The 132,760-nt window shown below is 44.8% G+C and overlaps 3 protein-coding genes across 3 annotated transcripts; all 3 read left to right on the top strand.

The window, feature by feature from the left end:
- Positions 1–30,844: 30,844 nt before the first annotated feature.
- LOC121437932 (vacuolar protein sorting-associated protein 45) lies at positions 30,845–94,866 on the top strand. Its single transcript, XM_041638070.1, has 15 exons — positions 30,845–31,104; positions 31,692–31,826; positions 35,473–35,533; positions 41,897–41,976; positions 42,985–43,053; positions 43,157–43,294; positions 43,830–43,940; positions 47,108–47,242; positions 47,602–47,715; positions 48,410–48,577; positions 56,920–57,078; positions 57,946–58,053; positions 59,813–59,934; positions 73,275–73,406; positions 94,651–94,866. Exons 1-15 carry the CDS (start codon positions 31,012–31,014, stop codon positions 94,736–94,738), a joined length of 1,713 nt encoding a protein of 570 aa, XP_041494004.1. The 5' UTR covers positions 30,845–31,011; the 3' UTR covers positions 94,739–94,866.
- A 2,186-nt stretch (positions 94,867–97,052) lies between these two features.
- Positions 97,053–98,562, top strand: LOC121437792 (translation initiation factor IF-2-like). Its single transcript, XM_041637861.1, has 3 exons — positions 97,053–97,075; positions 97,859–97,992; positions 98,096–98,562. The coding sequence occupies exons 1-3, from the start codon at positions 97,053–97,055 to the stop codon at positions 98,560–98,562; spliced, it is 624 nt and encodes a 207-aa protein (XP_041493795.1).
- Positions 98,457–105,710, top strand: LOC121437933 (pleckstrin homology domain-containing family O member 1). The gene is made up of 6 exons (XM_041638071.1): positions 98,457–98,637; positions 98,740–98,886; positions 102,022–102,162; positions 102,934–103,038; positions 103,384–103,485; positions 104,402–105,710. Exons 1-6 carry the CDS (start codon positions 98,611–98,613, stop codon positions 105,104–105,106), a joined length of 1,227 nt encoding a protein of 408 aa, XP_041494005.1. The 5' UTR covers positions 98,457–98,610; the 3' UTR covers positions 105,107–105,710.
- The last annotated feature ends 27,050 nt before the right edge of the window (positions 105,711–132,760 follow it).

The following is a 132,760-nucleotide window of genomic DNA, read 5'->3' as shown; positions in this document are numbered from 1 at the left end:
GTTTGCTTCCACAGAAAAAGCCTGGGCGTGGGGACATTGATTTGAAATCCTGGAGCTGGGGAGGCAGAGATAGAGCTCTAGGACTCATGCCCATTTAACATAGATGAATCATCACACTCCAAACCAGAGAGAGCTCCTATCTCAAAAACATGGCTGGAGCCATGGCTCAACATTTGATGCTCATGAAGAAGACCCAGGTTCAAGTCCCAGCACCCATAAGACAATTTATGACTATAATCCCAGTTCCAGAGATTCTGATGCCCTCTTCTGACTGTCCAGGCATGCTCACGCTGCACAGACATACATGCAGGCAAAACACTCAGCACATACAAAATAATATATAAATAAACTTTTTTTTTAAAGACAGAGTTTTCTCTGTAACTTTGGAGCCTGTCCTGGAACTATCTAGCTCTTGTAGACCAGGCTGGCCTTGAACTCACTGAGATCCATAAGCCTCAGCCTCCTGAGTGCTAGGATTAAAGGTGTGCACTACCACCTCTTGGCAAATAAAAATTTTTTTATAAAGAAACACTTTTTAAATGTAAGACACCCCCTACAAAACATATAAACAGTAACAACAACAAAAGTCACAAACAAGATAGACGTTCTTAGGCACAGCACTTTGAGGTAGACTTCTGTCCTGTATACACATACAAACACACATAGGCAAAGGTGTCAGAAAGAATATATTTGCTTATGCAGATGATCAGATCATTATTATTAGTTTAATAAAAAGACTTTTAATGGGCTAGGGTTGCATCACGGGTAAAACGCTTTTGTTACATGCACAAGACCCTGGGTTCTGGGCTCAGCAACAACCACCACCATAAAAGAAGACAAAGAAGAGTGTGAGGAGGATGTGATGGAGGAGAAGGAAGAAAAGGAGGAGGAAGTAAGGAAAAGGAGAACTCTCAGTGATAAAAACAACAGCAGCCAGCTTGGTTCATTAGAATCATCCAGCAAAAGCTGTTCAACCCACTGCCCAGGGTCTGACACCAGCAGGTTGCTGTGTGCAGGAACTCCGTGGCTTCCAGACATTTTAGACGTGAACTACCAGTAGAACAAGAATGAACCACCTGCGGAGTCCAGTAGAAGTCCCGAGGTCTAACTCAGAGCTCTCGGAACATCCATCTGCAACTGCCTCCTTTAGACGTCATTCACTTTCTCAGGTTCCATAGCCCTCAGGACAGACAACTGTGGTAGCTTCCTCCTGGTCTCCCATCTTCCATGCAAGGAGAACAATCAGAAAGATTTAGGTGACTCAGCCCGGGTCACGTTGCAGGAAAACTGCATGGGGTCTGGAAAGCCTAGGTTCTGTTTCAGCTTGTTGTCATCTCTGAAATCTTAAACTCCCGAGAGCCATAACCAGTAACTGTCTGTCTCCTATAACTGCGTCGGTCTTAAAGCTCACGTTCTCCACATCTGTCTTTTAGCTTCAGACCCCACAGTCGAACTGTTTGTGCATCGATCTCCTCTTCAGAGGCACTTACCAGTGTCTGCTCACTGACCAGAGTCCTCGATTTATCCAGGTTGGCAGTTAAGTGGTAATGCCTCATGTCAGCTTTCCCCGAGTGACCGACCCAGTAGTATTTGTTGAAGTTGACCCTGTGGGTGGAGCATGCAGCCGGCACTATCCCGCCTTCTGGATGCAACCAATGTTCACCAATGCTGCCCTGGTCATAGCTTATGTGGCCCCAAAGTTTCTGGATCTTCTTCAGTTTGGTTGGCATGAGGGTCACCTAAAGCAAAGAGTGGTTTCCTGCTTACAGTAGTTGCTGTATAGCAGAACATTTTGGGGCAAGTGAGATAGCTCAGGGAGTAAACGTACATCTCACCAAACATGGTGACCTGGTGACCTCTCTACCCATATGGCAGAGAAAGAGAACTGACTCCTGCAAGCTGCCCTTTGACTCCTCAAACAACATACGCACACACACACACGCATACACACACACACACGCATACACACACATGCACACATATGCGCACATGCACACGCAAACACATGCATACACACACACAATCAATCCAATGTAATAAAAAATTTCAGTCCCACATTCAGACACATACTGATAATTAGTATATTCTGAATAAGTATATTCAGGGAACATTAAATATACTTAGTGGGGGATAAGGAGAGAGAGAAAACATGAAGGTGAGAGGGGAAAGTGGTAGCAGATAAGGGAAGAATTGAAGGAACAGGAATGGGGAGCAGATTTGAGCCAACCATATTATGTACATATATGAACAGTAAAGACAAAAATTTAATTTTTGTTATGTCATCCTACTCTGATTGGCTTCAATTATTTGCTCATCAGTTTTCTTTTCATGTAGATCATGCTATTTTTCTTTTATTATTTATTTATTTTTAATTTTATGTGCATTGGTGTTTTGCCTGCATATATGTCTGTGTGAGGGTGTCAGATATTGGAGCTATAGACAGTTGTGAGCCACCACATGAGTGCTGGGAATTGAACCTGGGTCCTCTGGAAGAGCGGCCAGTGCTCTTAGCCGCTCTTTCTCCTCATTATGTCATTTTCAAATAGACATTTTTGTTTCCGGTGTGTGCACTCTATGTTGTCACATTGACTCCCAAGTGTTGGGCTCGAAGGCGTGTGACACCACACCCAGCACTGGGCTTGTTTTTGAGGCAGGGTCTTGGGTTCCTCAGGCCTTCAACTTGCTACTTTGTGGGTTCTGACCCTGAACTCCTGATCCTGAGTCCCCTGCGTCCATTTGCAGAGGGCATGAGTGCTCGCTGATAAGCACTGGGCTGATAAGCACTGGAAAAACCCGGATGCTATTCAGCAGGGCTGTCTCCATAATGGAGGTGGATGCCTGTTGGCCATCTAGAGACTGGGAGTGGATACTGTTAATTACCTGGTGACCTTAATACAGTCATACCTTAAGCTTTATTGTGCTCTTGGGATTGGGATTACTGTTATTGTAGTTAAATACATCTAAAATAAACTGCCAGTGTCAGACGCCAGAAGTTTGAACAGACACCTGCTAACTAAGTCATGTCGAACTAAGTTTCCTTCTTGCCTCATGTGGTTGGTTTCCCTGACAGCCATGATGCTTGCATATTCACCTCCTCAGTTCAGGAATTACAGGCATGATCCATCAGAGCCAGATTCAAACCTGTTTTAATGCCTCTGTTTAGAAGATTGTGTATCTTGCCTCCTCTACTATATAAAGGATCTAGTGAATTTTGAATTTTCTTTATATTCTTTCTAAGATTAATATAAAGACATTTCTAAAAACAGAGAATGAATCCTACTTGGTCACAATGGGTCATTCTTTCACTGAGCTGCTGGTTTTATTTTTACGTGATAGTAATATTTAAGACTTGGTGTTTGCATTCATAAGAAAGAACTGTCTATCATATTCTTTTGGGGTGTTATTTTGTGTAGTGTGAGTATCCTGGCTTCATCTGGTTGTAAACTGACCCGGGGAGTTATTTTCCTTTTCTGGGCTAAGTCCTAATTGTTTTGTTGTCTTGATTTTTAGAATACAAACTGTCTAAAGGTAGGAGCTGTGTCTGCCTCATCATTTGAGCTTCTCAGTGTCTGTAAGGATACAGGATATGCTGTATGTGATAGCCATGCCTGGACTCCCAGCCGTCAGCGGTATCATCACCAGGCAGAGGCCATGTTGGTATACACTGAGGAGTTCAGGGCAGCCAGGGCAACGTCGTGAGACTCTGCCTCATCACGTCTCCCACTCCACCCCTCCACCAATTAGATGAACAAGCTCTCGCTACTTCAACCTTTCAAAGCTTTTTATCGTTAATTATTATATTTCTTTATTGCCTCCCTTATTAAATTATTGTATGCTTCACTGGGCCAGGGGGAATCCAAAGGATAGTTATTAAATAAACTAAAGAAAATTCCAAATGACTTGAAAGAGCGACCTGCCACCCTATTTTAGGTGCATGGCACCAGGCCCACTCCAGACTTTTCTCAGTGACAGCCCTGACACTGTGCTCGTTAACTTACGCTTGCTGATTCTGCGGGCCTGGATACTCCTGTCCGTCTCCCTCTACCTCCATAAAACTCACCTGTCCTATTTTTCATCCCTCCGGGGCCTGAGCTTTCAGGCAGCAAATCATAGAAACTATTCTCATTAACAGAGAACAGCAATTAGAGGGGCCCAAAGCAGCACACGCGCGGACAATAAATGTGGATTTTTTAAACAAAATATTGTGCTTTGCCTGATCATAAGAGACTTGCTTATCACAGAAAAATGAAGCACCAGAATCCACAAGAAGAATAAAAGGCACACACAAACCCCAGCTGGGCCATAAATCATGACATTTTTGTTTTAACATGGCATAGCAGCAGTCCAGAGCCAGTCCCTACTGCCTACGCCTGAGTCTCACCTCGTCACTTCTTAGTCACTTGGCCCTAGGGAAGTTATTTAATCTCTCTGTCTTGGCTCTACCACTGGAGAAACAAGGACAGTATGATACCTATTAGTTCTATATAGATTTAATTAGTATACACGCTCAAAAGCAACCCTTGACTGTGGTAAAGTCTCTGTATTTTCTATTATTATTTTAACAAATAGTCTTCCAGATAGTTAAGACAGACTGATCAATGGGCAGAAAATGGTTCTACCTATAAACATACTTTTAGAACTTATTGCAAATGGTACTAGAGAAATGGTTATTATATCATATATCTGTATATATGCATATATACATACATAAATATCTATTTCAATTTCTGTATATAAAAATGACTCCTTTTGGGGGCTGGAGTTCAGCTGTTAAGAGCACTGGTTGCTCTTCTTGCTCTTCCAGAGAACCGGGCTTTGATTCCTGACACCCACATGCTGGCTCATGACAGCCTGTAAATCGAGTTCCGGAGCATCTAATACTCTCTTCTGGCTTCCACGGGCACCAGGAACACACATGTGCACAGACATATATGCAAGTAAAACACTCATACACATAAAATAATGAAAAATTAAAGCCCTGGGATAATTCTGCACCTACACCTTCTTTTCTCTGTGTGCCACCCATACGGAGCCCAGGGCCCCAAGCACACTGGACAAGGAAGGCTCCACCCTCGACCAGGATCCCTAGGTCCAAGTTCTAGCTTTCTTACATGCTCTTATCACTTAAAAATGCGCCGTAAGCATCCTTCCGCATTTTATCTTCAACAGTACCCATGTAAGCAAAATTCTAACTGCAACTTTTCTTGGCACTGCATTGCCATTTAGAATTTCAACTTTAATGCCCTCAGTGAGGGAGGGGCATAAGCTCTCCAGCCAATCACAGTCCCCCCTACCCAGTGCCATCATTTAGTGTACTTGATAATCACCTGAAGGCCTTTGCGGTCTCTTTACAATCAAACATGATTTTTTTTTTTTTCGAGACAGGGTTTTTCTGTGTAGCCCTGACTGTCCTGGAACTCACTTTGTAAACCGGGCTGGCCTCGAACTCACAGAGATCCGCCTGCCTCAGCCTCCTGAGTGCTGGATTAAAGGCGTGCGCCACCACCGCCCGGCCTCAAACATGATTTTTAATCATTGTGTATTACTTTTTCCTCCCCTTTTCTTTTTCTTTTTTTTTTTTTTATCCCCCTCTTCATTCCCCTCCCCCATTTATTCGTGTGTTGCTGGGAATCAGCCCAGAGCCTTCACCACACCAGGCGAGTGATCTACCACTTGGCTATTAATGTGCATCCCTACTCCTTTTCCTTTCCTTTTTTAAGATTTATTTTTAATTGTATGTATGCCCGTGTGTCTACGTGTGAGCATATGTACACCAATGCAGGTGCCCTGAGAGGCGGAGAGTGCACGGGATCCTCTGCGGCTGGAGTCACTGGCAGGTGGGAGTCACCCAATCTGGGTGCTGGAAACCAAATGCTGGTCACTTGAAAGATCAATACCTGCATTTAACGGCTGGACCAACTCCCCGCCTCTACCACCCCCAGCCCTTATTCTCAGCCGCTCTCTATTGTTGGACATTTAAGTGATCTAATTCACTATCATGCATGGAAGAACATTCTTTTTTAAAATGTTATGTTATATGTATGTATGTATGTACATCACATGTCATGTGGCTGGGGCCCAAGGAGTCCAGAAGAGGGCATCAGATATCTTGTAACTGAAGTTACATGTGGTTTGGAATTGCTTTATGGGTACCCAAAATTGAACCCAGGTCCTCTTCAAGAGTAGCTAGTGCTCTTAACCACTGAGTCATCTCTCCAGCCCGGAATCTTAAGCCTGTTCTTCGGTGACATCCAGGATTATCCAAGTATCTATCTCCATGACTCAAACATACTATTGACAGTAACTAAGATACTGAATAGCTTTAGTCTCTGCTAACCTCTGCCATTGAAATACAAAGTTAGCATGCATCTAACTGCCATTGTAGTTACACCAGAAGGTATCACCTAGAGCTCGCTGCGCCCTCAGCGTCCCTCGTAAGATCAACATTACTGTCAGTATGAGATTGGACAAAGCCGAGGATCAGATGCATTCAAGATGTTTGTGGAAAACTGGATACGGCAGTGCACACCTGTCATCTCAGCACTTGAGGAGGCAGAGAGAGGATGTCAAGGCTGGCCCAGGAAAAATGATGAGACTCGATCAAAGGAAGAAAGGAAGGGAAGAAGAGAGGATGGGGGGAAGGAGAAAGAAGAGGGAAGAAGAGGAAAATATTGTGTGAAGATATATAACCATAAGCAAAAGAGCCAAAATTCAAGCCCAGGTTTGAAAGCTAAAAGCACAATACTAGGTACCTCTAATTCTCTTTTGTTTGGCATTTTCATTTAGTGTTTCAGTTTTTCAAGATTTCTAGCCGGGCAGTGGTGGCGCACGCCTTTAATCCCAGCACTGGGGAGGCAGAGACAGGCAGATCTCTGTGAGTTCGAGGCCAGCCTGGTCTACAAGAGCTAGTTCCAGGACAGGCTCCAAAGCTACAGAGAAACCCTGTCTCAAAAAACCAAAAAGAAAAAAAAAATTTCTAAATAATTTTATGAGTGTGGATATTTTGCCTGAATGTATGTATGTGTATACGCATCATGTGTATGCTTGGTAGTCAAGGAGCCAGAAAGGGGCTTTAATCCCCTGGTACTGGAACTGCAGACAGTTGTGAGCTGCCATGCTGGGGAACCAACTGGGACCCTCTGCAAGAGCAGCAGAGGTTATTAACTGCTGGGTCGTTTCTTTAGTTAGCACTTCAGTTTATCAAAAGGCCTCCATATAGACTAGGTTAGCCCCCTGAGAAGTCTGTGTGTATAATGAAGAAGTACTGTAACCAATTCATAGATTAGGTCTCTGCAGCAAAGCTCCCAGAGACTGTGGAAATTACAAAGACCGAAACCAGGAGCCCACTGCATCCTACTAAGGGCAGAACCAGTACCCTACAGGCCGTTAGAACGTAAAATTGCTTCGCTAAGCACTTTGAGCTAGATGTACATGACAATACTATAGATTTTCTGCTCGCTTAGGCTTTTTGGCTGGAGCAGGAATGCCAATCACAGAGCTGTGCCGGCCTCTCTGGCCGGCTCTGGACGGCTCCAGCACACGCTCATTCAGCCAGCTTGGCCTTTTTCTGCTGTTGCTCCCAGCTGACAGAGCTACTTTAAAAAAGGAAATCATTTCTGCAAACCCATTTGAAGGCTCGTCCCTCTCTGGCTGTTGGCAGATAGGACTCTGTCAGAATAATCTAGAAATCTCTTTCCCAATGCTAAAATAGAAGTGCCTGAGTTTTTAGTTGCTTTTTGAGTTGTTGTTCTAATAGTTAAATTAAGCCAAAAAATATGAATATATTAGTGTGTCTTGATTTGTCCAAAATAATAGACTTTGGATATCGCGGTTTTTATTTTATAATTAGCAATGGATTTTTAAGGAAATGTCAGTGCATTTTGTAACAGTAAAATTCATTGCATAAATAATTTGAGTGGCTTTCTTCATAAACTATACTCTCGACGTCTCCTAGTACTTGAAGATTTTCTAATGAGCAACATGAACTGAGCATGAGGAGGGAGTGGACAGCCAGATGAGCTAAGGGACAGGGAGGAAATACAAGATAGGGGTGTAGGTGGCACGAATACCCCAGCAAAATTAGGACATTTAAAACACTTAATGGCCGCTAGCATAGAACTGAAAAGAGAAGAGCAGTATGACACCGTGCTGCGCGCTCAGCTTCACGTCTCCGTGGGCCTCCTGTAGGCTTCCATCCTTCTTTTAATTTTTTTTTTTGAGTGCATGTATGAGTGTTTGCCTGCAAGCATGCATGAGTGATGCATTGCTTGGCGCCAAGAGAGGCCTGCAGAGGCTGTCAGGTTCCCTGGAACTGGAATCATAGACGGTTGTGTGCTATCATGTGGGTGCTAGGAACCAAACCTGGTCCTCTAGAAGGGCAGCCAGTGTTCTTGACCACTGAGCTCTCTCTCCAGCCCCCAAGAATCTGTTTTCCTTTTTTATTTTTACTTATTTATTTATGTATTTTGGTTTTTTTTGAGACAGGGCTTCTCAGTAGCTATGGAGCCTGTCCTGGAACTCACTCTATTGGCCAGGCTGGCCTCGAACTCCCAGAGATCTGCCTGCTTCTGCCTCCTGAGTGCTGGGATTAAAGGCGCATGTCACCACTGCTTGACCAAGAATCTCTATTTTAACAGAGGCTACCTCACCATTCAAATTCAAGCCTCATTATACTGTTCTTTTAATTAAGAAGATACAAAAGATTAAAATGCAGAAAGTGTACTAATTATGAGAATGAGACCATTGTTACCATCCAGATAGGACAGTTGTAATATCATTCTTCTTTCTTTTTTTCATTATTTTTATTATTTTTATTGAGCTATACATTTTCTCCACTCCCCCTCCCTTCCTCCCCTCTCCCTTTCTACCCTCTTCCATGACCCCCATGCTCCCAATTTACTCAGGGAGATCTTGTCTTTTTCTACTTCCCATATATGTCTCTCTTAGGGTCCTCTTAGATATCTAGGTTCTCTGGGACTGTGGATTGTAGGCTTGTTTTTCTTTGCTTTATGTCTAAAAGCCACTTATGAGTGAGTACATATTATGTTAGTCTTTCTGGGTCTGGGTTACCTCACTCAATATGATGTTTTCTAGATCCATCCATTTGCCTGCAAATTTCAAGATGTCATTATTTTTTACTGCTGAGTAATACTCTATTTCCATTGTGTAAATGAACCACATTTTCTTCCTTCCTTTCTTTCTTTCTTTCTTTCTTTCTTTTTTTGATTTTTCAAGACAGGGTTTCTCCATAGCTTTTTGGTTCCTGTCCTGGAACTAGCTTTTGTAGACCAGGCTGGTCTCGAACTCACAGAGATCCACCTGTCTCTGTCTCCCGAGTGCTGGGATTAAAGGCGTGCGCCACCACCGCCCGGCTGAACCACATTTTCTTTATGCGTTCTTTGGTCAAGGGGCATCTAGGTTGTTTCCAGGTTCTGGCTATTACAGATAATGTCGCTATGAACATAGCTGAGCACGTGTCCTTGTGGTATGAAATATTGTTCTTCTCTTGCTGTGATTGAAATGGCCTCTGCTTTGTTTCCTTCCCCCAGCCTCCACAGCTCCTCTAGCCAGCAGCAGGTACAGCAGGTACTTTTGTCTTAGCCTGGCCTAATGTTTTAAAATCAAATATGACATTTACATTTTTAATAAATAGGACTGGAGTGCTGGATCAGAGTTTAAGAGTGCATTCTACTTTTCCAGTGGGCCTGAGTTCACTTCCCAGCACCTACCTCAAGTAGGTCACGACTGCCTGTAACTCCAGTTCCTGGAGATACAACACCCTCTTCTGGCCTCTGAGGGTACCTGCACACACACACACACACACACACACACACACACACACGTGTACAACTGAAAGAAAATTTAAAGGAAGCTTTGCTGGTTTTGTATTTGTGTTTGGTTTGTTTGTTGTTATTTCGTTGTTTCTGTTTTGAGACTGGAGAATCTTACTATGTAGCCCTGGTTGTCCTGGAAGTCCCTATGTACACCAGGCTGACCTCAAACTCACAGAGATCTTCCTGCCTCTGCCTCCTGAATGCTGGGATTGAAGACATGTGCCGCCGCACCTGGTTTTTGAGAAAAGTTTTTAATAAATGGCCTTCAGCAAATTAAGGAAACATCCTTAGTCTGCTACAATAGCTTTTATTGAGATAAAAGTTAAATTTCATCTTTTTTTAAAATTGCCTGTTGTAAGGAGGCCGCTAGTTAGTTCCCAGTCACTTAGCCCCGAAATAATCACACAGAAACTGTATTAATTAAAACACTGCTTGGCCAATTAGCTGTAGCTTCTTATTTGCTAACTCTTACATCTTAATTTAACCCATCTCCATTAATCTGTGCATCACCATGAGGTTGTGGTGTACCAGCAAAGTTTCAGCGTGTCTGTCTCCAGCATGGCGGCTCCATGGCTTTTCTCTTACTCTGCCCTTTTTTCTCCCAGGATTCAGTTTAGTTTTCCCTGCCTACCTAAGTTTTGCTCTGCTATAGGTCCAACACAGTTTCTTTATTCATTAATGATAATCACAGCATACAGAAGAAAAAAATCTCACATCACCTCCCATTTGTGTTTAAATAAAAAGTAAGGTTTTAACTTTAACATAGTAAAATTACATATACCAAAACAGGTATCAAGCAAGAATTACAGTTACAATATTTGTATCTACTTTATCTTTTTTCATAACTAAGGAAAATTATAACTATAAATTCTTCAACTCCATCAAAGACACCAGAAGAATATAATATTACCTAAGTAAACAATAAATTTATTGTAAGTAACTTCCAAAACTCTAGAATTGACAAAGACATCTTGCTGCCTGGACAGTCACCCAAAGTTCTTCTGTACCATTGGGGCATCCATCTTCAGCCTACAGTACCATAGTATCCAGCAGACTTTTCCATGAAGCAGGAAATTTCAAAGACAGTTCTGCCTATATTGGCAGTTTGTCAGTCACTTTCTTCTGTGTCCCGCAGAATGTCTGGCAGACTCTTTCGTGAAGCAGGAACCTGAAGGATCATCCTACTTTTAGGCAAGTTCAGCAGTCATTTCCTGCATGTCCAATTCATCAAGCAGTCCAGGCAAGAGCAGTTTCTTGCCCAAATGGCTAACCAACTCCATAAAGAGCCTCTTCAATGCCCATCTTCCTCTTGAAGTAGACTGGCGCTGCCAGGAGCAGATGTGTATCACTTTCATGAAAAGTCCTAACTTCTTAAAACATTTTAAATGCTATATTCTGAAGGTCTCTGAAAGATTTGAAGGATACTTATCTAACTGAATTATATATCTAGAAAACCTAACTAATGACTATATGTTTGACTATTATAAATGATTATCTGTTAACTTATATTCCTTAATTATACATTACATTTTTAAATGAGCTGCACAAACACAATACCTTAATCAAGAGCAGAAACATATATAACAAAATTAATCTTAAATTTGTTCAATAGTGCAATATCCAATAGTGCAAAGTATCCATCTCTATAGTAAATCCATATCATGTCACCCTTTAAACATAAAGAAATATTTATAGACAATATTTGGGAATATGGGCATAGTTCTTCACCAAATGTCTTCCTGCTGTTTATTGGGTGAAGTAATTTTTGAGGGGTGTTCAAGGCAACCTTTTAGGGACTCTTGGTCCATCAAACCACATTAGCCTGGAATGAATCCATAGGTTCTCATCCTCTGTGTAAACAAAAGAAGAACCTCTTTTCCAAAGCTACATATTCTTAGACTCAAATTTTGAATTCAAGATATCTTTAAAATATATAAATATATGTTGGCTTAGCTTAGCAGTCCCCAGATTCAAATGTCTCTGTAGTCAAAAAAATTAAAAGATAACACAATAATATATACAATCCAGACTCTGTGAATTTTCCATATTTATGAGTTTTTTTTACTCTTTTACTTTTTATACAAGTTTAATATTTATTGTATTATCTTTACAATATGTTCTCGGTTTCTTTCTGTCTCTCTCTCTCTTTCTCAGTTTAGAGAACATAATCCCTAATTTCAGTCACACTTAACCTTTCTGCTATTATTCCTGCTTAACTAACTAAATAATTAAAATTAGTTCAACAAACATGCATGTACCATCATTGACATCTTTCTTGACAGCTGCCGTGTGTTAGGGAGCTGGCAGTGGCTCCAAAGATAAGCTTTGGTCTACCGTTCTTCCATTCATCGCAGAATATTTACCTTCATAACTGAGGCTGACTTGTTTTTCTCTCCATGCTATATTTGTTGCTTTCTTTTCAATGTTAGTGTAACTATAAATAAAGAGAGCATTTAATTACTTTCTATGCTATAAACATAGACACATAACAAATGATTTTATCTTTTTTGGTTTTTTATTTTTGAGTCTCTGCACAGGTAAAGCCAGCTATAACCTTGAACTTCTGACTCTCCTGCTCCACCTCCTCAGGGCTAGGACTGGAGGAGCTACACCACACCAGTTCTACACCATTAATTGTGCGACGTCCCCAGAGAAATCTATCTTTTCCCTAGAGGTTTTCTATAATGTATTCGTAAAAATCATTTAGACCTTGGAACCCTTCTTTTCCTTACTTTAATAAATAATATTATTTCGCAGCAGTAGCAGCGAAAGTTTAGCTGTGTGTCATGGCATACTCCTATAATCCCAGTACTTGGGGGTAAGTAAGGTCGGGAGGATCAGAGATTCCAGGTCATCCACAACTACAAAGTAAGTTTGAGGCCAGCCTGGGCCAAATGTCTTTAAAAAGTTTTTAAGTATGACCTGGCAGTGGTGGCGCACACCTTTAATCCCAGCACTCTGGAGGCTGAGGCAGGTGGATCTCTCTGAGCTCAAGGCCAGCCAGATCTACAGAGCAAGTTCCAGGACAGGCTCCAAAGCTATACAGAAAAACCCTGTATTGAAAAAAACAAAAACAAAAAGCAGTTTTTAAGTAGGGGCTGGAGAGATAGTTTAGCAGTTTCTTAGTGTTCTTGCAAAAACCCTGAGTTTGGTTCCCGGCACCATGTCTCAGGGCTCACAGGCATCTGTAACTTCAGCTCTGAACAAACCAATGTGCGTGCACACACACACACACACACACACACACACACACACACACACTTCCGGGGTTTGGGGAGTGGGTTTTTTGTTTGTTTTGTTGTTTTATTTTTTTGAGACTATGTCTGATTTGTAACCAAGATTGGCCTCAAACTCAAGCTCCTCCTTCCAGCACTCCCCCCACACACACTGGCCCACAAAGTCCTGAAGTTATAAGGCTATGTCACCCTTTCTTTTCCAGGGAGTTTGGCAGGTTTTGGTTTTTGTTTGTTGCTTGGTTTTGTTTGTTTGCTTGATTGATTATTTTTGCCTAGCTTATTGGATTTAATATCTGCCTTATTGATTTTTCAGCCTTTCATGCTCCTGGGTGCATCTCTCCAGCCCCCATATTTTTATTTATTTACCATTTATTACACTTATTTATTGTGAGGTGAAGGGGCACAGACATGCCACAGCAAGCTTGTCAAGGTCAGAGGGCAACTTTTAGGAGTTAGTTCTCTCCTTCCACTAGGTGGGTTCCAGGTATCAAACCCAGGTGGTCATGCTTGGTGGCAAGCACCTTTACCTGCAGAACCACCTAACTGGTCCTTGTTTTGTTTTTAAATGCCACTTTTTTGTGTGTTTGTTTGTTTTGTTTTGTTTGTTTTTTGTTTGTTTGTTTTCGAGATAGGGTTTCTCTGTAGCTTTGGAGCCTGTCCTGGAACTAGCTCTGTAGACCACGCTGGCCTCAAACTGCCTCTGCCTCCTGAGTGCTGGGAATAAAGGCGTGTGCCACCACTGCCCAGCTATGCCACTTCCTATATGCTGAAAGATTCTGCTTTGTTATGTCTTCAGTGTTGTCTTCAGCTTTAATTTTCAGCCAGCCTTTAACCTAAGGAGCTCTATTTCCTCTTGCAGCTCTATGCATCCCCACCCTCTTCCCTCACACTCTAGAGCCTGCCTGCCTCTCCTGAGCTGAGGCTCAGCACGCCTGCCCAATTGCTGATCTCTGGATACTCATTTCACACCGCCCTGTCTTGTAAAGGTCATTTTACACATTTGCCCTTCCTGCTCAGCTGATGCCTTAAAAGACATTTGGAGACCTGTTATCCTGGTATTTTGAAACAATAGTTTTCCAAGGGAGGTCCAGTGAGCACACCGGTGGTATTAATAAAAGTCGTGCTCTTTAGAACCATCTGAAAATCTATTATGCCAGAAAATCTAGGAGCAGGGGTCAGAGACATCTATTTTTAACAAGCACCCCCAAGATAAGTCCATTCTAGTACTATGCAATAACAGCTCTGCTAAATGACACACTGATAAGCTTCAGTTATGGTCAGAGGAAGCCAACTGCATTGAAAGGGCACAGACGCAAACAAACCCTGGGTGGATTTGTCTGGCTTGAGCATGCCTCAGTCTCCTGCATGCTGTCATTGTTTCCTTGTTAGTCATCTGCCACATTCTTTTCGCCCCTTCTCCCACAGTGATCCCTGAGCCTTGAGAGGAGGGGTGTGGCACACATGTCCCATTTAGGGCTGAGCATTCAGCGGTTTCTTATGATCATGCAGCCAAGAGTAGCACAAGTTGGACTTAATGACCTCCTTGAATGAATGAATGGATGGATGGATGGATGGATGGATGGATGAATGTGAGAAAGAAGAAAAGGAGAAGGAAAGAAAAGAGAAAGGACATAAAATTGGGTAAGAAGGGAAGGGGTGGCCTGAGAGGAGCTGGGGAAAGGCTGATCATTATCAAAATACATTCTACAAAATTCTCAAAAGAATTGTTTTTTTTAATATTAATGAAAAAGAATTCTGTATTGGGGGTGAAGGTACAGTTCAATAATAAAACTTGTGGGGCTGGAGAGATGGCTCAGTGGTTAAGAGCACTGACTGCTCTTCCAGAGGTCCTGAGTTCAATTCCCAGCAACCACATGGTGGCTCACAGCCATCTATAATGAGGTCTGGTGCCCTCTTCTGGCATGCAGGCACACATGGAAGGCTGTACACATAATAAATAAATCAAAAAAATAAATAAACAAAGTAAAACTTGTGGATATTTTAAGTTTATTTTTGTTTTATTTATGTGTATGAGTGTTTTGCCTGCATTTAATGTATATACATTGCATGTAAGCCTGGTGCCTGTGGGGACCAGTATAGGGTGTCAGATCCTCTGGGACTGGAGTTATGGATTGCTATGAGCTGCCAGGTGTGTGCTGGGAATCAAACCCTGGTCCTCTGTATGAGAGGGCAGTCAGCGTTCTTAACCACTGAACCCTCTCTCCAGTGCAGAATTTTGCTTTTTATGCTTGAGTTCCTGGGTCCAATTGCTAGTGAGAGTCTACACAAGCTGACAAAGAGGACTTAGTGGGCAAAACATGAGGGAACTACTCTTGTAAAAATATTCTCCCAATTTAGTCAGTAAAGTTCTTAAATGGTGTGGTCAAAGAGTTAAAAAAAAAAAACTAGAGATTAACTTTGGCTCTTGTTATTCTTTTTAAAAAATGCTGCAAGATTCCTGCGGCAGTAGGCAGCAGAAATGCTGTAGGTCCCAAAGGGTGGCGGCGGGCCATATGGTGGCAGGCAGAGGGCCCTGGAAGCAGCCAGTCCCAGGCAGAGATGGCTGCTGGTCTCAGAGCAGTGGTGGCAGGCCATGTGGCAGCAGGCAGTGGGCCCCAGGCAGAGACGGCTGCTGGTCCCCAGCAATGGCTGGTTCCAGGCAGGGAGACACATGGCAGGTGGGCAGAAGACAGAAACATGGATAGACACGACATGCAGGGTGAGGTTGAATGTTTATTCAGGGGGTTATGGAGGAGGAAGGGTGAAGGGGGGACAGAGAGAGAGGGAGAGAGAGAGACCAAGAAGGGGGGGGAAGCAGAGAAGTGGGCAGAGAGGCAGAAGCGAAGCTGCCTCTCCGAGAGGAAGATGGAAAAGAGAAGTGAGCTCAGGCCGGAAGCTGAAGATCAGCCTGCCTCAGCGGATGGGGGAGGGAGTGGGCGTGGCTTGTCTCTTAAAGGGACCAAAACCATAACATTCCCAGGTCTTCCTTATAATAAAAAGCACGGGGCATTGGTGGCGCATGCCTTTAATCCCAGCACTCGGGAGGCAGAGGCAGGTGGATCTCTGTGAGTTCGAGGCCAGCCTGGTCTACAGAGCTAGTTCCAGGACAGGAACCAAAAAGCTACGGAGAAACCCTGTCTCAAAAAATCAAAAAAAAAAAAAAAAAAAAAAAAACACGCACATCAAGGTAGCAGAAAAGGAAGGGCCCAAGATGGCGGCGGGCAGGTCAGAGGTAATGGGAGTGGGCGTGGCTTGTCCCTTAAAGCGACAGGAAAGCACAACAGCTCTAAAGTAAGAAATCAATTTCCAACAACTTTAGGTCTTCCAAATCAGAACAAGCTTCCTGCCAGCTACTGAATTCAGCACTATCACAACACAGTCCAGCAGAGGCCAGGTGATTTCACCAGATGTGTTAAGAAGGGATGCATATGTGAGGCTAGATATTAGATATTAGACTTGATATTATCCTCCAACCTTCAGCACTCTTAAAATGCTGTCATTTTAGACGCACGAGCTTAGCGACAGTTGTGAATAGTAATACTAGGACTCAGATATAACTCATGATTTAACAAAATGTATGCAAAATCATATTTTTTCAAGCTTAAGAGCTATTAAAGTTTATTTTAGCAAATGTCTCTGCACCTAGATGGCTTACTCTCTAAGAGCTGAAAATACAGAAGTCTTAGGAAAGTTAGGTTTGCAATGACAAAATAAACTTATCCATTGCTTATTTGAAATTCAAGGACACGTGGGCAAGGAAAACGGCAATGACACAATATATGCCTTCTAAAATATACTCCATATACTTCTTTCCACAAGGGGAGAGATGAGTTTAAAATATGAAGCAAGGTAAGCCAGTCATGAGGCAGGCCTGTAATCCAGCACTGGGGAGGGACAGAGGCAGGAGGATTGCTAACAGGCTCACAGCCTTGACAGAAGCCTACAGAACTGTGAGTCAACATCACCTTTCTCATTTTTAAGTTGATCCTCTCCGACTTTTGTTACATAAATAAAAAAACTGATTAATGCAAAATCAAGTATTACCAGGTTCAGATTTCAAATCCCAGTTTTAAAAGAGTTAACATTTATTTGTCCTTAATCTAAAATTTTAAGCTCGGCTTTGTGAGCATTCCTGTAATCCTAACACTTGGGAAGCTAGGACAAGAGGACTGTGAACTATAGTCTGTCTGGGCTACATGGAGAGATTCTACCTCAACCCCTCCCCTCCAAAACTTAAAAAAAAAAATTTAAATAGGGCACAAGCCTGTAAACCTAGCCCTTGGAAGACAAAGGCAGGAGGGGGATCACAAGTTCAAGGCCAGGCTGGGCCACCATAGTAGATTCTTGTCTCACAAGCAATAAACTCCAAAGTCCAGGTCAGCCTGGATTGCTCTGGTTTTCATACTTGCGGCCCCTCCTCTCCCGTCCTTCTCTAAACAATTGGTCTGACTAGATTAGAAAAGGAAACAATTAAAATCCAGCCACCCCTCAGCTTTCAGGTCGTATTTAGGCAGCCATGTTGGTGAGACTTCACAGAAGTAGCTTCCCCGACACAATCTCACAGTGACTCTCTGTTCCTCTGGATCTTAGTCTTTTGGGGCATCTCCTGCAGTCTGATGTTCTCTGAGCCTTAGATACAGGAGTTGTGTTCTCCAGACTAAGAACTTTAGGCAGCTAAGGAATTCTAGGAGCCGGAGCAATAGGCTTCCCTATAGAAGCGATCCCAAATGTCCTATCCAATATCATCAAGTGGTTGGCCCTGAAAACATACAAGCAAGTAACGTTATACACGCTGAGCATATTGTACTCATAAATTAGGAGTGTGTGTGTGTGTGTGTGTGTGTGTACACAACGAAAGAGGCCATAAATTTGAGAGAAAACAAGAGAGGGTACGAGGGAGGGATTGGAAGGAGGGAAGGGAAGAAATGATGCAATTATATTTTAATTTCAAAAGATAAAAATCATTAATTAGAAAACTGGCCTTTTCAAAGTTGCAGCCAGGTGGCATCCGGGTGATATATTAGTAGTTCACAGTAACACTGAAGGGGAAAGGCAGTCTCCCCCAGACAACTTGCCTTTCTGCCAACTGTCACAGCCTCCGGTGACATCTGCCTACTCACGGCCTCCAAAGGCCTACTAACCCTTCCATCTCCCACTGAGAGCACGGTAAAGTCTGCGGCTTTTCCCGCACCCTCAGCTCAGCCCCGCCGCTGACTTCCACTGTCACTCTCTCTGAACCCGAACGCGCGCACAGAAGCCTCGCACAGTCCGGTGTGTCCTCTCTGCTGCTCTGGAGGACTCCCTCTACTGCTCTGGAGGACTCAGCTGCAGCTGTCCTGGCCACTTTCCTGGCCTGCGAACAGCCCACACCACCCACCGCAGGGATTTTTTTAGGGGCTACCCGATCACCCAGAATGCTTTTCGCTTTTTAATTTTTAGTTTTTAAGCGTATTGTTGTTTTGCCTGTATGTATGTCTTTGCACCACATACATGCATTACCTGCTGAGGTCAAAAGAGGGGATGGGACCCCCTGAAATTGGCATTACAGGTGATTGTGAGCCGCTGTGTGGTGCCGAGAACAACCTGGGTCATTTTCAAGAGCAGCAAGAGCTCTTAGCCACAGAGCCGCTCACTGCTCCAGCCACCAACCACGGCAAGCTTCCATCTGGAACCCACGTAGGTATTGCCCACATAGCTTCAAATGACTTTGTGAATACTTGCTTAATTCATTAATTTTTTTTCAAGACAGGGCTCCCTTATGTTGCTACCAGACAGTCTGGAATTCTTGGGCTCAGGCCATCTCCCCGCTTCAGGCTCCTAAGCTCAAACTGCAGCCCCATAGCCCTGGGCAGCACTGAATACCCTATTTATACCTGGGAACTGTGTTCATTCAATACTCTCTCCATGTCCCTCCATGAATCTGCTTCCCTCTGAGAATTTATCGCCATATAATTAGCACATATTTTATTTATCATCTGCTTTCCCCCACAAGACGGAGTTGTGTGGGGCTAGGCATGTCTGTATTTTGTTCGCAGTTAGACTCCCATGGCTGCTAGCACACACAGTGTTCAGCAATGCTTACTGAATAAACGAGCGTCCTCTGCAAATCCGGTAATCACTGTCAACAGTAACACAAGGTAACACAAGCATGTAAGGAATAGAACAGAAAAGAAAAAATTCCTCTCAGTTTACGCATCTTCGTTTAATTAAAAGTAGTGGCACTTAATTAAACATTTGTGTAAGAATCAGCAAACCCGGCTCTTCGGTTCCTTACTCGCTGAAGTCTTCCTGCCCCAACTTGAACTGCAGAGGCAATCCCCATATGCCTCTAGTGGAGATGCACCGTCCTACAGTCATGCAGTCTACAAACTCGGGCTGGGGCCGGGGATCAGTTGGGAGAATGCTAGCCTACCAGGGTACCATGCCCAAGGTCCCAGGTTGTGTCCCCAGCACCACATAAACCGGGCACGGTGGCACACGCGGATAGCCCTAGTATTTAGTAAGCAGATGCAGAAGACTCTCAGTTTAAGGTCCTCCTCAGCTAGTAAGTCTGAGGCCAGCCTGGGTTACATAAAGCCCTAAAAGAAGATGATGAGTTCCACTAGGAATTAGAGAAGAAGAGGAGCTGGAGAGAAGCTCAGTGGTTGAGAGCACTGGCTGCTCTTCTGAAGGGTAGGTTTGATTCCAGGCACCCATCTTGGGCAGTTCAAAATCCCTTGTAACTCAAGCTCAAGGGAACCTAATGCCTTTGGCTTCTTCTGACATTTACAGGCACGCAGATGCAAATACGCGCGTGAGCGCGAGCGCGCGCGCGCGCACACACACACACACACACACACACACACTTTAAAGCAATTAAATAACAGCAAAGGCCTACCGAGATAAATTCCTCTAAAGCTGGTACAGACATGGACGCAGAATGGACCATCCATCGGGCCACCTCCCAGCTCAGCCTTCTTTTCACCCTATCATGATAAATGTGCTCTCACAACCAGAGCGGGGGCAGTCTACACCCAGCACCCAGGCTCACTTCACCAGGGGATTAAGTCTGATTTCCCAATAGCCTTCCTAAACTCAAACGTGGCGAGCTTGAACGTTGCTTTGTACTTTCAACAGTAACTGAAAGTTTGAAAGGAGAGAAACTCAGATTCACTGTTTGTACCATGAACAGAGGAAGCTGCCATTCACAGTAAAATCGCTTAGGTATTCCTAAGAGTTCTGGTATCAGGTGAAAAATCCAGTTTCTCCGGGCACGGTGGTGCACGCCGTTAATCCCAGCAATAGGGAGGCAGGGGTAGGCAGATCTCTGTGAGTGTGAGGATAGCCTGACCTACAAAAACAAGTTCCAAGACAAGCTAGGGCTTTTACATAGAGAAACCCTGTCTTGAAAAACCAAAAAAATAAATAAATAAATAAAATTCAGTTTCATCTTAGCTGGTCCAAGCATCTATTCTCATTTTTAATATAAAAATTTTATTAATTATTTGAAACTTTCATACAATATATTTTTGTTTTATTTTCCATCATTTCGATTTTTTCATTTCTTAAAAAAGAAAACTATATATTTTCAAAACAAAAGGTTGTATGTAATAAATACATATAATTTTGTCAACTAAAAATAAGGAAAAATTTTAAAAACAAAAGGGGATCTCGGTGTACAGGGGGGACACACCTTAAATTCCAGCATTTTGGAGGCAGAGGCAGGTAGATCTTTTTGAGTTCAAGGCCAGCTTAGTCTAACTAAAACGATCCGGGCCAGCCAGGACTACATAGAGGGGCCCTGTCTCAAAAACAAAAAGGGGAGGCGGGAGATGGTAAAGGGACCACTTAAGTCTGAGGTGCTTAGGAAAGGGCCTGGTAAGGTCTCCTTGTTTGCTTTCGTTACTGTGATAAACACCATGACCAAAAGGAAAGGTTTAGTTTAACTTACAGCCCTCAGTCCATCAGGACGGAAAATCAGAGCAGGAATTCAAAGAAAAAACATGGAGGAGGCAGGAACTGAGGAGGAGGAACCGTGGAGGAAAGGTGCTTGCAGCCTTGCTGGTTTGAACCCAGGACCACCTGCTCAGGGATGGCCCCTCCCACAGTGGGCTGAGTCCTCTTCCATCAATCATCAATCAGGAAAATGCCCCACAGACTTGCCTGTAAACCAATCTGATGGAGACACCTTCTAAATCGAAAGTCCCTCCTCCCAGATGACTCTAGTTTGTGTCAAGTTAGCGAAGATCTAAGCAACACAGTTTCACACTGAGATACGCGGGCAGCGAGTGCAGCCAGGGACAACAGAAATGATACCAGCCTGCCCCTTGCTGTCTCTCAGATGGGCCTCATCAAACAGAGCTTCCCAACTAGAACGCTTCTAGGTTAGATAGAATCTCGCAGAAATTATTTTATCCAACATTTAGGAAACTAAAATATATATAGCCGTCAATAAATGCAAAAAAACAAAAACAAAAAAAAAGCAATAGGATTCAAAGCTACAAACAGATGAAGGTGGGCAGAGCAGGTCACGCTATAATCCCATCTCATCTGTAGCTAAGGCTAGAAGATCATTTAAACCCCAGAGTTTAAATTCAGGCTGGGCAATGTAGTAAAGACTAAGAGCAAGAGCAAAACAAGAGACAGATTATATTACAAGCTTTATGTAATCTACTCTGACTAAAACAATGCCTTTCCTTCATTCATGTGAGCACGGGTCACGGGAGGGCACCCAGTTCTGTTATTATCTTCTTTGTAGTCCAAGGGCGCCCTCTGTCTGAGTATTGAAAGAAATCCAAAGTTAAAGAGAGCGGATGTTTTCTCAAACACACACACACACACACACACGCACACACATACACACACATTTTATCTACTGGGGGCGCCGGTACTAATGTATTTGTTCCATTGTACACACGTGGGGACCAGAGGCTAGCTTGCAGGAATCGGGTCTCGCCTTCTACCAGGTGGGACCCAGGGATAGAAGTATAGTTGTACACAGGCAGAACAAAGAGATGCAGCGAGACCCCTAACAGAGGAGCCATCCCACCAGCCCTCACGGAAATTCTTACTCAACAGCTTCTGGGATCCGTCCAGAGGTTGGTCAGGAATATATATATATATATATATATATATATATATATCGCCTCAAACAAGACCCCAGAAGCAATCAAATCAGCGTCTCTGTTGATTACCTGGGGGTTTGCAGAGAAGTTCCTTATTTTCCTCAGAATGCATTCTATATTCTCCAATAATTGCCCCGAGCCACTCAGATAACTATGCTGATCTCTTTGCTTGTTGTGCCCGTGTAAAACTATACTTTATTTAACATTCCGTGGTAGCAGTGTGTCCAGTAATGAGTTTCACCAACATCAAATATTTATTGGCTCTCTTCTAAGGGCAGGACACAGCTCTAAGAGGAAAGTCTGGATAAAACCTCTGTGCTCAAAGAAGTGACAATGTAGTGTCTAAAAGGGAATGCGTAAAAGGGATGTGCACACACACAAGATAAAACCAGATAGTAAGTCACCCACTGGAGGAGCAGTGTGTCACATCCGTGTCCATCCCGTCTCCCCCCACCCCAGTCGCTGCTTCCTGCGCTTCAGGGAAGGTAATTCAACTCCTCCCAGCCTCAGGGGAGCTGCAGTGACCTCACGAAAGGTTGCAAAGGGGGTACAATCGTAGATCCCAAGGGGGCTGTTGAGGGGGATTTCAGGTGACAATATCCTACAGAAAAGACATTTCATTCACTTAGAGTGTAGATAAAATTCTTTGCATCTAATTTTTACAACATGAAATATAATATGCTCCAGCCTAAAGAAAAACCTGATCTTTATCAAATGATTGATCAAGTCACTAATGAGTCATTCCTGAAGAAGCATTATCAACATAAAAATAATATAGTCTAGACTCCTTTATACCTAACAAGATTTAATTAGCTTTAGGACTATGAATTTTCTGATATGCCATATGGTTTGTCTATTTTTTTTGTGATGCATTGTCTAAGACATTAAGAATAATTTAATCACATTTATGATCATCTAATATCTAATACTATGAGCAGCTCAAGAACAAAATTATATTCATAAAAGAGATCTCAGCAGTAATATGATTTGATTGGTTTTAAGAAATAAGAATTCAACACATGAAATTCTCAAAGAATAAATAAAATGCATTAAAAAATAAAGAACTTTCATGTAGGACCTTAACACTGGAAGGTATTTAAAATTCATCTTAAGAGGGGCTGGAGAGATGGATGAGCTTCTCAGAGCACTGGCTGCTCTTCCCAGGTTCCCGCCACCCTAAGCATAGCCATTACTGTCAACTCCAGTCCCAGAGGATCTGATGCCCTTTTCTGGCCTCCATGGGCACTAGGCACGAAAGTAATACAAGACAAGCATGCAAGCAAAACACCAATATGCATAAATTAAAAATTAAGAATTCATGTTATAGGGGGCTGGAGAGATGGCTCAGCGGTTAAGAACATTGCCTGCTCTTCCAAAGGTCCTGAGTTCAATTCCCAGCAACCACATGGTGGCTCACAACCATCTGTAATGAGGTCTGGTGCCCTCTTCTGGCCTGTAGGAATACACGCAGACAGAATATTGTATACATAATAAATAAATAAATATTTAAAAAAAAAAAAAAGAATTCATGTTATAAATTTTATTAACTTCTCCGGGAATTAAAAATGTAACCAACATGCTTTGCTTGCAAATAATAAAACTGGTCATGGCATAAACTATGTGCTAAGAAAAATTAATTAAAGCTTGGCTAGTGATTGCATTATTTAATTCCCCCTCTAATCTAAGGTAGCTGTTATTTGCTCCATTTACAAATGAGAGCACTGAGGTACGAAGAGGCTGTGGAACTGGGCAAGTCCACACAGCTGGTGAACAGCAGATTTAATCCAGGACAGCTGATTCTAGAGTCTTGATTTTTTTGTTTGTTTGTTTTGAGACAGTGTCTTACTCAGTAACTATGGGTGGTCTGGAACTCACTAAGTAGACCAGGCTGGCCTTGAACTCATAGAGTTCCACCTGCCTCTTCCTTCCAAGTGTAACACCATGCCAAGCTGATTCTAGAGTTTTAACCTCTGTGTTACAGTATTCCTATATTTCAGAGTACACATGAGTCTATACTGATATTACACAAGTAAATAAATGATGTTGAAGGAAGAAAAAGTCATCATTATAGAATAATTTCAACAAATAAATGAAAAAAATGAGGAAAAATAGCTGGGTATAGTGGTGCTTGTGCATAATCCCAACACTAACTCTGGAGGCGGAGGCCAGAGGAATGGATTTAAGAGGCCAACTTGGCCTCCACAGTAAAACCTTAGCCCCAACAGGAAAAAAATTAAATAAGAATCATGTGTTACACACAAAACCTGAACGTTGCTGAGAAAAACTAACTGGTGAGATTGTGATGAGAAACAGTGTATTTTCATAATCTCAGTGAGTGTTCTTCTTCATTGGATATTAACTACAAGGAAAAAACAATCAGGCAGATACTGTCTAAGTGACTGAAGTTTCTGAAGGCGATGAGTGATACAGACAGTGAGTCCCCTGTGCTGAACTCTGTGATCATCCTACCAGAATCCAAAGTCTCAACTTAACCATAATAAAGCAGTAGCTTGGGCTGGAGAGATGGCTCAGTGGTTAAGAGCATTGCCTGCTCTTCCAAAGGTCCTGAGTTCAATTCCCAGCAACCACATGGTGGCTCACAACCATCTGTAAAGAGGTGGGCGCCCTCTTCTGGCCTTCAGGCATACAGACAGAATATTGTATACATAATAAATAAATATTAAAAAAAATAAAGCAGTAGCTTAAACTTTATTGAGAGATTTTTACAAAGCAGCTTCCAGCTCTCTTCAAAACCATCAGCCATCAAAGCCTGAACTGTCACAGACTGGAAAAATGGGAAGATGTGACAGCCAGGTGCAACACAGAACTCGAAAAAAGTTAAAGGTTATTAACTAAGAAGCTGCTAGCTGCCATTTGAAAAAAGTCTGTCATTTGGTTCATGGGATTTTACTGTTAATCGCTTGGCTTTGGTTTAGGTACTACGCACCAGCATGTCCATGAAATGATAAATTTGGGGAAGTTCAGTAAAAGCTGCAAGAGAAGTCTCTATTTTTACAACTTCCTGTCTGAAACTATTCCAAAATACTAAGCTGAAATGTAATAGTTTCCTAAAATGTATAACTCAAGCTTTCCAAATTTCCCTCTTTTCAGAAAGTCGAGTTGATCAGTGAGTGACCGTCCAAGAATCAAATGCCTTCTCCATCCACTCATGCTTCTGGAAAGAGTCTACGTGATAACATTACACAGAAAATCCATGCTTAGGGTAGCAACACCAAGTATTCCAGAATGAAAAGACCCAAAGAACCTTTCCTTTCTCAGTAGTACATATGTGTCTTTAACCAGGAAGTACAGTTCTTGCTTATGATTTCAAAAACTCTGCATCTTTTAAAACTATTGTTTAGTGTATGTGCTAGTGAGTATACAAGTGTGTACAAGTATGTGTGGTAGGTCTGTGCATTTATGAGTGTGTGCTTGCTTATGCACCTGTGTGTGCATGATTCATGTGTAGGGCACCCTGTGAGGAGTCGGTTCTCTCCTCTGGCCTTCTGGGTCCCAGGGATGGAACACAGTTGTCAGGCTTGGCAGCAAATGCCCTTACCCAGTGGGCCATCTTGCCAACTTAGTGCCTTGATATTACAAGGTATTGTCAGGAAGATAACACTTTTCATTATCGTACTGCTTTATACATTGAATTTACTAATCCTTGCTAAAGTGCAAAAACCATGCAAAGGTCATGAGTTTGAGTAAGCAGGAGACTTACTGACCGCTAGCAGTGCAGCTCAGCACCGACTATCTTACCTCGGGCAGGGAGCGATGAACAGACCTGTGACGCACAGTCTGCCCGTTCCTCAGAATAGCTGGGAGCAGAAGTGAGTCCGGAGGAAGGTTAGGTAGAAGTAAAGAATAGTGTTCGAACTAGGGAAGAGAGCAAACTTCATTTACTGCTGCGGAGTTCCTTCACCCAGATGATCTTGGCTGTCTATCGCTACCCAGAATGTAGTTCATGAAACACGGGGACCAGAATTCCTGGGAGTTTGTAACAAATACAAGAGTTTGCAGAACCACTGAATCGGAGATTTGCATTAACATGATCCCTGGGTAATTTTCTTCAATACGGGAGTGCTTGAGGAACTATTTAAACACACTGGGGTTTAATTACAGGAAATATGACACTAGGTGCTGCGTTCATCTGCAAACTGGTGTGATATTTAAATGTCTGATGGAACTGTGAGTTCCAGCAGAGCCAGGGCTACAAAGAAAACCCTCTCTCAAAAACAAACAAATCAGCTGGACGGTGGTGGCGCACGCCTTTAATCTCAGCACTCGGGAGGCAGAGGCAGGTGGACCTCTGTAAGTTCAGGCCAGCCTGGTCTACAAAGAGAGTACTAGGATAGCTAGAGCTGTTACACAGAAAAACCCTGTCTTGAAAAACTAAAAACAAACAAACAAAAAAGCAATCAATAAAAAACAAAGGACAGAAGTGTGCCCACAAGTTCTTATTTAAATTGGGGGTTTAGAAAATGAAATAATTCTGTCATCAGTGTCTCAGAGACTTCTGGTGCCTCCTCTAGCTGCTTCTGTACTGTTGGGTACCATCCAGGGATGCAGGGGTTCATCAACATCTGCTATGGGGTAATTTATTTTCCTAATAAAATCCCAATGCTTAGACAGTAGGTGTATTTGGGGCTGGAGTCTTTAAAAGAGACAAATTCGGATGCAGTCATCAGAGCAGCCCTAACCAATATGATTTGTGTTCAGTGAGTGCATTGGAGCACAGAATCACACACAGCCACAAGGACAAGACCACCTGCGAAAGACCCCAGAGGAAATCAACCCTGGACACCCTAACTTTGGATGTCTACCCTCCAGAACAAGGGGAAAACAGCATACCGTTGAAGCCGCTCTGTCTGTTGGCACTGTTATGATGACCCTAGCACATTAATACAGCAGCCGACATGGAATATGTGTGATAGATATTTAACGAAGAGATGAACGTTACATATTATCTAGCAGCTAAGTTTGCCCCAAACTGACAATGAATTTCCACTAGTAAAATCAGAAAAAAGAAACCAACAACCAAAAACATTTATTATGAAAGAACACAGGCAAAAAAGATTTAATACAGGCTAGCCATGTGTGTTCTACTTACCTAAGGCATTTCCAAACCCCAGCACACACACAGCAAACCCCCTGTGCTCTGGCCCTCAGTTGCACGTCCCTTGCTCCCTCTCTGGCTGAATCAGCTTGTTGATCTCATGAAGCATTTGTTTAGGCTCTTTCTGGCCTGAGGCTTACACAATACACTATTTCTTACAAAAAATAAAATCATGCAGTTCACTCTATAAGAATTGCATGTGCCGCTGTTATTGGTATTGTCAGACAGTTTAAATTTTGCCAACTTGATAGAGAAGAAATAGTGTAACTAACGTGGCTTTAATTTGCTTTTCAGATTTCTAGCAAATATCTTTCATGTTTATCGAGCATTTTCACAGGTTTATTGGTAGTTTATTTCATAGTCAGTGAATTTTCTCTTGTGATAGTTTGGTGAAGCAAACATTTCTTCCTCCAGACAACTGTGTTTTTTTTTCTTTTCTGTGTCTGTGAGGAAGCTTTCCTAAACAAAAGCGTGTTTTAGAGCAACTTACAAACCACGGTGGCAGCCGGGTGGTGGTGGCGCACGCCTTTAATCCCAGCACTCGGGAGGCAGAGGCAGGCGGATCTCTGTGAGTTCGAGACCAGCCTGGTCTACAAGAGCTAGTTCCAGGACAGGCTCCAAAGCCACAGAGAAACCCTGTCTCGAAAAAACAAAAAACAAAAAAACAAACAAACAAACAAACCACGGTGGCCCACAGTCCTGCTCTGAAAACTACTTGTGTGCAGTGCTCTAGAACTGGTTAGAAGACAGACGACAGGAACCGCACTCGTAACAAGCCTACCTCAATTGAAAATAAAAGTCACCCACTTGGTCATTTCCTCTTGGGAATACAAAGATCTTATTTAACTGAATTTCCTGTTTTCCGAGTCTCGGAGTAGGAAGAATGTGGTGTCTGTAAACAAGAATGATTCTTGCTGTGGGTGATTCCCATACAGAAACTCATCTTCTTTGGTAGCCTCACAATGTTTTAGATGATAAACTCATTGGTAATCTATAGCTAGTATGAGTTTGGGATCATTAAATGATCTTGCACAGGGATTTTAGGCACCTTTTCCTCTTATTGGGTTGCCTTACCAAGCCTTAATACGAGGGAAGGAGCTTAGTCCTACCTCAACTTGCTATGCCATGTTTAGTTGACACCCATGGGAGGCCTGCCCCTTTCTGAACAGAAACAGAGGAGTGGATGGGGGGGGGGGTGGCCGGGAGGGACTGAGATGAGAGGAGGGAGAGAAAACTGCAGTCAGAATGTAAAATAACGGATAAATTTAATTCATTAAAAAGAAGGAAAAAATAAGTACAGAAAAAAGGAGAAACAGGTCAAAAGTACAGAAAATATTTTTAACAAAGTCATAGAAGGAAATTTCCCCAATCTAAAGAAGAGATGCTTATCAATGTACCACAATAAAAATAATTAAAAATCAAATGTTTAATAAGTTTAAAAAAAAGATCTTGCATAAGAGTCATGCTATAAGGCCAGCTCCAGTTTACCACCACCAGGCATATCAAAAACAACCTACCCAGAAAGCTAGAGCCACAGAGACAACTGTGATGTGCAAACAGAATTCTTCATGCAAATACTTTTTTCTTTGAGGCGTGGTCTCACTAGGTAGCCCTGGCTGGTCTGCAACTCAGCCTGTAGACCAGGCTGACCTTGATCTCAAGAGATCCCAGCACCCTACTCCCAAGAGCTGGGATCAAAGGTGAGCGCAACCCAGCCTGACTGAAAATCATTTTAAACTAATGATTTAAAGGTATTAAATCCTTTTAGCCATGTGATTTCGGCACATGCCTTAATCCCAGCACTCGGGAGATAGAGGAAGGGGGATCTTTGTGAGTTCGAGGTCGGGTTGGTCTACAGGTCCTGTTGTTCCAGGACAGCCAGGGCTACACAGAGAAAACCCTATCTCAAAAAATCAAAATTAAATAAGCAAAAAGGAAGACTAAAGAAAGAAAAAAAAATTCTCAAAAACAGTAAAATATTCAGTAGGAAGCTTTATTTACTTAGTTAGAAAACTGAAGGAACACATTTTCACAATTTTAGAGGTGACTTCTGGTCTCCTTCGAAGGATTTGGAACTTTTCGTATAATTTGCATGACCCGATTAAGGTTCTTTGCTCTGTCTAACCCGCATACTTCTTACAGTATGTTAACAGAACTGATACTTAGTGACGCCGAGAGCGTTGACTTTTGTTGACTTTTCATTTTTTTAGTTAGCATAAATGATGGGTTTCTAATAGCATTTTCATTCCTATTACAGTTATACCTTGTTCTGTTGTTTTTTTCAGTTTCTCTGTGTAGACCTGGCTGTCCTGGAACTCGCTTTGTAGACCAGGTTGGCCTTGAACTCACAGAGCTCCACCTACAGTTACACCCAGTTCTGTGGCGTTCCCCACCTTCCTGCCTCCAGCCCCTCCACTCCTCACCCCACCCTTCCCACAGCGCTCTGGTTCCCTTCCTCAACTAAACAGTTCCTCATTTTCGTTACTCGGTTGTCTATCTCGGTTCCCCTCTCTTAAAATCTTAACTGCCCCGTGGTGATCTCCTATCCAATCCTCTCTCCCTCCCTCCTTCTCCCTCCCCCGCATCTCTCTCGTCATTATTTTGAGGGAAATGTTTGAAGCACTAGCAGTCACTGATTTCTGGCAGTTCATTTGTCTTTCGGATTTTACAGTTCTCCAACGTAAAGGCGAGGAACAAAAGCATCCTTTGAGATGTGTGGCGTTGGTGACAGACCTGAGATCTGCTGCAGCTCTTTGGAAGCTGACGCTTTAGGATCCACTTTATTGCTAATCTTTCATTGCTTCTTAGATTAAAAAATGTTTCTCTTTAAATATTCTCAGGTTAGTTGCTTCAGCTCCAATGAATAACAGCCCCCAACCCACTTCAGGGTCCCTGGAAACCCGACGCCCCTGCAACCCAGCCAAGTCCAGAGCTGGACGCCGAGGATTCGCAGTCCCTGCGGTCCTCAGTAGGGGCTGGCGGAAGCTCCCCGGCCTTCTGGGGTCTCTGAGATCTCTCCGACAACATCCCTAAATGGTGCTCCCTTTGTTCATTCATTCAACAACCATGTGATCAATTTCAGCCTCCCTTCTCTTTTCGGAAAACCTATTCACTTTCAGCTCTAACACCGGGCACGTGTCACTGCCTAAATAATGACCACCGGGAGTCGGGAAGACGAATCTCGTCCACGACTTAGCAAATACAAATTGTCGTCCCAAGATGCGGCTTCAAGTTTGTCTGGATGCTTTAGAAACCAGGTCTCCGAGCTATGTAATCCAGCCGGGCTATCCGGAAACTTGCTACCGGAAAGGACTTGTCTCGAACCTGCGACCCCGCCACCTCGGCCTCCCCAGTGGCGTGCACGCGTCTCTGGAAAGGGTGCTCAGCAAACAGCACAGCCACGCTCCATGGTAGCTGTCTACCGCGACGCGCCAAGCCCTCCCCACGCAGAGACAGAAGCCAGCACAGCGGCTGTCAGAGGGAAGACAATGCCTCCCACTCCACGCCCGACGCGGGTCGGAAGTGGCCCCGGCCCGTGGCCGCCGAGACTGGGTCCGCGACTCCGCGGAGGAACTACAATTCCCAGTACCGGAGCTACCCGGACTCCCGGAAGCCAATACTTGGCCGACCGGAAGCAGCTGAGACCCAGCCAACAGGCCTGAGGTTAATTCAGCCAGGGAAAGGGGCGGGAAGGGCTGTGGGGCGCCTGTCAATTCGCCACTATGAACGTGGTTTTTGCAGTGAAGCAGTATATTTCCAAAATGATAGAGGACAGCGGGCCCGGCATGAAGGTACTTCTCATGGATAAGGAAACGGTGAGTTCGCTTTTGCTCCGCGTTTGTGAAGGAACCCGCCCTCCCTCAGAATTGCTGGTCCCCGTGCACTGCGGGTCTTAGCGTTGCCTTAAAGTCGACGGTCAGTTCTGTCTGGACGGCCCTGGGAAAGTTGTCTAAAGCTTTCCCAGCGGGTGTGCAGTGTAACCGGCACTGACCGGTGCCGAGGGACTTCTCGTACCTGAAGGAGTGTCTGCCAAGAAGTTGTTAATGGTCACAGGGACCACTTGGAAGACTTTAGGGTGACCCTGTCAACGTGGTTTTTAAAAGTAAATTGTTGGGGCTCACTGGAATGACAGATTATTTGTTGGCCACAACTTAAAGGGGTGGGGGGGTGCTTTTAAAGGGATGGAGGAAATCCTCTTTGGAGTTTCTGAGTTGTTCGTGTTCAGAGAGCAGGCTTTTGTTCCAACACGTCACTACCTGTTTTGGACATTCAGTAAATAGTCTTCTGTGTATTAGCATTTAAATTACCTAGGCAAGTGTTAATGGGAAAAAAGCTTAAGTATTGAAGCATGACTATTTCAGTCTGGACTAGTGTAATCTTGGCTCATTCTTTTTCTTTACAGACTGGTATAGTGAGTATGGTCTACACACAGTCAGAGATTCTTCAGAAGGAAGTATACCTCTTTGAACGAATTGATTCTCAAAACCGAGAGGTCATGAAACACCTAAAAGCCATCTGTTTTCTTCGACCTACCAAGGTACTCCACAAACTGAGCTGCCGTCTCCGCGGGCAAAGGCAGAATACTGATCTGAACGCATTAAGAAGGCAAAATAAATCTGTGTTATCATCATCTGTGGCATCAGAATTGCCCTGTTTGTCAGAGTTGTGGCCTTTCTTCCTCTCCTTCCCATGCCTCCCTTCACCCCGACAGCCAGTTTCTCCTTCAAGACATTTTTTAGATTGATGGCTATCCCCACGGCCACTAGCTCTCAGACGCTAGATCACGTGAGGCTGGACTGACATCTATACCTGGCACTGAACGCCACTGTCACTCTCTCATACAGCCCTGACTGCCTTGAACCTTCATCATCTTAATCCCGTCTCTACTTAGGACCGAGTGTGTCTTTATCATAAAAACAAGGGAAAGTTACCCAGTGACTCCTCTCGCGGCTCAGTCTTATTCTACAGTAAATCCAGTGTCCAACAGGAAAAGGTCCTCCTCCCACCAGTTTGGTCTCTCTTTACATACTTAGCTTCCTGTGCTCACGTCTGGACCTGCGAGCCAAGTGGGCTGTTTTATCATTCTCTACACGTTTATTCCTGAGCCCCTCCTCAGCTTTTGTCCATTGTCTTGCAAATCTGGCTTCCGTCCTTTCTTTCTAATGAAAACATAGAGTGGGGATGGGATGGGGTGGCCTGTGCCGAAGGCTGCGTGTGGGGCTCAGAGAACATCTTGCAGGACTCAGTTGTCTCCTTCCCTGTGACATCCCAGGACTCAGACTCAGGCCTTGGTGGCAGATGTCTTTACCACCTCTTCTCTCTGCCCCCCAAAACTTTCCTATGTCTTGTTTTTTAACATTCTCTCTCTCTCTCTCTCTCTCTCTCTCTCTCTCTCTCTCTCTTTTCTTGAAACAGGGCCTCACCATGGAGCCCTAGCTGACCTGGAACTCATGCTGAAAACCAGGCTGGCCTCAAATTTGTGACAGTCTTCCTGCCTCTGCCACCCAAGTGCTAGGATCGTGTCTGCCACCATCCTTGGCTTTGCTTTCTCTTGTCTCATATTCATGTTCGTCAACTCCAGTGTGCTTTTATCACGCTTGTATATTATGTACTTCCCAGAACGGCAGCCTGATTATGTCCTCCATCTTGAAACCCCGGATGACTTCTCATTGTTCTTATGGTAAAAACAGAGTCCTTCCTTGTTGGCTGCAGAGTCCAGCGTGGTCTACTTCCTGTCGCTTTTTGATCTCTCTGCCACTCTGCACTTTAGCTACACTACCCAGTTATATGCTGGTGTCTCATCATGCCACATGCCCTACATACCCATTCCTCCCTCTGCCTCAAACTTCCCTGACTTTACTGAGTAGGTCAGACATCCCTCTTACAAGCAACACCGCCTCCCTGTCTGTAACCAGTCATGGTCGAAGGTGCCTGTTTTCAGGCAAGGTTTTCACTATGCAGTTCTGGCTGGCTGAAATTTCCAGTAATCGCCAACTACTCATACTCTGCCTCCTGAGTTCTGGGATTACAGACGTGAGGCTTACTTGGCAAAGCTACATGGGTTTTATGATTAATACCTAGCTTACCTATCATAATAAGCTCCATGACAGCAGAAGTTTTATCTGGTTGTCCATCCTATTATGTGCCTACTACATAAAAGATGTTTAAGAAATAGTTGCTAAATTAATGTGGTTTTTTTCGTATTTGTTATTTTCAGACATGAAATTTTGGTCATTAAGAGTGGTCTTAGAGTTGACGTAGTCTGTTATCTCCTGACATAAAATGAGGAGACCTCTTTTATAGCCATATACACTCTCAAACTCTCTTGGTTTCACGTTGTCTACCTTTTTACCTGGCCCTATAAAGCAGCAATGTTAGATTTAAATTGCTTGTTAGAAACAGTTTGTCTTTAAGATTATAGGATGAGCTTGGCATGATAGCACATGTCTGTTTTTCCAGCACTTGGGAGATAGAAGCAAGAGGATCTGAAGTTCAAAGTCATCCTTAGCTGCATAGTAAGTTTGAGGTCTCCTTGGGTTCCATGAGATTCTCTCTCAAACAATAACAAAAGCAAAAGGGGTTGGAGATATGGCTAAGCAATCAGAAGCACTTGCTGCACAGTCAAGAGAACCAAGGTTTAGATCCCAGCACCCACATAACTAGCTAGGCATCCCCATATGCCTTTAACCCAGGTCCAAGGGCAGTGAGTGGCGGCCAGAAAATCACTGGGACTTGCTGGCTTCCAACCAAGCCAAGAAATGGGAGCCTTAAACTCAGAGAGAGACCCTGCCTCAAATGAATGTCAGGAAGTGATAAAGGAGGATACCCAACACTCTTTTCTATCCTTCCAGCATGTGTGCACCCACAGACACATTGTACACACACTCACTCAATAAATCTAATAACACAATAGAAATGTTATAAAGATAACATTTTCTGTAGCTTGAATGACAGTGTAAAACCTTTTCCCCGTTAAGTCGGCATTGTATACTTCTGTTTGGTTGTTTGCTTGCATTCAGGCAGGGTCTGGCTCTGTCATCCAGGCTGACTTGGTTATGCTTTCTGAGTGCTGGGATTTGTATTCAGCACCATCTCAGTTGCAGTGAGCATTTCTTAGAACTATTTTTTTTTAACACTATTGGCACAAGTTAAAATTTTTAATTGTTTTTAAAGGATATTAACAGTGACACAATCAAGCAGCAGGGCCTTTGCTACTACAAATTTTAGTTTTAAGGCCTGATTTAATTTGAAATTTAACCATATATTCTGTATTGAAAACAGACCAAGTGTTCATTAGAACAGTCTGTGATTCGAATTCTCATGTTTGGCTTTATAAGAAGAACTGGAAGGGGAGATGGCTCATTGGTTAGGAGTATGTACTGCTCAGAGGACTCAGGTTTGAGTCCCAGCACCTATGTCGGGCAGCTCACAACCACCCCTGTAGTCTGATGCCTCCTCCTCCAGGAGCAAGGGTGTGTGCGTTCACACCCAAACACACACACTCACACACAAAACTTAAAAATAAGTCTTAAAAGGACTGAATTTTTTGCTTCTAATGTAGTTATAGAAGGAGTCATGGGCTGATACAAATACTTCATAAATATTGTAGTTATGAACTCTTAGACCTCAATAAATTAAAAGCCAAAGTGAATATGATTAAGTTATATTTTTTTCTTGTTTTTAAAGAACTGCACACATTTTGGTGTTCTAAGTAAGAAACTTGATCAGATTAATATAGTTTATTGATAAGCAGCTTGAGGCAGATTTGCAGTTAGCAATTTTACGCTATATTTCATGTGTCCTTTAGTTTTACCTTAATTTAGCCAAGATATTGCAGATAGTTGATATTTAGCATATATGTATATTTAATTGTATCTAACATCCTTATGTGTTTAATGTCTTATTTGCATCCTTCATTACCCAATAGATGTGCATACTGTTAGACTCCAAGTAAATCAATCAATAAATTGTGATACTTACTAGTTTTTGAGTTTACAGTTATGGAAGCCAGAGAACAATCTGCAGGAGCCGGTTCTCCCCTCCCTCTGTGTGGGTGCCTGGGATTCAACTCAGATGATTAGACTTGGCAGCAAGGGCTCTTGTCTACTGAGCCATCTTGCCAGCCCTGACTACTTTTTACTGAGACAGCTCTGCTCATGCTCCATTTGTTCTTTGTTTTCTAGGAGAATGTGGATTATCTGATCCAGGAGCTCCGAAGACCCAAATACAGTATTTATTTTATTTGTAAGTATGTTGGCTCACGTTTTTAGTCATGTGTGTATCCAGCTAGACTAGGCCATTAGCAGCTGTATCATAAAGCTCACTGAATGCATCACTTAAAAGCTGGTGTATTCAAAGTATTAAGAATAGTGTAGGGACTGGACAAATGGCTCCGTGGTTAAGAACATTGGTTGCTGTTCCAGAAAACTAGGGTTGAATTCCCAGCACCCACAGAGTAGCTCACAACCATCTACTCCAGTTTCAGGAGATCTCACACCTTCTAGCCTCCACAGACACTGCATACACATGGTGGACAGACGTACATGCAGGCAAATATATATACAAAACAAAAATGATTTACCTTTAAAATTAGGTAGTGGCCATCATTCTCTTTCTGAAACCAAAATAACAGTTTCCCATCATCAATGCTTAGATTTAAGGCTGATGTATGAGCCAGGAGTTGTAAGTAGCCAAATCTCGTGCTTTTCCTCCATCAGAGTGTTTACTTACTCTCGTGTTTCACCTGTGAATTGAGGTATAGAAACTAATTTATTTGGGGAAAGCATGTGTGTGGGTTTATTGGATAATGAAGAATGTGAAGAATGTGTCTGTACACCAGATGAGCTAATCCTCTTGTGTGTCCACATGGGGGCGTGCATAGGGAGACTCTGAGGTTCATGCCTACTCAAAGTTTATTTGGAATTTTCTTCCATTTGGCTATGGAAGTTACAGTTGGTCTCCTCTAGGTGTCAGCATTGCTCTTTGTAGACTTAGAAAAGTCTGGTGCTGGCTCCAAAACCAGCTACAAACTTAGCACCTAGAAAGTAGGGCGCCTAGGCAAGGCCTGTAAGACCAGCACTCAAGAGCAGAGGCAGGCAGATCATGACCACCCTGGTCTAGGCCAGCCAAAGCTACATAGACAGACCTTGTTTAAAAAATAAAATAAAATAAAATAAAAGGAAGAAGAAAGGAAGGGAGGGAGGGAGAGAGAGAAAAAAGAAAGGAAGGAAGGAAGAAAAAAAAGAAAGAACACAAGATGTTTTTAAGCTTTGGGAATTTAGACTATTGTCTAAGTTTTAGATTTATATTTTAGTACATCTTAGCTAGAATATACAAATTTCTTTTACCATATTTTACTATTTAATTATGCCAAAAATTAGCAGGGTAGTAGTAATGCGCCTTTAACCCCAACACTCAGGAGGCGGAGGCAGAGGCAGGCAGATCTCTGAGTTCAAGGACAGCCTAGTCTACAGAGTGAGTTCCAGGATAACCACGGCTACACAAAGAAACCCTGTCTCAAATAATAATAATGTCAAAAATTAACTTTAAATGATATTTTAGATTTTATAAAGAGCTGTGTCATGCTTTATTTCACTTGATTCTTTACACCATCTAACAGGTAAAAATATTTTTAATAGTTTCTCATCCTACATTTTGTTTATTAATAGTCATAGCTTTTATTTTTTAAATTAAACTATGTAAAAATAAGTGCAGATTCACATGTCTGATGGTTTGTCCCCCGCAAAACAAACAAACTCATGTTGAAATTTAATCCTGCTATGAAATATTGAGATGGGACTGTAAGAGGTAATTAATCTCTTATGAAATATTGAGATCATACTGTAAGAGATAATTAATCTGTCCGTATGATTGATGGATTAATGTCTTAAGAGAGTCCATTACCCTATGATGCCCTGCACTTCACTGCCAGGAAGAAGGTCCTCACTACATGCGGCCTTTAAAGCTTGAACTAGAACTCGGAGCCAAGATGACAGTGATATTGTGCTATTGGCACAGAAAATAAACTACAGCGATGCATAGTTATAAACCCACAGAAATCCGGAGCGCTTTTGCCCAGTCTCCCCTAATGCAGCAGTCAACATGACAGTAGCACAGTGTCACAACCGGGATAGCAACTGGGACACAGGCAGCAGAGGCTCTGATCCGTCACCAGGAGGTCCCTTATCTGCCCTTTTGTTGACCATATCCACTTGTACCCAGTGGCTGCTACTCTCTTCTTTCCATAACCTTTGTTATTCTAAGAGTCTTCTGTAAGCAGAACAGTGCGCCACTTTGGGGGCTGGCTCTTTTCCTTGAGCGTACTTCTCGGGTGGCTGTAGATCTGAGTAGGGTTCCACTATCTGTTCATTAACTACTCACCCCCAAAGGGCATCTGGGCTGTTCCCGTGTGTCTGCTTGGGATTGCGTCTGTTTCCAGGCAGACATACCCTTCATCTATTTAGTGTGAATGACAGCCAGTAGCACACGTGCTGGGTCACATGGTAGTGGTGTGGTTAATATTTTTCAGAGTGACCGTACCATTTCACATCCACACTAGCAATGAAAGGGCAGCTCAGCATCTCTGCATCCCTGCAGTCATTTGGTGGTGCTGATGCCCACGTTAGCCAGTGTGATAGGTGGTGTAGGTCCTTCTGTATTTGTGTTGCTTTCATTGGTTAAATAAAGGGACTGCCTTGGCCTTTTGATAGGGCAGAAACTTAGGTAGGCGGGAAAGACAGAACTGGATGCTGGGAAGAAGAGCAAAGTCAGGCAGAAGCCATGGTTCTCCTGCCCGAGACAGTCGCTTTGTAAGCCACAGTCAAGTGGTGATGCACATTAATGGAAATGGGTTAAACTAATATGTGAGAGTTAGCCAATAAAAGGCTAGAGATAGTGGGCCAGGTAGTGTTTAAATGAATACAGTTTCTGTGCTGTTATTTCAGGGCTAGCCGGGCGGCGGGACACAGCGTCCTCCCTACTACAGATAGGTGTCTGCCTCCACCTAGCAGCATGGTCCTGGAAGCCTCAGAGTGGTGAGGAGACAAAGAAAGGACGCACACAAAGACATATGTAGAGAAAAGATGGGTCATATGGGCCGCATGCACGCTGATGCAGCAACCCAGAACCTCAGTGAGTTTATTATGGACAGGGAGGAGCGACAGCCCTGTGTGTAGATAGTTTCCTAGGAGATCTCTGTAGAGAGAACAGCTCAGGCTGTAAACATCTGGAGGAGCGAACTGCAGATGTTAGTCTTTGGTACACACTGACAACATGCTTTTGTCCGTTGTTTGTTTTCTTTTCTTTTTTAAAGGCAAGGTGTTTCTTTGTATAACAACTCTGACTGTCCTGGAACTCACTCTGTAGACCAGGCTGGCCTCAAGCTCACAGAGATTGGCCTGTCTCTGAGTGCTAAGATTAAAGGCGTGTGCCTCCACTGCCCAGCGAACACTGCCAACATTCTAACTCCTACCAGAGGAAGGTTTTGCTATCCTCTGAGCCACATGGCAAGGCTTTGCTAATTTCCCATGGGTCTGAGGCATTACTTCCTGATGTGGCCATGCCCATGTATAGTCATTTTAGTTAAGTCAAATCACAAGCTACAGCCTCAGTTCTAGATACGTATATATAATTTTTATGTTGCTCCTGCCTTCTGTATTTAAGTCAATACATAATAGAAGCATTCATTTTCTGAGTTTCTTTGCTAAAAAATGGAATGGGGGCATGTAGCTTCACTTCCTCCACACAGTATCCCTGTGTAGCAAAGGCTAGTAAATCTAATACTTATGAAGATAGTTTTATTTGGGCTATAAATCTATAAAGCAGAAGAAAAATTACATTAGTACTAAATTGTATAAAGTATAAACTTGAAATTAGGATACGGCAATCAATTTTGGAATTTTATTTGGTTAAAGTAAACTAAAATAAATTAGTATTTAGTAATTTTATTCAATACAGACTTTTAGCACAATTTAAGTTAACACTAAACTGGCCTTCTGTTCATCTCATTTTTAATAATTTTAGATCTATATGTCTTATTTAACAGACCCCTTTTATTTAAAAAAACTTTATGGAAAATGTCAAATGCATTTAAGTAAAATAGATAAATCCCAGTGTCCCAGCCACACCCAGCCTTGTCTGAACTATGCTCCCATCTTTTATGTCCAACAATAGTTTTTTAACAAATCTATGCTGTCATATACGTTTTATCCATTAATATTTCAGTATGAATCTTTAATAGAGATAGATTCATCTAGTAAAAATGAAAAGTAACTCCTATTTCATGAACTCAAGTCAGTGTTCAGATTTCAAATTCTCTCTTTTCTCTCTTTCCCTCTCTTTTTTCTTTGTTTGAGTCAGAATCAAAGTAAGATCCACATATTAAACCTTACTGGTCAGTATGTTGAGTCTCCTAATTTTCTCTAGGTCCTCTTCTTCCATGTAACTGTTTTACTGAGGAAGCAGTTATGTTTGCTACAGGCTGGAGCTTCCTGATTTCATCACTGTGGGTAGTTCTAGTACTCCTTCAAGTTAAAGTTCATGTTATACAAGCTATCCATGTGTATCTATAAGTGGATAAAGAACTTGATATGGATTAAGTTTTGGCAAGAATACTAAAAGGTGGAGCTGGAGAGATGGCTCAGAGGTTAAGAGCACGGGCTGTTCTTCAAGAGGTTCTGAGTTCAATTCCCAGCAACCACATGATGGCTCACAACCATCTGTAATGAGAGCTGGTGCCCTCTTCTCGTGGGCAGGGGTACATGCAGGCAGTACATGTATACATAATAAATACATCTTGAAAAAAAAAAGAAAAAAAAAAGGTGGTGCTGTATGGTTTCTCTGGTCATTTCTCCTAGTGATATTGTTAGTGAGATCAATGTTTATAGGTTATTTGATAGGAATTGAAAGGAAAGTCTTTTTTTTTTAGTTATAAATTGATTGGCCCATTAGCTCAGGCTTCTTATTAACTCTTATAACTTATATTAGCCCATTATTCTTATCTGTGTTAGCCATGTGGCTCAGTACCTTATTCAGCGGGGCAGTCACATCTTGCTTCTTCTGTGGCTGGGGCAGGACTGCAGAGGAATGGGCTTCTTAAAATGGAATTATTCTATCATTCACATTCCATGGGGTTTTTAGATGGAATGTTTCTATTAAAAAATTCCCTCATCTGTTACTTGATACAGCTTACATGTAAAGTAGGATAAAAGTTTACTCCTTCCCTGTATTTGCCACTGAAGGTAACAGTCTGAGCTGCAGCATCCTCTGATACCGTCAATGATGATCTTTTTAAAAATCTATTTGACTTTATTTTATGCGCATTGGTGCAAAGGTGTCAGATCCCCGGAACTGGAGTTACAGACAGTTGTGAACTGCCATGTGGGTGCTGGGAATTGAACCTGGGTCCTCTGAATGTAGTGATATTTCATTTGTATTTTAATAAATAAAGCTTGCCTGAAGATCAGAGAGTAAAACAGCCACACTGGTCAGCCTTACAGACAAGGCAATGGTGGCACACACCTTTAATCCCAATAGCCACACCAGGTTGCCAAAGAATGTGGGAGTAGTGATGTACACCTTCAATCCCAACACTAGGGAGGAATATAAGATGGGAGAAGACATCACTCAGTCTCCATCTCATTCTGAGATTCCTGGAGGCAGAATCACCATTTCAAACTGAGGTAGAGGTAAGAGTCAGTGGCTAACTGTTTTGCTTTTCTGACCTTCAGGGTGAACCCCAATATCTGTCTCTGGGTTTGTATTAATCGTGACACATCTGGAAGAGCAGCTAGTGCTCTTAACCGCTGATCCATCTCACCAGCCCTGATGGTCTTTTTTTTTAATTCAATTTTTTTTTAATTAAAAATTTCTGCCTCCTCCCCGCCTCTCTTTTCCCTCCCCCTCTCCCCACTCCCCCTGCCCCACTCCCCTCCCTGCCTCCCTCTCCAGTCCAAAGAGCAGTCAGGGTTCCCTGCCCTGTGGGAGTCCAAGGTCCTCCCCCCTCCATCCAGGTCTAGGAAGGTGAGCATCCAAACCGGCTAGGCTCCCACAAAGCCAGTACATGCAGTAGGGTCAAAACTCAGTGCCATTGTCCTTGGCTGCTCAGCAGCCCTCATTGTCCTTCATATTCAGTGAGTCTGGTTTTATCCCATGCATTTTCAGTCCCAGTCCAGCTGGCCTTGGTGATCTCCTAATAGATCAGCCCCACCGTCTCAGTGGGTGGATGCCCCCCTTGTGGTCTTGACTTCCTTGCTCAAGTTCTCCCTCCTTCTGTTCCTCATTTGGACCTTGGAAGCTCAATCCATTGCTCCAGTGTGGGTCTCTGTCTCCATCCATCGCCAGATGAAGGTTCTATGGTGATATGCAAGATATTCGTTAGTATGGCTATAGGATCGGGCCATTTCCTGATGGTCTTTTTTTAAGTATTCACTTTTGGGTTTAAACATTGTTGTGCTCCTCATTCCAGCCTGAAGGTGCGTGACGTGGACATGTGCCACAGTGTGTGCTGAACTTCCCTGATTTGTTAGGCTTTGCCTGGGGCCTGTAGAGGACTAATTGCAGCAAAACTCCACTGGTGCCATTGGGCCAACTGTGGCGTGTCTGTTTCAGATTTCAGTAACGTGATCAGCAAGAGTGACGTGAAGTCGTTAGCTGAAGCCGATGAGCAGGAAGTCGTGGCTGAAGTTCAGGTAAAGTTGGGTCCTGGATCCTCCCTTGTATTGTCCCCGTTAAACTATTTCAGTCTAGAAATAAGGAAGTGCTGTGACAAAATAAATGTGCACATACTAGATAGATTAACATTTACAGAATTTGAATGAAGTGTTAGATCGCCTAGAAATAGAATGAATGGAATCAGTGGGAAGGAGCAGAGTGGGCTGATGAATTGGGGGACAGTTTCACAGTTGGGGAACAGAATCAAGTATGCTCTTTGTTAGTTTATCATAGTTTATGAACCTTAGTTTAAAAACCTTCATCAATACGATTGTGCCTGATTAGGAGAGAATAAAATCAAAGGCTGTGAGTGAGATGTCTTAACATTCTCTTTGAGAGGCCCATACTTTGGGAGCTAATAAAAGACTTTGTCACTAGGCTAAAACTTGGAAACTCCTAAGCACTTACTTTGTATGCTACATAATATATAACATTAGCATGTATAATGTTATTTTTCCTTCTTTAATAGTTCAGTGTTATAGAATACATCTATCATAAATATTTGAATATATTTATCACCTACATGAAAAGTACTGTCTTCACAGGCAACAAACTAGTTTTGAATTTTTCAAAAAGATATTCTAAGTGGTAAAACATATAAAAAGAATAACCTATTTTAAATCATATCCTCCTACATAAGAATACACTGGGCATATAATGTGGTGTATTCTATAGCGGTGTTTTATTTTATTTTGTTTACTAATGAAAAATTTACATTGTTGTGTATACTTTAACTTTTTAAAAGATTTATCATTGCTGGTGTTTATAGTTAGTTCAGTTCCCCCATACCTTCTGCTACTCAATTATTATTTGAACATCTTGTACCTTTTCACCCTGTATGTTCCCATTTGATTACAAAACTTGATACAGCCGGAGTCCATAGCGCTCGATACAGCCGGGGTCCATAGACTGGGTACAGCCGGAGTCCATAGAACTGGGTACAGCTGGAGTCCATGGATTAACTGATTTTTACTTTTTATTTGCAGGAATTTTATGGTGATTACATTGCTGTGAATCCACATTTGTTTTCCCTCAATATTTTGGGTTGCTGTCAGGTATGAAAGGCAAGGATTTTCAAAATAAGTTAAATTAATTCACCAAGTAACTGGAGTTAGAGAAAATTAAGGTATTTTCTCTTAATATGTTTTTAACAAAAAGGGCCGAAATTGGGATCCAGTGCCGCTGTCGAGAACAACTCAAGGACTGACCGCTCTCCTCTTATCTCTGAAGAAGTGCCCCATGATTCGCTATCAGCTTTCATCAGAGGCTGCAAAAAGACTTGGAGAATGTGTTAAGGTGTTGTACTCCTATTCCTGTTCTAAAAACCTCAAGGCTAGTCGTTTCCCTAGAAATATCTGAACTGCTGGACGTGGTGGTGCATTCCTTGCAGGCAGATCTCTGAGTTCAAGGTCAGCCTGGTCTACACACTAAGTTCCATACCAGGCAAGACCCTATCTCAAAAAGAAAAAAAAATGAAAGACAAAACGAGAGAAAGAAAGTGAACAAAGAATATCTTCTTTGTTAGTTTTATTGGCAAAGAAGAACGGCTATAGAATTCAAAACAATAAGAAAGGAACAAATTGGCACTAAGACCCTTAGATTTAACCTAAGAAACATTCGCAGCTGTTTACAGTTAAACCACTTTAAAGTAGGCTTTCAAGTCCTGGTTTTTTAACTAGTGTGCTACAAAACTTTATGAAACCTTTGAGTCCTTTTATGGGAGGCCCGTGAGGGTGGAAAACTTTCTACTGTTTTTTTATTCATTTCCTATTTTGTCAGCTCTACTTAGAGCTACCGGGTTAACCAAGCTATTTTTCTCTTTTCTCTTCAGCAAGTGATAAGTAAAGAATATGAGCTCTTTGAATTCCGGCGGACAGAGGTTCCTCCGCTGCTTCTCATTCTAGATCGCTGTGACGATGCCATCACCCCACTGCTCAACCAGGTGCAGAGCCCTTTGTTAACATAAAGGAGGATGGTTTGCAGCTCAGTAAAATATGACAATAGCATCCTTTCTATTCACCTCCTTGTTTTCAGCTGTTCTTGATTTCTGCCTTATGTTTTCTGGTGTTTTGGTGTCCTGCTTTTCCGTCCCCATCATTCCTGCTGGTTTCTGCCTCTTTCCTCTCTCTCTGTCCCTTCAGCCGCTGCCTCACTCTCATCCAGGCAACTTTCCAGTGTCTCCTTTTCCAACCTTACTGCCCGTGTGTAGGTGTAATCCCATCTCTTGCAGTAACAGTGAAACAAGCATTTATACAGGTCCTTCTTTTTATTTCTCTTCGATCTATATCCTACAAAACCAAGGCTGTTAAATGGCAGCTTTCAACTTAAATTACAGCTTCTGACCTGAAAATCCTTGTTGTTCCCCATTGCCCTACTGGGCTAAAATCACGTTCCTGATTTTGATACCCAGGCACCGTCGCTGAAAGCCTCCAGCTCTCTGCCATAGAGGCGCAACATGGTTTCTTGCCATTGTGCTTTTAAAGTGACTTTGTCTAAGCTCTGGGACGTTGGGATACCATCTCTTCCCTGCTTTCCCTGTAAAACACTTCTCCCTTGAAACTTCTCAGAAGCCAGAGCGCAGCTTCTTAAAGGCTGCTTTGGCCGGGCAGTTTGCTGTCTCCCTCGAGCTGTGTAGCATTGTCTCTGGTCCCATGCTGCACTTGCTAAGTTGTACCGTTGGTTGTTTTGACGCTGTCTTAGACAGTGCACTCCCAAGGCAGCCTGTGTCCGCTCAGGTTTATTCTTTGCAAATTTAAGCAGTTCCTTGTATGTAGTTAGGTCTGTGAGTGGAGATTTGGGATGCAGAGAAAGAGGAGTCATCCCCAGCTCAGTTTCTTCTCAGCACAGAGTAACGTCAACGCTAGGGTAGTCCACGGTGGAAGGGGGCGCCTCTGTAGTGTGAGGTAACATCTGGCCACAAAAGGAAGAAAGGGAAGGGGAGGAGGAGGGGAGAGAGAAATGACTCAGTAGCTAAGAGCACATACTGCTCTTGCAGAAGACTTGAGTTCTGTTCTCAGCCCACACACTGGGCAGCCCACAGCCACGTTTAACTCCTGCTGCAAAGGAATCCAGTGCCCTACCTGGTCTTTAAAACAGGCATTGTACTCATGCCCAAACTCACACTCAAACTTACATAATGAAAAAATAAAAAGTAAGTCTTTTTTAAAACAGCAGAAAAGTAACTATCTATGAGTTCTATATCCCAAAGAAAAACAAGTTTCACTGAGAACCTGTGGTGTGCCATGTAGTAAACTAAGTATTCTATGTAAGGTTAAAAGACAGTCTCTTGTCCTCAAACCTGTATCTCAAGAAGAGAGGAGAAAAGAGATTTTACGTGTAGAGTGAGCTCTGTGGTAGAGCCACCACGACGACGTCCACTTTGCTCTATCCCTGTCAAGGCCCAAAGGGCTTTCTCAGGAGCCTCTCTGCAGAGCTGCACAGTACGGTGCCCATGTTTTCACAGCTCCATGCCTGTTTCTTCCCACTCAGTGGGTTGCTCTTTTTCCTCTGAGTGGTGTGTGCGCTCCACCTTACCTATCTGTCCAGGACTACTTTGTTCTGGAGGTTAAAAAAAAAAAAACCTTCCTTTGCTTTCTTTCTCTTTTCTTTTCTTCTCTGTGTGTGGGTGTTTTGCCCATGTTTGTGTCTGTGCACCACTTGTCTGTCTCTTGCCCACGGAGGCAAGAGAGGACATTGGCTCCCCTAGAACTGGAGTTACAGACAGTTGTGAGTTACCATAGGGGTGCTGGGAAATTAACCCAGGTCTTCTGGAAGAGTGACTGGTGCTCTTAACCACTGAGCCGTCTTACTCTTTGACAAATCTTTTAGGCCATAAAACACCTTCTTTTGGGGTAGAGAGATAGCTCGGCCTTATAAGCACAGGTTGCTAGAGAGGGGAGCAGAGAAAAATGCAGAGCTCAATAAAATTAATAATTAAAAAAAAAGAGCATAGGTTGCTCTTCCAGAGAATCCAAGTTCATTTCCCAATACCCATTTGGGCCACTCACAACTGCCTGCAATTCTAGGCCCGTAGGATCTGATACCCATTTTTGGCTTCCAAAGGCATCCATACACATACACATACAAATAAACAAATTTTAAAGGACTTTAATACATCTTAAGTGTTTTCTGTTTTTAAAAAAATATGTATGGGTGCTTTGTGTGAGTGTATGTCTGTGCAATACAAGTGTGCCCGGTGCCCATGGAGGCCAGAAAAGGTTGTTGAATCCCTGTCACTGGAGTTACAGACAACTGTGAGCTGCCATGTGGGTACTAGTAATTGAACCTATGTCCTTGGAAGAACCGCTGGTGTTCTTAACCACTGAGCCATCTCTCCAACCTCCTTAAATTACTTCTTAATAAACTTAGTTATAAATGTACACATAAACATCTCTAGCATTTGGGGATTATAGATAGTGAATTGTTTAAAGATACTTAACTATTAAAAATCCACTCTCCATAAATGGTGAGAAGGCAGCTTTGTGGCATTTTACCTTTCTGGTTTTTAACCAAACTGATTTACGTTATTAAAGGCTAGAACTCAATCCTTCTTCACAATTCATACTTAGTTAAAACATAAGATAAAATGGATGCTGAGACAAGTGTCTGATTATGCCAATGTTTTGATTAACTCGCAAGGTTTTTTTTTTCTGGTAATATTAGTGTTCCTGGGATAAATATAGAACCACTCAGATCTGCAAGAACACACTTCTCAGACAGCAGAAAACCACAGAAGCGTGCAGGAAGTGGTACAGCTTTTAACTGCAGTACCAATATAGCCCTATCTGTGAAGCCAAAAATATACTCTTAATTCATAATCAAAAAGCTAATGATAGCTATAATTGTTTTCTTTCTATCAAGAATATTAATCTTGTTGGGTTTTGTCTAAAGTATAAAAGTAGAAGCATTTTGACTTTTTTAGAGTGTTTAAGCAATTAAAATGATAATCTTAATACTTACTAGAGAACAAGGTATTAATAAAAATATGAACTAAATAGAGAAACTTGGTGTGAAACAAATTATTAAAAATATTATCACTCTTTGTTTTCCTAAACACTTGGTATTGTCATGTTTTGTCATTTGCCAATTCTTTTTGACATACTTCTTTAGTGGACATACCAGGCCATGGTCCATGAACTCCTGGGCATAAACAACAACCGGATTGATCTTTCCAGAGTGCCAGGAATCAGCAAAGACTTAAGAGAGGTGGTCCTGTCTGCTGAAAATGACGAGTTCTATGCGAATGTAGGTGGCTTTAATCTCTCAGTTGTTTTTACATAAAGTGTCAGTACTGGCGCATGAGGGTTTGTGGGAAAGGGTGACAGACTTCTCGCAGTTAGACTGAATCTCAGGATGGCAAGACTTGGGTGCTGGCCTTGGCAGTATTTTTTTGAGTGCTTACATAGTTACTGACTTCCCTCCTTTCTGGTAGCTCTTTGTGAGAACAATGATAGTATTCATCACTAGTGTCCTGGCTAATAGCCAGACTTGGTAACTAAAATGGAATTTGTCCTTCTAGTCTGTGTTCAGAATTCTTTTCACTTCTTTTATGACATCTGAAAATCCGCTAGTTTTGAACTTTTTTCTGACTTCCTTTTTCACAGAACATGTACCTGAATTTCGCAGAGATTGGTAGCAATATAAAGAATCTCATGGAAGACTTCCAGAAGAAGAAACCAAAAGAACAGCAAAAGCTAGAATCCATAGCAGATATGAAGGTAAGTCACTCACACAGATGTTCACCTGTGAGTCTTCAGAACTAATTATGTCGGCAACATTTTTGGAATATTCCAGGTCTAATTTCTACTTTGATTCTTGTTTGCTTGTAAGTTTTGTAGGGTGGATTGTGGTATTTGAGACTGTCTAGTCATTGCTACGTAGCTCAGGCTAGCCTCAAGCTTGGGAGGTCCTGCCTTCACCTCCCACGTGTTGGGATTCCAGATGTGGGCTATCAGCCCAGCTCCTTGTTAGTGTTGTTCTATTCTGTTGGTGAGGTGCACTTACTCCTTAGACCACACTGTCGCCATGTGGACCTGCCTGGAGCTCGTGGCAGTACTCAACGTCTCACCTCCAAGTGCTGGAATTACGGGCACTGCTCATCACATCCAGCAAGTCATTTTGTTTAGTCTGAGACATTTTCTACAAGTTTCTCTTTAATAATAGCATGATGACACATCTATCATAATCATGTATTTCCTTCCATTCTTCATTATGTCTGGCCTCTATAAAGACCCTAAGGAGATGTACCTGCTTTTCTCTTCTTAAGAATAATAAATGCCATGTGCTTGAGAATCATGGGTACCTTACCCTGGGCAGGAAAGGAACCCCAGCTTTTTACAATCTTTTCTTTACAAATGCCTGTTCTTGTTTGGAATATAATAGCATCTCCCATTGATGTTTCTCCCATGACAGGCCTTTGTTGAGAATTATCCACAGTTCAAGAAGATGTCTGGGACTGTCTCAAAGCACGTGACAGTGGTCGGAGAACTGTCCCGGTTGGTCAGCGAGCGGAACCTGCTGGAGGTTTCCGAGGTTGAACAAGAACTGGCCTGTCAGAATGACCACTCTAGTGCTCTCCAGGTCAGTCTAACTGGGTGAGCACCTACTGCGTGTGAGCGGTGTGCCGGGCAGAGAGACTGCAAAGGCGAGTAACCCTTCTTTGCCAACCGCCAACATGGAACTTGGCTTACCACAGAGTTATGAACACATTTAAGGTGGTATAAGCCAAGTCTGGTAGCCACCAGCTATAATCCCAGCCCTTGGGAGCTAAGGCAGGAGGATCACAAGTTTGAGGCCTGAACATGCAACTTAGTAAGACCCTGCCTCAAAACAAATTTTAAAAAAAGGTGAAGATGTAGCCTTTTGTTCAATTCACAGTACCACTGAAAAGGAATTAGTTACTAAAGATTGCTTTTCATTTCACAAACATGATAACATGCTACATATAAACGTTATGATGAGTGAGGATGTAGAAGAATGAAGGTAAATAAGACACCATCCTTTTCCTTAGTGCCTCACACTATAAGAAGAAAGAAAGCAACTTTAAAGAATTGTGAGCTACAGGGATGGCTCAGAAAGTAAAGCGCTTAATGCTCAAGCATGAGGGTCTGAGTTCCGATCACCAGTGTGGTGGTGTATGCCTCTAATCCCTGCTCTAGGAGACAGAGAGATAGGCAGATGGGGGGGGGGGGGGTTGATGACCAGCCAGTCTAACCAGTTGGTGGCCTTGGGTCCAGTGAAAGACCTGTGGAAAACAATCAAGGAAAGGTACCCAGCCTCAGCCTCAGGCTTCTACAAGCAGGTGCATCTGTGTGCTCACACACCGAACACGTGTACATACTCCACTAACCAGTACATACATACACATAAAAGTGATAAAGAACTGTAATCTCATGTAGTAAGTATGTAACCAAGGCCTTCACCACAGCACATGTAGATACAGAGGAGGAACACCTGTTTTCCTCAGTGGTGATCTTTCAGGTTCTTGCTGAGGAAGATGTGAAAACTAGTCCTAGACAGAGAGGTCACACCACGCAGAGGAAGAAGGAGCAGCACTCTGAGTGGGAAGAAACAGGCGTGGAGCTGTAAAAACATGGGCACCGTACTGTGCAGCTTGTAGAGCACAAGCTGAAGAATGGTCTTTAGATAAACTAGAAAGATAGTTTGAGGGCAAGGGCTACAGCTCAATGGTAGAGGGCTTGCCTGGCGTGCTCAAGGGCCTAGGTTCAATTCCTTTGAACACACACATGCACACGCGCATACACGCACGCAAGAGAGAGACAGACACAATGATAGAAGAGAAGGATCAGTTTGTGGTATTGAAAGGAGGTTGTGCTTCAATTTGTGTGTGTGTTTTGTTTTTGTTTTTTGTTTGTTTGTTTGTTCGAGACAGGATTTTTCTATAGTTTTGGAAACTGTCCTGAACTCACTCTGTAGACCAGGCTGGCCTCGAACTCACAGAGATCCGCCTGTCTCTGCTTCCCAAGTGCTGGAATTAAAGGCATGCGCCACCACTGCCCAGCAGAGCTTCAATTTTAAAATGATGGAAGTCACCAGAGGATTTTAAAAGAAAAATTATACAATCAGACACTAACCTTAAGAAATATGTAGTCTGGTTGAGTAGACAAAACTGAAACATAAGAAAAAATTACATAATGTTTCAGGATATTGCTTAAATCAAAACTGTGATTCTGACCATAAATAGACAGGTTATTAGGAAACTTTTCTTAGAGAAGAAATGTTGAGATGGGCTGTGAGGAATGACTAGAATTGGGAGGAGGATTTCAGTCAGGAATAACAACAAAGCAAAGTTACATTGGCATGCAGGAAGTAATAAACAGTTTGGCCTATTAGGTGCAGAAGAGAAATAGGAGGAAAATTGACTTAGTAAGCAGGAACCAACTTTAGAAGTGTATAAGAGTCTGCTTGCTGAGATAGGCAGAGAGCTGATGTGGGCCTTAAATGAAAGTCAGCAGGACAAAAGCAGGGCTGTAGAAAACTGAGTCTACTCAGGATGCATGAGAGGTGAAAAGCGGCAGTAATAAGTTATAAGGGGCAAGCCCAGCGGGAGTCACAGAGGAGAGAGGAAGCAGTCAGTGATAGATTCAAATAAAGCAGTAACTCCAGGTTCCCAAGAAATGCTGAAATCATTATGATGGGACAAAATGACTCATCTGTATTTGATGCCATTGGAAAAGATAATTTAGGAATAAGCCTTTTGAGAGGTCGTAATTTCTGAGCCACTTCCAACAATCACATTTCCTCAGTAATAGGGCCCCATATTCTAAAACTTACCTTCTCCTCCTGTACTGAATTAAATAAAACCAGCCAGGTGTATTGGATGTAGCACAGGCTTTGGGGCCATACTGACCAAGCTTTTGGTGATAGGATATTGACCAAATATATTTGGGAAAATGACTTTTCCCCCCTATGCTAGGAATAGCAACTTCAGGTTTCTATGTCGCAATGAGGACATTGGTATCCTTAACCCAAGCAGTTTTACACACAATAGAACTGAATGGTAGTGGTACATATGGGTGCTCACTCCAAGTCACTGTATGGTATCTTTTACAGAGGTGTAAAATAAAATATTTGACTGAGCCAACTTACTTTAAATAGCCTCACCAATATAGTTTATAGCTGTCTTGTTTGTTTCTTTTTAAATATATTTATTTTTTTATTATTTATACAATATTCTTTCTGTGTGTATGCTTGCAGGCCAGAAGAGGGCACCGGACCTCATTACAGATGGTTGTGAGCCACCATGTGGTTGCTGGGAATCGAACTCAGGACCTTTGGAAGAGCAGGCAATGCTCTTAACCTCTGAGCCATCTCTCCAGCCCCCTATAGCTGTTTTGTTACCCTATTAAAAGTATTCCTGGGGATTTCAATTAACTTAGTTTTCTGCCCCTTTCTAAATAAAAAAAAAAACAAACAAACAAAACTTTATCCCTAACTAAATTTAAATTTCCTCATGTTTCTTTAGTAGTCTTCATAAAGATAGACCCAAAATTAATCACTAGTCGATGTCTAGTGTTTTTATCTACATTTCTCAACCATAGGGAAATCATCTAGAAAGAGTTATTACAATCCTTTGCATGATGCTTTCGTTTTGTACTTTTTAAAAGGAAAAGATAATATATACTTTAAAAAATATGAATTCTAGCCTATCGCTCATGGTATATTCCCAGCACTCAGGAGTATGAAGTAGAAGGATTGCTATGAGTTTGAGGCCAGCCTGAGCCTTGTCTCAAAAATAAACAAACAGGAATGATTCTATTTATGATCTTATCACTGTTTGGAATTTATATTCTTTTTTTTAAAAATATTTATTTATTTATTATGTATACAGCATTCCTTCCATGTGTGCCCACAAGCCAGAAGGGGGTGCCAGGTCTCGTTATAGACGGCTGTAAGCCACCATGTGGTTGCTGGGAATTGAACTCAGGACCTCTGAAAGAGCAGTCAGTGCTCTTAACCACTGAGCCATCTCTCCAGCCCCGGAATTTATATTCTTAAGGTTTTTTGTGGGGTGTTAGAGTTGTACAGGGCCAGGCCTTTAATCCAGCACTTGGGAGGCAGGGGCAGGCAGATCTCCGTGAGTTCAAGGCCAGTCTGGTCTACAGAGCAAGTTCCAGGACAGCCAGGACAGTTATACAGAAAAACCCTGTCTCAGCACAAAAAAAAAAAATAAAATAAAATAAGAGTTATATAGGCAGCAGCAGTTGACAGGCAGCAGCAGCAGTTGACAGGCAGCAGCAGCAGCTGACAGGCAGCAGCAGCAGTTGACAGGCAGCAGCAGCAGTTGACAGGCAGCAGCAGTTGACAGGCAGCAGCAGCAGTTGACAGGCAGCAGCAGTTGACAGGCAGCAGCAGTTGACAGGCAGCAGCAGTTGACAGGCAGCAGCAGCAGCTGACAGGCAGCAGCAGCAGCTGACAGGCAGCAGCAGCAGTTGACAGGCAGCAGCAGCAGTTGACAGGCAGCAGCAGCAGTTGACAGGCAGCAGCAGCAGTTGACAGGCAGCAGCAGCTGACAGGCAGCAGTAGCAGTTGACAGGCAGCAGCAGCAGCTGACAGGCAGCAGTAGCAGTTGACAGGCAGCAGCAGCAGTTGACAGGCAGCAGCAGCAGCTGACAGGCAGCAGTAGCAGTTGACAGGCAGCAGCAGTTGGGCTCTCCCGACCGCAGAGGATTTCTTTGCAGAGTGATTTAAATAGTCCATAAAGGGAACTTTTGTTTGATTGTGAGTAGATGTCAGGGGCCCAACCCCAGATGACTTGACCTTAGATAGTAACATCGTGAAGTAATGAATTGAGGCTTTTGAATAGAAATGGGGTTTGCTTTATTGAATAGAAAGTGTATGATGGAAATAAAAAAATGCTCATACATCCCATGGAAAAATTAATCTATAAATTTCTGCCACTTCTAACCACTTACATAAAAACTAACAGGAGTTTGATCTAGAAGAACTTCATTAGAAATGACATGTGGTGTGCGACCACTGGAGTACATGCATGTCCACAGAAGGGAGTCCATCCCACCATTTCCCAGGACTCTCTCTGACCCCCAGCGACTGCTAGGGAGAATCGCTGGATTCCCGCAGCTTGCTGAACCATCTGCTGTCCCACCTCGCTGTCCTCACCTGCTGCTTAGTTGTTATTCGCACAGTGGGGGAGGGGATCCTAAAGACTGAACTAGAACTGGATAAGAGGGAGATTCCCATAGCCACTGAGTTCATCTGTAATCTGCACAATAATTTAGATGTTTTTATGTCATAAAAAATGTGCTGCAATGCTGCTTCTGATAAGAGAAAACAGAGAAGTAGGGTGATAGTCAGCCTTCAACAACAGAAGATTCTCTAGACGTCAGGAAAGAGCTGTTTCACTTGAGGTTTTGAAGGGCCTGTTAGCTCCTTTTTGAAACTTGACCACCAAGGACAGTGTGTTTGCTTTGCTTTACTGGTCTCTGGATTATGGAAGACCAGAGCATAAACAGTTTTTGTTTTCTTTCATTTTATTTTTTACCAGCTCATCCTTATTTAATTACTTGGGGGGGGCACGATTAGAGAACAATTTGTGGGAGTTGGTTGTCTTCCACCTTGTGGAAGGGTAATCTAAGGGATCAGACTCAGATCCTCAGACCTGGAGACACGCATCTTTATTCACTGAGCCATCTCACTGCTACAATCCTAACTTTTGTTTTTTCAGAGTCTCATTAGGTAGACCAGGCTGACCTTAAATTTGCAGATCTTCCTGCCTCTGCCTCCCTAATCCTGACTTCTTTTTTTTTTTTTTTTTTTTTTTTGGTTTTTCGAGACAGGGTTTCTCTGTGGCTTTGGAGCCTGTCCTGGAACTAGCTCTGTAGACCAGGCTGGTCTCGAACTCACAGAGATCCTCCTGCCTCTGCCTCCCGAGTGCTGGGATTAAAGGCGCGCGCCACCACCGCCCGGCTCTAATCCTGACTTCTTAAGTAGACAGTAATTTGCTGGTTTGTTCATCATCCAGCCATTGTTATATGGTAGTGCCCTTTTTTCTGTTTATAGTGGCAAGACTTAGAGAATCTTAAAAAAGAATAATCAAACATCCATCATAAAAATCAGTTGTTTCCAACAAATAAATACACCATGTACAGACCCTGTCTTCTCCTCTTCTTTGGTTAGAATCCTGAAATCTTCACGTTACTTTCGCCCTGTTAGTCAAGTGGACATGCCAGGTAGTCTCAAGGGCAGTAATTCAAAAAGAGGTCCAAGGATAACATGGGATCAAGCAAACAAAAATACCCCACTTTTCCAAGGACTGCATAGCTGAAAGAGAAGCAAGAACTTAGCTTGTACCTATACATTTCTTTTCGTAAGGAGGGTGTGAGCCAAGTTCTTAAAGGGACAGCAGAGTCCAGCCAGGAAGTCTACTGCCAGTGTGAAGTCTTAAGGAAGATAGTGACAAGATTCAGGACACAGGAGAGGTGAGTAGAAAGGGCGTGGACAGGCGATCACAAAGCCATCACTGCAGTGTCCATGTTTAGTTACATGGGCACTTCAGATCTGCTTAAAGGACAATGATGGCACCGCCAGAAACTGGGTAGATTGGCCAGGAAAGGAGGATGGCGTCAAGGGAGGGAGCTCAGACACTGAAGAGGAGCCAGAGCAGCAACCCACTGAGAGTTCACACTGCTTTAAATTGGCCAGGCTGGTTGAGAAGCGGGGGAGGGCTTACATATATGTACATATCTGATCAATTTTGCCCTAAAATGTCTTTACACTATGATAGGAAATACTGGGATGTTTTAACAGATATCCCCAGTGGGCTGTATTCTGTGGGAAAGTTACCACAAAAGAAGAGAATAAGGAAATTCTTATGAGTGTAGTGTTTAAGTGATGTTTTCTCCTTTTTAGATCCCCTAAAGATTATGATAGACATTATCCTGGAGAAGCAGCAGGGGTCCCTCTCAGAACTCTCTAGTTGAGCGCATCCCCTGTGTACTTCTGGTCTCTGTGCCTGGGTCTAGAAGAATTCTTGCATATTGGACATGGCTGCTGAGAGGTAGTGAAGAGAGCATATTCTCAGGGCTCAAGCTTGCTTCAGAATGGAATAAGGTCTTAAAAGCATGCTAAGCTATGGCGACTATTATGACCCCAGAATCAGTGCCTCTTGGGGTCTTGCTATTCTGTCCCGTCCTCCTCTGATTTTTATGTCTCTACTAACTGTGGTTCTGAGCCCAGCCACTGCAGCCCCATTGCTGCCTCTTTTATGAAGGCTTCCCTGACTCCTCAGCAGCCAGAGCACTTCCTCATCTTCTGTCCCTCCCCCCTACCCACTTACAGTGATTTTCCAACTGTTGGGTTTTGCTGATGGTGGTGAAATGCTTTTATAGCACTACACATTTCTCCCAAGAAGCTCACATTCTATAAAACCATGTACTAGATATGGATAAAAGTTATGGGGGAAGGACTATAAGCTGATCATTTAAAGTCTAACTTTAAAAATAATAGAAAACTATCTAACTTTGTAATTGGAGCACTAATAATAACAGCCCTAGCCAGATGTGGTAGCTCACCTGGAATCCCAGCACTTGAAGGCATACACATGAGAAACCCCACAAGTCCATATAGCAAGTGCCAGGTCAACCTGGATGACAGAGTGAGACCCTGTCACAAAAAGCCAAAATACTAAATAAAGTAATAGCGCCACAGTAGCTCATCTGCCTTTGCACATGGAGCAAAAACCCAGCCCATCTCTGCGGCCTTATTCTTGAGGTTAATGTTTTCTTTAGGCTCTAAAGTCCTAAAACTGTTCACTTTTTGTAGAGATTAATTTTATCAAAAGTGAAGATACCACCTCAGGCTGCCTTCCTCAGTCATTTGGGAGTTTATTTTGTTTTGTTTTTATTTGATTGCAATGAAATATCTTTGCATCCTTGTTTGCCTTTGCGCTTTCCCCGGATCCTTAACCTGGTGGGAAGTGTGGCAGCTCCTAAAGTCAGAGAGCCCTTGTCTAGGATTTCTGTCTCTTCTTTACTGACATATTGGCACTTTGTCCTCTTTTATAATAAGGAAGCCTGTCCACAATGAAAAGTTGACATATGGGCCAATATATCTTCTGCATTAACTGATTCGTGTCCACATTTTTCAGTGTCACTAAGCTAACACACTTTGAAGCAACATTCTTTGCGGCAGAGTGGCTTGTGTGTGTGTTTCATCCCTCAGTGAGTTTATGAACTCAATGAGGACAGAAATTGGTCCAAACACATCAGTGTTCCCCAGCAGTGCCTGGCATGGTACCTTCTGGGGGCCTAAAATGTAGTTTTGGCTTAAATTAAATTATGTGCTTTTACTGTATAATAAATATAAATATGTGTCATGTAGGAAGGCCCTTAATGTGAGGATGAAAAAGTCCAAACATGACTATTCTGTCCCTTTGCTTTCAGCTCCTGCCTCTTAGATTGTACGCTCTCCACTTAGTGGTTACATGCTGTGACACACGTTTCTCTTAACTATTTTGAGGCATGTTGTTAAAGATTAAGCCCAGCCCTGTGTAAATCTCCCAACTTGTGACTATTTGTATAGAGTGACGAGCAGCACAGGAAGAAAGCCGTCTTTGACCGGACTGGTCATTTCTCCTGTGCACTCTGTCAGCTGCAGTGGACGAAGTCTCTGCTCTTTGCCTCACCAAGGAGATGAGTCAGGCTGTCATGAAAGGCAAGAGCAACAGTTGCTGAATTCATTTTTCCTAAAGCTATTACAGTAGGAATTATTCCTATTTAGCTCTTCCGTTGAATAAGAAGCGGTTGCTGTTCTATAGTTAAAACAGGATGGCCTGCACGCATGTCAGCTGAGATGTGTCTCTACCGCCCAGGAAGCTTCAGATCCAGGGCATTACACAAGAGTTCACTCAAGTGAAAGGGTTAACCTTGTCTGTCTGTCTTCAGAATGTGAAGAGACTGCTGCAGAACCCTAAAGTCACAGAATTCGACGCGGCTCGCCTGGTGATGCTTTACGCTCTGCATTATGAGCGCCACAGCAGCAACAGCCTTCCAGGACTCCTAGTGGACCTCAGGAGCAAGGGCGTTTCTGAGAAGTATCGAAAGGTGACCTGATGTGTGTGCCTGTTTGTGTTTTATTTTAACTGAGCGAGGGCCTCACTGTGTGTCCCAGGGGAAACCTTACACTTACGACCCTCCTATCAGCCTCACAGTTGCTAGAATTACTGGCATGTGCTGTGTGGCTAAAATTCCTTCCCAGGGAGAGATTTGGTTTAAGTGATCTCTACTCCTCTTCCTAAGGGTCCAACAACAAGCCAAGACAGTTCTACCAAAGTTTACTCCAGGAAACCAATTGGTTTATTGGGCTTCCTTACAGAGAATAGGTGAGGGATAATGTACAGGGGTATGGGTACTCCTCCCCAAAAGGCCATACCTGGAAAACCTACCTAGCAAGGATGAGGGCTCCCCATAGCTGTACAGATGGTATCTTCTTCTCTAGTTCTCCCGTCCCTGTCCCCCCATCTGCCCTCCCCACCTTTCCCCCCACCCCCTGTGCACTGTAGCCCCTCCCAGATGCCATATTCTATTAAGGCAACTCTGCCTCCCTCTGGGAGGGGCTACAGTGTATACAGCAGGTGGTAAGTAGCAGCCGCTTACTCAGGCGAGGGCACACAGTCAACATGCCCCACTGAAAGAGCCCTTTTGCAAGAGGCGCAACTGAGCTCCCTAATAGCAACTGCTTGGCTGGGAGGACAGACACAACATAGCACAGTACCTGTCACCAAATTTTATGAAGCCCAAGTCTGTTACAGGTAAATCATCCTGTTTATTTACAAGGCATATGGTTCTGTCCTCTCATGTCTTCATTGTTATTGAATTCATTTTTAATTATTAAAGTTATTAAGTTATTTTTAATACAATGAGCTTCCTGATACCTAAGCAATAAAGATTGTTTCCTTTTTTCTTGTGTAGCTCGTGTCAGCAGTTGTTGAATACGGCGGCAAACGGGTTAGAGGAAGTGACCTCTTCAGCCCCAAAGACGCTGTGGCTATTACCAAACAGTTTCTCAAAGGACTGAAGGTAGAGCTTCCTTTCCTGTGCTTTCCTAAGTCTGAAACAATTAAAGATCCCGAGTCTGAGTATGAGCTGATGAGATCTTGACAGTAGATTCCTGATTGTAGTGCTGTGTCCACTCAGCGAAATCTAAGAGAACTCTTGAAACATTGCCTTCTGGGCTGCACTGGGTCTGCACTGGGTCAGGGAGCTGAGTGGGAAATAACTGTGTAAACAGTTAGTCACGGCTCTTTGTACTGCGTTTGTAATTTAAAATTTGTTAATTTCTCTCTCTCTCTCTCTCTCTCTCTCTCGTGTGTGTGTGTGTGTGTAGAGGAAAGTCAGTCTTTGGTAACATTCCTTAGAAGCCAGCCACCTTGTTTTTTGACACTGGGGCCTGGGGCTTTCAGGCTCCACTAGGCTGGCTGGCCATTGAGCTCCAGGGAGCCCCCCCAGCCCCCAGTGCTGGGGTAACAAGTGGGCGTGTCTAAGTTTCTTTCCCTGGAGCTGCAGGAAAATGTTTTGACAAAGTGACTTAAAGGAGAAAGGGTTTGTTTAGTTCACAGGTCCTGGATGCAGGCCATCATTGCCGTAAGTCAAAACTGCAGCAGCTCCAGGGAGTCAGTCACTCACGCCCACAGTCGAAAGACTGCACATTGCCGACTCACTTTCTCCACTTACTAGCTGATTCCTGCCCACAACTAAGATGGTCTTCCCACATAAATAAACACAGTCAAGGCAGCTTCCCACAGGCATGCCCAGAGGCCCATCTACCAGGTTATTTAGAGTCTGTCAGGTTGACAGTGCAGTCGTGGGCTCCACTAGGTGCAGTGCTTTTACTTGGTAGAAGGATCGAAAGCAGGTATCTTATCACCTGAGCTGCCTCTCCCCTAACCTGCTCTCTACAGTGCTCAGAATTCGTTGTTACTTGCAGTTCCTCTTGTGTTTCCTGCTTTTCTACCTCCCGTGGCTTGATTGGCTCCTGCACACAGCCCTTTCTTTATGTTTGCTTTGCCTATTATTTAACATTTTCACAAAAGAATGAGATCCAGACAGATAAAAGAGTCCAGATTTTTTAATAACTTAACAGTAACTGAAACCTTATTGAAAATAACTAGCTTTAAATGTAGTACTTTTTGGCCAGGCAGTGGTGGTGCACACCTTTAAACTGGTCTACAGAGTGAGTTCCAGGGTAACCAGTGCTGTTATATAGAGAAACCCTGTCTTGAAAAACAACAACAACAACAAATTAGTACTTTTGTAAGACTGGAAAATTTTTTTCTAATTAAAATAATTTTTAAATATTCTTAAATTTTGGACTAGGGAGATGGTTCATTTTGTTAAGTGTCTGCTGCTCAAACCTGAGTTTAAATCCCCAGCAAACACAGAAAAAGGAAATATAGTAGTGTGCATTTGTACCCCCTAGTGCCGAAGTATGTGCAGAGAAGAGGGAGAGGAGTCCCTGGAGCATTCTGGTCAGCCAGTCTAGCCAAATCTGTGAGCTCCAGGTTCAATAAGAGACCCCATCTCAAAAAATATGCTGGAGAACCATTGAGGAAGACAACAGTGTTGACCTCTGGCATCCATGCACACATGCATGCATCTTTACCCACCTGCACATACACACACAAACATCCTATTTGATTCTGTTTGATTCCTGTCCAATTCATATTTGATTCTGTCCCTTAAAGTTTCTATTGAATATATATCCCCTTTTCTGATGTATCATTAAATGTTATATTGCTAGCTTCCCCAAAATAACATAAGAACCATTTCCATATTTTAGGGAGTGGAAAATGTGTATACACAGCATCAGCCTTTCCTGCATGAGACCCTGGACCATCTCATCAAAGGAAAGCTTAAGGAAAACCTCTACCCTTATTTAGGCCCCAGCACACTCAGAGACAGGTAAGGTGACAAAGACTAGAAATAAAAACTGGGATCATAGAAAGCCAGAGAAACTAGCCGTGCCCAAGACATCCAGCTCTTGGCCTTGAAGAGGTGAACTGCCATGTAGGGAGGGATGAGTGGGTGCTTCAGTCCTGTATTTAAAAAACTCCTGAATTCTGCCCACTGCCGGTGAACCTGGGAGAGGACTCAAGCTTAAGATGACAGCTGGTTTCAGCTGGGTAAAGCCTGAGCAGAGAACTCAGATCTAACCTGTGCACGGACTTTGACCCACAGACCATAAATCTATAAACTATGTGTCTTTTAAAAAGGTGTCCCAAGCTTAGGTCAGTTTGACTTATCAAAGTTCAAGCTTGGTCTGACATTGCAGGCCTCTATGGAGGCTAAGGCAAATTCAAGGCCTGCTGAGGTTTCACAGTGAGCTCAAGACCACCCTGCTTAGATAATGTAGACTCTATTTCAAATTTTAAATGTGCGAGAAAAGTGTGGCTTCAAGTGAGAAGAGAGAGATGAGAACATAACTCAGTGGTAGTATGCTTGTTTACCATGCATGGGGATTTATTCCCCAGTAGTCAGAAATTAAAATATTTAAAAAATTTTAATGTCCATAGTTACTCCGAATAAAGTATTTCTGTGTTCACTGTTCAGAACACACATTACAGAAGCAACTTTTTGATGTTGTAACAACCTATATAAGAGTTTGGTTTTCACCAGTTTTTGAGACTGAAGCTAATCATTTACTAAATTAAGAATTAAATGTATGTATTTTCTAAAAGGAGTTAGCAAAGATTTTCTCTGAACTCTGAAGATTTCTTTAGTTCTGTCATGCAAATTTGCGATCTTCTTACTGTATCACCTTTGTCACATAGCAATAAATAATAGATAAAAAAAAAAACAAAACAAAACTAGAGGAGCCAGTAAAGATGGCTCAACAGGTAAGGGTGCTTGACCAAGCCTGACAACCTGAATTCATCAGGACCTACATGATGAAGGAAAGAACTGAGTCCCAAACTTGTCCTCTGACCTAGAGACACACTCCATGGTGTGGGTGTGCTCTGTCTCTCTCTCTCTCTCTCTCTCTCTCTCTCTCTCTCTTTCTCTCTCTCTCTCTCTCTCTCTCTCTCACACACACACACACACACACACACACACGTAAATAGAGAAATAAGTAAATAAGTTGTAGAGTCACCGAGAAAGCAGGGAACCTAGATCATGTTCCTGATCACACTGAGACGTTGTGTGCTGCCCCCTTGTGTTGTTTCGGGCTGAGGAGTCTGACTTTGCATGCCAGAATTACCTATGAGCTCCCCTGCCAAGCCTGAATCATTGACTTGCTTTGCAATGAAGAAACAGGTGTTTTAGATCCTTCAGACCCCTCCCTATGTTCTGTATTTTAGCAGCATATCAGTTTCCTCTTATGCTCTACGGCATCTGTCATTTGGCGTTTCAAACATCAATGCTCAAAATAGATTTGCTACTTGATTGCCAGCCAGAACAGGTTGTTACTGGTTTGGGTGAGGATTGGACTTTGCCAAATGTGGCCAGCACACAAACTGAGAGGCCTGATTAGCAAAGCCATATGTGTCCCAAGAAAAAAAATGATAACTTTCTTTAGTTAGAACTTTAATCCAGTGTTTAGTTAATTTTAATAAAAACAAAATTTGTCCAGACCAATTTACTTAAGCCAACTTAAAATTTACATGTATACAAATTCTAACTAGTTAAGAATTATAGTCATATATTGGACCACATAACATAAAGGGACCCAGCATATGCAGTTGGTATCCATTGGGTAATTTGATGTAAGAATTTTACTATTGATATAATTCATCTGTTATTTGAATTGGCAGTTTAGTATTTCAAAGATATAATGAAATTCAGAAAGAAGAAAATGTTTGAGATTTTAGGTGAATGATTCTTGTATACTGTATTTTTTTTCCTTAGTTCCTTAAAAAGAAAACTATGTGGTCTAGAATTTTTTTAAATACAAGGTTAATACCAGATGTAGCTGGGAGTACGATCCAGTCACTAAACAGTGTCCAGGGACAATGCATTAAGATCCAGGTGTCCGCTAATAACAAAATGTAAAACTGCTCCCAATTTCTCACCTATTTGAGAAGCTTTTGAAAAACCTTGTTCTTGAGGCTTTTAGTTAATTTGATAAGCCATGAATGTGCTTATAGATTTCATATGAGAATGGCTGGATGCAGGTAGGAGCCGCTCTTCTAGAGAACTGGATTCCGGTTCTTAGCACTCGGCCACTTTCAGCTCCAGCTCTAGGAGAGCCCATGCTCTCTTTGGCCTCTTTGAGCATCCACACACACATAGAATATGCTCATCAGACACATAGATAAAAAATGTGTAACTTATAAAAAACTAAAGAATTGCTGAATGAAAAAATAGCTACTTCCTGTTAAAAGGAAGCCATGGACCAGATGAGTATATTAGTGTACATAGCAAACCTTCCTGTGTTGAGTCATTGCCAAACAAAGCTCAACATGATGCTCTCCCCCACAGTGCTTATTAACTGTTGGCCTCTGTTCCTCTTATCACTGTGATCTGAACGTGTGTACAGTTAATTATGCTGCTTTATTCTTTGGTACAGCAGGTGTTTATTGAATGCTTTCAGTATGTTAAGAATTGTAGACACCAGGGCTGTAGAAATAGCAGGAAGACCCGTACTTACCCTTAAGGTACCTTTTAGAGTAAACGAAAGTGCTGCAAAAGGAAGAACAGAAGGACAAGCTGCAAAGTAACTGTGGACCAGGGAAGTTTAGACTAGACAGAACCTCGCCAAGGAGGTGGCATTCAAAATGGATTTTTAATTACAAAATAAAAGTCAATCACATAGTGATTAGAAAACACAACTCAAAACAGAGGGAATGCCCAAGTAAAGGTCTCAGAGAAGGGAGAGCTTGCCTTTAAACCAGAAAGAAGTGCAGGGTGGAGTGTCGTGTGCATGGGGAGGGACTGGACTGGGTCACATGGAGCGTGGAGCCACTGGCAAAGTTTGGTTTTCTTTACTTCCTTCTTGTTTTTTTTTTTTTTTTTTTTTTTTTTTTTTGGTTTTTCGAGACAGGGTTTCTTTGTAGTTTTAGAGCCTGTCCTGGAACTAGCTCTTGTAGACCAGGCTGGTCTCGAACTCACAGAGATCCGCCTGCCTCTGCCTCCCAAGTGCTGGGATTAAAGGCGTGTGCCACTACCGCCTGGCTTCCTTCTTGTTTTGTAAATATAGAAAGACATGATAAAACCCTGCGACAAAGTACAGCTACTTTTTTTTGTAGACAGTCTCACTGTATAGGTGTAGTCCTGACTGGTTTGTAACTTGCTGTGTAGACCAAACTGGCCTCAAATTCACAGCGATGTCTGCCAGCTTCTGCTGGGAGTAAAGGTTTGTGTTACTCCCAGCTCCAAATTGTGTTTAAATGATAATTTTGTAAGAGACTGATTGTGAGTGAAAAGCGAAGAAGCAAGCAGACTACTGAGGGAGGTTCTTAAGTCCACAAAAGACATGAAAGTGACTTGGCACAAAGGAAGGAGAAGCAATCTATTTAAGAAAGTACGCTGATTGAGGCTCAGGTTTTGAGGCGAAATTAAGAATTTTGTTGAGGTGCCTATTTAATAATAAAAACAGAAATGTCACCTATTCCTAGGTATGGTGGCCCACACAAGTAATCCCAGCACTAAAGAGCTTAAGACATAACGTTGAAGGCTTGCCTAGATTCCATAGCAAGACCTCACTTCAAAAAATATCTGTCCTCAGTTGGGAGTTGATAAGACATTGGTCATGTAGATCAGATAGGAGCTCTAAAGGAGAAAGAGAAAAGAAGATTGCTCAGAATACAGTGCTGAGCACAGGCCAGGAGCCATTAGGAAACTCCACAAGAACCAAACAAAAGAAGACAAAGCAGAGGTCCGGTGGTGGTGGTGGCGCACGCCTTTAATCCCAGCACTTGGAAGGCAGAGGCAGGCGGATCTCTGTGAGTTCGAGGTCTGGTCTACAAGAGCTAGTTCCAGGACATACTCCAAAGCTACAGAGAGAAACCCTGTCTTGAAAAAAAAAAAAAGCAAAAATAAAAACAGAAGAAGAAGAACAAGAACAAGAAGAACAAAAACAAGAACAAGAAGAAGAACAACAACAAGAAGAGAAGAACAAGAAGACGACAAAGCAGAGACGAGGGAGTCTTCAAGACAAGCACGTGGTAGGCCATGCCCAGTCTTCTGAGATGTAAAAAACAAGTACTAAAAGTAAAGCCCTCTCAGTTTAGTGGGAAGGTTGGTGGTGGTCCCCAAATGTCAGCAAGATATGGAAGCCAAGTTTCAGTGAGTTTAGATGCTAAATTAGGAAGTCGTATAGGATAACAGGTGAAATAGGAATATGTATTTGAATATAATTTACTACAAAAATTTAAGTAGAACTTCCATGCCTATTAGTGGACATTAATTTAAAATATACCAAGTGAGCTTAGTTGTCTGGTTTTCAGTGACACTTTTTAACTTATACAAGGTTAAATGTGAGGAAGGCAAATGGGTCCAACCAGAATTCTAGAAAGTGGAAATAGGAGGTAAGGATTGGATAGTGACATAAGCATTGGTGGTTAAATTGGAAGTACAGAATGTTATTGCATATGACTATTAATATAGGTAAGTTTTAAATTGAGGGATGATTATTGGAGAAAGGAGATCTTAAATTCATGATTTCATGGGTGACCCACATGTTAGTAATAATAAAATTTAGGCTGTAACATGGATGGTGTAGGAGTAGAAGAAAAACTAGGCGTAACTTAGGTATTTAGGTGATAAGCCGTGCTGGTGTTAAAGTATCTGGAAGTGTTGAGAAGAAGAATACAGAGGAGGACGGTGAGCAGAGCTAGGTCTCTAGAGAGTACAGGGGAGGACGGTGAGCAGAACTAGGTCTCTAGAGAGTACAGGGGAGGACGGTGAGCAGAGCTAGGTCTCTAGAGAGTACAGGGGAGGACGGTGAGCAGAGCTAGGTCTCTAGAGAGTACAGGGGAGGACGGTGAGCAGAGCTAGGTCTCTAGAGAGTACAGGGGAGGACGGTGAGCAGAGCTAGATCTCTAGAGAGTACAGGGGAGGGCGGTGAGCAGAACTAGGTCTCTAGAGAGTACAGGGGAGGACGGTGAGCAGAGCTAGGTCTCTAGAGAGTACAGGGGAGGACGGTGAGCAGAGCTAGGTCTCTGGAGAGTAAGGGCAGCCAGGAAAGAAGGTCAGGAGAAGCAGCACAGCATGTTACAGGCATCTAAAGTCTTGGAAACTTTAAAGGAGGAGGTAGAGAAATGGTCCAAACTGGTTGAGGGTATAGAAGATATTCCATGTCACCTCTAAGCTCTGCCTAGCAGAAGCAGGATGAAGAGCACTTGAAAAACACTCTACTTAACAATTCCAATTCTGAAAAATTTATCCTGTAAACAAATATACACTCACAAGTACACAAAGACATGTAAACCCGGTATTCACTGGAACACGAATTGTCACAGCACAGTCTAGAGACAAGCTAAACACTCACCACAGAGGACTGGAGCTCAGTTATAGCTCAGCACTGTGAGTTCTCGCCTTCCTTCCTTCCTTCCTTCCTTCCTTCCTTCCTTCCCTCCCTCTCTCCCTCCCTCCCTTCTTCCCTTCCTCCCTTCTTTTCTTTCTTTCCAGACAAGGTCTTATTAGGCTGGTCTGGAAATCACTACACAGCCTAGGCTGGCCTTCAACTCAATATCTTCCTGTTAGCTTCCTGTTGTTCCACCAAAGCCCAATTCTTAATTTAATTAAATTAATTAATTTAATTTACTTTAATGGGCTAATTCTTCATGAAGCATATGCAAAACTCTCTAAGATGTATTCACGGAAAATCCAAGATGGTGTCATTCCCTCTTTTGTGGAAAAAAATGTAAGCTATGACTATGTATATGTAAGCATATGCTTAACTATACATATATATATACATGACATGTATATAATGTGTGTGTATAGCATGGTTTATGAAAGAAGACATGAGAACTGCTGATTATTACCTCTGTATGTTGAGGCAGTGGTTCATTATATCATACATAGCCTTCTCGTATTAGATAGTAGATATTGTACATATATTGAAGTAAGAGTTAATTAGTCTTTAAGGTTTTCATACTATCCAACAGTATTTTACAAGGAGTAAGAATTCAATAACTATTCATTAAACCATGTAGATAGCACTAAATAAGCCAAATTTACCATTGAAAAATTTAGTTGATAATTCAGATTGTTGTTGGTTGTCATTAACTTGCTCTGGACTTTGGCTCTGCTCCGGCTTAGCCCCAGTATCATCTCTGGGCACTTTCTTGGCCCTAGTACATCACACTGAGGAGATGTTCACCTGGCTTAGGTGTCATGATGGAACGTCTCGGCCTTCCCATTGTTGCAGGGCTGTGGCAGTAGTGCAGACTTGCACAGCCAGAGCACTTACATTCTCTTAGTCTTAGCTATGTAATTGGTGGTTACTGTTTGAGAATAAGGACGTGAAAGGGGGTTGATCTTCATTCTGCAGATGGACTTATTTATCCTCCCTATCTGGCTAAATCTTTCCACACAGTTGCGCTTATCTCTGATAGACACACATTTCATAGACTCTTGTTGTAATCACTTCTTTGTTTCTATAAAAGCCATTTTCCCTGCAGAAAAATATCAAAAGAACTTTACTATCTTTAAGTATATTTGAAATTTTAAACTTTAGGCATAAGTGTAGTGGTCCACAAAGTAGGTTAAGTGTTACATTTGGAAAGCTTTTCCTGATTAGCTCATGTGTAGAAATAATAGTTTCTAGAAATACTATATCTAATGTTTTATTTTTCTAACAAAATAAGATACAGATTGGGCTCTTAGTTTGTCCTTGTGTAGCTGGATATAGCATGAACTGGCTGCTGTTTTCTAACATTTCTGACTGCCTAATTAATGCTTTGGGTTGCTATGGTGAATTACAGAGCATAGGAGGATGCACATTGACTTGAACTTGTGTATTCCATCATGTATAAAAGATTTTCTTTATATTTTACCACTAGTCTCATAGGAACATCTTTTTTTTTTCTGAGACAGGTTTCTCTGTATAGTCTTGGCTGTGCTGAAATTCTCACTCTGTAGACCAGGCTAGGCTCAAACTCAGAGATCCTCCTACCTCTGCTTCCTGAGTGCTGGGATTAAAGGCGTGCATCACCATGGAACATCTTTTAAAATTCATTGGGAAAAGGAGAAAGAAGAAAAATGTTATGAGACTCTTCAGTTTTGTTTTAATTTTCTATTTGAGACAAGGTCTCACTCTGTAGCTCTGGCTGGCTTCCAGTGCTCAACAATACTCCTGCCTCAGACTCCCAAGTGCTGAGATTATAGGTGTGAGCCATCACACCCATTTCAGAGACTTTTTTTTAAAGATTTATTTATTTATTTTTATGTGTATGTGAATGTGCCTGCGTGGGTTTATGTCACCATGGACATGCAGGTGCTGGTGAAGAGGCCAGAGTGTCTTAAGTACCTTGAAAATGGAGTTATAGGCAGTTGTAAGTCACCTGATGTAGATGCTAAGAACCAAACCCAAGTCCTCTGCAAAAAGAATAAGTGCTCTTAACCACTGAACCAACTCTCTCTAGCCTTTTATACAAGTTTTTAAGGAGCTGAAGAGATGGTAGTTAAGAACACTTGTTCTTACAGATGACCTAGGTTCAATTCCCACACCTACATGGCACCTTACAACTGTCTGTAACTCCAGTTCCAAGGAATCTGATGCCTTCTTCTGACCTCCATAAGTACCAGGTGTGCACATGGCACACAGATAGACACGCAGGCAAACACTCATACACATAAAATAAACTTTAAAAAAGGTCTTTGGGAACTTGAGAAATGACTCAGGGATTAAGAGCACTTGTTGCTCTTACAGAGGACCCAGATGGTGGCTCATAGCCATCCATAACTCAAATTCCAGGGGATCTGAAACCTTCTGAGTTCCACAGGACCAGGCCCGTGAATGTTACACATACTTGCAGGCAAAACATTTATACATATACCATAAAATAAAATCTATAAAAATTTGTTTTTAAAGTTTTTCATAAATGTTCCTTAGCCACATTGAATCAACAACAGGAGACTCAAAACTTGTATTAATTTTATATCATAGTCAAATATGACATAGTCATCTTTGTTAGGTGTACAGTTGGACCAAATTCTAAGACTTTATCTCTTTAGCTAGGATTTTTGGTAGTTTTGTTTTAAAGATTTGTGTGTATGCTCTTGTGTCTTGAATGTATTGCACATGTGGTCAGGTACATCTGTGCACACATGTAGAGGCCATCAGGGAACGTTAGGTTCCTCTTCTAACACTCTCTGCCTGTTCGTTTTAGACAGATTTCTCTTGAATCTAGGGATCACGTTTTCTTGGCCTGGCTGGAAGTCAGCAAGCCCCAGTGCTCCTTCTGTCTCTGCGTGGTTCAGAACTGGGGTCACAATGCCTGTATGAGACATTGTATCCTGAGATTCAAGCCCTGATCCTCATGGTTGTGTAGAAAGCACTCGTAACTGCTGAGCCATCTCTCTGGCCCCACAGCTAGGCGCTACCCTTATATTTTGCATAACCTACATATAGGGCAGCTACAGGTACCAACACCATTCCCCAGGGCGCTTTCTTTGCCTGCTTGGTGGCTTTTCTGATTTACCAGATCAGGAGCTCAGAACACAAGCGTTCCGATCTGACTCCCCTCACCAGTCACTGAGATAATCACTGTACTCCCTGCAGACAGGCAGGCTGTCCTTCTTAATAATCTGTGCAATCCACCGCTGTTTGTTTATCCAAACCCAGCTGCTTGATGGGCCTCAGGGTTGTCCTTCACCACGAGGAGCACTGCCCAGGAAATCTCATTTTCTGAGACAATGATATCTCACCCTCTGCTCTGTCTCTCCTTTCATCCCTCAGAGTCCTGCGGGCCCTGAACTTAGCTAGTCCACAGCCTCTAGCCGCTGTAGTCAGAGTATGCCCTCCTAATGTCTCACAAGGGGATTACATTTCAGTGTGTTAACCCTTGGGGGACACCCTCAAACCATAGTGGGCAGAGCCACTTGCTGCATGCAGCTAATGCTGCTGAAGAAATGAAATTTTAATTTAATTGCATTAATTTAAATCACCATATTTGAAGAATATGAGGGGAGGGGTGTCTTAGAGTTTGTTTTTTGTTTTTTTTTAAAATATTTATTTATTTACTTATTATGTATACAATATTCTGTCTGTGTGTATGCCTGCAGGCCAGAAGAGGGCACCAGACCCCATTACAGGTGGTTGTGAGCTACCATGTGGTTGCCGGGAATTGAACTCAGGACCTTTGGAAGAGCAGGCAATGCTCTTAACCGCTGAGCCATCTCTCCAGCCCTGTCTTAGAGTTTTTATTGCTGTGAAGAGACACCATGACCGTGGCAACTCTTTTTGTTTTGTTTTGTTTTGTTTTGAGACAGGGTTTCTCTGTGTAACAGTCCTGGCTGTCCCAGAACTCGCTTTGAAGACTAGGTTGGCCTTGAACTCACAGAGATCCTCGTGTTTCTGCCTCCTGAGTGCTGGGATTAAACGCACGTGCCACCACCTCCAAGCTACCATGGCAACTCTTATAAAGTAAAACTTTAATTGAAGAGGCTCACTTACAGTTTCAGAGGTTCAGTTCACTATCATCATGATGAGGGGCATGGCTGCATGCAGGCAGATGTGGTGCTGGAGGAATAGCTGAGAGTTCTACATTTTGCAGGCAACAGGAAGTCAACTGACTGTCACTCCGAAGTGGGAAGCTTGCGCAAAGGAGACCTCAAACCCACCCCCACAGTGACACATTTCCTCCAACAAGGCCATGCCTCCTAGTAGTGCACCTTTGGGCACCATTTTCTTTCAAACAGCCACAGTGAGTGTAGTCTATAAAGTGGCCAAGCGGCTAGACTCTGGGTATCTCTTTGAAAACTTAGGGAGGTGAAACAGAGCTACCCAGGAAGAGGAAAAAATGGCCACTAATAGAGCAGGGGGGAAAACAGGAGAACATAACACCCTTGACGTTTACCCAGAAAAAGCAGGCAAGCAGCTTGTCAGATGCTGTTTCAGGTGAAGACAGAGACTGAAGGATGGTTATGTGGATTAGCAATGTGTCCCACTCCGGCAACAGAAGTTACTCCCTGAAATTCGCTTATGATGAAATGGCCAGATCACATCAGAAGTCAGCATGAGATTCTGCTTTGTCACCTGCACATTTAAAGGGACAGCAACTTTGAAATGCATGGTCCTGACACATGGGAGAGCAGGCACTCTACTGGATTGTTGGTGTGATGGCATATGTGAAATGACTTGGAGAGCTTTCTCACAAAAATAATAATACATTTGAGACAGTGTCTTACTGTGAAGCTTTTGCTAGCATAGAACTTGGTATGTTTACCAGATTAATCTCGAACTCACAGAGATCTGCCCACCTCTGCCTCCCAAGTGCTGGATTAAAGGCGTGCACCTTCATGCCCAATTTCTAAATTTTTAAAAATGATTAGATGTTTTTAATATGTATGAGTGTTTGCCTGTATTACGTGCACTTCATGTGTGCCTGGTGCCCACGTGAGGCCAGAAGAGGATGCTGGATCCTCTGTAACTGGAGTTGCAATGATTGTGAGCCACTGTGTAGGTTCTGGGAACCTGGGTCCCCCACGAAAACAGCACCTGTACAATGTGGGGACTACAAGATGGCAAAGGAATCTGCTGCCAGACCTGATGACCTGAGTTGAATTCCCCAGATCCCAGAAGTGGAAGGAGAGAAGTGGTTCCTGCAAGTTGTCCTCTGACAGCCACATACATGTTTTATGGGTACCGGAGTGCATTTGTCCACACACATACAGGCACAGAAGAGTGTATACGGAATGCTTTGTGTTTGTGCTTCAAAATGCCACGTGGGGGCACACACAGATGAGCACCAGTGGTCACCTCTGTAGGAATGCTGGGGAGTGGACACACTAGAGTCCGGGATGGCACAGCTAAAGAGTCAGAGTGAGGAGAAGTGTCTCCAGCACGTTTGTGTTTCTGCTGTGTACTTGCCTTTATCTACTTCAAATGTCTTTAACTGTTACTGTTTGGTTGGTTGGCATTTAAATTTGTGTGTGTGTGTGTGTGTGTACGTACACACATGTACAGGGTTCAGAGGACAACTTGCAGGAGGCTTCTCTTCTTCTTAGGTTCTGGGTATTGAACCTAGGCCTCCAGCTTGGTGACAGGCACTTTGGCCCAGTGACCCAGTCTCCTTGGCTCTGATTTGTTTTAAACACTGTCTCACTATAGAGCCTGGTTGACCTGGAATCACTACATAGACTAGATTCTCCAGATTCCTATACCTCCCAAGTACCAGTATGCCCCACAGGCACTACCACACATAACGTCAAAGATGTATCTTACAAATAAGAACTCGTAAGACCTTTTCAAGTGTGTGCAGTGCACTGCAGGTCGACACATTGCTAGGCCAGGTGGTTTCTGTGTGTTTATGGTGTTAAGAATAGAACCCAGAGCTTGTACATGCTGGGATAGCCCCAGCCTCTGGCTGGAGTTTTAAATGAAGTTTATTTTAGTAGGTGAATTTAGTGCCAGGAGAGATGGCCCAGCAGTTAAGAGCACTGGCTGCTCCTCCAGAGGACCTGGGTTCAATTCCCAGCACCCATATGATGGCTCACAGCTGTCTGTAAGTCCAGTTCCAGAGGATCTGACATCTTCTTCTGCCTCCATGGGCACAGACATCTATGCAGCCCAAACATCTGTGCATATAATTAAATAAAATCATAAAGAAATTTAGTAAATTTAGTGTCTTAAAGGCAAGATTTTATGTCTCAAGTCCCATAAAAGTGTCATAATTGGTCCTCCAACTACTTAACTGCAAAATAACTACCTCTTCATATCTTCAAACTTGCATACTGTCCAATGGAGAGTTTCTGTAATTAGAGACTATCTGAACTTATTGCAATAGCTACACATCGGCTTCTGTTTCCATGAAGTCCTATAAGAACAACTTCTGTCTTGGTTTGCTTGTTTAAAGGTATTTTAGAAAGATACAAGGAAACCCAAAGAGGAAATATACACCGTGTTTTTCCATAGTCTACACATAAGCATGTGTATCCTAACTATTTGGTTTGGAGCCCTGACTTCCAAAATGGATTCTTCTGCTTGATGTGGTTTTTAAATAAAGTGCTGTAACACAATTGCTTGCATGGTTAATTTTCTCTTCTTTTGATGGCACACAAAAAAGAAAAGACAAACTTTAATAACTGAAAATATGTTGTTATGCCTGCCAAAAGAGCTGATAGGAAGTGTTTTCTTTTATGATGAAGCCATTTTGAAACAACTTAGTGCCATCCAGATTAAACCAGTGTCCAGCTGTATACTTGTTATTGCCAAAGAATACAGAAGTGGATTACATTGTTAATTTATGTGTCCAGTATTTTTAATTTTATTTATTTATTTATGTTATGTATATGAATGTTCTATCTGCACATATGCCTTTATCCCAGAGGGGCATCAGATCCCATTCTCGATGGTTGTCAGCCACCATGTGGTTGCTGTGACTCAGGACCTCTGGAAGAGCAGCCAGCGCTCTCAATCTCTGAGCCGTCTCTCCAGCTTATGTCCTGTTCTTTTATGTAATCATCACAGTATAGGGCACCCCAGTATAACTGTGATCTTACAGGGTGCTCAGAGTCCTTGACAGGGGCCACAGTAAACAGCACTGTGACTCAGTGCTCGACACAGGGCTGTGTTTGAAGGAGACTGTGGTGCAGGCGTGAATGCTGCTTGTTAAGAGCATTGCAGTAAGCACTCTGTAGACTCTTGTTGAGAGCATTGCAGTAAGCACTCTGTAGACTCTTGTTGAGAGCATTGCAGTAAGCACTCTGTAGACTCTTGTTGAGAGCATTGCAGTAAGCACTCTGTGGACTCTTGTTGAGAGCATTGCAGTAAGCACTCTGTAGACTCTTGTTGAGAGCATTGCAATACAGCACTCTGTAGACTCTTGAATATAAAAGAATATTTTTGCATTTGGTTCCAGCAAACACCATTGTGCTATTCTGAAACCCCCAGCACAGAAATAAGACATCCGCTCATAAGGAGAAAGCAAATCACTATTCAGCATTTCCTTCTGTTTCCTGCCAATTTGAGATAATTAAAACTTTTTTTAAACCCTTTATTCTGCTTTAATTCTGCTTCCTTCACCAAAAAACGGGGGAAGGGGACTTAGAAATTGAAACTGTGTATATAATAACAAATCTTTGCCTCCTTTTTATGTCTTAGCCTGTGATATTCTCTGTCTTCATCATCACAGGCCTCAGGATATCATCGTGTTTGTTATTGGAGGAGCCACCTATGAAGAGGCGCTGACAGTTTATAACCTGAACCGCACCACTCCTGGAGTGAGGATCGTTCTGGGAGGGACAACGATACACAACACCAAAAGGTAAAGCCTGTCTCGGTCCTACAGCTCTCTTCCTATCCCAGGGGCTATGTGCAACGTCCCTGTGTCTTGGGAAGACTGTTGACCAACTGATTGTGAGGCGCCAGCCACTCTGGACTGCTAACAACCAACCAGACAGGCACCTTGGAAATGGCTGAACCTGGCATTGTGTGTGTCTGTTTTGTTGGCTTTGTTCAGTGTGTATTAGGGAGAAGACTACAAAGACAAGCAAAGAGTCTATCTCAAGTCCTATCTATCAGGAAATACAGAACAGAAGCAAGGAAGTAAGACACTGGAGAGAGAGAAAAGAACTATAGATTCTTCAAATGTCTCATAACGAAGAGAACGTACAAGCAGGGCCTCAAATAAAGCCTGAGTATAGGAAGAGAGAGCATGCTCTGCTGACCACTCACTCCAGGGGCTGTAGGCAGCGTGCACAGACTCAGGGCCTGCGATCCGGAATGTGTGTAGCAAAGTGAACAGTTGGATTCTCTACCATGAGTGTGGAGGGCTGGGCTGTGGAGCTGAAGAATTTTTCTTATGTAAGAAAATGGAAATATTGAGGTTTTAACTAGCAAAATTACAGGAAACTTATATTGTTTTAGAAAAGCTAACTTGGCGGGAAGGGGAGAAAGACTCCTCGAGAAGTAGGGCAGGACGGTTGGATTTGGCGGTGGGCCTGAGAGGGTCTGTGCTGAGACTTGGGTTTAGGTAGCTGGAGTCATGAAAAATACTTACATGTTCTTTCATTGAATATCATTTTTTATTTTTAAATGTAATTTTGCCTTTCTTATGGAAGTAATGTACATATACTCTGAAAGGTTTTTTGGGTTTTGTTATTGTTTAGTTCAGAAAGTATACAGAGAAGGAAAAGCCCCACAGCCCAACCACTTAATCTGATTTCCTTATGACATTTCTTCCAAGTCTGTGTGAAAAGGCCCCATTGCAATTCTGCTTTAAACCTGTCTGTTCTAGTTTGATATAAATACTGTTAGTTTTTATTGTTATCATTATAACATCATTGTCCATTGACAGATTTTTGAAAGACAGGGATGCTTGGATTTTTGTTGTCTTTGTTTTCAAAATCATTTCTCTGTGTCGCCCCGGTTTTCTTGGACTCCGCTCTATAGATCAGGCTGGCCTCAAATTCACAAAGACCCCTGCCTCTGCCTCCAGAGTGCTGGAATTAAAGCTGTGCACCTCCACCGCCCAGTGCTGCCTGGGTTTTAGCTGTAGTTTTCTCTTAACTCTTTATGTTAGTGTCCAGAACATGCTGACACACACATTTTTTAGTGTGTGTAAATTGCAAGTTAATGTCCTTGCCCACTTAACCAAAAGGTATTCTTTTTATTTTCCTTAACCTTCTTAAACTTTCTGTATGTATAATTAAGAACATTAAGCCGGGTGGTGGTGTCGCACGCCTTTAGTCCCAGCACTTGGGAGGCAGAGGCAGGCAGATCTCTGTGAGTTCGAGGCCAGCCTGGTCTACAGAGTGAGTTCCAAGACAGCCAGGGCTGTTACATAGAAAAACCCTGTCTTCAAAAACAAAGTTCCAGGACTACACTGTAGTTGTTACAGAAGGGCACCAGCAGGCCAGAGCATGGCAAGCACGGCCCCAGCCTGGCAGACATGGCGCCCACAGGTTTTGCCTTTTACCTTTCTCTGCCTTGCTAAGATGTTAGACTACATTCCTAGAGTTAGCCACCAAGGTCCGTTCCCTTATTTGTCCACTGATTCATTCCTGAGACAAAACACCAAGTCCAACAATCAAAATTCATTATTTGGCTAATGTGTCCAATGAGGACTTACCATTTTACCCTAGAATAGGCTACCCTCTTTTTCTCCTTAAAAACCTACTCCTGAAAACAAAACAAGCCTGTTTTTTCTTGCTAGCTTGCTAGTGCTTGCTGCTTCTGCTGCCTTTGCAGTCACACTCCCTGCCCCACCTCCATCCCTTCCCCTCCTGGGTAATAAATCTTCTTTGTGCTGAGACTTTGGTATCTGGGTGTGTTCTGTGCCAATTCCAGGATGCTAGCCTCCCTTATAGTTAGTTACTCTTTTAATTTTTTGTGCAATTAAGCTACTAGTGATTTTTGCCTTTGATGTTATGCTTAGAAAGTTCTTTCCCAACTAAGTTTATAAATGCTAACATTTCTCATTACTTTTAGAACTCATGTTTAAACTTGTATCTTAATAATGTCTCATAATTTTAAGCTATACAGAGAAACCCTGTCTCAAGAACAAAAAACAAAAAATAAATAAGTAAGTAGGTAATCTATCAGAATTTTGTTTTGGTTTAAACCGCATGGTGGACTTTTACAGCAGTCATACAGTGTTTTATATTTTCCTCTATTCTGCTCCTCTGGGCGCTAGCTGGCCGGATGCTGAACAGCTCCCTCAGTTCTGCTGGTGTCTGTCCACCTAGCTTAGACTCACGAACTGAGGCCCAGTCTCATAGGACTGCCCACTTAGAGGCCAGCCACAGCCCTCTAGGTGTGGTAGCTTGTTAGAGCTGTATGCGAGCTCGGGAAACCACTCCACTCACATTTACTAAAGTGCAGGGCGAGGGGAGTGGGCACCGTGAGTACACTGCACTCAGCAACCTGAGAGATGTTTGAACCTCGGCGTTAGAGGAGTTGGTGGGGTTCCATTCTGTGGGCATGACTAAGTTACTGCCCGTCAGTGACTGCGACACTCGCCGTGTCCCCAAGGCTGGAGCACATACTGCCAGTTCCAAGCCTCTGACCATGGGCCGAGGCCGTAAGAATAGCTTCATGAAACAGAGCACTCAGGAAATGCAAGGGTTGCAGGAGCTCCGTGCCAAGAATGGGGACAAAGACATCTTTCTATAGTGCCACATGCATGTCATTACATACAGAAGAGTCATCACAGTGAAATATCACACTAACTACACCCCTGTGACTAGGGTCTTCAGAAAGGCCCCTCGTGCCCCTGCTCACAACCCTCTGCACGTCATCACTCACTGCTTGTGGAATTTCTGTTGCCATAAATTGATTTTGCCTAATCATAAAAGATACTTGTTATCCAGGCGTGGCGGCACACACTTTTAATCACTTGAGAAACAGAGGCAGGCAAATCTCTGTGAGTTCAAGGCCATCCTGGTCTGCAGGTTCAGACCAAAAGGACTAAAGAATGAGACCTTGTATCAAAAACGAAATAAAAATTTTTAAAAGAAGATAAATGAAAAAAATAAATATAGAGACTAAACGTTTTAGGGCCTTGTGTTATAAGCACTCTACCACTGAACTGCACCCCACCCATAGAACGACACCCTGATTTCATAGAGCCATACCTCATTCCCATAGAGCTCTGCCCTGCTCCCATAGAGCTCCGCCCTGCTCCCATAGAGCTCCGCCCTGCTCCCATAGAGCTCCACCCTGCTCCCATAGAGCTCCGCCCCATTCCCATAGGCCCAAACTGATCAGTTTGACTCAACATTCCTCCCAAATAGATTTACCTACAGACTTGTCCCTCTTCTTCCTCTAGTTTGCTTCTTTCATTCTGGCCTTCTCTTTGATACAGTTTTCTTTTAACTAGGAAACACCCTTCTTCCTTTTGCCAGTCACCTTGATATGGCTAAAAATGTGTTACTTCAGCTCAATTTAGAATTCTGGGCTGAGGAATGGAGAGATGGTTCAGCAGTACTTGCTGTGTTTCCAGAAGACCCAGGTTCAGATCCCAGAACCTACAGCAGGTGACTCATAACTATTTATAACTCCAGCTCCAGGAGATCCAACAACCTCTTCTGACTTTTGAGGGCCAACATACATACAAATAAAAATAAGAATTGTAAACAGGACAACAGAGATGGCTCAGTGGTTAAGAGCCCTGGTTACCCTTCCAAAGGACCTGAATTTAATTCCCAGCACCCATGTGGAGTTCACAACTGTCTGTAACTCCAGTTCCAGTGGATGTGACATCTTCACACATACATATGCAGGAAAAACACCAATGCACTTAAAAAATAAATTATTAAAAAAAGAAAAGAATTATGGGCAGAGTTTCTGCCCTGCCTGGTCCCGCAACAGCCATTCAGTCCCAAATAAACACACAGAGGCTTATATTGATTATAAATTGGTTGGCCTTTTGCTCGGGCTTATTTCTAACTAGCTCGTACAACTGAAATTAACCCATAATTCTTATCCATGTTTAGCTACGTGGCTTGTTACCTTTTCTCAGTAAGGCATTTTCATCTTGCTTCTTCTGTGACTGGCTTGCAACTGCATCTCTGCCTTTCCTCTTCCCAGAATTCTCCTAGTCTGGTTGACCAGCCTATACTTCCTGCCTGGCTACTGGCCAATCAGTGTTTTATTAAAGCAATACAAGTGACAAATCTTTACAGTGTACAAGAGCATTATCCCACAGCAAAGAATGAATCTTTCTAGAAAGAGAGGGGGAGTTCTTAATTTAAAAAGGATTCCAAGGATGATAGTTTTTGTCCAGCATTTAAAAGTCAGTAGGACTGTTTTCACTTCTTTCTTTCAACAAATAGTCTTTCAGGTTGGACATGCTGGCACACTCCTTTTCTTCCCCAGTTTTTCAATACAGAGTTTCTATGTGTAACAGCCCTAACTGTCCTGTAACTAGCCTTTGTAGACCAGGCTGGTCTTGAATTCAAAGAGATCCACCTGCCTCTGCCTCCCAAGTACTGGGATTAAAGGTGTGCGCCACCACCGCCCAGCTGTGGCACATTCCTTTAATCCTAGCACCTCTGAGGTAGAGGCAAGTGGATTTCTGTGAGTTTGAGACCAGCCTGGTCTACAGAGCCAGTTTCAGGCCAGTTTTAGGACAACATATAGAGAGACCGAGTCAAAAACAGAAAAAATCTTTTCTCACTATGATTGTTAATTGTTTTTCATTTGAAGACAATCTTCTGCTTCTTCCCCTGTTCCCCACCACCACCACCAAGACAGGGTCTCTATGTGTAGCTCTGGCTGTCCTGGAACTCACTCTGTAGACCAGGCTGGCTTCAAACTCAGAGATCCACCTGGCTCTGCCTCTTGAGTTAGGGGATTAAAGGAGTGTGCCACAACCACCTGGCTTCTTCTGATTCTTTTAAAAGATTATCCTTTTTTATCTTAGGTTTTCTAGTTTTAATATTCTGCATGTAAATATTCTTACATATGTTACTTTTTATAAACTTTATGTTTGGCATAATTTCTGGAAAAATTCTAGTCATATTTCTTCTTTCACCCTCTGTGGTCTGTCCTTCTGGAACTCCCGCAAGGTATGTGTTGGACCCTCATGCCTCTTAGCCTCTGTTTTTCAGTGTCTCTTACCTCTGTTGCTTTCTTCTGTATGAATTTTTCAGATCAGTATTCCAGCACAGGCACTCTCTCTGTAGCTCTGTGGACTCTGTGTTTACTGTCTCCCTTGAATTTTAATTTAGAATAGTATGTTATACTTTAAGTTATGTTTGTTTCTTTTTCAAATTTGCCTTTTGCTAATGTCTTCCTTCTCATGCTTTCAAGTCCTTAGTTTCATTCAAGTCCTGTAATTTTTTAAATTAAAATTTATATGACTTCTCCTTCTTCCCTTCAGCCCCTCCCTCCCATGCACCCTACACCCTCTCAAATTAATGACCTCCTTTTTCTTCAATTGCTGTTGTTACATATGTGTGTGTATGAATGTGTGTGTGTATACATCCATATATGGGTACAAGGATAAATTTTAGAATGCAGTTAGGAATTAAGTCCTTCTGTAATCTGAAGTGCATCCCGGTTACCATTTGTGGACACAGAACTTTCAAGCCTCCATTCTAATTCCGTTTCTCACAGAAGCTTTCTTCCTGCCCATGCCCTTGTGTAGCATTTATACATAAATATTACATATTATAAAAACATACATACTAATGTGTAGCCGTGATCTTGTTTCAGAATGCTGGCATATCACCTGTCTGGCTCACACTCTCTCCATCTGATGTCTGATTACTTTTCAGTTTCCTCCTATTTATTTATTTATTGGAACAGAACCTCACCATTATCCCTGTCCCCCTGTTTCTGCTTCCCGAGTACAGGAACTAAAGGGAAGAGTAACCACCCCATCTCCTCTTGCTTTTTAAGCATTTAGATACATGCTGGCCGGGCAGTGGTGGCGCACGCCTTTAATCCCAGCACTCGGGAGGCAGAGGCAGGCGGATCTCTGTGAGTTCGAGACCAGCCTGGTCTACAAGAGCTAGTTCCAGGACAGGCTCCAAAACCACAAAGAAACCCTGTCTTGAAAAACCAAAAAAAAAAAAAAAAAAGATACGTGCTTAAGTATGCTTGTAATTTTCTCTTGCCTTTCTATGTGTTTTGTTGTAAGAGAATCTTTACTTTATATATTGTGCCTTAAGTGCAGGAATGGAAATGTCCGTGAATTAACAGTTAGGTTCTGAGGAGTATATAAAATAGTTATGACATTATATTTCATTTTCAAATTTTTAGATGATATTATTTTGAAAGGTAGCCTTGCATCCAAAAATGATTAACAAGTTTGATACCTAGTTCTGTGGCTAATGAGGTAAACTTGAATAGTTTTTGACATAGAAGTAACTGTCACAATCATTTCGTTTAGGTTTCTCCTTTGCTGCTGATAAAAACAATGATGCATTTAATTACTGAGCACATCCTGTATGCTAGGGACAATACTGAGTATTTTATGTATATCCATTAATCCTACATATCCGTATGCTAGGGACAATACTGAGTATTTTATGTATGTCCATTAATCCTACATATCCCATATGCTAGGGACAATACTGAGTATTTTATGTATGTCCATTAATCCTACATATCCCGTATGCTAGGGACAATACTGAGTATTTTATGTATGTCCATTAATCCTACATATCCCGTATGCTTGGGACAATACTGAGTATTTTATGTATGTCCATTAATCCTACATATCCCGTATGCTTGGGACAATACTGAGTATTTTATGTATAGCCATTAATCCTACATATCCCGTATGCTAGGGACAATACTGAGTATTTTATGTATAGCCATTAATCCTGGCATATACCATCATCAGAGCAGTTCATTAACAAGAGAGACAAAGACCGAGAGATTGAGATTAGAAGTCAGAGCCCATGTGCAATTCTCTCATAAGTATCTCTCAAATGTCTCTGATCATGTATTGTTCCTAATACTTCAAAATCTAGGTAAAAAGGGTTTTGTTAGTGCTTGCTGGCAGCCATGTAGTGTTTTATCTTCTTGATTCAAATAAGTTCTCTAAGTATATTAAGATAATCTTTTGCCTTTAATATATTCTAATCTCAGTGTTCAAAATACGACCTTTAAACACTTTAAATGTTCTTTCTGGGAGTTTTATTTCTACTGAGTCTGTATAGCTACATGACCTAAGAAAATGGCACCTTCCCTTTAACTTGAAATATCAGAAGTGTAAAATTAAACATCTACATCTCATCTTAAAGATAAGTAAAATTACAAAGAATTATATATGCACATCCTAGTAAAATAGTCTTACCAAATGTAAATAAAAATGCATATTTTTAGATGTTTGACTATAGTACTTTGAATAAAATTTCACTTTACTGTACAAAAAAAAGAAAAACTAATTTAAATTTTTCATAAGATAGTGTCAGTTACTAAGCAAATGATCTTTTGTGTGTGTGAAATCAAGAAATAAGAGCCCCCAGTGGTGTCTTGTAGAGCAGGACTTAAAACTAATCAGAAAGTGATTGGCTACTCCTGTAACATCTATGCCACTATTACACCAGTGGTCATGTTGGCGATTTTTGGCTGCTAGAAGAGGAAGGGTCAATTTTTAAGAGTGTGGCCCTGATAAGTCAACCCCACTCCAGTGGAAGGCTATCCAACCAAGAATATTTGGGCAGCACAATTTGGCCTTGATGTGAAGGTGTGGGAAGGGAAAAAGGGTGTATCTGAGACAAGTTAGGAGAGGGAGGATGAGTATGATTAAAATATAGTGCATGAAATTCTCAAAGAACTAATAAGAGAAGAGAAAAATCCTCTAGACCTGCCTGACTGCAGCTAACTTTGTTATTCCCTTGTCTGACTGATAACAGGCTCAACATTTACATAGAGCTTAGAAACAGAAGGGCAAAAATCTTGGACAGGATTGTTTACTGGCTCCTGACCAATGACACTTTTAGGAGGAGAGACTTGCTATGACAACTGCCAAACTAAGAAGGGAAATATTAGTGTTTATGATTTGTAATTATCCAATATTAGATCTTTATAGTTTGCTCTTATAGATATATAGCCTGCAACCAGTAAATAGTAAAATATATCATTAATAATAAAAAAGAAATTATCATTATTGGACTCTCAAAGGCTATTCTTACAAAGAGTTAAGTAATTGGAATTTTTATAAAGAATTCAGCTTTCAATGGAAAGGCTTGATCCTCATGATGAGCAATACCTAGGCACCACTAAATTGTTAAATAATCCACTGCTCCTTCTGTTGTTGTTTTCTTTCCAGTCAGGTCTCACTGTATTCTCAGATTGGTCCTAAACTCCTGGGTTCAAGCAATCCTCCTGCCTCAGCCTCAAGAATAGCTGAGTATATGGCCCACTGACTTTCCATCTCTTAAACCATTGACTCTGAGGGCTGGGGATGCCGCCTGGGGGCAGAGCCTATGCATAGCATTTAGGGGGCATAGGGAGGGGACACTCCCAGACTCTCCCTCAGAGAGATGCTAGTATTTTATGAGGGAAACAACATTATAGGTACAGACAGTACCGTTCGTGAGTGTGCAATGCAGACTTTAGTATGGGGAGAATCTGTAAATTGTTAGGGTTCAGTTCTGAGGGTTGTCGTTATCCGTGGTGAGCTGCATGGGTTACTTAAGAGAAGCCCACAGGACCAAATGACATGTGCAGCCGTGGTCCTAGGAGCTCTGCAGCACGGTATTGTTTTGGGAAATTATGGAGATTGGAAAGAAGTCTACTTTTAGATATGCCATAATGAGTGCCCTCCTGTTATACTTAGAATGGTGGAAGAGATGGTATGGACTGCCTCCCAAGGATCTGAAATAGAGTGCCCCGGTAAACAGGAAGTCACATCCTGTGTCTTGTGAGCGCAGTATGTCGAGACAGACTGGGAAATAATTCTTGTGGAATTTCTGTGGATACAGGTCACTCGGTTTCCCTTATCTTTGCCATCTTAAATAAAATCTAAGCTTACCACAGATTTATTCTGCAGATGAATCTTAGAAATGCCACTTACTACAGCATGCGTAAATCACCACGGTTTAGGATCTAGAGGGAGCTACCTAATGTACATGGGTCAAGATTGATCTGCTTTTTAAAAAAATTACAGGCTCCATTACCCTTCTCATGGCAAATTTAATAACTGTCTTCTGTAAATTGAAATTAAATCTTAGTGTGAACAACACTGGCAAACCATAGAAATGTCAGGCATGGTGGCACACACCTGTGACCCCAGCCCCTCAGGCATTTCCGGGATTAACATAATCTTTGGTGACTGGAATCTTTTTGTTTGTGTTCTGCTGCTTTGGAGCATGGGCAGTGCTGAGAATTAGACCAGCCCCTGCACATCCTTGAGAAATAGTGTGTCCCTGTGTGTATCTCTGGTCTTTGGGGTTTTGTTACTAGTTTGGCTTGGTTTTTAACACAGGGCCTTGAGTAAGTTTCTTCATTTTAAGCCAGAAGGTATCTGGAAATATATGTGTCACCACACCCCCCACCATTTTCATGAAACAACCTGGGGGTCACTCTGTACCTTGAGAATGACTCTCCTACCTATGCCTCCCCAGTACAGGATGTATGCCATCCTGCCTGGCGGTCTCCTTTAGGGCTTAAACAGAAGTTATGTTAGTTCAATGTAAAATTCATGTTGCCATTCAAATGTATCATTTAAGTGGCCTTTGTCTGGGTTTTTCTTTTTTTTTTAAGTTTTCCAGACAGGAGCCATTAGCTGCTGCTACCGTGGCAGCTCAGACACAAATAACCAAGAGGGAACCATATTAAAAATAATGACTTATGCTGGGTGGTGGCAGCACATCCTGGCACTAGGGAAGCAGAGGCAGGTGGATCTCTATGAGTTCAAGACCAGTCTGGTCTACAGAGCAAGTTCCAGGACAGCCAGGGCTTCACAGAGAAACCCTGTCTTGGAAAAATAATAATAATAATAATAATAATAATGGTTTATTACCGCAGCAAAATTATCAGGGACCCACTATGCTTTTTTTTTTAAACAAAAACATTTTTGTTTGATTGTGTATTCATTTTTGTCTTCTTGAGACAGGGTCTCACTCTCTTCTCTAAGCTAACCTCAAACAACAGTTCCCCTGCCTCACTCAGCCTCTCAACTGCTGGCATTACAGATGTGCAGCAGCATGGCCGGTTAAGTATCTCTTCCTTAAGCAATTTCTCCTGTAAGAGTGCTGGGATTATAGGTGTGCGCCACCACTGCGTGGCTTGTCTGCTATTATATTTAGAGTGAATTTCTGGCCATAATGAAGCAGGATTCTGATGAGCAGGCCTGCTGTAGTCACAGGACGTGTTTCTTTAAAGTCTTCTCTGATTAGGTGTAATTGTGATGACCTTTGGTTAGGTCTAAATACCAGAAGGTTAGGTCTAAAAACAGAAGGAGGCTATTTGCTTCTAACATAGTGAGGTGGTCTGAATGAGAATGGCCTCCAAAGGCTCATGTTTCAAATTTTGGTCCCTAGCTGGTGGGACAGTTTGGGAAGAGTTAGGAGGTGTGGCCTTGTTGGAGAAGGTGCGCTCCTGGAAGCAGGCTTTGAGGTTTCAGAGGACTCACTGTGAGTTAGAGAACATGATAGAACATGACAGTTGGGGTGTTTGTTTTTATGTGTGTGTGTCTGATGAGTATATGCCACTTGTGGAGGGGCCCATGACAACCAGAAGAGGGCAATCCATCCTCTGGGGATGGATTACAGACAGTCATGAGCCATACAATGTGGGTGCTAGGGACTGAACTCGGGTCCTCTGGGAAAGCAGCAAGTGCGTTTTACCACTGAGCCTCTCTCTCCAGCCTGGGTGGTCATTTTTGATATCACACAGTTGGCTCCATGCAGGGCGCACTGATTTTCAGCATATTTATAAATGTGTGCAGGTGTCAGCACCACCCCTAAAGAATCTCCCACTCTAGCCCACAGCCGTTTTCTGTCCACATAGATGTCTCTTCTCTACATAGTTTGACTGAAATTATGCTTTCTTTTGGGTGGCTTCTCTCGCTAGCATAATCTCTTGGGAGTCACCCATGTTGTGATAGCATACTTCATTCCTTTGTGACTGACTCCTTCACTATATGCACGCCCCACATTATCTTGATATCTGAGTAGTTTTCCTCTTTCGGCTCTTACCTAGAACATTATTGTTCTGTGTGAGCTTTGTGCATTGTAGGCTAAAGTCATCACATTGGACTTAGAGTGTCATCTGAGCTACCAGAGCTAGTGTGGCGGTGGGGAGGGGAGGCTGAAGACATTGATTAGTAGTTCAGAATGCTGTGCTCTTGCAGAAGATCCAGGTTCCGTTCCCAACACCCACACTAGACCACAGACAACTGTCTGTAACTCCCTCGTCTGGCCTCCACAGGCACTTGCAGGAATTGGTACACATAATCTCACTCAGGTGCACACATACACATAAAATAAAAAGTAAATAAATCTTTTAGAGAACTTTTTGGAAGCTAATATTAACTAAAGGGTTATCCCCAAATGAACATTTGTTTATTATGAAAATGCAGGATCGTAGGCCCAGTCAACTGTAATCAATATTTACTTACCTGCAATAAATTGAGTCTTCGTCGTCTTCTATTTTTGGAGAGCATGATTCTTGCAGACAAATGAGAATCGTGGTTTGGGCTTTAACCTTACCCCATCACAAGCAGTCAACAGTAAAGAGTTCTAGTCCTCACTGGAAGCAACTGGGTCATCTGTGTGAGCCGAGAGGCTGAGACCCAATCCGAATGGACACAGTTCTTCTAATGGAATAGAATTGCTGTCTCCATGAGATTTAGGATAGAAGTGGAGGGGAAGGGGATGAATGTGTTACCAGTTGGCCTGAGAAGGCACCTCCTGACCTTCAGTCTCTAGAACTGTCCGTTCGTTCCTTCTTAAGACTTCTGACAAGAATGCATCCTACTAGCTGACCCCAGACCAGCCACCCTTTTCCTGCCAGGTCCCTCCCAAGTCAGAGCTAACCATGACACATGGCGGGTTCTCTGTTTCACTTAAATTTACATTGGATTCAGTTAAGCCCTCAGTGGCTATAAATCTACAAAGCAACTAAAAGTTTCATTTTTCCAGTTCCCTTCCTCTAACTAGCAAAGGCATGGGGTATAAGCAGCAGGTAAGTAGGCAGTCCCCTTCCACCTAGTGATTCACCCGTACTCACTGCAGACAGGAAGTAAATGCATAGAAAAGTGAAACCCAGTCCAAGTGCCACTGTGGCTCTCTCCTCCCTTGACTTGTAGAACACTTCCTGGGGACTGGCCAGAGTCACCTGTGCTCACAGGAGTCGTTCTTCTCTTTCCAGCATGGGGTTCCCTAAACTGAACTCTGGTAATCCCGTTACCCACCGAGCCATCTCACAAGCCCACGTGCCCACATGAAGGTTTTTGGGTTTTGTTTTTGTGTTTGACATATTTAGGATAGAATCATGTAGACCGTTCCATACCAGGTTTACTTTGGGCAATGAAGGAGATTTTTGCAGCAGTAAATGGCTGCATAGTCCAGGCTGGTCTTCAACTCATAGCTGTCTTTTGCTTCCGTTTCCCAGAGTGCTGGACTACAGGTGTGAGCCACCACATCCAGACCCTATTTGTTTTACTTTCGCTATATTGAAAACATTTTCAGTTGTTCACAACATTCTTTACAATAATTTTAATTTCATTAAGATATGACTTTAATCATTGTAATCAGCCATTTAGATTGCTTACATAATGCTACAATAAATATCATGTATATTATTAATAAATCCATGCCCCTGAGCTTGATTATTTTTAAGTTTATCCCAATTCATTTGTACGGCTTGAATAGAAATGTAAATTTGCTTGACATTTCTGGAAAGCAACTTAGTTAACATTTTGTACTAAAACGTCTGGCACGAGCTCGATGGCTCCTGCTGAGTTCTGTCGGGTTTGTAAGAAGCCCCTGCCCAGGGCATAGGACTGTCCTTCTCGACTGATGAGTGATGTGGGATTCCCCTCTGTATGCTGTGAATATCACTGGTTCATAAAGGAACTGCTGTGGGCCTGTAGCAGAGCTATAGGGGAACAGAGCTAGGCAGGAAAAGCTAAGCTGAATGCTGGGAGAAAGAAGGGCAGAGTCAGGGGAAGCCATGGAGCTGCCACTGGAGACAGATGCTGGAACTTTAGCTGGTAAGCCACAGCCTTGTAGCGATGCACAAGTTAACAAAAATGGGTTAACTTAATATTTAAGAGTTAGTCAATAAGAAGCTAGAGCTAATGGGCCAAGCAGTAATTTAATTAATACGGTTTCTGTGTGATGATTTCGGATCTGGGCAGCTGGGACAAACTAGCCGCCGACCGTCCTTCAACAGATGCAGTAGTTATCCCACTGCACTCCTTAGTCAGGCTCAGCAAATGATGCCCTGAAAACCTGGGTTTTATTATCTATGAATTCTATCTCAATTTTAAAATGAGAAGGTAGAGCTGGGGATACAGCCTAGTGTAGAGTACCTGCCTGGCACGCAAGGCCAGGGTTCAGTCTCCAGCAACGCATGTGACAAAATTGAAGTAGAAAAAGCAAAGCTCTGGAGCACAGGCTGAGATTTCCCCTGATCTAGCCTTGAGATTGTTTTCTCACTGTGTGCTCCAGGGTGAGTGTTGGCTCCCATAACCACTGATGCCGACTGGTTCTGGGGCACACACTCTATAGCAGGCTCTCAGGAGGACATTACAGGGCCTGAGAGATGGCCAGTGCTTACAAATGAATACTGCTTTTACCGAGGTCCCAAATGCAGTGCCCTGCGCCCACATCAGACGGCTTATGGGACTCCAGCGTCCTCTTCTGGCCTCCGTGGCCACCTGCTCTCACAGGCACATCCCTACACACACACACATAACTTTAAAAATAATAAGAATAAATGTTTTTTAAAAAACACTGTAACACTAAGGACTAAATTACAATGTGCGCCTACTATGTGCTACAATTGTTTTAATACCTTACACCTATGCTGTCTACTACTGTGGTCTCCAGTCACGTGTAACTAACTCTTGAGCTCTTGACTGTGGCTAGTCAGATTTGACTATAAAAGACATTTTGGATTTCAAAGAAAAATGCAACAAAATAAAACATCTTATTAATAATTTTAAATTGATTATGTGCTGTAATGATAATTTGCGGTATATGAGTTAAATAACTATTCACTGAAATTTCCCTTTATATTAGTGATTTTTAATGACTACCAGAACATTTTAAATTACCTATGCATCTCACATTTGTGACTTTTAAACACTTGCAATTTTGGTTTTGTTCCTTGTTTGTTTTTTAAGACAGGACCTCTCCGCATAGCTTGGATGTTTTGGAACTCGCTCTGTAGACCAGGCTGGCCTCAAACTCAGAGATCTGCCCACCTCTGCCTCCCAAGTGCTGGGATTAAAGGTGCGCCACCATGTTCGGGCCCAATTCAACTCTGTTTAATTTTCATAACAGCCCAATGAGATCTCACTTCTCGGGTGAGGAAACTGAGATAGTAAAGAGGCCACAGAGCTAGTTTGTTCTCCCCACTCACCTGGACACTCAACTGAAGTAAGACCGGCTGTGCTTTCTCAGATCCTTTGCTTTTAAACGTCACTTGTAAGCAAAGCATGAAGCCTTCTGCCAGTGAGAAAATAATATAAAAGTGAGGAACCAGAATCATTTCATTTTACGGTGTTTGTCATCACAAATAAAATTTAAATAAAAATGATTAATTGGATTGACTAGTGGCAGCTGATGAGAGTTTGGAAGCAGGAGGGGCTGACGCTTGCTGTCAGCGAGTGCGTTAGAGATCCTTCCTTAGCACGGAACACTAGAAACTCGGCCCTTCTCCTGTGACCACAGTTGGTTCAGTCCCTGAATTATTTACAGAAAAATTAGGATACTATGACAGAATTTGCATTTCAAAGAGAAAGGAGTCCAGACCACACCGTTCTTCAACTCGGTCATCTTGGGTTCCCCTGAAAGTGTGGAGCCACAGCGCCTTTATAGGGATTTCCTCTGTGGGTTTGTTCCCGCCTCTGACCAGCTTTTCCCTAGACTGCTTGTGTGTGATTATCTCTTCAAGGTGCTGGAGAGGAAGCCGTGCTCTGTGCCCGTGAGGGAGCCTAACTGAAAAGTAGAAAAGTTGAATTTAACCAGAACATAAACCTAAGTATGTCTCCTGATCCTAATTTATGTATATACTAACTAAAGACAACTTTTCATCATAAAAACAATATACAATTTTTATATAAAAATAATAGAGCTAGGGGCTAGAGAGATGCTCAGCAGTTAAGAGCACATATTCTTACAGGTTCCATTCCCAGCACCTACCTGACAGTTCACATCCGTAAGTCCAATTCCAGAGGACCCTCTTCTGGCTTCTGCAGGCACTGTACATACACATAAATAAATAAATCTTTAAAATATTAAGAATATTAGTTATAAGCACAATTAAACCAAAATGAGGTACTAAAATATCAAACTGCCACCGTAAGAATTGCTGCCACTGACCTAGTGCGTAGTCTGTAGTCTTCGCCAGTGAACGTGTAGAAACCTTTCCCTGGCCTTTCATTTTCTAATTCTGGCTCTCCCTATGCGGCCCACACTGGCCTCAAACTCTCAGTCTTCCTGCCTCTGTCTCGTGAATGCTAAGATTAAAGGTGTGTGGTACCACAAAGGCTATTTTTAAATAAAAGACAATGTGTTTTCAAAAAATACCTTTGTCAGTTTTATTGATGGAATCATATTGTTGTTTGATTAGCCAATCATCAGTTTTTTCTACATTAATAAATATTTTTAAATTTATTTTTGTTTTATGTGCATTGGTATTTTGTAGGTCTGGGTGAGGATGCTTGATTCCTTGGAAATGGAGTTACAGACAGTTGTGAGCTGCCATGTGGTTGCTGGGAATTGAACCCAGGTCCTCTGGAAGAGCAGCCAGTGCTCTTAACCTGTGAGCCATCTCTATAGCTAGCTCCCAATAATAAATATTTTTATACACCAATTCAGGAGCTATCTTGAGATATATTATTTAACAATTGTTTTTGAGACAGGTTCTCATGTAGCTCAGCCTGACATCCAAAGTGCTATATATCCAAGGATGGCCTTAACCTCTGGTCCTCCCGGGTGCTCAGGTTACAGGTGTGCACTACCATACCCACTGGCTGATATTCTCTGTCATTTCTCACTCAGAAATTGTCACAAACGTTTCCTATGCGTCCTTATGCACTGTCCATGTGGTTAGCAGCTGAGCATGAAACAGTGCTAGAAGGCTTCCTTCACTCATCTAACCGTCCTAATCCAAGCAGTAAGGTCACTGTGATCCCAGCTTCCAGATGAAAACCAGCAAGATGCTGGCTGACTTGCGTGGATCACGTCTGGAGCACAGAGCTGGGATGTGTCCGAGCTCCCCTTTGTGCTCGCATGCAAGGGTGGAAACGTTTCAGAATGCGCTTGCCCGCCAGGGAGGGTGTTGTTAATTGGTTTTTCAAGACGTGTAGCACAGGCTGGCCTTGAACTCCTGATCTTCCTGCCTCCACATCTTGGGTGTTCGCAGTGGTAAGAAAGCATGTCTATGGGTCTGTCTTCTTATTGCTGACTTCCTCTTGGATCTGCATCACTGAGAGCACAAGCAGTTCTTTCCCCTGGAGTCTGTTTCCCTTGCAGGTGCCGAGGGCCTTTCTCCTTCCTTCCTCTGCACGTGGAGCTCCAGTGAATCACACACACAGTGCTGGATTCCTGCAGACTCGGTTTCTTCTCAGTGAGAGAAGTAATAGGACCAAGAGCTTTGTTGTTGTTGTTGTTCTTCTTCTTCTTCCTCTTCCTCTTCCTCCTCCCCCTCCCTCTTTCTTTCTTTCTTTCTTTTTTTTTTTTTTTTTTGATTTTTGAGACAGGGTTTCTCTGTAGCTTTGGAGCCTGGCCTGGAACTAGCTCTTGTAGACCAGGCTGGCCTTGTTCTTTTTCTTTCTTTCTTTCTTTTTTTTTCCTTAGTTGAATTTCAGTAAAAATAGGAATTAGGAAGGAGTAGTTTTGTTTTTAACAGACAGTTGCAGCATTCATGGAGAGGTAAAAGAAGCCTCAGTAGGATTGGTAGTTATCAAGACAATGTTATCTAGTTAATTCAGTATTTCCCACAGTCCATTCTACAGAAGTGTGTTTGGGGAGGTACTGATAGATCCATTTCAAAGAATGTACATGAGACAGAGCCACACAGACCTGCACACTCTCCTGGAGAGTCACAGTTCACATCGGAGTGTACAGAGACAGCCGCACAGGCCTGCACACTCTCCTGGAGAGTCACAGCTCACATCGGAGTGTACAGAGACAGCCGCACAGGCCCGCACACTCTCCTGGAGAGTCACAGCTCACATCGGAGTGTACAGAGACAGCCGCACAGGCCCGCACACTCTCCTGGAGAGTCACAGTTCACATCGGAGTGTACAGAGACAGCCGCACAGGCCCGCACACTCTCCTGGAGAGTCACAGCTCACATTAACATGTTAAAGATCTGAGAAATTGTACAGTCAAAAAACCCCTCCTAAAATTTTGTGCTTATCACTTGATATTTATAAAAGATATAGCATTTATGTTAGAAAGCACGCCACAGTGAACACATGAACCGCTGGCCTTGCTCCAGGACTAGAACATTGCCCGGCACCATGCGCTCCTCTCCGGTTGCAGCCCTTATCTTCCCTCGCTCTGATGCAGGGCTGTGCATCTTTGTCCGTCAGGAATGGATGGAGTTCTAATAATAATGTTTAGTTTTTCTTGGTTTTAATCACAATAAAAGTAGTATTACACTTTTCTTTTGTAGGTGTTGCCTCCAAGATTTATCTCTATCATTGCTGTGACTTTGTTCATGCATTCTTCAATGCTGTGTGACATTTCTTTTCGTGGACAAGCCAGTTTTCTTCTGGATCACCTGTCTATTGAAACCTGAGAGGCTTTTTGTTGTTTTTACCTATTTTGCTATTGTTTTTGCTGCTTTCAAGGAGTAGAAGAAACAAGAGTCAGGAGTGTTGGCATACTCCGATTACATGGTTTGAGGGCACAGGAGAAGAGACTTGGAGTGCTGTGAGCTGGCAAAGGAGGAGAGAACAGGAGAGTGAGCAGGATGTGCCTGCAACAACCTCAGGCTTCAGCAAGGGAATTAAACAAGCCTATATTTCTCAAATTAGAATATGATTAGTCCTGGGGACATGCAAGGACACAAATAAATGTGACATGTCTTATGTAGCATCAATTTTCATGTAATTTGGGAGATAGACAAAGGAGAATTAAATTAATAAAATAAATGAACTTGTGGTTGGAAAGTCCAAAAGTTTTCAGGAAAACAGAAACCCCAAGTGCTGGGTTCTGTGTGTGTACCACACTTGGATTAACGCTGTTTCTTCTTACATGGTCCATAAAGACACAAAAACTACATTTCCCATTTACTGCACTACTAGTGTGTATATGGAAGGGTTATGCATAGCATGGCATGTGTGGGCATTAGAAGACAGCTTGGCATCAAGCACTTTTACCCACAAAGCCATCTCCCCAGCCATTCCAGTGCATGGATACATTATGCAGTGTTAGTCCCGTGGGCTAGCCTTTCAGCTCTTGCTCCGTTCTCTCGTTATGTCTGCCTCTGGACCATAGTGACTATGAGAAAGATGCTGACTTAGATTTGTACACGCATGTACATATGTGTGCAGTATTGTCAGAGCATTGTTTAAGAACAGTTATTCATAGGAATTACCTGGTGATTAGCAGAACATTAACACTCTGAGTATTGGTTGCTGCTCTGTTGCCAGAGACTAAAAAGATGATACAAACATTTTAAGAGGATTTATTTTTGTTTCATGAGTGTTTGCTTATATGTATGCAAAGGCCGGACGAGGGTGTCAGATCCCTGGAATTGGAGTGACAGATGTGAGGCGCTGTGTGGGTGCTGGGAACCAAACCCCGGTCTTCTAGGAGAGCAGCCTTGCTCTTCACCACCGGGGCTTCTCTCTAGCCCAGTGCCTGCCTTTCTGCGCCTGACCGAGTCTCTGAGGCTTGTTTCCCAGACTCCTCTTTCCATCTGTAGAGCTGGGAGGAGCTTGAGAATCGCACAGAGGAAGAGCAGCGCCGACTGCCAGTCCAGTGCTGTTTATGTCACACGCTGCCCAGGGGTGCTTGTGTATCTGGCTCTGAGAGCCCCTTACAACAGGACTCGTGAGCTGTGGCCCTGTGCACATATAGCTCCATGTAGCTCACAGTCATGCTCAGGAAACGCTTATTAAATTGAATTTAACTGAGTTGGATTGGATTCTAGCTCCACAAGAAGGTTTTTTAGTTTGTTTTTAGGTGAGATTGATTTAAAAAAAAAATTCTAGACAAGAAAAGGCATTCTTTTTGTTTCATTGTTTTTAAACAGTCTAAATTTAGGATACAGCCACCAATATGTTCATTGCCCATAATTTTTAAGCATTCTCAGCAATGACTCATCAAAGTCCCTAAATAGCTATCTGAAAAGTCACAATAGCCCTGGGAAACAAAATTAGGTTTGGCAAACACTGTGTCTTCTCTTTGCAGTCAGAAATGTGCGGGCCACCAATCTGCATGGGAGGAACCCGCTGCATAATTTTAGCAAGTTCTTTCCCTTCCTACTAGAGTCGAGAACAAGCAAAGATCACTTGACAAGGTCCTATAGGGCACCTAGCACAATTTCTGTTTTACTGGAGACCATTACCTTTCCAGATGGCAATGCCACTCCTGTCCTGACCCTAGCTCAGTGTCCTCTGGTATTTCCAGTCCAGTGGCCGAAAGGTGAGGCCAGACAGAGGCACCTGTGTTTCAGCAGAAGATAAATGAGCTTTTTTGTCTCTAATGGAGTCGAGAATGTAAATCTTCCAAACCCCAGAATCTCCCAGGTCTGAACTACAGGCAGTTCTAAGGCACCCTCCAGTCATCTCTGCTGTAGAACTGTGTCTTGTCTTGAGCATGCGCACGAGCGCCATTAAATAGCGCTCATGTTAGAGAGAAGCACCGCTCAGCACTGACGAATGCATTAATTAATTCATTTATTCAGCTTATGTTGTGGGCGGCTCCACTAAGCCCGCAGGAGCTGAGTAAACTCCAGCCTGAGCAGACCCTGTGTGAGGTGAACCGTGAGGACCAGACCTCAGGTTGTCCACCAGCCTCTGCGTGCGTTCATGACACACTTCACACACAGATGGTTTGTAGGAAGATGTTGAAGAGGAAAGAGTATCCAGCTGATAAAGTCTGTGTTTTAGGGAGATAAAGATAATAGGTCCGAAGGCAGTGGTTCTCAGCCTGTGGGCCGCAACCCCCACAGGGTTCACATAGCAAATGTTTCCATTACAACTCATAACAGTAGCAAAATTACAGTTATGAAGTAGTAACATAATAATTTTACGGTTGGGGGTCAGCACTACACGAGGAACTGTATTAAAGGGTCATCACATTGGGCAGGTTGAGAACCATTGTCCTAAGGTTTAAAAGATCTCAGATCCTGTAATTTCTTTTTAAAGCGCAGTGGGTGGGACCCCAGCTGACAAACTCGATGACCTGAGTTGAGCCAGCTGTCCTCCTACTTCTCCACAGACGCTGTGGCACGTGTGACTAACTCACCACCCAGGAGGCTGAGAGAAAACGCTTACGTGAAGCCAGCCTAGGTTACATACCGAGTTCCAGGTCAGCTAGAGCCATGTCAAAATATCCTGTCCAAAAAAAACAAGGAAAATTTTAGCCAGACAAGGTGGTGGCGCACGCCTTTAATCCCAGCACTCAAGGCAGAGGCAGGCGGATCTCCTTGAGTTCGAGGCCAGCCTGGTCTACAGATTGAATTCCAGGACAGCCAGGGCTGTTATACAGAGAAACCAGAAACAAAAGGAAAAAGAAGACACAGTCGTGTGCATGGGTGTTGTCAGTCCTGGCCTGGATGCTTTATCCAGCATTCTTCTTCCCTGCACACAGCATCAAACCATGTTTTCTTATCCACTTCAGTGCCGGAAAATGATGCTCTATTTTGGTGAGGCCTTTGCTTTTCTGCTAAATAACCTGGAATCTCTGTGTCAGTTTCCTAGAGGAAGTCCTGGCTTCTGGGCTGCACAGCCGAAGCAGGGAGAGCACACAGGCCACCTCAAGGTCAGCAAGCAGAAGGTGAGATGGCGATGGGGACCCCTGGCCTCAGCCCTTCCCTGCCTCCCGGGGGCCTCAGGAGGGCTCACCATTCCTGAACTGCTGACAGACACCAGGACTGGCGCGACGAGCCCATCCCAACCCCCTTGTGTTCTGTATCTAATAAATGTGTTCTTTGTGTATTTGACAGCGGTTGCTTTAGAGTTTGATGGGCTTGGTCAAGATTGTTCTTGAGAAATGGATTGTCAGAGATATGAGGGATTCAGAAAGCCGTGTGCGATACACGGTACCGTCCCTTATGTCCTGAGCAAGAGAAGTTCCGTGTGACGTGAGTCAGCCATGTGAAAGACCATGGGATTAGAACTATGGGCAACTGGCAAAGCCTTTCCCTCAGATCACATTCAGAGAGGCAAGTCCTTCCTCCACCCAAGTGGGAGTGTTCTAAAAGACTAGCAAGGACAGCTTCCTCCTCCAGCTGAGACTGCCCCCCTACAGACAGCACTACCTGAGACTAGCTAGCCTCTGGGGGAGGAGAACCTGAGTGCCCTGAGGTTCCAGGTTGCTGAGGCAGAGTGCATACAACCCACCCAGCTTTTCTGTACTTGTGTTTGTGTCTGTTCTTTCTTCACGCCCTTACTGGCCCAGGAAGGGGTCCAGGACACAGCCCCTCGTCTCCTGTTCACCTCAGTCTGGCACGCTCATTTCTTTGGAGAGCCATTTGCTGTGGCATTGGGAACCCATGTAGGGTTGCAATTGGAATTCAGTCTGCAGAGATATGAGTGATTTTGTTTGATTTGAGGCTCATTCATGGGAATTCACAAGGTGAGAGTTGAGATGGTGTTATACCATACAACGAAGGCCCAGCCGGTCCCCGGGCATGGCTAGCTATGCCAGAGCAGATGAAAACTCAGGTCTCAGTTTTTCCTCTCCTGAAAGTAGTAAAAAGTGATGATATGAATAACGGTAGGAAATTAAGGTCCTCACATAACTGAAGTAAAAACACCACAGCACAGTGCCTGGATCTCTGTAGAATAGGTCAACCAATCTCCTGCAGCTGCAGTTACAGCCTGCCCAGTGTGCGTGACGGGGACCAAACTCAGGTCCTCTGCAAGAGCAGCAAGCACTTTTGACTGCTGGCCCAGCCCTCCAGCCCCTTAATGTATATGTTGATAAGTATTCTCTGGCATCATTCAAATTCATGTGATATTTATATGAACAATAATGGGAGTATTGGTCTTTTTGTGGCAGGCTCAGTTTCTTCATCCATAAAGTGAAAATAATTAGTGCCTTCCTCATGTGATGATAAAGATTAAACACAGAGATATAATATAGTTTGGTATTTACAAAGCTAATTCTATTATTACTCTTCCTTTTTCCTTACTAACAACATTTTAATGAAGGACATATGCTTTAATAACTCTCTCACCCATAGATAAAATGCCCTGGTCAAAGCATCAATCCTATTTTAAAAGTAAGATTTTTAAGTCAAAGATATTTGTTTTTGAAATGACAACTCAGATATTTCTGCCCAGTAGTCCTGCAAGCAGCTGCTCACGAGAGTTTGCTCTGATAGTTTCTGTCTTTGCCCCCCTCCGCTGCAGGGGGCAGCTGTGGTGGCACTGTCTTCCAGGCAGACGCTCAGGAGTCCCCCCAGGACCTCATCTCACTAAAGAAATTGGCTCAAGTTATTTTTGTGCTTGGTGTGTGTGTGTGTGTGGTGTGTGTGTGTGAAGTCACTGAGTGCTATAACAATGTGTGTGTGGTGTGTGTGTGTGCTATAGCACTGAGTGCTATAACAATGTGTGTGTGGTGTGTGTGTGTGAAGTCACTGAGTGCTATAACAATGTGTGTGGTGTGTGTGTGTGTGAAGTCACTGAGTGCTATAACAATGTGTAAAGGAACCCAGAAGTGCTTATTCTAATTTCTCACTTAAGCACTATTCTCTGGGAACAGTCTCACTTAGATCCAAATTCAGGTGCCATGTGGTTCACCTGGTGGGAGAAGTCCGCTTCAGAGCAATCCAGGAGAGAAGCTGGCATATGGGAACTTCCTGTGCCAAGAAAGCAAAGGTGGGGAAGAAGGCCAGGACCGGACAGGGCTTCCTAATAGTTCAGGTCACTGGGGAGAAGGGAGCTGGGAGGGATGGGTACCAGCCAGAGACTTATGTAACATCTCAAGACACAAGACAGGCAGCGAAGGCTCCGCAACCCACATGCATCTGCTCTAGAATCTGAAAATTGCTTTGGTTATTTTTTACGGGGCCCCTCTGCCTGATGTTTCGCTGAGCCCTGGCTCCTATCTGATGCTGTGCAGAGAGCCCAGGGTCTTGCACACCGGGGATGCTCCAGAATCTGTGGACCAGGTGAAAGCTCCTGGGAGGAGGGAGATGATTCTTCTGCCTCGTGAGCCAGGATCTATCGTTCAGTTTCCTCCTTACAGGGCAGGCAATTGAGCCAGAGCCCCTCCTGAATGCCAGGCAAACTGCTCTACCACTGGGCCACACCCCCAGCCCCTATTTAAAACTATGTAAATCAGGTGGGGATTACCCGATCAAGACCAGCCTCCCGCTCTGTACTAAGTCTGAAAGCAGCCTAGGCTGTGTAAGACCTTGTCCAAAAAATAAAAAAATAAAAACCTCAATCCAAACCATTCTTCTATGCCCAGCCAAGTTCCCCAAAGCTCCCGTGGGCTAATTTCCTCGGCGGTGTCCGCACACTGGTACATTTTGCTTCCTCATATAGCCTGCTTTTTTCTCACTTTTTTCATCACCTTTTAAAGAGAACAGTACCAAGCTGAGATGGCGAGATGGGAAAGGGGAGTTTGGGACGTGCGCTGTGTGTACTAAGCCTAAAAGGTAGAGCGAGGTCAGAAAACCTACATTCTAACTCATGTAACAGTAGCGTGTCAATTTGAGCATGTCATTTGTTCCGCCGTGTCCAACTGATCATTTTCCAAGGGATAATATTCTTACTCTATATGCCTTACAAAATGGTACTCGACATGTTTAAGTGTCAAAATAAGAGTGTTTTGAAAGGACAAAGTTTTGTGTCCACCTGAAAGAGAAATCAATTGGTGTGGATAATGAGACGCTTACAGGATTGGGAAGGAGGGAGGGTCTGGGATCCTTTTTTGATTCCAAAAAAAGCCCAAACACCCTCCACGCCTGCAACCACAAACTTCCAACACTTCATCTTGAGCGTTTCTGGAAAAGGATAATTTCACCTGCTCTGTGCCAGGGATCTTTACGCTTTTCGTGGTGGTTGTGTTACCATACACCAGGTAATAGGTTTATTAGCGTATTGTCTGGTAGTAATTGGCCCTGGAAGACAACACTTGCGTCCTCCCGGGGCTTTCAGCTCACCCTACTCCATTTACCCGATAGGGGATCGGAGACCGCGGAGTGGTGAGGAAAGCCGTCCTCAAACTTGGGCTCCCGCCCGGCCCCGCCACAAACTCGGGGCTCAGAAGTGCTCGCGGGCCTCCCCGCAGCTGCACGCGTGTTTCCCGCAGGCCTCGCGGGGCGCCCACAGCCGACCGGGAGTCGGTCGCGCCTGGAGCCTCCCGGAGCCCCGCCAGTCCGAGCCGGTGGGTCCGAGGCGGCCGGTCTCCCGCGGCGCCTCCGCTCCGTCCCGCTCGCCACGCCTCGGGCCCGCCCCCATCGCCGCGCCTCCCGGTTATCCGCTCGCGCCTCCGCCGGGTGCCGGGTCAGAAACAAAGGCGGGGGGCGGGGAGCGCACGGCGGCGGCGGCGGCGGCGGCGCTACGGTCCGCCCTTCATTCGGAGCCCGCGACGTCAGCGGCGGCGGCGGGCATGGGCGGCGGGGGCAGCGGGGGCCCGGCCTGCGGGTAGCGCGAGCCGCCGGCGAGCGAGCAGCGGGCGCGGCCGCCCGATCCCGCCATGAAGAAGAGCGGCTCCGGCAAGAGGGTGAGTGCGCGGCGCGCGGACAATGGGGCCGGGGCCGGGCGGGGGCGGGGGGAGGCCGCGGGGACCCGGCTGAGCCGCCGCTCCCCCGTCTCGCCCCGGCAGGGGCCTCCGGATGGAAACCATCATTCCGCGGCGCCCGAGAAGGTCGGCTGGGTCCGAAAATTCTGCGGGAAAGGCATTTTCAGGGAGATTTGGAAAAACCGCTATGTGGTGCTCAAAGGCGACCAGCTCTACGTCTCCGAGAAGGAGGTAGGCGCCCTTGCCCATCCCGACCCGGTCCCCGCGGCGGCTAGTTCTCCGGCTTGCCCCGCCTCCCTCTCTGCAAGTTCAGGGGTCGCAAAAGTCCTGTATCTGCAGAGAAAAGTCAGCCCCGAGTGACTTTACGTGAGTGGGAGTTAGGACTTTACTTATTTAATGGGCCTTTGCGGACACCTTTCCCAGAAGTTCTGAACGTCCGCTGCCTCTTACCCTAGTCTGGCCCCATGAAATTCGGGCTTTTTTTTTCTAATTTTCTGTTGAAACACACTGGTCATCTTGTCCCTCGCTCCTTCCTGCCTTCCCCACCCAGCCCACCACCCTTTCCGTTCCTGTCTGTAGCAGGGGGCATATGTAGGTCTCCTGAGTGGCAAGTCACCCTCAATCAGAAAACCGCAAACTGGAGTCAGTCTCTGGGATCTGACGTCCAGTAGCTGTGAATGCCGGATTTGTGTAGGAGTCAGTGTCCTGAACTAGGCCTCTTCCTCACCTTCCCCTCCACTTAAAGAGAGAAAGAAAGAAAGAAAGAAAAGAAAACAAGGAACTCATATTATACCCTGCCCACCTTTATCTGTGGAGTGGGGTGGGGGGATGGAGTTAGGACTGTGAGCGCCTGTGTGTATGTGCGCGCACGCGGCTTTGATTCAGTAGTTGAGCATGAACCACAGCCCACCCTGGGTCAGACTCTAAAGGCAGGTCGTGGAATCCAGACCCCCTTCCCTTTTGTAAAGCCATAACTCTTGACTCAATACCAGGAGTGCCGAGAAGCTGAACTTGCTTCCCCTGACTTCCTACATTATAGACTGTCCCCTTTAGACCGCCCCCTTCCTCTCTTGACTCTGCTCCCTCACCCAGAACGGACTGGCAAGTCCTCTAACCTCTTCTGCTTTCCCCGCTCGACATGCATTCTGCCGTTCTATTCGGGTAAATAAATCCTTTTATGGTGTTGAAGCAGACACACTTGCAGCCCAAGAGAAGTACTCATCCAAAAACTGTCTGCTGAGACAGGAGAGAGAACTAAAGAGCACTGAGCCCGCCAGGCCCCTCTTGAAGGAGCCTGAACAGAGAGGTTGGAGAGTCTTAGGAGCGAGCTGCGGGAAGGCTTGGAGGAGAGTTTGCTTTGAAGGGTTGCTGCTACCTAGTCCCAAATCCTAAGGAAAGCTCTCACCTCAATTGTCTAGCTTTCCACTGTGGTTTTATTTATTTAAACAAGCTGCAGCAAGTGTCACAGCTTATCTATCTCCTTCACAATGCCAGGAAGCACAGCGAGCAATCAGGAAAGGCTTCCTACATGTCGGGAAACCCGAGGGCAGTGAAAGGCTAAAGAAACTAAACAAGGCCTCTCTTGTTGGCTTCTGTTTGTCCAAAAGGCAGAACCTGGGGACAGAAGTGCCTGGTTAGTTGGTTAATAAGCCTGTGTGTGTTTGAAGGGGGATATGGGGCAGAGAGACCATAGGGTGACCTCAGAGTGTCTGCTGTCCTCTGAGTCAGGAGCATCTGACTAGTCCTGGGGCCAGGTGCCCCCTGCTGGGGAGGGCATTGGAGAAGAGGGGGAACTGCACCTACTCTCGACCCTTCTTCAGAACCAAGTCCATGTTTCAGTGGGCCTGAGCTAAGGGTGAAGCTGCCAGAAGACACCGTTTATTCTGCCTCTAAACAAAACAGTAGATTGTAAATGGAGCAATAGATTGAAGATGTAAAAACCCAAAGCAAAATATATTTGCAGTTTACATGCTGATGCAAAAAAGAAAAACGCCCATAACCATTCCATGGTTTCTGTTGGTGTTTCTTGGGAAAGCAAGGTCTCCCCAACTTCTTCCACTAGAGAAGCCCTTGGGTTGTGGATCATTCCCTACTCTACAAGGGCACCCTGTAAGGCAGCTGAGGTGTCTTCTGATCAACCGCCGATGTAGGAACATAGCCGCACCTTGGGGTGACTTCATGGTGGGGAAGTTAGGTTGAACGCGATACTTAGGATACTCAGTCCATGTGGGCCCCGAGAAGGAAGGGTTCATTTGGAAGATGTAGTTGTAAACGAGACGTTAGGAGTTTGCCATGATGAAGACACTGAATACGGCCCAGAACAATTCACAGGAACCCTGCTAGGGGGTCTGTCTTTCCCGGGCACTGCCATTTTACTTACTCTACCGCCTGCCTCACCCCGGCTCCTCCCTGTACCCCTCCTAACCTCTGTCAACACCTCCTGCTCCCACAGTGCCTTATCGGCCACGTCCAAGCCAGAAGTGCTCCCTCCCTTCCCTCAGGAAGACAGAAGTGAGTCCTTTTCCTTGCCGCACACACCCAGCTCTTTCCAGGCTTTCTGGACTCCACTGATAGTCTCTCTGGGGAAGGAGCCAGAGAGGAGGTCCCACAGCCCAGCGTGGGTTCCTGTGAATTGTTCTCGAACATTCCTGTGGCACCTTGTCCCATGCCCACCATGATGTTTAAGGCCTCTTGGTCACTTCCCAGCCAAAAGCCCAGGGACCCTAAAACGGAGAATCCTAGAGAGCCAAGCCTTGCCAGACCAATGGAGCCAGATGAATGTGCCCTTCGCTGCCCACAGCACAGATGATGGGCGATCCACTACAGGCTGGTAGAGGGTGCCAAGGGAACCCTGGGGCCGCTTAGACACATTTGCTCAATTTCCACTTTTTCCTGGGGAACATGACCGACTCGTTCCTGGCCTATTCCCAGCTAAGCAGAAGAGGGTGGCTGGCCCGCTGGCCAGGAAAAATCTCCTATAATGTCCTACTTTAGAAGAAAGAGCAGGTGGGAAGGGACGCTCTTGGGAACCATAATATTCCCTGAGGCCAGAGGCAGATGCCGGCTGCCCTTTTCACCTTCCCCTGGACGGTTAATGACCACTCGGGACGATCAGGTCAGCCTGCTCACCATGACCCTTTAGGGCTTGTAAGGCTGTGTGTGTCCTTCAGAAACAGAGGGATGGTCATAGGTAGAGGGAGACCCTGGAATGGTGGCTTGGAAAGCAAGGGGTTAAACAGGAGCCCACACAAGGACTCTGAGTAGTCCTATCCCACTTCTACAGCTGGGGGCTCACCATCATCCTCCCTTTCCCCCAGCAGGAGAAGCAGAGTAATTTTATCCTGTCGCACCCCAAACCTCCCCTAGGTAAAGGATGAGAAAAATATCCAAGAGGTGTTTGACCTGACCGACTATGAGAAGTGTGAAGAACTCCGGAAATCCAAGAGCAGAAGCAAGAAAAACCACAGCAAGTTCACTCTGGCCCGATGCAAGCAGCCAGGCACCATGGTGGGTCTGCGGCCTGGCGGGCTGGGCAGGGCTGTGAGGCCCAGAACAGCCCCCAGAATTGTTCTCCCTCTGGCTATTTATTTATTTATTTTGCATTTTATTTATTTGGTTTTTCAAGACAGGGTTTCTGTGTAGCTTTGGGGCCTGACCTGGAACTAGCTCTTGTAGACCAGGCTGGCCTCAAACTCACAGAGATCCGCCTGCCTCTGCCTTCCAGGTTGGCTTTTATTATTTAACTGGAGAATATTCTGTTCGCTCCCTTTCTTCCAGGCAGGCCCGCTCTGTGAACTTGTTCATCCGTAAAGATATTTCTCTTTCTGCCCCCTCCCTTTTCCTTTCCCTTTACACACACACACACACACACACACACACACACACACGCCTACTGTGCATACACATGTATTCTCTTGGAAGAAGAGTTGTTTATTGGCCCCTGTGCCCTGATGGGTGGTTGAAGTTCAAGGGAAGCCAGGGAATCCATGCTTGTCACATTCTGTGTCGTCTGACAGCTAAAGACCTTTAATACCTCAGCTTTGTCACACCTCCCCAGTGGTCAAATGCAGTGACACTCTTCGCTCTTCCTCGATTGTTCCTAAAACAGCCTGCCCATTCTGCAGGGACAGACTCTGGGTTTCTTTCAATCATTCATGATTCCAGACACGGAACCTCTCTTTCCAGGAGTTGGGTGTGCGGAAATGAGATTGTAATATCTTTTCCTTGGGGGATTATAATTTGTGTGTAACTAGCTAAAGCAAGAACATCTCCTTCCAGGCACCCAACCTGATCTTCCTGGCGCTGAGTCCTGAGGAGAAGGAGTCATGGATCAACGCCCTGAGCTCTGCTATCACCAGAGCCAAGAACCGCATCTTGGATGAGGTCAGGGGCTGTTGTGGGAAAGGGGCACTGTGGCAGAACACAGGCCGTGACTCACAGAGGAGGGGTGTTTGCAGGGCCCCTTTTAGTTCACCCCAACTCTACTTTCTCTGCTTCCTTAAAGGCCCTGTTGTCCCCCGTGTTCTCTCTGAAGTCTTCTCTGCTCACCCCCTCTCCAGCTTCCTGATGCTTGAGCCGGCCTTGGGTCAGCTGCGTCCATAAATCCTGCCTGGGGCCCTGCTCAGAAATAGTTGGTGGGGTGGATATTTCCCCGGCCGGGCACGTTAGGGGCATCCAGTTGGGACAGAGTCCTAAAGGGAGCCTGTGACTCACGGACCATCTCCTCAGGTCACTGTTGAAGAGGACAGCTACCTTGCCCACCCTACTCGAGACAGAGCGAAAATCCAACACTCCCGCCGCCCTCCAACTCGGGGACACCTCATGGCTGTGGTATGTAACGCTGCAAGAAAGTAAACATTGCCGCCCAGGGCCCTTCTGTGTCCATCCATCTTAGCTCTGAACAAGCAGGGACATTTGTGGGAGTCCTCCTCATCTGAGGATCAGAGGCTCAGGAGGCCTGTCCACCCTACCGCCCTGCCTGATTTCCCAAATCAAAATGACTAACTCAGCACCTACCCTGAGTCAGCATCTGTGTTCTCAGTAACGTCTGAGGAAGTGAGAAATGCCACTCAGAAGGGGACAAACAGAAGAGCTGAGTACGGCAGCGTGCTACATGCCGCTGTGTGGTGGCCGGGTGGTGAGGGCCAGTGCTGTGTCCCCGCAGCAAAGCCTCTCCTGAATGAAGGAGTGGGTTCTCTCAGGCAGCCGTTCTCAGAGCCTAGGGAGGGGCTGTCCCTGCAGGAGAAAGAACACAGGCCTTGGATTATCAGACCCGTGGTCTCCAGAGCTGCCCAGCTGTAAAGCCTCTGTCAGGAGCACACGTCTGACTTCCTTTTGCAGCTGCTAAATTGCAGCATTTAGAAATAAGAAGGTCTGTGACTAGCAAGGATTCGGAGCTCAGATTTCAGAGCAGGCTAAGGTGTGTGGCCAAGAGGCCGTGGGTAGAGCATTCTCCTCTTCTGTCTGTGCACCTTACTGTGATCGTGGGCCATCCCAGGTGATGTTTAGAGTCCCCAGTATGGAAGTAGATACTTCCCAGGAAGCTTGTAGCAGAGCAGAGAGCCCAGACAGTATGCAGGAGAAGGTAAGGAACAGAAAAACAAAAGAAAGAACTTCAAATCATCCTCAAAGGACTCCGAAATAGCACAGTCGAGGGGCTCAGCCGGGAGTGGAGGGAAGGGGCCCCAGATGGCATTCATCATGGGGGGCTGATGCGGGTCCCCCTTCTTTCACTCTGCCTTCCCAGGCTTCCACCTCTACCTCAGACGGGATGCTGACTTTAGACCTGATCCAAGAAGAAGACCCTTCCCCTGAGGAGCCAGCCTCTTGTGCAGAGAACTTTCGGGTGGATCTGGACAAGTCTGTGGCCCAGCTAGCCGGCAGTCGGCGGAGAGCCGACTCCGACCGGATCCAGCCCTCTTCACACCGGGCCAGCAGCCTCTCTCGGCCTTGGGAGAAGCCAGACAAGGGAGCCACCTATACCCCACAAGCCCCGAAGAAGTTGCCCTCTACAGACAAGGGCCGCTGTGCCTCCCTGGAGGAGATCCTGTCTCAGAGGAACACTGCCCCAGCCCGCCCCCTCCACCGTCCAGCCGAGGAATCCCCAGCCCCCGTTCCCTCCCAGCCGGGGCAGCTGTCCCGGATCCAGGACCTGGTAGCGAGGAAACTGGAGAAGACTCAGGAGCTGCTGGCAGAGGTTCAGGGACTGGGTGATGGCAAGCGAAAGGCCAAGGACCCCCCACAGTCTCCACCCGATTCGGAGTCAGAGCAGCTGCTGCTGGAGACAGAGAGGCTGCTGGGAGAGGCTTCGTCCAACTGGAGCCAGGCAAAGAAGGTGCTGCAGGAAGTCAGGGAGCTGAGAGACCTGTACAGACAGATGGACCTGCAGACCCCCGACTCCCACCTCAGACAGGCCTCCCAGAACAGTCAATACCGGAAGAGCCTGATGTGAAGAGGGGGTCAGGTCTGGAATTTGGGGGGCACAGACTCTATATCTCCAAATGTTGCAGGATAGAGCTTTTTTTATTTACCTCAATCAAAAAAAAAAAAATCCAACTCACTGCTCTTGCTGATGCCTGACCCACTATGGCCTTTCCTGCAGACTCCCCGAGACAACTCCCAGGTCAGATGGGAGAAGGTGAGCCCTGAGGCCCAAGTCAGGAGCTCTTGCTCCTGTGCACAAGTCACCTGCTCCCAGGCCAGAACAGACGCTGCTGACACACAGCCTGGCTGGGTTAGAGTGGGCGGGGCAGCCTTTCCTCAGATGTCCCATTCCAGGTTCTTACTCTGAGGGTGAAATTTCAGCTGTGCAACTTGAGTTCTAGGGACGCAGGGGCCAGTGCCACCTGTCCATGCCATAAGAGAAGTGAAATTTACCCCAGCCCTGAGGAGGATCTGTGGAATTAACCCTGGCCTCTCACCGTGGTGGGGGGTGGGGGGCTAGCCAGCTGAGGCTGAGGCTGTGGGTCAGTGGTATATTAGCGTGTGCATGTGCGAGGCCCTCTGCCCTTGCCAGCACTACGGAAACAAGACTAAGCTGCCTCGGTTTCTTATCCGAGGGTCTTCCTTTACCTTCCACTAAGGAGTCAAGATTAAAGCTTGAATACATGGAAGCAGCCTGGTCTTCTGCCTGGGGCAGAGCAGCACAGGAGTGGGGAGCAGCTGACCCTGGGGCAGAGCAGCACAGGAGTGGGGAGCAGCTGACCCTGGGGCAGAGCTGACCTAAGAATGAAACTGCCTTGAGATGGCGGCTGTGTGGGAAGGAGGGGAAGCCAGGCCTGCCCCAGCTTCCTCTTTCTGCCAAGCAAGGGTTCTTCCTCTGTCCGCCACCCTCCACACAGCAGAGCTCAGAACAACTCTCCCCACACCGCCTCCTGCCTGACTTCCTCAGGCTCGGCTGTGACAGGTCCCCCATGACTTGTTCTCTGAGATTAGTTTGTTAATTGTAGTGGTAAGACCTGGCACAGGGAAGGCAAGATGGGGATGATTTGTGATAAGGACATAGAGCCTCTCGTCTCTGTCACACACAGGTTAAACCACAGTGCTGTGTCCTTGCTGTTCCAGAGGTCTCACCCCTTGCAGCTGGTCCCAGAGCTTCACAGGCAGTGAGAGAAGAAAGGACAGGCTAAGGGGGGCTGCTCTGTTTAACGAGACAGGAGAGAATAAGGTCTTTGGGGAAACCCTCTGACCTCTGTTCTTCTGGGACATTACCACCCTGTAAACAAGTTGTGGGAATCCCTCCAGTTGTGATTCCTGGAGATTCGAACTCAGGTCCTCGCATAGCAAATGCTCTCACCACTGCGCCATCTCCCAGCCTGCCGGAAGTCAGGTACCCTGCTTCTCAGTGTCATCAAAGTGTTCTCCGTATCTAGCCTGTAGTTATCTAGAAATGAGGTACACCAAGTACCAAATTACAGGACACCCCGCCTGGGGGACAAAGTGGGGGAACCAGGCTTCCTGTGCCCTCAGAGACTTCCCTTCCCACAACTCTAGCCCCAGTCTTCAGCCCACCCATTGCCACAGATCCTGAAAGTTGGGTTAAAATCACAACGCTTTGTGCCTTCCCATCTTTTCTCTTTCTTGCCGCCCCCACCTAATGAAGACAAAGACAAAACAAGAATGGCATGTGTGTCCCAACATGCCAATCTGTGGTACCCAGGGGAGGAAAACACACACACCCCAAAGTCAGCGGCTCCCAGCTCCCCAGCAAGTGCTCCAGCATCCAGGCTCTACAGTGCTAAAATGAAACCACAGGGGTCTGGATTCAAGTTCTGACTTCTGGTTCATCGGCCCTGGGCAAAGCAGGCCTGTCGGCCCTGGGCAAAGCAGGCCTGATGAGTGTCTGTTTCCTCTGCAGACGGCAGAGGTGTTGAATGGGAAAGAACAGCCAGTGGCCTCTGCTTGTCCCACTGTCGTCCGTCGGGGGCCGCTGTACTAGTTTGGCTCAGTGAGGAGTGAGCAGCAAATTCAGGTGGCCAGAGCCCAGCTTGAGCGAGGCAAAGGACACAGAGCAGTCAGGGCCACTCTACTTCACAGCCTTCCGTGGGCCGCGGGCCGTGCCCACCCCTCCCTTCGGAGGAGGGCATGCGAGGTACCGGCTCTGTGCTGAAGACAGCTGTAAAGAGGGAAGGGTGCGATTCCTGTCCGCAGCCGTTCCAGAGCTTAACACAAAGCCATGTTTCACACTAGAGAAGCAACCTAAATTCTACGCTTGTGGGCGGCTGCCAGCAAGCACTCTGCTCATGTGGAAATGTTTTGAACCTAGCCACCATGTCAGGATGCTGTCCTAACCTCCCTCCTGGCCCCCCTCCACCCCATCTTCCTGCATTATCTCCCTTCCTCCGTCCCCATGTGTGGAGGAGAAGGGAAGAAGCGCTCTGGTTGCATAGGTCGCCTTCTCCCGCGAAGCTGCTGACAGATGTTTATATTCAGCCCCTTCCCAACAGCCTATCTCTGTCTTCTTACCCAAGTGAATGGAGAGGGAAACTCCTCTGGGAGGCCTGGAATGGGGAGAGGGGGAATCCAGGACACAGAGGTGAACCAGGGTGATGAGTAGACAGGTAAATTGGGGAACCAGATGTTTACATCATACTTCAGTGATATTCCCCTCAGCTTTTCCTGCTTCTCTCCATGAGTTTTTCAGGAGGGTTGGAGAGGGCTGGTAAAGGTACAGTCTATGGCTTCCACCATTAGGAAGGATGTCTGGGGTTGGTCTGGAAAGCTAATGAGTTCATTTGCATATGATTTCCACAGCATAGCTGTAAGTTGTCTGGGGTGAAAAGAAAGGGGTGGAGCGGAGCCCAGGTTTCTCAACCCCCATCTCCCCACTCCAGCCCTCACAAACCGCTCCTAAGCCTAGAGCCCTGAACCTAAGGCCAAACCTTGTCCCCTTCCCCGACCAGTGCCCCCAAGTGCTCTACCAACAGTAACTGTGCCCCAAAACACGTTCCAAAGAATCCATCTCAACCTCCGAGGCAAGCAGTCCTTCTGCAACCCTTGAAGCCTGGTACCATGCTCTCTCCTCCCTCCCCATGCTGGGTTTCTTTTTCTGCTTTTCTCCCACCTCCCAGTCTCCCAACAACAACAGCCAATCCCCAGCCTGCTCTAGAGCCACACCATATATGGAGAGGTTGGAAGGAAACCCGAGTAAAAGCGGGAGCAAGCAATCACACACATACAGAGAGAGAGAGAGAGAGAGAGAGAGAGAGAGAGAGAGAGAGAGAATTTGAGCGCTTTTCTGCACGTGACCCTGTGTCTCTCTGCCTACACCACAAGTCCCACTGTCCCCTGTCCCTGGTTCACTCCACCCATACAAAAACAAACAAACAAAAAAAAAAAAAAAACAACCCAGGGCTGTGTTTGTTCTTTGTTCTTTCCCACCTTTATTCCTGCCCCCAGGAGACCATCACTCCAACTGGTTGCCTCTGACCCAGATTCACTCCCCGCACTAATTACCAGCCTATTGCGATCTAACAAACACCCAACTTAGCACAGCTGAGACCCTCCAGGTCAATTAGTGCAGTCCAGTTCCGCTTGGGAAACGAGGGATGGAGTCCGAGAGTTGGGCACGCGCCGCAGCCCAGCCCCACCATGACCCTCTGGTTGGAGCAAGGATGAGGAGAATGCAAAAATCAGTAGGACCCGGTTCAAAATGGGGTCTCGGAAAGTTAACCAGTGTGAGAAGAGCGTTAGGTTGGGGAGCAGTGGGAGAATTTAGATCCCTAGCCAGGCATGGTGATGCGTTAGAAGGCTGAGGCAGGAGGATGGCATACTCAAGCCATACCTGGACGGGAGAATTATAGCTTCCCAGCTTCCCCTAACCTATCAGCACAGAAGATGGTGCAGCTTCAGACACAATGGCAGCTTTCTGAAGGAGAGTAACTCAGACGAGTATCCCGCAAGCTGGGCAGGAGCATGGCCTCAGTGGTAACTCCTGGTCCCTCCTCCTCGGTCCCCACCCTCCCTGCTGGTTCGGAAGAACTCAAAAATCGCTCCTTTCAGAATCCCTATACTCAATCTCATTCTTGCTTTTCATTCTGCAAGATACGAAAACTAGGAGAACAAACAGCGCCTCCCCTGAGTGCTGGAGAGAGGGCTCCGTGAAGAGCACATACATGCTACTTTTGCAGAGGTCCTGAGTTCAGTTACCAGTACCCACATCCAGGCAGCTCACAACCGCTCCAGGATCTGACAGTCTCTTCCAGCCTCCATCGGCACCTGCACACACGTGTACTCACATGCACAGAGACACCAGTACACACGGTTAAACATAGTCTCAAAAGTCCTTTCCTCCCAGAGTCCCTTCCGTTAGGTGGCAGACAAGGCAGTGGTAGGGCGTCCTGTCCTGTACTAGGTTGAGTGTTTGTGGAGGTGGGAAGCAGGCAGAAAGGACTGGAAGAATCCATGTGCTAAGTGGGTTTGCACCTTCGCCAGCTCGCCAGCTTCTTCCAGCTGAGTGGCCGGAGGGTAGCAGTCTTCAGTGCCATCCCGCCTTCAGGGTCCCGATACAGAAACGGGACTCACTCTCCGTCCTAACCAAGTGTCTTTCTGGCACCTCTACCTGGGTGATCATTCCGTTTATCAAAAGGTCATTACAAAAGGTTCTCTGTCGACCTCCTCAGGGCTCCCTTACAAGGTGGGTTTGATGCTCTTCCCCCCTTGTGAGGGAGGGCTGTTTCTCAGCTGCTGCTCAATCTTGGTTGACCTTGTGACTCACTGTGGGCAGTGGAGCGTGCCACCAGGGAAGTTCCAGACCTCGAACCCTAAGGGATCTTGCCGTTTCTACTCTGACTCTCTTAAAATTCAGCTGCACGTAGAAAGCTGCCGCTAGCGTCCTGAGTGAGAGACCACGCGATAAGAGAGGCCCGGAAACCCCACAGCTGCCTCCAAATCTGAGACAGCTGAATGCAGAACACTGGGCCAAACCAAAGATCCACAACCCAGCAAGGCCCAAGAGATCTGAGGAACTAACAAGCCTTGTTATCTCAAGTGCTGAGATTTGAAAGTGTTTTGTTACCCTGCAAGGCGCAGTAAAACAGGAAACTGGTTTGGGGAAGTAGAAGGTCGCCATCATTAAAACCTGAAGCAGGAGGTGTTAGCATTGTGAGCAGCAGCAGGCAGAAGTGAGAAGAGCTACAAGCACACTGTTCACAAGGTCAGGATGGCAGGGAGGAAACTAATACTGGAGACTGGAGAGAGGTTCCCATGGTACGTCCTGGTAGAACGGTTGATAAAACTGTTGCCTGTGGTAATTCGGCAGACGCCAATGTCCCTAATAAACTTGAAGGTTTCTGGGTGGGATACTGCAAACGCCAGTAGCCTTGCTTGCTGCATGCTGGGAAGAGATCACAAAGGAGAATAAGAAAGGGAACATTCAGGCTTATACGCAAAGCTGGAAGGTCTTGGGAGGAAAAATACACTCCCTCATGGTAGTTGAGATTGACTTATTGGAGAAGACCACCGGGACAGGACCAGTGCCCACAAGGACAATGGCGTCAGCTGGTTGGTCCCGACCTGCCTTGGTTCCTGGGAGGAATAGGAAAACAGCTAACGAACAAGAGAATGTATGTGCAGAGGCCAGTGGCCTCCGTAGTGACTTACAGAGGGCCCCTCGCTCCTGAAGTCATGGAGAAAAGATGAGAGTCAGCTCAGGAGCACTGACCTGTCCTTGAGGGAGGAGGCAGAGTTCAAACCGAGGGAGACTGGCCAAGGCTTCTCCTGGAACCCCACAGGAAAATGGGGACATGTGGTACTTCGGTTGGTTGGAGCCCCTGAATTTTGCTTTGTTTCATTAGTTTGTAGCCCTGAGGATCGAGCCCAGGGCCTCACCCTTCCTAGGCAAGCTTCTCCATCTGTAAGCTACACCCAGCCCTTACTGCTCTAAGCCTTTAAATCCTCCCTTCCTCCACTGCTGGTCAAACATTTCAACTTTGCTAGAGTGAGCCATCACTTTTCCAGGATTCTAGATGCTCCATAACGCTTCCATCAGAATAAACCATCTCCTGCTGTCCTTGCTGATTCGTGATCCAGAATCCCAATGCAGCAGCCTCTTCCCCGGTCTCTATGCCAATATCATGAAAGTCTACATCCTTAGAGACCTTCCTGACTCCTGTCAGTACACACTGTGTGTTAGCTAGTCCTGACTCCTGATGGTACACGCTGTATGTTAACTAGTCCTGACTCCTGTTGGTACACACTGTGTGTTAACTAGTCCTGACTCCTGTTGGTATACACTGTGTGGTAACTAGTCCTGACTCCTGTTGGTACACACTGTGTGTTAACTAGTCCTGACTCCTGCTGGTACATGCTGTGTGTTAACTAGTCCTGACTCCTGTTGGTACACACTGTGTGTTAACTAGTCCTGACTCCTGTTGGTACACACTGTGTGTTAGCTAGTCCCTTGCCTTCCTGCTGAGCCATGCTGACTAAGCCTTAGTTGTCACTCTGTCAGCCAGGGGACACAATGGGGCAGGTCTGGGGATCCTTCCTGTAACTGTATAAGGAAAGCCACCTACGTTGTCTTGGGTGACCGTTGAGTCTATGTCTAACAGGGAACTAATTCCCCCATTTTAAGACAATGTCTCAGTGGATTCCCCAGATCTGATCTTCCTTCTTCACCCCCTGAGTAGCCAGAATTACAGGTATGTGCCACCAAATGGGCACCTTAAGATTTTTGACTTCCAGTTTCCTATGACCTCTTAGTTGGTAGAGTGCTTGCCTAGCGTGCACGAGGGCTTCCAGTCCATATTCAGCATCACATAAAATAGGCATGGTGGGGGGACTGGAGAGATGGCTCAGTGGTTAAGAGCATTGCCTGCTCTTCCAAAGGTCCTGAGTTCAATTCCCGGCAACCACATGGTGGCTCACAACCATCTGTAATGAGGTCTGGTGCCCTCTTCTGGCCTGCAGACATACACACAGACAGAATATTGTATGCATAATAAATAAATAAATATTTTTTTAAAAATCGGCATGGTGGTACAGCCTGTAATCCTAGCAGCCGAAAGGTGGAGGGGGAGGGTCAGAAGTTCGGGGTCGTCCTCAGCTACTTCTGAAATTTATGACTAGCCTGGATCCATGAGACTCTTTTAGCCATGGATTCTGAGTCACAGGAGACACACCGTTCACTCCACAGCACAGCTTTAAGAACTGTCCTGGTGAAGATGGCCATCGTCACTAAACTCGTGGTGGCATCTGCAGGCCAGAGATGGAGATAATGGTGGCATTGTTAATAGGAACTATTGACTTCACACTCCATCTCCACTACCAAGCCAGAGGGATGGCTCAGTGGTTAAGAGCACTGGCTGCTCTCCCAGAGGACCAAGGTTCAGTTCCCAGCACCCACATGGCAGCTCACACCATCTGTAACTCCAGTTCCAGGTGACCTTCTGGATTTGGAGAGCACCAGGCATGCACGAGCTACAGATACACACACAGAGAAAAGGCTTAGTAAGTGTAAGATTCTGTCCTGCCTGGTCCTGCCGCCATTCACTCCCAAAGAAACACAGAGGCTTTTATAAATTAGAAACTGTCTGACCTATTAGCCCAAGCTTATTATTAACTAGCTCTTACAACTTAAATTAACCCATAATTCTTATCTATTTTAACATCATGGTTTGGTACCTTTCTCAGTGAGGCATTCTCATCCTGCTTCCTTTGCATCTAGCTGGTGACTGCAGACTGAGCCTTTCCTCCTCCCAGAATTCTCCTAGTCTGGTCACACCACCTATACTTCCTGCCTGGCTCCTGGCCAATCAGCATTTATTAAGCTAACACAAATGATAAAATCTTTACAGGGTACAAGAGCATCATCCCACAGCACAAGGCACCTACTCAAATAATTTTTTAAAGAGAAAGAATCACCTTGTGATCCAGCAGCTTCTGGGGAATGAAACACAGGACCTGTAAGAGATATCTGTGCACCGTGGTTCACAGTGTGTCATTCACGGGGACCAGGAAGAAAAGCAACCCCAGGGGTCAGGATAAGTAGATGTGCAGAACACTGTATGGCGGGGCTGGGAGATGGCTCATTTGGTAAGGTGCTTGCCGTGGAAGCAGAGGGACCTGGGTTCAGTCCCCAGAACCCACGTAAAAAGGGGGCTTGTGTCTTACACTTGTAATCTCAGCCGCAAGAAGGCAGACACTGGGAGGTCTGGGCATGCCAGCCAGCCAGCCTAGCTGAGGGATCCCATCGTGAAGGAATACACAGGCTGCCCTCTGGCCCCCTCCACCCACACGGGTGCACACGCACACAACGTGATATGACATGGTGGAACTGTATGCTGTCTTTGGAGGGGAGGAAACCCTGGTGCACTCTAACGCGGGCGGACCATCACTGCGTGAAATACACCTCCACAAAAGGCACACACTCATCCATCGGTCCGCTTCCATGAGGCGTCAGAGGAACCCAATCCAGAGGACAGAAATAGAACAGCAGTCACTGGGCCTTTGTGTAGAGGAAAATAAGGAGTTGGTTATTAGTGGGTTTAATTTCACTATTGCAATGTGAACAAGGCCTGGGATTCTAATGCACCAAGTTGTGAATATGGAATACCGCAGAACTACGTAAAGTTAAGATGCTAAGTTCTGTTATTTCTTGCCTCAATTAAAAATAAAATATACAATAGGTGGTGGTATCTCACGCCTTTAATCCCAGCACTTGGGAGGCAGAGGCAGGTGGATTTCTGTGAATTCGAGGCCAGCCTGGTCTACAGAGTGAGTTCTAGGACAAATGAAACTACATAGAAAAACCTTGTCTTGAAAAACCAAATATTAAAAAAAAAAAAGAAAAACCAAATATTAATAATAACAACAACAACAATAATAACAACAACAATAATAACAATATTAATAAATACTCTTTTCAGCACTGAAGACCAAATCCAGAATCTTGCACCTGCTAGGCAAGTTCTCATGTCAGGGTCAGCCTCACCTGGGCCAGCTCCCAGTTGATAGGGGTCAGGGCCAGACTTCTCAATCGGTAAAATTAATTTCTCACTATGAAGGGTCATCTTACTGTTGTTTTAGAATTCTAAACCTAAAGTCCTTCACCCACTGCCCTGTTTAATCTTTGATCTCTTTGCCCCATTCCTCTTGTAGAGTCTGCTCTGCAGAAGGACGGAGATGAACACACATCTGTATCCACACACACTAGTGTGTAAGCGGCCCCCGCCCAGTGGAGAGCTTCCGAATTCTACCTTTCAACAGCTAGCTGGCATTTTCTTGGCGTGTTAACCCGCAGGAAATTACAGGCTGAGCTGCGACCACAATGCCTTTCAGAACAAACGAGAGTGTCCTGAACCCAGGGGCAGACGGATGCCTCTGACTCTGGGCCAGCCTGGCCTACATGGTGAGTTCAAGACCACACTAAGACCTCAGCAAAATAATGTATTTTTTTTTAATATACTGTAAATTTTAATTTACTGTTAGGCTGAAACTATAGCTCGATAGAAGAGCATTTGCCTAGCATGTGCAGGGCCCTGGGTCCAATCCTGAGGGTGGAGAAGAGCTATTTAAGGAAAGTATTGTGAATTCTTTATTCCCCACACGACGCTGAGTTAAGATGCAGTGAATGTATCGGTAAGGAGAAAGCCAGAGCGATGCCGGGCAGGGACATCCGTGTGGCTCACCACTGTAATCTGCGTGGCATTCTCTGAGGAGGAGCTACAACGTGACAGCCTGTAATTTCCTGCGGGTTAACATGCCAAGAAAATGCCAGCTAGCTGCTGAAAGGTAGAATTTGGAAGCTCTCCACTGGGTGGGGGCCGCTTACACACTAGTGTGTGTGGATACGGATGTGTGTGGCCCCTTTCCCCCACTTTTTGTAGAAGTTGTGTGGTCAGTAACATTGGAGTAAACACTATCAGAGTGCTGTCGCCAAAGCATTTTATAAGGTGGCTCAGCTGATAAAGGTTCTCACTGCCAAAATGGTAGAGGGGGCGAGCCAACTTTCACAGGCTGTCTCTGACCTCCACATAACCACCATGCCACGCCATACACACACACACGCACACACACACACACTAGGTAGGTAGGTAGGTAGGTAGGTAGGTAGGTAGGAAGATAGGTAGGTAGATAGGTGTGATTTTTTGTTTAAATTTATTAAAAGCCAAATCCAGCTGGGCATGGTAGTGCATATCTTTAATCCCAGTACTGGGGAGGAGGAGGCAGGTGGATCTCTGGGAGTTTAAGGCCAGCCTGGTCTATAAAAGCACGTTCCAGAGCAGCCAGGGATGTTATATGGAAAGACCTTGCCTTAAAAAAACAAAAATGAGCCGGGCGGTGGTGGGCACGCCTTTACTCCCAGCACTCGGGAGGCAGAGGCAGGCGGATCTCTGTGAGTTCGAGGCCAGCCTGGTCTACAAGAGCTAGTTCCAGGACAGGAACCAAAAGCTACGGAGAAACCCTGTCTCGAAAAATCAAAAAAAAAAAAAAAACAAAACAAAAATGAAAAATAAAGAAAAAAAGAATGCAGCATGAATTCTAATTGTTCTTTATAATAAAAACCTGGAGTCAGATATCAGGGACGAGAGCTGAAGATCACAGTTCTTACCTCAGACCGAAAGGGCCAATCCTGTCTCTTCAGATCCTCAGACTGAGCCGGGCGGTGGTGGCGCACGCCTTTACTCCCAGCACTCGGGAGGCAGAGGCAGGCGGATCTCTGTGAGTTCGAGGCCAGCCTGGTCTACAAGAGCTAGTTCCAGGACAGGCACCAAAGCTACAGAGAAACCCTGTCTTGAAAAAAAACCAAAAAAAAAAAAAGCCAGATCCTCAGACTGTATCTGCCCATGTTTCCTCCCACCTTATATTCCTCTCTCCGCCCAGCCATATCGCTCCTGTCTCCACCTCCCTAGTCCTGGGATTAAAGCGTGGGATCCCAAGTGCTGGGATCACCTTTGTGTGGGCTGTTTCTCTTTTAGAAAAACTCAATCTCATCTGTCCCAGGGTGGTCTTGAACTCACAGAGGTGCTGGAATTAAAGGTGTGTGCCGCCACTACCTGGCCTCGATGGCAAACTAGTGGTTTAACTCTGTCCTCTGACCTTCAGACAAGCTTTATTTGTTAGACTACAAACAAAATATCACTCCAAAGGAAAGAAAAAAGAAAAAGAGGGGCTGGAGAGATGGCTCAGCGATTAAGAGCACTGACTACTCTTCCAGAGGACCTGGGTTCAATTCCCAGCACCCATATGGTGGCTCCCAACTGTAACTACAGTTCTAGGGGATCCAACACCCTCACCTCACCCAGACATACGTGCAGGCAAAACACCAATGCACAGAAAATAAAAATAAAGAAAAGGGAAAAGGAAAACAAGTCAAGCCCAGTAGTGTACTTGGTTGTGATCCCAGTGGTGTACTTTGTTGTGATCCCAGCTAGTTAGAAAGCTGAGCAAGGCTGGAAGATCCCAAGTTTGAGTCCAGCCTGGGCAACATAGTGACACTCTGTCTCAAGATCAGCTTAAGCAGCATGAGGGGTACAGCCCAGTGGTAGAGTGCCTAGCTAGCAAGCCCAAGGCCCTGGCTCCATCTCCAGGACCACATACACAGATGGGCAAAGAGTGCCTCCAAATGGAAAGACATGCCTGCCTTTGCGTGTTAGTGTTGTTCATTATCCTTTTCCCCGACGAGCCCGAGAACAGTGAGCGCCTAAGTGAATACAGAGCTTAGCCAGTTTGACTTAAAAAAAAGAAAAAAGAATCACACAGCACTATAAAATAATGATGCATATTAGCAGAAGCGAAAGCCACTGTCTGGACAGCTGTGTTCCCTCTAGGCTCTCCTTCTGAGCGCTTATTTGACACTGGGTAATTCTCAATTCCTAAATCTATTTCCTCTTCCAAAAAAAAAAAATGGAATTACTCATACTCTCTTTTCCTGCCTCACGCAACTACCATCTTATAAATGCTGTATACCGACTGCCCTCCCACCCCAACGTTGGTCTCCAGCTCCTGAACTAAAGTGACCCGCTCACCTCGTCCTCCAAGTGCCGAGACGCGAGCTCATGTTTTCAGAAATGGCATGCATCTTAAAGGATGACTGGGGACCAGATCGGGAATCCCACGCCTGAGCAGGCCAGGAGCAGGGAGGCTGTCTCACCTTGACGGCCTGGAAGTGCAGCGGTCTTGAGGCACAGCCGCCAGGCTTCACGCTTTTTCAGTTTTATAAATGGGCAAAAGCAGTATGCGTGCAGCAAAGCAGCTTTTGAAATCTGGTCTTCTTCAGGGCTGACTGTGCACTGCATGTGCTGGACGGTGCCACAGACCCAGTCAGTCCTGTGACACAGGCTCACTGTGAGCAGAAAGATAAGGTGGGGGTTCTGGGGACTGTAACTGTATTTCCAGCTATTGAAAACAGGAGCCCACCCCTGGGGGCATCTAGTACCTGGAAGTGGTCTAAGGTCTCTGCTACTTGTTAGACATGTTTACCATCCCCAGCTTGGCTCCTCATCTTCATCTCTCTGCACCTCAGTTATGCCGTGTTACATGAGAACAAAGCCGGCCTTCCGGAAGCTTTGCCAGGAGGTGCACATAGAAAGGACTCCTGCTAAGGTCCCTTTGCCAACCATGAAGAGCTGTCACATACACAGAAATCCGGAGCAAAGGAGACAGTTTGGTTGTTAAATGCTTGCCATACCAGGGAGGCAGAAACAGGTGGATATCCAGGGCTCATTGACCAGCCTAACCTAGCTTACTCTGACGGAAGGCCAGTGAAACTCCCTGTCTCGTGTAGCAAGGTGGGCAGTCACTGAAAAACAGTGCCATTCTGGTATGACGAGGTTGACTTCTGGCCTCTGAATGTATGAAAGTGTATGAAGACACACATACACTCACACACACACACACACACACACACCGTTTTTTCAAAAAGAAATAATGGTAAGAATTCCCTAACGGATAGATTTTTAGGGATGGTCAATAAGATGTTGACACAGGAGCATTCTGGGAAAGACTGGGATATGTGTGCATCTACTGTCTGTTTCGATAACACTTGGTTTCCTAAACTCCATTCTGGCAAGGCTTTCCGAAAAGTAAGATAAAACACAGGTCCTTAGCCGGGCGGTGGTGGCACACGCCTTTAATCCCAGCACTCGGGAGGCAGAGGCAGGCGGATCTCTGTGAGTTCGAGGCCAGCCTGGTCTACAAGAGCTAGTTCCAGGACAAGAACCAAAAGCTACGGAGAAACCCTGTCTCGAAAAATCAAAAAAAAAAAAAAAAAAAAAAACCCACAGGTCCTTCCCCATCCGTTGGGTCATTAACTTGAGCCAGCTGGGAACTGCACTGGAGATTGTGCACAAGATCACACAACCACTGAATGGCAGCATCCAAAACCAGTTCTGTCATCAGCCCGGAGGAGACACAATGGACATACATTAAAGGGAGGAGCTAGTGGGAGACGGCCTTAAACAAATGACTGTTTTCTCTCTGTCCCCAGTGCAACTGTCCATTTAAGCCAATAAGACTATTTTGTGGGTATGTGTGTGCTTTTTAAATATTACATGTTTCCACAGAAACACCAACAACAGGCCAACATGGGTCCAACACAGTGACACCCATGGATGGGAAGGAACCCTGCTGAGGATTGTGTAGGTGGTGCTCTGGTCTGAGAGACAGCCTCCTCTCCTAAGGGGTCTTCAGTTGATGGAGTGGCCGGCATGGCCAGCTTCAATCTGTCCCTGGGAGAAGTGCCCAGCTCCTCCATCACCTCTCAGGTCTACACAGGCCTCAAGGGTGAGCATGAGCACCCCTGCATGCCCTCTGTAGCTTGAGCAAGTGGGGAGAGGCTCCTCCGCGTAGAAATGCTAGGGCTCTCGGCATAATGTGTAAATATTTCTCACCGCCTTGATTTCTCCCTTCATGAATTGGTGTCTTTTCTCTCTTTAAAATATTTTCAAATGCTGAAAATTAGAAACAGCCCCATTGTCCATCAGTTTGGAGACCAAATTAAATGAACTATGATAGCCAGGCCTGGAAGGATAGGCCTGCAATCCAAACTACTTGGGGAACTGAGGCAGGAAGATTGCAGGTTCAGGACCAGTCTAGGCAACACAATGAGTCCATGTCTCAAAACAAAATCACTAACAAGGGGCTGAGCATGTGGCTTAGTGCAGAGTGCTTGTCTAGTGCGCAGGAAGCCGTGGGCCATCAGATTCCTCGTACATACACACGGTCATGAATAAGTAAATAAGTCCCGTTCCTACAGTGTACCACTGGAGAGTCACTAAAAAGAACAAAATAAACCGGGAGATGGTGGCTCACACCTTTAATCCTAGTACTCAGGGAGACAGAGGCAGGCAAATCTCTGTGAGTTCGAGACCAACGTAGTCTACAGAGTGATCTCCATGACAGCCAGGCTGTTGCACAGAGAAACCCTGTCTCAAAACAAAAGATTCTGACCACAAAAATTGTGCTGTCTCAGGATACCCAAGGCCTGAGTTCAATCTTGACGACCGGAAAAGAAGGAAGAAAATTGGATGTAAGCAATGTATGTATATTCAATGTACATTTCTTTCTCTTAAACTTTCCATGGGACAATTCTGTGGCTTCCAACTGCCCCTTAGCCTTGTTGTGGGAACCTGCCCCAGGATGGCCATTTCTGGCTCCATTTGTAACAGCTCAATAACTTTTTTTTTTTTTGTTCCAGAGGTTTCTTATTCTCGGGAGCTTGGGTTTGATGCTAACAAAAGATGGTCTTCCAGTCACACTCATCCACAAGTCTTGACTTAGACAATTGTTTGAAGATTTTGAGTTCCTCTTCTTAACTGCCAAAGTCACTAGGGCTTCTAGTTCAAGCTACGACCATCTTTCCTCAGCCACCACAGCCGTCTTCCGCTTTGACCCCCTATTCTATGGTTTCTCTTTCTCCTCTTCCACAATCCATTTCCACAGAGCGATGAGGTTGGTCACCATTTTTAAATCCATTTCCCATATTCCCCACAGCCCCTGAGTTAAAACCCACCTGCCTTCAGAGGATTTACAGCTCCCTGGAGCCCCCCTCCCCCTCCACTGTCTCTCATGGGACCTGCTGTGGGGGAGGGGTACTATCGTCATCATCATCATCTTCACCCGTCAGCCTGCCTGAGAGCAGTTACCAAAATAAATGCACAGGGAGGGAGCCAGAGATAAATGTATAATATTCTGTTTCTGTCTCGATAAATAAAGCTTTCCTGGAGCTCAGAGGACGGAGCTAGCCACTAGTTAACCATAGAGACCAGGCAGGGGTGGCGCACATCTTTGATTCTAACACTTGGGATCTCATGCCTTTGATTCCAGCACGTGGGAGGCTTACGCCTTTAATTCCAGCACCAGGGAGGTAAAAAGAGAAATATAAGGTGGGTGGAGACAGGAGCTAGCCCCATTCAGTCTGAGGATTCATAGAGATGTGTGGGATATCCTTCTGTATGCTGTAAATATATGTTGCTTTTATTGGTTGATGAATAAAGCTGCTTTAGCCTATGGCAGGGCAGAATACAGGTAAGTGGAAAAGCCAAACTGAATACAGGGAGACAGAAGGTGGAGTCAGAGAGACGCCAGCAGCTGTTGGAGGAGTAAGATGCCAGAACGTTACCAGTTAGCCACGGGCCATGTGGGGATACACAGATTAATTGAAATGGGTTAGTTTATATGTAAGGGCTAGCTAGTAATAAGCCTGAGCCATCCACCAAAGAATTACAGGTAATATTAAGCTCTAAGTGATTATTTTATAAGTGACTGTGGGACCGGAAGGGACGCGGAAAAGCCTCTGGCTACAGCACCCCCCATTCAGCCTGAGGATTCATAGAGACAGGATCGCCTCCATTCCATCTGAGATTTCATACAGGTAAGAAGTCTAGTGGCTGCTGCCCTGCCCTCTGATCTCTAGGCAAGATTTATTTGTTAGAACACAAACAAAATATCACACAACAGATAAACACCCCATCCCCCATATCTTACCCCCCCCACCCCTCACACCACCTTCTACCACTCCCTTCCCCCAGTTTTCCCGTCTGAAGCACAGCCTCCTTGGTTAAAGGAATACATTTCCTCATTGTTAAGCGTCATTTTGCTCTCAGAAATCCTGTAAGAGAAGGAAACTGAAGGCCACAGGGGTGAGAAGGGACCAGGCATTAAGACCAGCAGAGTTAGGAGAAGTAACTTGCATTCTTTCCAGCACAGTGGCCTAAAGATCTTGTTCAGTCAGCTCAAGGCTTGGAGATGAGATGGCTCACTGTGTAGAGTACTCTCTGCTTTATCAGAGGAGCAGACTTCAGATCCCAGCACCCACACTGACCTGTTCACAAACTGTCACCCAACGCCCTCTCCTAGCCTCCATGGGCACCAGCACACACACACACACACACAGATACGCACAGACAGACATACTCTCTCTCTTCTCTCTCACACACACACACGACACACACATGATACACACACATACACACACGCACACAGATACACACACGCACACAGGTACACACACATACACACACGCACACAGATACACACACACACACAGATACACACACGCACACAGGTACACACACATACACACACACACACATACACACACGCACACAGGTACACACACATACACACATACACCACAAAATGAGAAACCATGGCACACTTGAACCCCATCCTAAGTCCCCAGGACTGGGGGCTTTCACTGTAATCAGGCAGAGAGTGGTTTTCAGCGTGATAATGTCCCTCACTCCAGCCTAGCCTGCTTGACAGTGATGCTTGCCAGACACATGCTCTGCCCCAGGGTGTATTTATAGCCTTCTTCATACACAAGTTGAAGGATGTGCTTTGTGGGTTTTGTTTTTTTGCGTATCACCCCAAACAATAAAGTCCAGGAATCAAGTTATCTTGCAAGGTCCAGACCACATGCTCTTGAAAACCTGCCAGGCTTTCCGATCTTCCAGCAGCCGCTCTCACCGTGCACAGCGGCTACCGACTATTCATTTAACACGGCTGCTGGCGGGGCTGGCAGACCCAAGCATTCCCTGGGGCCCTCCCTGAGTTATGGAGAGGACCCTTGGCTGCTTCTCTAACTCCAAGAACATGGTCGGTGTAAGGCATAGCTTGCTTGTATAAAGACCTCCGGATCCCAAACTTCATCTTCTCCGCCTTCTATTCCTCTTATCTTCCTTTCTTCTGGTCCTCTCTCTCGGGACCCTGTGGCTGGAGAATGACCTGCTGATCCAGGTCATAACACGTTATAAATTTGCTTGAATTGCCCTCTAAAGGCCGCAAGGCAACCTCAACAGGAGTCTAACTCCATGTAACCTGAACAGCCTTGCAGGACTTGGAGCTTCCTGTAGTGTAAGGGGGGCGGGGATATGGACCAAGGCGCACTCCGTGGAGAATAAGGAGAGAGTGCTGACCATAGCGGGCCATGCGCTCCAAGGCTCTGGACTCCTCAGAGCACGGAGGCTCAGGCCACACGGTTCCTGAAGTCTGGCACATTGTACCCTAATGGGAGCTGTGGTTCCCCAGCCTTGATCCTGGGAAGCGAGCTCTCACCGTCTCTGGATGGTGCTGCAGCTTCACTGATGGCAGTTTAGTAACTTCGGAAATCTTCGGGAGGCTGTTCTCTAGTGTAAATTTCAATCTCTCGAAACGAATCTTCATGAAAGCTAAGGAAGCAGAGGAAATGATTTAAAGCCTGGTATCCCCCTCCACTCCTGCGCTTCCCTCTCTGCCACAGCCCAGACTTCGGTTCCCACCAGCGCAGCCTCAGGGACACGAGTTTCCACGTGTTGAGCCCAGTGAGCGTGGGAATCATGTCTGACCCCCAGAGGCGCGAGATAAACAAAAACAAACAAAAGCAAATACCTTTTGAGAATTTCGCTTGAAACACCAAGTGTAAGGTGGCGGGGGGGGGGCTTATTCCTGAGTTTTGGGGGCGTGGGGGTGCAGGATTGTGGAGAGCGGTTTCGGAAGGGCGCCGCATACCAGACAATGCGCTACAAGAGCCTCGGGCTGCGGCCTCAATGAGGCCTTTCAGCCGCTCCACACTGCCTCGCTTGTTCCCCTAGAGGGGCGCTTTCTGGAAGCTAAGCCCTCAGCTGGCAAGAGCAGGGACCCCTGTGCCATTTGTCTGTCAACTTCTTTAAAAGGCAAAGCCTCGCGTACAGCTGTCTCGCTTCGCATTTCCCTTCGGCGCTTGGGTGCACGCAGTGACAGACTAGGCGGTGGCTGCGGCCAGGGGCCCCTTTCAACCGGGGAGGAAAGAAAAAAGTTAAAAGGCTGCGAGAGAAAGCCTTGCCTCTCAGAGGAACCAGCACTAATTAGGAGGGAGAGAGACAAAGCTAAGCCAGTCCCTCGGGTCCCAGAACACCAAAAACTAAATAATGAACCTAATAATAATAATAATCTAAATAATGACCAAATAATAAACACCCGTGGTCCACCCACCCTTTCCAAACAAACAACGGCTTTCTCAAATTTTAAACATAGCAATCTGGGGGGGGGGGGGGCTGAATTTCACTTAATTTTTTAAGTCTTTTCATATCTAACCAAGTCTGTTGGCATTATTAACCAAAATGATCCAGACTGACAGATAGCTCTAAAAGCAGTTTCCCAAAAACTTGTGGGTTTTTTTTTTAATCTCCATGCTTTATTTAATGGCTGAGTAAGAATAGCTTGCCCTATTTGCCGGAAAGATGGCAGAGTGCCTAAGAAAAACTGAAACTCAATATTTTCTACAAATAACGTATTTTAAAAGTTGGACTTGAATGTTGAAAATAGGTTTATTTTAAAAGCACATCAATGCTGGTTTTTGTTTGATTTGGGGTTTTCTATTGGTTTGGTTTTTGAGACAGTCTTACACAACCCAAGCTGGCTCAAACTCCTGCCCCTCTAGAACCACAGACACACAGTGGGAAGAGCATGAGACTCTTAATCTCAGGGTCGTGGGTTCGAGCCCCACGTTGGGCGCCATCTGTTGTAATACGGGCGGCGGGGCTGTGTCCCTGGCACCCCAGCCGCCTGGCTAGCTTATGCCCCGAAATAACAACACACAAACTGTATTCATTTAAACACTGCTTGGCCCTTTAGCTCTAGCCCTTACTGGCTAATTCTGATATCCCGATTAACCCATCTCTAATAATCTGTGAGAACCGGTCTTACCGGGAAGATTCTAGCCTAGTCCATCCTGGGTCGGAGCTTCATAGCGTGTGTCTGCCCAGGAGCCAGGAGCATGGTCTCTCTGAGGCATCTGCTCCCGAGAGGAGAGCTGTGGAGTCTGAGCTCACTTCCTCTTCCTCCCAGCATTCTGTTCTGTTTACTCCACCTACCTATGTTCTAACCAATAAAATGGGCCAAGGCAGTTCCTTTATTAGCCAATGACCTTCCTCCATCATTGCTGTTACCCAATAGCTCGGTGAATTTCAAACTTCCACCCTAAAGAATTGCTCTTCCTACTCGATCATTCAACTGCTACCTCCTGAGCCTCCATTGCATCCCAGAGATGGCACAGTATGAACAGCAGACACAGTTCCGTCCTCGAGATGACATGTTCTGGGAGCGCGCAAGATGTAGGTAGCGTCTTCGCTCTTGGCTGTTATTCTTTGGCTTTTTGAGAAAAAGATCTTACCATGTAGCCCTGGCTAGCCCGGAGCTCTGCGTACAGAAAGGTGGCCCTGGCTAGCCCGGAGTTCGGCATACAGAGAGGCGGCCCTTGAGGTCTCAGTTCTTCCTCTTCCTCACAATGCTGGCTACAGACATGCGCTGCCATACCCAGTTTAAAAAGTGGTCTTTAAAGAAAGACAGGGACTCTCAGTCCTCACCTTCCACCGTGGAATCCCAGGGAATGAATCAGGTGGCCAGGCTTGGCAGCAATGCTGAATGAAGCATCCTGCCAACCCAAGAGACTAATTTTTATCTTAAAAACCCAAACATACAAATTCAGTTATGGGCCTGATTCTAAAAAAAGAAAAGCAATTGTTTCATTTTTTTTAAAGTCGGGCGGAACCTTGGGAGGGAACGGCTGTGGCACCTTGCACATTGAAGGGCTTCAAGCAACAAACTGGTTCTTTTTTACATTGATTTTCTTATTTTTTTTTTAATGTGTTTGAGTGTTTTGCCTGCGTGTGTATCTGTGCACCACGTGTGTACTTGTCCCTCCGAGGTCAGACGACCTCATGGGATGCCCTGGAATTGCATGGGATGCCCTGGAACTGCAGTTCCAGGCGGTTGTGAGCCAGCATGTACGTGCTGGAAACCGAACTTGGATCCCCTGAAAGAGCGACAAGCAACAAGCCGGTTACCATTCATCAGCCTTGCCCCGCCTGCCCGCTTGACTCCCTGCTTCAGATGCGACTTCACAGCGCTGCAGTGATCCGCAGATCCCGAAATCGCGCCTCTCATTACCTGCTCAGAGGAGGCGCCAATGACGTGGGTGTTCGTGCGCGAAATCCAGCGAGATCTCCCCCTTTCGAATGGTAAAAGCTCCCAAGACATCATTATAGAAAGAAAAGCACGAAGCCTGTGCTCTCCGCCCTTCCCGGCTTCAGATGCTATGAGACTGCTTTGGATAAACAGCTAGTCCCCAACAGTTCTTTAGCCATCTCCTGGTCCTTAGGTCACTTTACTGTCGGTAAAGACCCCACCGCCACCGAAACTGCAACTTTTGAGCAGGCAGTGCCCTCTAGCGCCCGTACTTAAATAATAACCTAAACGCTGCCCCTCTTATCAAATATCAAAGCAAAAGCAAAGTCTGCCAAAAATCAAATCACATCTTACTAACCCACTTTTTTTTTTTCAGCTTCACAGGGCTGACATTTAGGACTTGATGCTGCCACAAGCCGTCTTGTTCGCTGTGGGAGGCTTAGCAGCAACTCTGGTATCTACCGACCCCGTGCAGTGCCACTAGGGTCAGGCGTGACAACCAAAATATCTAAAGACATCATCACTGACGGTCCCCAGGGAGCAAGTCGCCCTGGCTGACTGAGACAAGCGGTTAGAAAACAAAGCCCGTTCTTCTGGCCAAATACGGGGACTGGGCTGGGCTGGGGGGGGGGGGGGTGACTTTGTATAGTACAAAGACACACTGCTTCTTTTGTTTTTAACATTTATTTTTTATGTATATGAATGCCTGCCTGCCCTGCATCTGTGTGCCACTTCCGTGCAGTGTCCTCGAAGGCCAGAAGGTGGCGTTGGATCGTCTGGAAATGGAGTTGCAGATGGTTGTGAGCAGCCATGTGGGTCCTCTGGAAGAGCAGCAAAGCTGGCAACCACTAAGATGTCTCTCCAGCAACATTCCTTCCCTCTTTTCTCCCCCCCCCCCTTCTTCTATTGGGGCCTCATGTAGCCCAGGCTGGCCTCAAACTCACTATGTAGCCAAGGCTGCCCATAACTCCCTCTTCCTATCTTTGCTTTCGGAGTGCTGGGACTACAGGAAATGAGCCACTCTGACGGCGGTCACTTTCTAGCCACTTTATAATATGATACGTAGTAATGTCTTTGTACAATTGTCAAGCTCCTGTTTGAAGAACTTGTAACGGAGGTCCGTTAGCTACCAGCAGTTGTGATCAGCCCCCTGCCTCCGCTTCAGAAACTGTTGCTCTACTGATGTTTCTCCTGGCTTCCCCCATCTCTCTCTAGTTGACTGCAATCAGACAGTCTTCTGGACACATTGTAAACAATTCAAAGTCTTCCGACTTTTGTATTTTAAAGGACTGATTTAGGAGGTACATTTAAAACTCTAACCTAGGGCCGGGCGATGGTGGCGCACGCCTTTAATCCCAGCACTCGGGAGGCGGAGGTAGGCGGATCTCTGTGAGTTCGAGACCAGCCTGATCTATAGAGCTAGTTCCAGGACAGGCTCCAAAGCCACAGAGAAACCCTATCTCGAAAAACCAAAAAAAAAAAAAAAAAAACTCTAACCTAGAAATGTGTGTGACTTGGCTAGATTAGATTGGCTGCTCTTACAAAGGACCTGAGTCCACATAGTGGCTCACAACCATCTGCCTCCAGTCCCAGGGGGAGCTGATGTCCTCTTCTGGCCTCTGTGGGCACCAGGCACACAAGCAGTACACAGACATACTTGAAGGCAAAACACCCAAATACATTTAAAAAAAAAAAAGCTACAAATAAATGGAAATGGAATTCAGAAAGCTGTGTTCTGACTGGAGAAAGCTCTGTCAACAGACATCAGGGGACCATTTCCCAGCTATATTAAAAATCACTGGCTGTTCACCCAGAGGGCCTGAGTTCAATTCCCAGCAACCACATGGTGACTCCCAACCATCTATAATGAGATTTGATGCCCTCTTCTGGTGTGTAGGCACACATTTATTATGTATGTACACATAATAAATAAATAAACCTTTTAAAACGTTCAAGTTTTTCCTAAATGTTATTTTAAAACATCTGGAAGTTGTCTTAAGCAAAGAATCCTAGAAATCGGAACTATAATCCGCTGCTAATTTCCCAGCACTGCCTTTGCTCCTGTCTACAGGAAGTCTGTGCCCTCACTCCCAGGCCCTGTGATGTTACTGTATAGGTCCAAAACGATTGCAGGTGGGGTTAAAGAGTTCAAGGTGTCCCAGCCAGTGCGATCACAGGAGTCCTCCTGAGTGAAAGAAGGGCACGGGGAGCCCCGAGAAGGAAACAAGATGAAGAAACACAAGGTTGGGGGAAGATGATGGCTGCTTCAAAAGAGGAAGAACTCAGGAGCCAGGGGTTGTGTTCTGGTCTAGAAGTAAGAAGCAAGGGGAAGGTTCACCCCTAAATTCTCCAGAAGCAACACAGCCCTGCAGATCTCTCCGGCTCAAAACGGCCTTGACTCCAAAACTTTAAAATTGATTTCTGGTGTTGTAAGCCAAGTTCGGGGTGGGAATCTGTTCTGGCAGCAACAGAAAATGGCTACAGGGATAGCTGTTAAGTTGTTAGTACCTTATCCTGTGAGAATTTCTGCATTTCGATAATCACATCTCATCGGATTTTTGTGTTATGAAACTCCATGTGTGGAGCTGGAAGACAGCTGTAGGGGCACTTTCTGCTCTCCTGGAGGACCAGGGTTCAGTTCCCTGCACCCACAAGGCAGTTCACAGTCCCAGGAGATATGCCGCCCTCTTCTGGCCTCCTTGGGCACCACACATGCATTTGATACACAGACATACATGCAGATAAGACCTATACACATTAAAAAAAACAACTCCATGTGCTCTTTTCCTGAGTACTTATTACTGTCATGTTGCTCCTAAGATGTGATTACTATTCCTTTAAGTAAATAATATATCCCAAGGGGCTGGAGAGATGGCTCAGCACTGGCTGCTCTTCCAGAGGTCCTGAGTTCAATTCCCAGCAACCACATGGTGGCTCACAACCACCTATAATGAGATCTAGTGCCCTCTTCTGGCCTACAGGCAGGATACTGTATAAATAAACAAATCTTTAAAAAAAAATAATATATCCCAAAATTGTAAGCCAGAGGCAAACATGCACCCATAAATCAGGTTGTAAGGCATTGTCTTAATTAGTGATTGATGGGGGAGCCCAGCCCATTGTGGGTGGGGCCATCCCTTGGCTGGAGGTCCTGGGTTCTATCAGAAAGCAGGCTGAGCAAACAAACCATGAGGAGCAAGACTGTAGGGAGAACCCCTCCCTGGCCACTGCATTAGCTCCTGCCTCCAGGTTCCTGTCCAGCTTGACTTCCTCCTGTCCTGACTTCCTTTGGTGATGAACTGAACTGTGATGTGAAAATGTAAGCTTTTCTTTCTTTCTTTCTTTCTTTCTTCTATGGTTTTGTTTCTTTCCTTCGTTTCTTCTTTTTGCTTTTTCTGGCATGGTGTTTCATCACAGCAATAGAAGCACTAACTAAGACAGGACCCAACCATTCTGGCTTTGAGCAGGCTAAAGTTGAATTCTGAAAGCAGAATCTAACTTCAGAAGACAGAGGGGTGGTGTGAACAGGGCCTCTTGGTGCAACCCCACAGCAGAGAGTGAACCTTCTTCAGGTGGTTAGAAACAACTGTTGTTGCAACAACAGCTGCACTTGATAAATGATGGGAAGTAGACCTCACTCCTTAACATGGACAAATGCCTGGCATATGGTATGTCCTCCTCTTTCATCTCTGTGTTACCTGTGTGGGAGCTGCTGCAATGCAGGGTCACTGCACAGTGCCCAAGAGGCCAGCAGCCCCCCAAATTCCTGTGATCACAAGCAGTCTGACTCACACACTCCCAAGCTGTCCCTCGAATATCCAAAAGGGTAGCATGCCTCCCCATCCAGCCATACTGTTCATTATTCCGCATCCAGCTCATGAAATCGAAAGACCCCCAGAGTGGGGAGACTCTCACTCAAGTCTTGAGATACCACGAGCCCCCAGGAACTCACGAGAGACCGTCCTTGCTGCAATCACACGAGGTTTATTGACAGGAACCAGCGTGCTGGAGCCGAGACTCATTTCCCATGCAGGGGTAGAGGAGTTTGACTATGAGTAGCTGGCAGAAGGGGTATTTAGGGGAAGAAACCATCCAAAGGGGGTAGGGAGGGCGTCACTGGAAAATTCCGAAAATACCAGTAATAATCACAAGGGGGGTAACTCTCCGTTTCTCAAGATTATTTTTTTAATATTAATTTATTTATTTATTATGTATACAATGTTCTGTCTGTATGCCTGCAGGCCAGAAGAGGGCGCCAGACCTCATTACAGATGGTTGTGAGCCACCATGTGGTTGCTGGGAATTGAACTCAGGACCTTTGGAAGAGCAGGCAATGCTCTTAACCACTGAGCCATCTCTCCAGCCCTCAACATTATTTTTAAGATTATAATCTAACTTTATGGTCAGCTAGTTCCTGGAACAAAGTCATTGAACCGGCTAACCTAGATTTTTGGCTCTATTTTTTCCTGCTAGAATTTTGGCTCTATTCTTCTTGCTAGAGGGGTCTGGATTTATCCAGGTCTTTCAAAATTTCATGAAGAAAACTCTAAACCAAAGCTTGTTACTTACCTCCCCAATGTACTTATAAAAAAAATGAGAATTCCTTTGCTGTAGGAGTGTTCCCTGCACAGCAAGAAGACAAACAACCCACAGACACACAGAGGATGAAGACTGTATGGGGAGGGGGGTCTCAAAATAGCTTGCCTGGAGTCTTGACAGTAGTGATGAAGCCACCTAGACAGAAGGAAAACATGAACACGAAGAAATGGTGTGTCCTTTTCCTGGACAGCTACAACAAAATACTGCAAACTTAAACTACCCAGAACTTCCTCTCTCACCATGCTGAAGGCTTGACGTCTGAAATCAAGATGGTCGAAGGACAAGCTTTCTCTGGCAGCCATCTAAGAGTTTGCTTGCCTGTGTTGGCATTTCGTGGCTTGTAGACACATTGCCTCAGTCTCTGTCTCTATGAAGCAAGGAGTGTTTTTGTTCCCTTTATGTTCCTCCATGCCTGTGTCTGTGTGTCTCCTCTTGCCTACAAGGACACCAGTCCCAACACAATATGATGTCATAATTTAAGACTTTATTTCCAAAGAAGGCCACATCCATGAGTGGGGTTAGGACTTGACCATGTCTCTTTGGGAGACACAATTCCTCTACAACATACAGCAATGAGAAGTTGGGAGAACTAGAAAATAGATTACATTTAGGGAACAAATAGGAATAACATGTCAGACGGGGACCAACACAAGCCAGGTGCAGTAGCACCTCCAACACCTGGGAGGTGGACTAGGAACATTAGGAGTTCAAGGTCATTGTCTTAGGGTTTCTGCTGCTGTGAAGAGACACCATGACCACAGCAATTCTTATAAAGGAAAACATTTAATTGGTGCTGGCTTACAGTGCAGAGGTTTAGTCCATTATCATCATGAGGGGAAGCGTGGCGGCAGACAGGATTCTGGAGAAGGAGCTGAGAGTCCAACAGGCAGCAAGAAGAGAAAAAACTATAAAGGTTCAAATAAGAATGTCCTCCATAGGTTCCTTATTTGAATGCTTAGGGAGTGGCCCTATTTGAAAGGATTAGGAGTTAAGGCGTTGGAGCTTGGCTGGCAATGGTTAGGGTAGGTGTGAGCTTGTTGGAGGAAGTGTGTCACTACGGGTAGGCTTTGAGGTTTCAGAAACCCTTGCCAGGTCCAGTCTCTCTCTCTTCCTGCTGCCTTCAGTCACGTCTGGTCCGGATGTAGAACTCTCAGCCTCATCTGCCTGCACACCACCATGCTCCCTGCCAGAAGGAAAATGGGCTAAACCACTGAAACTGTAAGCCAGCCTCAACTAAATGCTTTGTTTAATAAGAGTTACCATAGCCATGGTGCCCTTTTCATAGCAACAGAACACTGACTAAGACAATTTCATAGCAAATTCAAGGCTAGCCTGAGCTACAAATGACCCTCTCTCAGATAGGTGGGGGCAGGATTGGAGTAGAGGACCTTGATGAGTAAGTAATAAAAACACACAGAATATTTTCAAGTACAGGACCATTGCTGATTAAGTGTACATTTGGGAAGGAAGAATAGAGGAAGCTATGAGCAGGAGTTTACGGGCAGCCTTGGCTACATAGTGAGTTTGAGGCCAGCCTGGGCTACATGAAACCCTGATTTAAAAAAAAGAAGCGGGGGCGGGATTGTTGTTGCTGGAGAGACATCTCGGTAATTGAGACATCTTTGGCTGCCCTTCTAGAGGACCCACATGGCTGCTCACAACCATCTGTAACTCCATTTCCAGAGGATCCAACGCCACCTTCTGGCCTCTGAGGACACTGCATGGAAGTGGCACACAGATGCAGGGCAGGCAGGCATTCATATACATAAAAAATAAAAGTAGCTGGGCAGTGGTGGTGCACGCCTTTAATCCCAGCACTCGGGAGGCAGAGGCAGGCGGATCTCTGTGAGTTCGAGACCAGCCTGGTCTACAAGAGCTAGTTCCAGGACAGGCACCAAAACCACAGAGAAACCCTGTCTCGAAAAACCAAAAAATAAATAAATAAATCAATAAATAAATGTTAAAAACAAAAGAAGCAGTGGTCTTTGTACTATACAAAGTCACCCCCCAGCCCAGCCCAGTCCCCGTATTTGGCCAGAAGAACGGGCTTTGTTTTCTAACCGCTTGTCTCAGTCAGCCAGGGCGACTTGCTCCCGGGGGACCGTCAGTGATGATGTCTTTAGATATTTTGATTGTCACGCCTGACCCTAGTGGCGCTACACTGGGTCAGAGACCAGATACCAGAGCTGCAGCTAAGCCTCCCACAGCGTGGCGAAGGACCCTCTCTTGGATGTAGGTGAGCTAGCAGTGAGCCGCTGGAACGCGTGGCCGGCAGCTTGGTTCTCAACCCTTCTGGAATGAGCAGCGGTGGCGGAATGGGCACTGTGGATCCACGGTGGCAGCGGCTTCATTCTGTATTGTACCTTATTGATTGGTACCTGTTTGATGGCAGAGGCCACTCCCTCTTTATGGGCCTGTCAACCTACCCTCATAGAAAAAGGGATAATTCTGGTAATTCTGAGATTCTAGCCACTCGCTTCTGCCTTGGCTCCTTCTGGGCTGCTGTGCTCAGACACTGCGGGAATACCGCCATCACAGAAGGCTAACGGAGGAGCGGAGCTGATTCCATCCATCCAGCTGTGGAGACGTTGTCACCCATGCTGGGGTGGCTCAGCTGTCTCTGGTGCCCCTCCCTGCTACA

This window comes from Microtus oregoni, unplaced genomic scaffold, assembly GCF_018167655.1.
Source record: "Microtus oregoni isolate MIOR12 unplaced genomic scaffold, Mior012 000054F_ref0000373, whole genome shotgun sequence".
Taxonomy (NCBI): domain Eukaryota; kingdom Metazoa; phylum Chordata; class Mammalia; order Rodentia; family Cricetidae; genus Microtus; species Microtus oregoni.
This window is presented reverse-complemented; position numbering and strand designations above follow the sequence as displayed.

Bases quoted from the DNA above. Each gene is read 5' to 3' on its own strand.
- LOC121437932 (XM_041638070.1), top strand. From the start codon at position 31,012: ATGAACGTGGTTTTTGCAGTGAAGCAGTATATTTCCAAAATGATAGAG. The intron at 35,534-41,896 runs GTAAGTATGTTG...TGTCTGTTTCAG, and splicing joins ATACAGTATTTATTTTATTT to ATTTCAGTAACGTGATCAGC. The intron at 57,079-57,945 runs GTGACCTGATGT...TTTCTTGTGTAG, and splicing joins TTTCTGAGAAGTATCGAAAG to CTCGTGTCAGCAGTTGTTGA.
- LOC121437792 (XM_041637861.1), top strand. From the start codon at position 97,053: ATGCTCCAGAATCTGTGGACCAG. The intron at 97,076-97,858 runs GTGAAAGCTCCT...TTCCAAAAAAAG, and splicing joins CTCCAGAATCTGTGGACCAG to CCCAAACACCCTCCACGCCT. The intron at 97,993-98,095 runs GTAATAGGTTTA...TTTACCCGATAG, and splicing joins GTTGTGTTACCATACACCAG to GGGATCGGAGACCGCGGAGT.
- LOC121437933 (XM_041638071.1), top strand. From the start codon at position 98,611: ATGAAGAAGAGCGGCTCCGGCAAGAGG. The intron at 98,638-98,739 runs GTGAGTGCGCGG...TCGCCCCGGCAG, and splicing joins AGAGCGGCTCCGGCAAGAGG to GGGCCTCCGGATGGAAACCA. The intron at 103,039-103,383 runs GTCAGGGGCTGT...CCATCTCCTCAG, and splicing joins AGAACCGCATCTTGGATGAG to GTCACTGTTGAAGAGGACAG.